Source organism: Perognathus longimembris, chromosome 20 (genome assembly GCF_023159225.1).
Source record: "Perognathus longimembris pacificus isolate PPM17 chromosome 20, ASM2315922v1, whole genome shotgun sequence".
NCBI classification, from domain to species: Eukaryota; Metazoa; Chordata; class Mammalia; order Rodentia; family Heteromyidae; genus Perognathus; species Perognathus longimembris.
In genome coordinates this window covers 21540416-21643316 of record NC_063180.1, presented here as the reverse complement: position 1 = coordinate 21643316, position 102901 = coordinate 21540416, and the positions used below count along the sequence as shown (strand labels likewise).

General features: G+C 53.6%; 4 protein-coding genes across 9 annotated transcripts; all 4 read left to right on the top strand.

Annotated features, from left to right (window-relative positions):
* Positions 1-16096: 16096 nt before the first annotated feature.
* On the top strand, positions 16097-48773 carry Znf541 (zinc finger protein 541). 5 transcript variants are annotated; one of them, XM_048368591.1, is made up of 18 exons: positions 16097-16532; positions 25173-25328; positions 31109-31190; positions 31653-32057; positions 33546-33789; positions 33973-35647; positions 38136-38194; positions 38441-38600; positions 38814-38987; positions 39615-39939; positions 41615-41678; positions 42174-42316; positions 42633-42736; positions 44527-44602; positions 44982-45070; positions 46957-47097; positions 47334-47515; positions 47605-48773. In XM_048368591.1, exons 4-18 carry the CDS (start codon positions 31751-31753, stop codon positions 47774-47776), a joined length of 3915 nt encoding a protein of 1304 aa, XP_048224548.1. In that variant the 5' UTR covers positions 16097-16532; positions 25173-25328; positions 31109-31190; positions 31653-31750; the 3' UTR covers positions 47777-48773. The 5 variants fall into 5 exon arrangements, 4 of the variants coding, with proteins under 4 accessions (XP_048224548.1, XP_048224547.1, XP_048224549.1 ...); XM_048368590.1 differs by lacking the exon at positions 25173-25328; XM_048368592.1 differs by lacking the exons at positions 25173-25328; positions 46957-47097.
* Positions 48774-50341: 1568 nt separating this feature from the next.
* Positions 50342-67315, top strand: Napa (NSF attachment protein alpha). The gene is made up of 11 exons (XM_048368594.1): positions 50342-50570; positions 58402-58481; positions 59076-59192; positions 62944-62990; positions 63435-63512; positions 63684-63739; positions 63820-63904; positions 64513-64617; positions 65261-65329; positions 65658-65708; positions 66643-67315. The coding sequence occupies exons 1-11, from the start codon at positions 50473-50475 to the stop codon at positions 66742-66744; spliced, it is 888 nt and encodes a 295-aa protein (XP_048224551.1). The 5' UTR covers positions 50342-50472; the 3' UTR covers positions 66745-67315.
* A 2083-nt stretch (positions 67316-69398) lies between these two features.
* On the top strand, positions 69399-75486 carry Kptn (kaptin, actin binding protein). Its single transcript, XM_048329674.1, has 12 exons — positions 69399-69740; positions 70044-70126; positions 70235-70319; positions 70397-70451; positions 71612-71687; positions 71807-71880; positions 72500-72609; positions 72679-72756; positions 73667-73742; positions 74357-74492; positions 74581-74763; positions 75124-75486. The coding sequence occupies exons 1-12, from the start codon at positions 69518-69520 to the stop codon at positions 75253-75255; spliced, it is 1311 nt and encodes a 436-aa protein (XP_048185631.1). The 5' UTR covers positions 69399-69517; the 3' UTR covers positions 75256-75486.
* A 5420-nt stretch (positions 75487-80906) lies between these two features.
* Positions 80907-101168, top strand: Slc8a2 (solute carrier family 8 member A2). 2 transcript variants are annotated; one of them, XM_048369360.1, is made up of 9 exons: positions 80907-81581; positions 85921-86561; positions 88042-88464; positions 93372-93475; positions 93620-93637; positions 95318-95442; positions 95717-95816; positions 99969-100247; positions 100785-101168. In XM_048369360.1, the coding sequence occupies exons 1-9, from the start codon at positions 80907-80909 to the stop codon at positions 101159-101161; spliced, it is 2742 nt and encodes a 913-aa protein (XP_048225317.1). In that variant the 3' UTR covers positions 101162-101168. The 2 variants fall into 2 exon arrangements, with proteins under 2 accessions (XP_048225317.1, XP_048225318.1); XM_048369361.1 differs by lacking the exon at positions 93620-93637.
* The last annotated feature ends 1733 nt before the right edge of the window (positions 101169-102901 follow it).

The following is a 102901-nucleotide window of genomic DNA, read 5'->3' as shown; positions in this document are numbered from 1 at the left end:
TTTTCAAATCAGGTCTTGTGCTTTAGCCCTGGTAGACTAAAGACCACAATCGGCTTACCTCTGCCACCCTAATAGATGGGATTACAGGTGTGCACAACCACACCCAGTCTTTCTGTGCTGGCCCAGGAATCATCCCAGAGGCCCCTTCCTAGACTCTCACTACACAGATGAGCAAAAGCTCTGTCCTGCCTCTGGTCCAGCTGCCAGCCTCTACCTGATCTTGCGCCCACAGGCTGTGAGCTATGATTCCTGCTCGCCCCAATCAGCCATGGGCATCCCCAAAAGGCAAGCTGTGCAAAGGATTTGGAGGGAAGGGGAAAGCGGGGAGGAAGGATCTTCCTGTAGCTATGGGAGGCAGGGGGATGGCCCAGGCTGGGCCAAACAGCTGAAGGAGGTTGCTAAGCCAGGCTCTGCCAAGCAGGTAAGTGCAGAAGACAGTTGCCCCTCTGAGATGATCTGGGATCCACCCCTGTTACCTGTGCTACACACGAATCATGAAGGGAAGGAGGGGTTGTCCACTCCAGGTCTACACAGGGCCCCCCGCTGGGGACTTGGAGAGTGTCCTTTTGGGAGCCAGCTGTGGAGAGAATGAAAGAGGCTGTGAGTGAGAAATTGAATGGATGGCCAGGTACAGTGACTCATGCCTGTAAAGCCTAGCCCCTCAGGAAGCTGAGATCTGAGGCTCAAGGTTTGAAAGCCAACTCAGTCCTTGTGGCTCTCATGTCCAACTAACGAGCAAAAAAAACCCCAAAGTGGAGGTATGGATGAAGTGGTAGAGCACCAGCCTCAAGCAAAAGAGCCAAGCAAGAGTGTGAGGCCCTAATTAAGCCCCAGTACTTGCACCAAAGCAAAACAAACAACAACGAAGTGATAGGAAGGAATGGAGAGCCAGGCATGGTTATAATCCCAGCCGTGGGGAAGCTGAGGCTGCAGGATCACGCGTTCCATGCCAGAGTGGGTTATACAACGAGACTGTTTCATTTAAACAGAGAGAGAGGGATTAGTGGCTAAAGTGAATGAAGATAAAACTAAGAAGCTTAAAAAATCACAAGAAAGAGAGAAAAGAGGCGCAAATACAAGTTTAAGGCTACCCAAAACATGGCGCGTGGCGAACATCCGGGACTTCCAGGGGCCTCACCTATCAATCACCCGGACATCCGGGCCATCCAGGACCTCATCTATCAATCACTTGTACTGAAGTAATGGGGGAGAACGAACCTCAGATAGTTCCATCCTACTAAGTGCCTGACAGGCTAACTTAGCCCCATATACACATCACCTAGCTTCCTGCTGGAAGACCTCGGCCTCTGCACACAATGGACTACCGGGTGCTCACGGACGACCTAGGGTTCCAAAGGGACCCCCCAGCAGAGGGGACTGCGCATGCTCTGGAGGCGCATTGCACTGCGCATGTGTGACGCCTGCCCCCTCCCCCACGCCGCTCCCACGCCACTGCCCAACTTCCTGCCTTGTAGCAAAAATCCCAACTTGACTTGTACTTCCATTAGGTCTATCTTCAGGTGACCCTGGATCACTTCCTCCGTGTGTGCGCGCGCGTGTGTGTGTGTGTGTGTGTGTGTGTGTTGGTCCATCACCAGGGCTTGAACTCAGGACGCTGAAATCTGAAAAAGCCCAAAGTCGAGCTGAGCTGTGTCTCAAGTGGTAGAGTGTCAGCCAAACAAAAGCACAAAGTCCTATGTTCAAGCCCCAGTACTGGCACCAGATAAAATTATTTGATCATCCCTGGTCCAAACTTTATGTCATCAGTCCTGGCCTGGTGTGGCTGGCTGTAGACTGCGACCACTCCCCCACAGAGTTCAACTCACACCAACCTTGCCTATGAAGCCTGGCCCAGGGACCCAGCATTTTATTTTGTTATTTTGTTTTTGTTTTTTGTGCCCCTCCTGGGCTTGTGAAATCAGGGGCCTGAGCTCTGTCTCTGGCTTCTTTTTGCTCAAGGCTAGCACTCTACCACTTGCGCCACAGCGCCACTTCTGGCCGTTTTCTGTATATGTGGGGCTGGGGAATTGAACCCAGGGCTTCATGTATAGGAGGCGAGCACTTCACCACTAGGCCATATTCCCAGCCTTGTTATTATTTTTGTTTTTGTTTTATGTGCCCCTCCTGGGGCTTGTGAACTCAGGGCCTGAGCACTGTCCCTGGCTTCTTTTTGCTCAAGGCTGGCACTCTACCACTTGAGCCACAGCGCCACTTCTGGCTTTTTCTATATATGAGGTGCTGAGAAATCAAACCCAGGGTTTCATGTATACAAGGCAAGCACTCTACCACTAGGTCATATTCCCAATCCTCAGCATTGCATTTTATTTATTTTTGTCAGTCCTGGGACTTGAATTCTGGGCCTCTGCCCTATCCCTGAGCCTTTAGGCTCAAGGCTAGCACTCTACCACTTTGAGCTATAACTCTATTAATGGTTTTCTGGTAGTTAATTGGAGATAAGAGTCTCAGGCACTTCCCTGTCCAGGTTAGCTTTAAATCTTGATCCTCAGAACTCAGCCTCTTGAGTGGCTAGGATTATAGACATGGGCCATCAGCACCCGGCCTTGCATTTTAATGAGACAGGGTCTTGCTAACTTTACCCTGGCTGGCCTCAAATTCCAGACCCTCTGGATTCCACCACATACCTAAATAGCTGGGATTACAGGCCCACACCACCATGCCTGGCTAAAAGCAGCCACTCCCCTACCCACAGTGGGTCTTTTCCAATGTAAACATTTCAACTCTGCCAGCATGGAGTATGGAGTGACTGACACTATGTCCCTTCAGCACAGGTGTCCTGTGGCGCCACCTGAGTCCACACAGACAGAGTCTGGGCAGCCCACCAAAGGTACATACATGTGTAAGATTTGTCTTGGTCACTGTAAGCTGCTGTAGAGACTGGGAGCTCCAAAGAAGGGTGCTGGACTACCAAGTACAAGGTCAAGTTCAAAACCCAAGCATTGAAAAGGAAAAAACAAAATCCAGGACTCACTTGTTTTTTATTTAGATCATACTGAGCAATCAAACCCAGGGCCTCATCCATGCTAGACAAGCACTCTACCACTAAGCCACATTTCTTCCCCCCCCCCCCCCCCCCCCCCCCCGCCGACAGCTTAATACTGTAGCTTCTCTCAGTAAAAGCTGATGACTACATTGTGGGGCCCATACTGTCAGAGTACCCTGGGTGTCAGTCAGGCCTCAATCAGAGAATAGTGAGGGGGGGGGGGAAGGGTGGTGTCAGGACCCTGCCCCAAATCACACAGTGGAGCCGGAATCTGAACTCAGACCCTGTGATTCTGAACTGGTCATTCTTCACCACCAAGCTATAAAAAGCCAGGCTTGAAAAACCACAAGCAGCCTGAGGGACAGTGTTGATGCAACAATGACAATGACAAAGTGTCCTTCCAGAAAGTCTGTGAATTTCTCCTCTGCCTGTCAGAATATGGTCCAAGCCAGGCTGCCAAGCAGGGCACCATGACAGCTAACTCTCATCTCTCAGTCTGATGGATGGTAAGCCACAAAGATGCAAGGGCTGGGCTGGGAATGTGGCCTAGTGGTAGAGTGCTTCCCTCGCATACATGAAGCCCAGGGTTTGATTCCTCAGCCCTGTTAGCATTTCCCCTTCGTCAGGTCCTCAGCTCCTCCCATTAGGCCCCAGATCCACCCTTACCTAAACTCCCTGCCCCAGAGCTATAATGGGCCACTCCCACTCACCATTCAGACCTACCTACTTCCCCTTTAGCCCCAGAGCTATATAAGCTACCGCCTGGATCAGGTACCGAAGCCAGAAGCCATGTAGCTCCCTCTCCTCTGGAGATATGGCCCCACTAATAAACCTCCTTATAAACCTTCTTCTCCTGTCTGTGACTATCTCCACATGGGGTGGCTGGGACATATTCTTTCAAGCACCACATATGTAGAAAAACCCAGAAATGGCAATGTGGCTCAAGTGGTAGAGTGCTAGCCTTGAGTAAAAAGAAGCCAGGGACAGTTCTCAGGCCCTGAGTTCAAGCCCCAGGACTGGCAAAAAAAATGCAAGGGCTGGGGAGGGACGTGTGGTTTCAGTGGTATAGCACCTACTTACCAAGCACAAGGCCCCAAGTTCAAATCTAGCACTGAAGTATAACTTGGAGCCAGGAGCTGGTGGCTCACATCTGTCGTCCTAGCTTCTCGGAGTCTGAGATCTAAGGATCCTGTTTCAAAGCCATCCCAGGAAGCAAAGTCCATGAGACTCTTTATCTCCTATGAACCACCAGAAAACTCAAAGTGGTGCTGTGGCTCAAAGTGGTAGAGCACTAGCCTTGATCAGAAGAGCTCAGGGACAGCGCCTAGGCCTTGTGTTAAGCCCCACGACCAACAAAAAGAAAAATTACTCTGAGAACGATTCCTGCAGCCTAGGAGACACCCTGAAGAACTGGCAGATGAGAACGAGTAGGAGCCTCAGTCCTGAAGATGTGGGGAAAAGATACTCCTGATTTTTTTCAGTAATATTAACCATCCCCACCCCAGCCCTTGGCTTGGTGACTTGTTATTTTTCTTCTCATGTGCAATCAGGTTCCTAGCCATCTAACCAGCAGCCATGTAAGGCTATCCCGCTGTTAGAGTGCTGGTGTCCAGAAGACTCTCAGATCTCAGGGGCGAAACCAACAGATCTAGTCAAGCAGTCACCATGGATGCTGTAGCAAGGAAGGTACCCGACCCGCTGGGTAACAAGGTCTCCCCCAAAAGCCTGGTAGATCCTTTGTGTGATGGCATGTAGTAGTCTTTTTGTTTGTTTCTACTGTAATGAAATACCTGGGGCCAATAACTTTACAGAGCAAAGATGGGTTTATGTAGCTCACAGTGCTCCAAGTACAAAAGGCATGGCATGGGTTCTGGTGGTAGGAGTATAGACTGCTCATGTGCGTGTGCATGTGCGTGCAAGAGAGAGACAGACAGACAGATACAGAGAGACAGAGACACAGAGAGAGAACAGGAGTGCTAGGTCTCTCTCCTTCCCTCCCTCTTATGAAGCCAGCCAGGATCTAATCACCAGGGCTCATCCTCATGCCCTAATCTAATCAAATCACTTCCAACCACCACGGTGGGATTAGTCTCCCACTCTCCTAATACCATTAATGTAAGACTCAGGAGATTAGGCTACTGGGCACGTTTAGGGGATCAAACTACAGCAACCCATGCTGAACCCGCTTCAGGAGGGGCCCCTCAGGATGACTTACATGGCATCCTATCAGCTTTTAGCTAAATTAATCCTTACAGGGTACTTGGGGGTACTTCTGAGTATCTGCCCCCGCTCCCACCCCCCACCCAGAGAGCCAGTGCCAGCTGTACGTGGGCTCTGGCCACCGCTGTTACTGACCAGGGCAGGTGGACAGCACCATGGCTGGGAGGAGGGGCATCTAGGGCAAGGGCAGTTCTAAGGCAACAATGTGAGAATATATGGAATAGAAGAAGGCCCAGAGGTGTGGCTCAAGTGAAAGAGCATCTAGCTGCCTCCCAAGCCCTGAGTTCAAGTCCTGCGTTAACCTAGAATGCCATATTGGCTAAAGGTAAGTAGCTAGGCCCTGGGCCTGTCTCTGATGTTCCTCACATGCTCGCTATACTCTGCTGGAGACGCTGATGGGACAGCCGGACACAAACGAAGACCGTGTTCACCCAGAGTCAGCGTCCCAGGAGGGGAAGGGGAAGGGCGGAGACACAAGAGAACAGAGAGACTTTGTATTTGCTACTAACAAATATTGAAGCCATGCATTTGATTTCCATCCACTAATTAAAAATGTACATTCCGGCTGGGCACTGGGTAGCTCATGCCTGCAAACCCAGCTACTCAGGAGGGTGAGATCTGAGGATGGAGACTGGAAGTTAGTTTAGGCAGGAAAGTCTATGAGATTCTTATCTTCAATAAACTACCAAAGTAAGTCAGAAGTGGTGCTGTGGCTCAAGTGGTAGAGCACTATAGCCTTGAGCAAAAGAAGCTCAGGGACAGCACCCAGGCCCTAAGCTCAAGCCTCAGGACCAGGGGGGAAAAAACAAGTAAGTTCCTATCGTGGCTTATGCTTGTAAAGGCTACAATACAAGTGATATGAGATAAATGGAGGGAGGGAGGGAGGAGGGGAGGAAGGGAAGGACAGATTTCCCCCCTCTCTGACTAGGGTTTGAACTCAAGACCATGTGATCCTCAGGCAAGTACTCTACCACTTGAGCCTTGCCTCTGGTCATTTTTGTGTAGGCTACTTTTTCTCAGACCAGGTCTCACATTTCTGCCTGGGCTGTTGTAGACATCAGTCCTCCTACCTCCTATATCATCAATGACAGTCATGCATGACCACATCTGGCTTATTGAAGGAGAGGGGGGTCTTGTGATATGGGGGCATGACTCAAGTGGTAGAACACCTGCCTAGCAACTTCAAGGCCCCAGGAGGGAAAAGGGAACTGGTGTAGCCTAGCTGAAGGCAAAGGTGAGGCCTGGTAGTCACTCCGTGCTCTCAGGGCGTCTGGCTCACAAACCACCATCTGGCTACAGAGCTAGTCTGGGCCTGCCCTGCTATGCATAACCCCACTGGCAAAGGCAGGCACCACAGCTTTGGGCTTTCTGGTCCCTGGAACCAGGCTGTGCGGGGCACTGGCGGCTCAGGCCTGTCATCCTAGCTACTCAGGAGGTCAAGATCTGAGGATCACAGTTCAAAGCTAGCCTGGGCAGGAAAGTCTGTGAGACTTATCTCCAATGAAGAAAATCAGAAGTGGTGCTGTGACTCAAACTGGGAGAGCATAGCCTTGAGCGGAAAAAGCTCAGGGATAGTGTCCAGGCCTTGAGTTCAAGCCCCATGAAAAATAAAAATAAAAAATAAAAAAAGTCACACAGCTGTGGCACCCACTCCATTCCTGTTTCCTTGTCTGTACAGTGGGGCCCTCAGTACACTCCCCTCCTATGGCCTGTGGGTAAATGAGCTGATACTTAGGAAGGTTCTAGATCTGGTCCTAGACCAGGGTATTATGAGGACGGTGGTGGATGCTACCATGGTCATCCACCTCAATTGAGATCAAATTCTTAACCATTGCTACAGCCCCCCTGAGTGCTCTCACCAAGTCTTGAGGTACAAAGTCAAATGTGAGTTTCCTAATAGGACCCCAGTACTCCCTTCTCCCACTTTCCCCAAACAAGAACTACCACAAGGGCTGGGAATATGGCCTAGGGGCAAGCCCTCAGTTCGATTCCCTAGCACCACATATATAGAAAATGGCCAGAAGTGGCGCTGTGGCTCAAGTGGTAGAGTGCTAGCCTTGAGCAAAAAGAAGCCAGGGACAGTGCTCAGGCCTGGAATCTAAGGCCCAGGACTGGCAAAAAACAAAAAAAGAACTACCACAAGCTGGAGTGTGGCTCATGTGGTAGAGCACCTGCCTAGCAAGTTCCAGACCCCGAGTTCAAATCCCAACACTTAAAACACGAAACACCACAGCATACTCCTAAGGACCTCAAAGAAAGAGATCCCGGAGGTCAGGCAGGACTGCAGACATCTGCTGCCTACTGACATCTCTCGCCACCCCCCCCACCCCAACCTCCAACCTGGCTCCCTCCCTCTGCACCTTGCCTGTAAGGAAAGCTCCTTCAAGCCTTGCCCAGCCCAGTCCCCACCACCTCTAGTGAGACGGTGGAGGGTTGTGGAGGGAGTGGTGTGGGGAAATCAGATGGAAAGGGTGGGGGTGGGGATGTGGGGACACCAGGAGCCACCTCACCAGGCCCCACCCCCACCCCACCCTGGGAATTCTGGGCCAAGACACCTTTGTCCCTGACTTTCTCTGGGGCAGGGCTAAGGCCTTTGGAGGGGGGAGGGGGAAACTCCCTGCTTCATTCCAGAGGTATTGATCTTTGGTCCAGTCTCAATTCACCTCCATCCCCGCACCAGCTGTGTAGCCCTTGAGTGATTTAAGCCCTCTAGAGCACCCTCCACCTCCTAGTTCTGGGGGCATTTATGGAAGATCCCTTCTCAACCAACAGTGGAGCGTGGTGGTGCACACCTGTCATCCCAGCCATATAGGAGGCTGAAAGTGGGAGCGCCAAGGATCTAGGTCAGCCTGGACAGGAAGTGAGACCCTATCTCAAGTAAGGTCTCCCTAGATGCTAGGAACCCTCCCTAGACATGAAGCCAGCTCACCCCACCCCCGGACAGCTCCCAGGGGAAGGGTGATGAGATGCAAAGACAAAGGGAAGCAGAGGGCTAAGCCCTGGTACTAAGCATCTGAGGGCGCAGTACCCACCCACACCAAGGGCAATACCCTTAGTCACACGCCACTGTGCGTGCACACTGTCACAGCAACCTGGAGTGCCCTCTGGGAAGGGCCGCATGGAGCTATGGGGGAGAGGATGTGAGCTCCTGCATTTTGATTTTGTGTGGGTTAGAGCGGCACACACAAACACTGGTCAAGACAAAAGGTGAAACTGGGCATGGTAGTACATGCCTGTAATACCTGAAAGGGGGGTAGAGGGTAGACAGAGGTCTAGGGCAGCCAAGGCTCTAGGGGTCATTAAGGAGGACCCCAAAACCTCAGCCGCACAGATTTGGCTATTCACCGCCCAGCAAGGATGCAAGGGACACGGCACTGGATAAACCACTCAGAAGTCTGCAGCCATCTCCAGGGTCCATGCCCTTCCCTCCCATCCTCTCAAATCCTGGAAAGTCAGGTACCCTCACACCTGTAATCTCAGCCACTCAGGAGGCAGAGATCTGAAGACCACTGCCGGAAGCCACACAGGGTAGAACAGCCTCCCCCACCCCCCAGACTCTGATCTCAATTAACCACTCTAAAACCGGAAGTGGGCTGTGGCTCAAAGTGGCACAGCATTAGCATTGAGCAGAAGAGCTCAGGGACAGCGCCAAGGCCCCAAGTTCAAGCCCATAAATAAATAAACAAACCAAGAAAAGGGCTGGAGGTGTACCTTGACCTGCCTACCATAGGGGCTGGGTTCCATCCCCAGCACCAATAGACACAGACAACATAGAAGAAAAAAAAAATCCCACCACTAATAACAATAGATGAAATGAGATGAGGTCTAGAACTTACTTTAAAAATTCTCCAGGGCTAGGAATGTGACTTAGTGGTAGAGTGCTTGCCTAGCATGTATGAAGCCCTATGTTCAATTCCCCAGCACCACATATACAGAAAAAGCCAGAAGTGGTGCTGTGGCTCAAGTGGTAGAGTGCTAGCCTTGAGCAAAAGAGAGCCAAGGACAGTGCCCAGGCCCTGAGTTCAAGCCCCAAGACTGGCACAAAAAAAAAAAAAGTGAGAAAAAATTGTGTAGGGCAGGGAGAGGGGAAAATAAACACACCCCCTCAAAAGAAAAGATCAGCAAAAAATTGTTACAGGAGAAACTGGTGAAGTTTCCACTTGAGCTGGATGGCGAGGGTCCACTCTCCATTCTGGGTGGGTGCTTTTCAATTTTTTTTCCTTTTTCTTTTGTTGGTTAGGGGACTTGAACTCTGGGCCTGGTCAATGTCCCTGAGCCCTTCAGCTCAAGGCTAACACTCTACCACTTGAGCCACAGCTCCACTTCCGGCTTATTCTGTTTATGTGATGCTGAAGAATCGAACCCAGGGCTTCATGCATCCTAGGCAAGCACTCTACCACATTCCCACATTCCCAGCCCTGTGCCTTTCAATTTCCACAACAAAAAGTTAAAGTAAAGTAACAAAGTCAGTCTCCAGAGAGGCCACCTCAAGTACATCCAGCCACCAGCAACCTCCACCAGTCAAACTTCCTTTATAGAGGAAGAAACTGAGATATTGCATTGCCCTGGATGTTGCCTGGTGCTTAAAGAGTCAGCCCGGGGGCGGGGAAGGGATGAGACTCAGTGACACAGGAACACAGGATGTGCTTAGCATGAGCAAAAGGCCCTGGGATCCACCTCCAACATCATTAAACTGAATATGGACCAACCAGGCACATATGTACCTGTAATCCCAGCTACTCAGGAGGCAGAAGTAGAAGGTTCATGGTCTGATGCCAACTTGGCAAAAGCACACAAATTCTATCTGGGAAAACAAAACAAGAACCACAAAAAAAGCACCCTAAAACCAAAAGCTTTAAGTGGGAGGCCTTGAGTTCAAACCCCAGCACCAAACCAAAGCCAAGTAACTAAAGGTTAACTTTTGCTTAGGACTTCCTGGGAAGGCAACAATGCTTGGTTATTGATCTCATGGGAGACTTCGTCTCCTAACCTGAAACATAATTAGAATCACTGCCACGATCACAGCACACCAGGCATTGTGCAAGGTGCCCTGCCCCTCCTGTCCACTCTCCCAAGCAGCAACACAGGCCTAGTGCAAACCCAGTGCGAGGAGTCCACAGCGCAGAGCCGGCCGGCAGATCACAGTGAGAACTGCCAGGGTCATCTGTGAATTCCTGGAATCGGCACGCCTGGCTGGCAGTGCACCAGACCAGGAAAATGAGACACAAGAAGGAATTGCTCTGGCCACAAGGGTGGCCCAAGTGCCAGAGTGCCTGCCTGCATACCGAGTCCAAGGGCCAGAGCTCAAATTCCAGTACTGTCCCTACAAAGGAAGGGGTTACTTGTAGCCTAGCTATGGAGATACATACCTATGACAGGCAGAGAGAGCCGGGCACTGGTGGCTTACGCCTGTCATCCTAGCTACTCAGGAGGCTGAGATCTGAGGATCGTGGTTCAAAGCCAGTCCAAGCAAGAAAGTCTGTGGGACTCCAAGGAACCACACAAAAGCCGGAAGTAGAGCTGTGGCTCAAGTGGGGAAAAAAAGGCAGCTCAGGGACAGTACCCAGGGTCCTGAGTCCTGAATCCAAGCCCCGGGACATATAGAAAAAAGAAAAGAAAAGAAAAGAAAAGCAGGGGACCCTGAATTTAAAACGCAATGCCACCAACACCAAAAACACACTTATTCTATCCTGTGCCTGCCCACTTTGGGGGTTCACAACCCAGTGGAGCAGAAAAGGCACCAAGCGCCTGAAATGTCACAGCCACGATGACTACCAAGACCTTTACAAATGTCACTTAACACCGCAGCCACTGGACAAGGCAGACCCTGAGATGAACCCATTTAACAGAGGGGGAGACTGAGGCCCAGAGTCAGCCAGCCCTTTGCCACAGCCAGCAAGTGGCAGAACCAGGATTCGAACTGACAGTCAGCTTCCAGAGTCTGTGCTCCTGTCCCCCACCAAGTGGCAGGCACGTGATGCTGGCCACAGGCAGGAGGAAAGAGCAAGGTCACTGAGGCAAAGATGGCTAGGCCTGGCAGACAGGTCGGATGAGATTGACCAGGACAGACAACAACTCCTTTCAAACTACAATAGGAGAGAAACAACACAGCTAGTAACAGTGGCATCCACCTGTAATCCCAGCCCTCAGGCGGCCACCTTCAAACTTACAGGTTACTTACAGGAAGACCCTGTTTCCAAAAAAATGGGGTGGGGGGAGGTCCTGACTTGTAGACACTGATATAGCAATCGGATCACAACCACTTCCCAGCAAGACCTACGGGCCCCTTGCCTGAGCAACACACATGACAGAAAACAAAGTCTGTCCAGCTGGTGGAATACCACAAAGTCAAGAAAAAGATGAAGATCCACATGCAGTGGCTAGGTGAAGGGAAGATAAGGTGAAGAACAATGCGCCCAACCACAGGCGAGCACAGTAGCATGCAGACACAGTGAAGCAGAGAACCTCAGAATGGCGTCTTCTGTCCCTGGGGAAGACAGCTGGAGACACCCAGGGTGCCAGAGAGGAGGGGACTTTATGTCACTGGAATTTTAAATTTGTCCCATGGGTATGTATCATTTAAAGAAAGGGGGAAAAGGGGGAGGGAAAGGAGAAAGAGAGAGCGAGAAAGCGAGAGAGAGAGAGAGAGAGAGAGAGAGAGAGAGAGAGAGAGAGAGAGAGAGAGAAAGAGAGGCAGCTTCTTCCTTGGTGGTGGTTGAGGCCACCCAGACAGAACTAATCAAATCCTGCAGCAGCTAATTCAGGGCTCCTGCTGGGCTGGGTCCTAATTTCCAGATGGATCCTCAGGGCCTAGGCACACAGTAGGCCCGCAGGAATTTTAACTGGGAACATGGCTTCCCCTGCTACCAGCTCCCCCGCATCCCAAGAGTACACCAAAACAGAAGCCACTCAGAAATCTCTCCCTCTGGATAGGGAAAGTTGCATGTCACTGACACAAAGGCTCTAGTCAACGGGGACAAAACACGAATGGGGGTGCTGCAGGGAGAACTGAGGTTCGCCCTGGGGACCACCAGGCTCTGGCATGATGTGGCCCTGAGGGAGCAGAGAGAGGACACAGATATGGTGATGCAGGAGGGAGAAAAAGGCTGCATTTGCTCACAGTGAAGGTACCTGTGGACACCTTTCAGGAAACCCCCAAAACGGCTAAGAGGAAGACAGCCAGGCTCCCACCCTACCCCAAGCACAATGGGAGAGGGGAAATGGCAGCTCCTCTATTTCCCAGTCCAGGCCCTGGCCCCAGGAAAGGAGGAATGCCTCCTTGCCCTGTTTCCAATTAGCTCCCCCCCACCCCCACCCCCCACCCCCGCCCCCAGCAGCCCTGTGCATTCTTGAGACCAGCAGTCAATGCAGCCCGGGGGGGGGGGGGGGGGCTGGGTCTGGGGGTGCTTGGGGACGGCTGGCAGCTGCTCCTGAACCCCAGGGCCTCCCTTCCTATTCTCAATGTCCCTCTCTGGACCTTCTGGAGTCAAAGACAGATTCCATATCCCACCTCAGTCCCTCCCACCCCCACCAAAAAAAAAAAAAGTTGGCCAAGGCCCTGGAGGCCTCTGGGAAGAAAGTCAGCTGTGGGCATGGCAGGCCACCCTCCTAGGGCAGCTCCAGCTCCCCTCCCCTCTTCCCTTCTCCAGCTCCAGAGTCCCTTCCCCACGCCTGTTATCCCGAGCATCAAAGAGCGGGCTCCCTCAAAGCCACAGGGATCCCCCAGCCCTGTGGGTAATTTTACAGCCACTGCAGCCTAGCCTGGAGAGGGTTCCCCACCAACAGCCCTGGCCTCAGTTGGCAGAAAATGAATCACCAGCAACACCAGGCAGTGGATGTGCTGGGCCAGGGCCGGCCCTGTCCCTCTGCCCCTATCATGTCCCAGTCCCCCCCTTCTCTCCTTACTTAGGGGAAGTCTGTGTGCCAGAGGCCTGGCTGCACACCTGAGCACCCACAGGCCAGTGTGCCAAATATAAATCACACATCTGGACAATGCTTTCCCACCTAGGGTCAGTTATCTGAACTATAATTATTGCCATGTGCCCATGACACTGAGCCAGGAGGTGAATGGCCTGCTGGAGGGTTACAGCAGGTCGCGGCTGACCAGCTGGCATCTCAGGGCAGAATGACAGCAGGCCATGGGGCAGAGGATCAGAGACCCCAACTGGGCAATCCCTGCCCTTCCAGCTGTTCTTTATCCTCCCCTTCCCTCTCAGGAGGAAACACATCCTCGGCTCCTTTAGGGGGAGCCCAGTACCCCTGAAATCAAAAGGACAGAGCATGCCACCACAAAGACATGCAGAAAGACTTCACAGTTTGGAGCAAGGTTGAAGAGACTTTCAATCACAGGGCTGTGTAAACAAAAACATAAAAGCTCCTTAACCCCTCTGGGCCTCAGTGAGCCTGCCAGGGAAATGGGGACAACAACAGACCCAGGATGGCAGCAATCAACAATCCATAAATACTCTCTCCTCCTCCCATAAAGAGCTGTGGTTATTTCCGGCTTCTGGGAGCGGGGGAAGGTCTGGGGAAAGGCAGAGGAGGTAACTCTGCCCCGGAAGTCCATGGGGGCAGAGGAAAGGGGTGGTCCCTGAGAGACTGGTCTCCCATTTTCCGATCTGGGGTGTGTGTCACCACTGACAGGGCCCCCCCATCCCCCAGCCCAGGTGCAGAGAGAGCGTGGAAGCCTGAAAGCGAATCCTAAATCAGGCCAAGAGTCTGGGGGTGTCTCTAGGTTTTTATTGCACGTAGGGGAGGAGGGTGAGGGGGGGGGTTAAGACATAAGGCTGTGGGCACCAACTGGTGCCCACAGCCTTGGGGGACACCGGAACTGTCACCAAGACTCTCCCCCTCCTTCCTCAAGAGAGGTGACCCCGGAGGCCCTGACCCTACCAGCCCGGAGGTTCAGCTGCTCGGAACCACAAAGCAAAACAAAGGCGCGCGGGGAGGAAGCGGCCACGGTGCCTTCCAGCCCCCGCCCGCCCGAGCCGCGGTCCTTCCTCCCGGCTGGCGGCTGACCAAGGCCCGGGCAGGGGAGGGCAGGGCAGGGCAGACCCTGGTTCCCTCATCTCCCGTCTCCCGGCCGCCGCCCGTGACAGGAGCCGGGGAAGCAGCCGAAGGGGGCAGGCAGAGATGGGAAAAACAGATGGCTCGTCCCTTCTCCTCCTCCGCCATCCCTCCCTCTCTCCCGCCCGCCCGCCCGCCCTCCCGCCGGTGCCCGTCGAGGGGCCCGGGGAGGCCCGGGCTCACCCCGGGGAAAGGGCTGCCTTTGTCTAAAGGTCACCACCCGAGCGCGGTGCCCGGGCTGGGCCTGGTGCCTCCCCTTTCCAGACCGTCCGGGTGGAGATCTGGGGGAAGGGGGGGGAAGGGACATGACAGGAGTTAGGGCTCCCCCCCCCCCGTTGCCTCCCCTCCGGTAACGTCCGCCAGTTCTGGGACCCGCCGGCTGGGGGACCGGGGCCCACCCGGTTCTTCGCTAGGGGAGGTGGGGGGCAAGTCAACTCCGCTCATTGTTTGGGGGCGGTGGGGAGGAGGAGCCCCGGGGGTCTCAGTCCTCATCCCGGTCTCCCCAGCAGGCTGAGGTGTCCCGGCACCCCACATCCCCCCGCCCCGATCCACGAGAGCGTTTTGGGGAGGGGGTGCAGGCGACGGGGAGAGACGGAGGGCTCGCCCGCCTCGGACCGGGAAATCGCCACCCGCTGCCCCATTGCCCTCGTCGGTTCCCCGTACACACACACACACACACACACACACACACACACACACACGCACGCACCCCGAAAGGCGGGGAGCGGGGCGAGGGGCGGGGGTCCCCCGAGGCGGGAGGGGGGGGTCCCGCCCCTCCCCCCGTGGAACGTCGGGTCTCGCGTCTCCGCCGCTCCATTGTATCCCGGGCCGCCGGCGGGAGGGCCGGGGAGGCACCGGGAGCCGGGCTGAGGCAGGGGCCGCCGGTGTATGTGTGTAATATGGGGAGGAAAGAAGAGGGGGGGTCCCCCGAAAGATCGGGGTGACGACGGTGGCGGGAGAGACCCGGGGTGGGATGGGGTGAAGATGATGGTGGGCGCCGCCAAGCAAAAAAAAAAAAAAAAAAAAAAAGGCGAGAGAGAGGAGAGGCGGCGGGCGCTGCGCCCCGGTTGGGGGGCTGAGAGTGTGTGTCGGGGGGGTGGGCTCGGCCCCGGCTCCGGCTCCCCCCACACACACCCTCGCCGCCAACCCCCACTCCCCCCCTCGCTTTTGCGCCCTGTCACAGCCCCGACTCGCAGGTAGAGAGAGTTAAGAGATTTAAAGAGAAATTGCTACATTGTGAGAAACTCACCCTGATGTTTGAGCAGCCGTCGGCGCGGGGTCTCCGGGACGGCCCCGCACGGGCTGCACAGGGAGGACCCAGAAGGGGCCGGCCGGCCGGGCCGGTCAGCGCACTGCCTGATCGCATGGCGGCGGCGGCGGCTCCGCGGCGCCCGGGCCCGCCGCCACCCCGCGCTCGGCCCGCGCGCGCCCCGGGCCCGCGCCCGCTCCCCGGAGCGCCCTTGAGGGTGTGCGGGAAAATAAATAAATAAATAACAGGGGAATTTTTTAAAAAACTAAATGCAAAAGGGGAAAAAAAAAAAAAACACCTTGCAGGTTTTGTGTCCCGCCCCCCCCTCCTTCCTCCTCCTCCTCCTCTTCCTCCTCCTCTTTTCCCTCCGCCCTCCACGGGGGCTGGGCTTCAGGAGACCCCGCCTTCGCGCCTCAGCGAACCAATCGTAACACAGTAAACCCGAGCGGCGGGATGGGTAACGAATGGGAAGCTGTGTGGGCCTGGACTCCGCCCCCTTGCTCTTGCTCCGCCCAAGGCTTGCGGTGCGCCTGCCTGGCTAGGGCGCAGTTTGTCGGCCATCGGGAGCCGGGGTCCGGAGGGTGGGGTGGAGGGGGTCTCGCCCGAACACCTCTCTTTCCCTCCCGAGGGAGTCGGACTTACCTGGAGAGGGGGCGCCCGTCTGGGGACCGGTGATCTGGAGGGCGCGCCCCCGGCGAGCTCTGGAAGCTGGAGGTCATAGTGGAGCGGAGGATTGAGGATGGAGGCTGGAGTTGCCCGAGGTGGCTCGGCGCGGGAGCTCGACGTCGGACCGACCGGGTGGAAGGCGAAAGGGATTGCGGGGGGAGGGGGTGTGACAGATCGGGACCTGGGGCAAAGCTCGATTCCTCAACAGAGTCTGCGTTTGCGGCTCGGCCGACTCTCGATGGATTCCCCCCCCCCCTCAGATGTTCGGAGGGCCGGGAACGCCTGGCGGACGGGACCCGCGGTTCTTCGTGGCCCTGCCCCTCGTGCTGGGTGAGCGCCCACTGTGTGCCCTGAGGGGTGGGCGGGGACTCCTATCCCGGTGTCTTAACCCCTTCTGTCTTCTCAGGACCCTAGCAAAACTGGTGCACACAGGAGGTGCACAATAGCCTCATAGTTAATAAATGTGTGTTGAGTAAATGACTGATGGAGACGTGTTTTAAGCCAGTCAGCTCCTGGTTCAAAGCCTACTTTTTGCATACACTTTATTGTTGTTTTTGTTTCTGTGTGATGTTGTGGAAATTACTTGGCTTCTCTGTGCTTCCATTACCTCCTCTCAAGAACTCTGGTAAAACGACCGGTCTGATTATTGGGAGGAGTGAACTACACCGGAAGTTCTGGGGAAATGCCGCTGTTGGTTTTATTGATGGTGACTACATTGAAAACTGAATTCCAAGATGGGCGAGATGAGGCATGCCAGTAATCTCTGCATTCCAGAAGCTGGAGCAGTAGGATCTTGTTTTGAGGACCACCTGGGCTACATAGATCCTGTCTCAAAAAAAAAAAAAAGCTAATACAATTAATAAATTTACCCAGTGGTTATCTGGGGTCCACGAAGCTATGTGGTTCCCCTCTGAGGGCAAACAGTAACCGCCGAGACCTTAGTTTTGCATGATCTTCCCATTCAGCTGATTGACCTGTGCTTTTTGTGTCTGTGTAGTACTGGGGTTTGAACTCAGGGCCTGCTTTTGCTGGGCAGTTATTCCACTTAGGCTTCTTCGGTGCTTCTTGTAGAGCAGGTGTCCAATCAATTTCTCACAGGGAGGAAGACCTCAAGTTACCTCAGCTAGAGAAATTTCGCTTGCAGTATAGAAAACAAAATTAAGTCCAAAAGGACAAGTCATGTGAGCAGGAAGTGGGCCCCAGTCATAGGCTGAGGACTTCCTTGTAACCTAGGGATCGCTTAAGGGTGGCACTAGTGAGTCTGTCATAGCTACCAGCCCTGGGGGAGGGGAGGACTAAGAAGTTGGGCGCTGGCAGGCTCTTAGAAGAAATGTATTCTAACACATACCAAGGGTATTGCTACCCAGAGAGTCCCCAGTTTCTGCTGCCCACACAGCTCAAGCTCTTAGCAATAGAGCAAGTAAGCTTGCCACAAGCCTCCTGGCTTCAGTTTCGTGCTTTGGTCTTTCATACCTAAAAATCTCGGGAATTTTTGGTGTGATGTGGTCTGTCCTCCATACCTAGACTGAGCCATGGTTGTAGAAGAGCTTGCAAAACTCAGCCCCAGCCTTCCAAATGGAATGTACATCCTTCCCGCTCTGCTCTGGGTCCTGCAGTCCTTGAAAGCCTAAGCTTCAGAGTTCACCTTATATGTTGTCAACACTGTTTTGGAAACAGTTGCTAAAGTCTGAGAAAGGGATGGTAAAAGGTGATCTTTGGGGCCACTGGAAAAAAGATCCGCTGCTACTCTGGCACATGTGGCAGACACCCATGATCCCAGAACTCAGGAGGCTAAGTTAGGGTTACAGGTTAAGCCCACCCTGGTTTACATAGTGACACACCTCTGTTTCAGAAAACGGGGGAAAGGATTGCTTTTCTTTAAACATGACACCTTGTTCCCTTCCTGCTTGAGAAGCAGGTGCAAGCTGTTTAAATGCCAGGTGAAGAACTGAGTTGGGGTGCCATGGCTCACATCTGTAATCCTAGCTACTCAGGACCAGAGGCTGAGATGGGCCTTGTCCCTCTGTGCACCCGCACTAGCTCCAGAGTCTTCCAGCGGAGATAGATCCCTTTCCTACCAAGTGCCATATTTTCTACGCCATCTATCCAATTTTCCTAATTGAAGGTTTTGGATTTGAACCCAGAGCCTGGGTACTGGGAGCTCTACCGTTCGAGCCACGCCCTCTTCAAAGTCAAAACAATGTCCTCGGCTCCGCCCTCACCGTGACTGCATAAGAGGCGGGCTGGTGTCAACTGTGGTTTAGGATTTCACTCGAGAGGTGCACAGAATTGGTGAACTTATCCGGGTTCTGGGTTTTGGCCCCAGGCAAAGGAGAAAAATAAAATAAAAAGAGAGTAGTGATCACAGACCGCGCGCGCGCGCGCCCTTTAAAACAGTGGAAGCCGGCCCGAAACGCCGGGAAATCAGGCAGCTGCGAGCCCAGCCCGGCCTCGGGTCCTCAGCGCGGCAAGTGCGGGGGGCGGAGCGTACCCTCCTATTGGCCCAAGTGTGAGGGCGTGGCCAGAGCTCCGTCCCGCCCCCCCAGCGCCTCACCGGGTTAAAAAGGCCTGACGTCGGACTCCCGGAATTATTCGTCGAAGGGCGGGGCTAGGTTTGTTTACACGCTGCCATTGGCTGGATTTGAATCGGGGCGACTGCGGGTGGGCCGCAGGGCGGGGCTTCGGAGGGCAGGGCCGGTGTCTGACAGCTTGGTCCCGGTACACTATGACCTTGGACATGGAGGCGCCCCTCGGATACCTAGAGCAAAAGGGTTTTCCCCTGTTTCCTGGCAGACGCCAAAGGAAACGGGGTGAGAGACAACCATCCACGGGGGAAACCATTGAATAAACTGGTCCATTCCCCAAGGGGAACAGGCTGTAGCTTTAAGAAGCTGTGAGGGCCGGCGCTGGTGGCTCAGCCCTGTCATCCTAGCTACTCAGGAGGTTGAGATCTGAGGATCACAGTTCAAAGCCAGCCCAGGCAGGAAAGTCCATGAGACTATCTCCAATTAGCCACCAGAAAAGTGTCACTGGGGCTGTAAGTGGTAGAGGGCTACCCTTGAGTAAGAAAAAAGCTCAGGGACAGAATTCAAGTCCCACAACCAAAAAAAAAGAAAGAAAAGAAAAGCTGCAAGGGCACCAGTGGCTCATGCCTGTCATCCTAGCTACTCAGAAGCCTGAGATCTGAGGAGTGCTTTTTGCTCAAGGCTAGCACTCTACCTCGAGCCACAGCACCACTTCCAGCTTTTTCTGTTTATGTGGTGCTGAGTAATTGAACCCAGGGCTTCATGCATGCTAGGCAAGCACTCTACCACTAAGCCACATTCCCAGCCCGTTACCCCCAAGTCTTTTTTTTTGTAATTTATTTATTAATTAAACAAAAAAATTTTGACAAGGTGTTGTGCAAAAAGGGTACAGTTATAGGGCAGTGTGTACATTTCTTGTGATATCTTACACCCTGTTTTTCTTTCCCTTCCCTAGGTCAGGTAGACATATATACAATACACAATGTACCAAGAACATATACAGTAGCCACGTGGCCTACACCCAAGAAAATTCGCCTAGGGCTTTAAATGTAATGTCGACATTAGACAATATGTCAACAGTAGTCTTATATAAACGTACATACATAGCTTTTGAGCTATTGTATTCCACTGAGAGGTCAATTTTTGACCTTTATATGTTGAGTAGTTGTTTGGTTTTAGTTACATAATGTTGGGTCGCTGACCCAATCCTGTGGGAAATAACATTTGACAAGCAGTTTTTGGTTTCACAGACTTGGTCTCTACTGTCTCTCTGTCTCCCTTTGTTAACAGGGGAGATCATGCCCCTTTGTTTTATGTGTTCTAGGCTTGTCTTGCTCAATATTACTTGTTCAAGTTCTGACCATTTCCCTGCGAATAACAATATTTCACCATTCCTAATCACTATGTAGTATTCCATTGTGTATAGGTACCATATTTTTTGGATCCATTCATCTGTGGAGGGACATCTGGGTTGTTTCCATATTTTGGCTATTGTGAATTGTGCTGCGATAAACATGGAAGTACAAATGTCTTTTTGATATCTTGGGGCCTGCTGTTCCGGATAGATGCCTAGGAGTGGTATGGCTGGGTCATAGGGTAGGTCTATATTGAGCTTTTTGAGAAACCTCCATACTGTTCTCCAAAGTGGTTGTACTAATTTGCACTCCCACCAACAATGGAGAAGGGTTCCTCTTTCCCCGCACCCCCTCCAGCATTTGTTGTTGCCTGAGTTCAGAGTATAGGCCATTCTAACTGGAGTGAGGTGGTATCTCAGGGTTGTTTTTATTTGCATTTCCTTTACTACCAGGGATGTTGAACATTTCCTCATATGTTTCTTTGCCATTTTTATCTCTTCTCTTGTGAAGTCTCTCTTTAGCTCCTTTGCCCATTTCCTAATTGGTTTATTGTACCCCCAAATCTTAAGGCACAGGATAATCTCAGGAGCTGGGGATCAAACAGCCTCATCTTAGAAGCAGCAAAGAGAGGGCTGAATAGGCGAGTTCAACTCTAGGGATAGGTGACAAAGTTCCCAAATGGATTCTCTGTGTAGGACTTGGCCATCATCTGAAGCACTGGTGCCTGATGATGGTCTGATTTCTCTGATTCAAGTAGAACCTGTCAGGCTAGCTTAGTGGTTTGCTTCTGCCAGTTCTACAACCTTGGGGAATCATCTGGCTAGAGAGTAGTCAGGTGAGTCGTTTGGAGGGCTGGCATGGTGAGGAGGTTGAAATTGCTTGGAGGAAATGATTCAAAAGGTGAGTCACAGTAGGACTGAGAAGTGCCCAAAGGGGAAAGACAATAGAAAAAGGTGTAAGACAGGAAGAATGCAAGGCCAGGGTGGACCCCTGCCTCTCAGAGAAGTCTTTTCCCTTAGCTTTGTGGGGACTTCCCTTCCACTTCCATAGTTCTTTTTTGCTGACCTCTTCTGATTGATTTCTAATATGCTTGCACTTACAGAATGGGGAATGTCTTTGGCAGCTATTAGACGAGGGGTTAATTGCTTTTCTTTTTTTGTCAATTGTGGGGCTTGAATTCTGGGCCTGGGCACTGTCTCTGAGCTCTTCAGCTCAAGGCTAGCGCTCTACCACTAGAGCCACAACACTGGTGGTTAAATAGAGATAAGAATCTCATGACTTTTCCTGCCCTGGCTGGCTTTGAACCACGATCCTCAAATTTCATCCTTCTGAGCAGCTAGGATATTAGGTATGAGCCACTGGTGCCTGGCTATAATATCTCTGCTATTTATTTATTTATTTTGCCAGTCCTGGGGCTTGGACTCAGGGCCTGAACACTGTCCCTGGCTTCTTTTTGCTCAAGGCTAGCACTCTGCCACTTGAGCCACAGCGCCACTTCTGGCCGTGTTCTATATATGTGGTGAACCCAGGGCTTCATGTATGAGGCAAGCACTCTTGCCACTAGGCCATATTCCCAGCCCCTAGCTCTGCTTTTTAAAAGTAATTGGGCTGGAAGTAGCGGCAGAGCATCTGCTGAGCGTGAGGCCCTGAGTTTAATCCCCAGTAAATAAATAAAACAATCATATATATGCATGCAACTTTTGACTGTATACTAATTTTCCTTGTATTTTGAAACTTTATTAGTAAATGGGAGCACATCTGTACTATTGTATGGCATGAAAAAAGACCAATTTTAACTAGTAAATAATATTCTTTGAATAAATACATCACAGGTGTTTTGTTTTGCTTTTGCCAGAACACTTGTCAAAAGACACGCTGAGCACCAGTGACTCCTGCCTGTAAGCCTAGCTACTCAGAAGGCAGAGACCTAAGGATTGCAGCTCAAAGCCAGCTTAGGCAGACAACTCCCAGTGAGACTGTCTCCAATTAACCACTTAAAAACCAGAAGTGAAGCTGTGGCTCAAAGTGGTAGAGTGCTCTCCTTGAGCAAAAGAGCTCAGGGGTAGTGCCTACATCCTGAGTTCAAGCCCAACGACTCCCCCCCACACACACACACACAAAAAAAAAACAAACAGGTGCAAAACCCGAGTAGTCCCATCACTGAGGAGGCAGACACACAAAGGCCAGCGTGGGCCACAGACATCCCTGTGTCCAATAACCACAAAAATAAAAATGATTAAAAAATAGATACATTCCTATGCATTGCTCTATTTTTCACTGGTTTGAATTCTGATTCATTTCTTTCCATCTTCTTGTTCTAGGGTTATCCAATCTAGAATCCAATCCAGATGCCCATGACTTATCATTGTGTATGCCACTTGGTGCACAAAACTTAACAATTTCATTGGATCGTAGGGTTTGTTGGACCTTGGAACATGGTATATTGTAATTTGATTCAAAAAGGTGAAACTGCTCTGCAACATAGTATTATCCATTTTACTTGTTGCTGGTACTGTGAGTTCCCCTTGTTTTTCCTGATAGGAAATGTGTAAAAGTCAGGCAACTTTGTGAATGTGTTATAGTATATGTGGTTTTAATTTGCATCCCCTTGCTACTGAGCTTAGCCCTCTTTTCAGCTGGACAAGCTTCTTCCTGTCTTTAAGTAATATACAAAAAGACACAGCTTGTAGTGTGAGTGTGTCCGTGGATTTTCTCCACTCCGAGGTCATTTCAGTAGAAAGTTTATATCTGTGACCAAATTGGCTATAATAGGATTACCTAGGCCTAGTCTCATGGCCTGCAGAACAAGGCTCTGAATCCAAATCCTGGCACCAACAAAATGAACAAAGAAATTCCAGAGAAGGCAAATGGTTGTCAAAGGCCAAATTTTTGTTGTCATAAAAAATGGCCAAAGGTCTGGGAATGTGGCTTAGTGGTAGAGTGCTTGCCTAGCATGCATGAAGCCCTAGATTCAATTCCTCAGTACCACATACACAGGAAAACAAAACAAAACAAATTGCCTTAGCTGGGCAGCATCTGTGGCTCACACCTGTAATCCTACTCAGGAGGCTGAGAGGGGAGGACAGAGGTTTGAAGCCAGCACAGAAAAGAAGTCTGTTTGCCTCTATCTCTGATTAAGCAACAAAATGCCAGACTAGAAGCATAGTTCAAGTGGTAGTAGAAAACCAGAAAACCAGCCATGAACAAGAAACCTCAGCTCTTGCCCCAGGCCTTGAGTCCAAACCCCAGTACACACACACACAAATTGCAGTGTTTGAGATAACAGCTCATTGTGGTCCTAATATTGCCTGGAAAAATGAAAAAACTTTTGACTACCTCTTCTCCAGGCCCATTTCCTCTTTCGTGAACTGAGAAAGGGGGACTTCCTTCGTTGGTTTTGGATTTCCACCACCCCACCACGCGTGTTAAAGGCCCAGGCCGGCTCCCCCTTCCTGCAGTCCTCAAGTGTTCAGGACTTAAAGGCCGGATTAGGGCCTGCCATGGGTGTTGGGTCCCTGGACCAGGCAGCCTGGCACCTACGCAGCCTCTGCCTCTCAGAGCAGCCACAGAACGCACACAGCACATACCGCAACCCCCACCCCCCCAGTACCCCCTACACCCCGCCGCGGCCCCTTTGCTCCGCTGGACCTCCATCAAATCCCTCCACCCTTAACCGCCTGCTCTCCAAAATGGCGACCAACCGCCTCCTTTGCCACTGACCGTGGGTCACAGGGTCAGGCCAGACCACGCCCCTCTCCGACCACGCCCCTTCTCCTCGGAGCCTTGTGCGCACAGCTCTGGCAGCATGCGGCTGAGGACCCTGGCGACGTGCGAGGCCGCTCTGAGGGGGTTCATGCACGCGCACGCAGACACAGCACCGCGTGCACACAGACCTTGGCCAGGCAGCGCGCCCTGGGGCGGTGGCGGGGGGAGGGGGCTGCGTGGGGGAAGGGAGGCGCGCTCATCCGGGCTGCGCGTGCGCAGACCCGGGCCGTGGGGTCTAGCAGGCGGCCGCTGTGAGGCTCGCGAGGCACGAGGCACGAGGCCCCCCGGCGCGCGAGCCCCCGGGGGCGGGTAAAACCCGGTTGCTGCTGCCCTTGCCCCCCCTTGCCCTGTCTCCCTACACCCCCTTTTTCATCCCCCCCACCCCTTTCCTCTAACTTCAACCCCTTTCCCCTGCTGATACCTTCCTTCGCCCCGGTGTTTCTTCCCTAGGTGGGGGGCGGCGCCTCCCTTTCGGACGCCCTCCACCCTGCGTCACGCACGCACCTTCTGCACCCCGACAGGCCCCGCTGCACCCCCGCAGCCCTGCCCCTCTTGGAGGAGGCTCCTCTGGGGCTCCCCTCCTTTCCTTCCCCGCCCCATCAGGCCCCAACTGCCCCAGCACAGCCCCCCAGCTCGCGCCGCGGGCCCTACCCGACCGCCCTCCGCACGGGCCCGCTGCACCCCGGCCTTGCATTCGCCCTGCCCTTCTAGGCCCTTCTACCTCGGACCATTGAGGGGTTGGGGGGACACCCAGATTGAGGGGCTTCAACGCACGCAAAAACCTCTCCTGAGCTTTCTTGATCACGCCCCTCCCGTACCTTTAGGACTCTCTAGCAAAAGTACTATTTTTTTTGGTTGTTGTTTTGTTTTTCAATCAATATTTGTCCTCCCTCTCCCCCCCCCCCAACTCCATTTGGGGGTCACTTCCCAGCAAAAAAAAAAAAATTGTTCTTCTCATCTGGACTTCCTTTTCTGAAATATATTTTTTCTACTTATAACAGACCAACCCCAAGTCCTTCCAGTATCTCATCTAATATTTATTTTTCCAATCCTCTTCTCCCAACTTAAGAACAAACCATTGCATCTTTTTTTCCCTTGCAAAACCCTCTTGGTCCCTTTGAGGGGTGGGAAGAGGTAAAGGAATTAAAAATAATTTCTTTGTACTCACATGAGCTCCCCCCCCCCCCATATCTTCTCAGTTCAGTATTGCTTTTCTTTTTGTTTTAATTTTTTCTTCCCAAAACTTATCTCCCACCCCTCTATTTCATACCTATCTTCTTGTTTCTTTTGATACCCAAGTTCTAACTACCCCTTCCCACTACCAGCTTTCAGGTCAAAAGAAATTGGATGGGTATTCTGAAATGACCACCCAGCTTTCCAGAAGGAAAATAGTCAAGGTCTGATTGTCACCTGAACCCCTACCCTGTGAGGCCTAACTTGGGCTCACCTGTTCCCTGGAGAGTTACTCCCTTGCTCTTCTGGTGAGTCTCCACGATTTGTACTTGCCCAAATAGACTTTTTCTGTCACATCCTTCCTTCTTCAGAATCAATTGAATGATTGTTTCTATACCAGTGAGGAGACCAAAGTAATCTTTTGGGGAATCTGATAAGGAAAAGTTGCATGTATTGCAGCTGGCCTCTTTGGAGGAATGCAGGCATTGATTAGATCAATATTTCATTGTTGGTATTTTTTGCATAAGTTAATTTTTTTCCTTTTCTTGGAGCTTAGGGTAGTAATTAGATCCTTATAGGCAGGTCAAGGATGGTAGGAGTGAGGATTGTAGCTCACCAAATGGCATGCTACAAGCCAAGTGATGCTAGCCAGTGGGAATAGACAGGTGGAAAGGACATGCCAGAATTGCCAGGACTTGTGAATCATGAGAATGGCCAGAAAATACATGGTGGATGAAACCCGATTTTGAAATTCTGGTAATGAATTTAATAGGTTCACATTTAAGGGATTGAGGATTTTAGCTAAGTAATGGGCCTTGGGAGTACAAGGCCCTGAATTTGGGGATCTCTAGCACTACAAAGAAAAATAATAATAATTGAATAAGTCAATATGGGGGCCTTAGAAAACATGCATACCAACTACCAGTTTGGAATTTCAGTGTGTGAGTGTGAGTGTGTGTATGAGGGTGTGTTTGTGTGTGTGTGTATACAGTTCAAGGGAATGGGTCCAGGGCCTTGTACATGCAGGCCCTTTATCACTCAGCTACATCCCGGCTGCAATGTTTCTTTCTCTTAGGGACACAATGGTGAGTGCATGTGACCACACTGGACTTTTTTTTTTTTTTAGAGCAGTGATTCTCAAACTTTGTAGCTACGATCCCTTTACTCTTAGCAGTTATTGAGGAAAACTCCCAGAGAAATTTTGTTTGTCAACTAATATCTTCTGGTATTGGACATATAAAAAGTTTAATAGGGCTGGGAATGCGGCTTAATGGTAGAGTGCTTGCTTTGCATGCATGAAGCCCTGGGTTTGATTCCTCAGTACCACATAAACAGAAAAAGCCAGAAGTGGCACTGTGGCTCACGTGGTAGAGTGCAAGCCTTGGGCAAAAAGAAGCAAGGGACAGTGCTCAGGCCCTGAGTTCGGGCCCCAGGATTGGCCAAAAAAAAATAGTTTAATAAACGTTCAAGGTATTTATTAATAGATTTTCTTTTTGGTCGGTCGTGGGGCTTGAACTCAAGGCCTAGGCACTGTCCCTGAGCTCTTTTTGCTTAAGGCTAGCACTCTACCACTTTTAGCCACAGCACTACTTCTGGTTTTGTGATGGTTAATTACAGATAAGAGTCTCATGGACTTTCCTGCCCAGGCTGGCTTTGATCTTCACTCAGCCTCCTGAGTAGTATTACAGGCTTGAGCCACTAGCACCGGGCTTATTAATTGATCTTAACTATGCATTTGTAGTGTACAGCATGAAGCAAGTACTCTTCTAAGCTACATCTCCAGACTAATAATTGATCTTAAAAACATCACTGATAGAGCTGAGCATGCAGCTCAGTGTGAGCATGTTTGACTTCAGTGTAATGACACTGTAGATTCAATCCCCAGCACTGCAAAAAAAAAAAAAAGCAATAATAAAATTTAATGAGAAGAATGTCATTGCTTTTGTTAGGCTTTTTTTTTGGTGGGGGGGGGGGTGGGCTAGTGGCTTCAACTCAGGGCCTGAGGGCTGCCCCTGAGCTCCTTCACTCAAAGTTAGTGCTCTACCACTTACAGCTCCACTTCTGGTTTTCTGGTGGCTAATTGGAAATAAAAGTCTCACAGACTTTCCTACCCAGGCTGGCCTTGAATTGCAATCCTCAGATCTCAGCCTCCTCAGTAGCTAGGATTAGAGGTGGGAGCCACTAGTACCAAGCTCTGATAGGCTTTTTTTTTTTTTTTTTTGCCAGTCCTGGGCCTTGGACTCAGGGCGTGAGCACTGCCCCTGGCTTCTTTTTGCTCTAAGGCTAGCACTCTGCCACTTGAACCACAACGCCACTTCTGGCAGTTTTCTGTATATGTGGTGCTGGGGAATTGAGCCCAGGGCTTCATGTATATAAGATGAGCACTCTTGCCACTATATATAGGCCATATCCCCAGCCCAAGAATGTCATTGATTTACTACTTTTTTTTCTGGTGGCACTGGGGCTTGAACTCAAGATCTTATACTTGCTTAAGCAAATGATCTGCTACTTGAGCCATGTCCCCAGTCCTAGTTTGTTTTTCAGATGGGGTCTTATGGTTTTTCTCAGGACAGCCTCAAACCTCAGCCCTCACCTCAGCTTCTGGAGCAACTGGAATTCTGGGAGTGCATCTGGATTCTCATATCTGCTTTTCAATCCAACCTCTTGGGATAACAAGTCTCAGAACATTTGAGAGGCTTCACAGAGTATGAGCAAGACAGATAAAGTCTTAATAGTATCACAAAAATGGTTTTGCCCTGAAGACTCTTGAAAATCCCTTGGGGTCCCCAGGATTCACTTTATTATGAAAATTACGATACTTGATTTTTAATGCTTATTTGCATTTCCTGCTAGAATCAGCTTTTGGAGAGTAGAAACTGGGGTTTCATCATTAGCTAACACTAGGAAAGGATTTCCCTTTGGAAATATCCTGATTCCATTTTGTGAAAGCCTTGAAATCGACTCTCTGAGTAATCAGAGGAAACAAGGTAACCACCCAGTTAAAATTATACATTGGTTCCCTGACTAAAGAAGGACGTCTCACTTGGTTATTCAGTTTGAAAATGGAGGTGCCGAGGGTTGGGCAGGTGTTCCGATCTCAAGTGTATAATAATAGCACAGTAGAGTGGTTGAGTACAAGGGCTTTCAAGTCAGACCACTCATGGTTGGCTCCGAACTGATTTGGGCCAAGTTACTTCTTTGGGCTTCATTTACCTCACCATGAAATAAAGTTAATAACATGGTACATGCCCCAAAGAGGTATGTGGGAACTAAAGATGATATAAGCAGCTATAGTAGTACTTTGGCATATAATAAAACCTCAATAAATGTTCACTGCTATTTATTCTTACTATAATATTTCTTTTAGGTTTGATTTAACCAGACAGTGAAATAATATATATATTATATGTATATGTACATATATATTTTATTATTCAGCCATAAAAATGAATGAAATACCTGCACATGCTACAGTATAAATGAATCTTTAAAATATATGCTTCGTAAAGGATAAATGATTTCATTTGTGTGATGAGAGCACCATCCGAACAGACTTTCTTTTTTCTTCTGTGCTAAGTCCTAAGGCTTGAACTAAGGGCCAGTGTACTGTCCTTGAGCATGTCTTGCTCAAGGCTAGTGCTCTATTTCTTGAGCCATAGCTCTACTTACAGCTTTTTGGTGATTACTTAGAGATACACATTTCAGCTTGATGTCAGTGGCTCACACCTGTCATCCTAGCTACTCAGGAGGCTGAGATCTGAGCATCACAGTTCAAAGCCAGCTGGGGCAGGAAAGTCCATGAAACTCTTACCTCCAATTAACCACCAGAAAACGAGGTGGCACTGTGGCTCAAGTGGTAGGGCATTAGCCATCAGCTGAAGAGCTCAGGGACAGTGCCCAGGCCCTGAGTTCAAACGCCACAACCAACTAACAAAAGAAAAAAAATTCATGGACTGAAGGGCTAGGAATGTGACTTAGTTGGTAGAGAGCTTGCCTAGCATGCATGAAGCCCTGGGTTCAATTCCTCAGCACCACATGAACAGAAAAAGCCAGAGGTGGTACCGTGGCTCAAGTGGTAGAGTGCTAAGCAGTAGAGCAAAAGCAGCTCAGGGACAGTGCCCAGGCCCTGAAATCAAGCCCCAGAACTGGCAAAAATAAAAATTCACAGACTTTCTTACCCCTGCTGACTTCAAACTATGATCCTCAGATCTCAGCCTCCTAAGTAGCTAGGATAAGAGGCATGAGCCAGTAGCTCCTAGCTAGGACTATACTTTTTGTTAGTTTGCATGTCTCTTCATTCTTTTTGGAGTATTTTGAATCTTTGAATGCTGTAATCTTTTCTTTTTCCTTTTTCTTTTTTGCAGGTCCTGGGGCTTAAACTCTGGGCCTGGGCTCTGTCCCTAAGCTTCTTTTCCTCAAGGATACGGCTCTACCACTTGAGCCGCCGCACCACTCCAGACTTTTTCTGAGTAGTTTATTGGAGATGAGTCTGCCTGGGCTGACTTTGAACCTTGGTCCTCAAACCGCAGCCTCCTGAATAGCTAGCATGACAGGTGTGAGCTACCAGCACCATTTTAATATAGAAACTCTGGGAGTCAGATTCTTCCCTGAGCCCCTTGGATTGGTTGTTGCCATTTGTTGTGTGGCTTTTTAAACTGGTTAGTTTGGGTAATATTGTATTCTTTGTTCTGTGTGATCAGTGAAGTGATGCACTTGGTTTTGTGGTGAGGTAGTGACTTAACAGTGATTTTCCTAGATGCCTGGAGCAGGAAACACAACAAAAGCAGCAGCCTTTTTAACTGGCTTTTTCAGTCCCAAGGCCTGCCTTCATACTCAGCCAGGCTGGCCACAGCTCTGCTTTAGCCTTTGCCTCTGCTCACCCAGAGCAAGGGAGCTTAGTCTTTTTAGGTCTTTCTAAGTCACAGCCTTCTATAGTCTCAGGAATCTATGGAAGCTTTTTTTTTTTGTAAGTAAACAAAGTCTATATTTACATCATGGCACTGTGCAATTCATTTTTAGTGATTATTTGCAGATTAGGTTTTGTCTTTAATTTTATTGTAAAGGTGATGTACATAGCAGTTACAGTTACATAAGGTAATGTGTTTGTTTTTGTCCCTCGTGGGGCTTGAACTCGGGGCCTGGGTGCTGTACCTTAGCTCTTCAGCTCAAGGCTAGCACTCTACCACTTTGAGCCACAGCACCACTTCCAGTTTTCTGGTGGTTCATTGGAGATGAGAGTCTCATGGACTTTCCTGCCCAAGCTGGCTTTGAACCGAGATCCTCAGATCTCATCCTTCTGAGTAGCTAGGATGACAGGCATGAGCCACCAGCACAAGGCATGAGTATATTTCTTGCTGAACATTGCTACCCCCTCCCTTGTTTTCTCCTACTTTCCCTTGGTAGAATGCAATTCTGTGAGCTTTGACTGCTGCCTAATGTGCCTGCCATTACAGTCATATACAGAAGGCACATCTCCCCCATGCCTTTCCTGTTCATCCTCACTCATCTCTAGACTTTTGCCTTTTCTAGAACATCATGTAGTTGGAGACAAACAACATGCTTCCTTCTTGTACTGCCTTTTTCACCCACGCCTTTGAGGTTTCCATCTTTCTTGACAGTTTGACTGCTCCCTCCTTTACTGCAGGATAATGTCCCTGCTGCCTGAATGTATTACAGTTTTTGCATCCATTCACCTATTGAAAGGCTTCTTGATGGCGTCTACATTTGGGCAGTTGTGAATAAAACCATGATAAACATCTATGTTCAGGTTTCTGTGTGCCCATCCATTTCTAGCTCCACTGGGTAAATCCCTAGGTGTGCAGTTGCTATCTCACACGAAATTATATTTAGCTAAGAAACTGCAAAGCTCTTATGCCACAAAGCATCTGACTTCCTAAGTAATATGCTTTGCTTCATGCTGCAGTGGCTGGTTCATTTTCTTTATAATATTTTCAATAAGTGCCTTCCCCATTGCTCAGCTCTGTCATGAGAAAGTGCCAAGTTGAGCAAAATAAGTGTGAGACCTTTGTCTTCATCTGTCAGGAAGTCATAGTTCTTTGAGAAAAAAAAATATCTCTGTTCCTTCTAGTGCTGGGAGGCCGTACCAGACACCTGGGCCAGGTTGTTGTCTTTGCTGTCCACTACCAGGCCGGGGGCAGGATGAGGCCAGGGTAAGTTAAAGCACTGCCCACTCTATCACAAGCTCCTGTCACCTTTTTTTTTCCTGATAGGGACTTGCTTGGTAGTTGAAAACCTTGGGTTGTTTCCCAGAGTCATTGTTGCTGTTTTTGCAGCACTGGGATTTGAACTCAGGACCTCCAACTTGCCAGGCAGGCACCCCTACCACTTAAGCCACACCCCAGCCTTTTTTTGCCTTCATTATTTTTCAGGTAGGGTCTGACATTTTTGTCCAGGCTAAAGATAGGGATATGCATTCAGTCCAGCATGAGCAAGCAATGATCTCATCTCTCTTCATGTACAGATGAGGACACCGGGTTCCTGCAGCTCAGTGGCTTCCCAGGTCCTGTGGCTGTTCAGTGGCCAAGCACAGACCTGGTTAGGTCTGCTTGAGTTTCAAGGCCACGCTCTGCCCATTTGGCTGCAGATTCTGATTCCCCCGTGTTGGTTTGCAGGAACTAGTCACCGCCAGGTGCTCTCTCCTTTCCGACTCCTTACACGGCCTGGCTCATCTGCAGAGTGGCTTTTGGCCAAGACCGGGCAGAGGAGAGCCATGGACCCGTACAGCCCTGAGGACGAGGGTGCCCTTCCATCAGAAATGCACCTTCCTTCCTTCTCAGACAGCCAGGGGCTCAACTGCAACGACACTGTCAGCCAGGACCTGGGGCCCAGCACTCGAGACCTGCTCTATGCTGGCCTCAGCGGTTTAGACCTGGACCCCAGTCTCCCAGCATCAGACATGCCCAGTGAGGTGCTGGAGGACAACTTGGATACTTTGTCCCTGTACTCAGGGAAGGACGGTGACTCTGTGAAGCTGTTGGAGGAATATGCAGACTCCGAATCTCAGACTTCCTTGCAAGGTAAGACTGCTTGCCTGGGTGGAAGGGCCTAGGGGGATGCTTGGAAGTTCTTGCACCACCTAGGGGTGATTCTGCAGAGGTCGGTATAGACAAGACTCCTCCTTACTAGCAACCCAGGGATCCATGGCTTTTATGTCCATGGTCCACCCAGATGACCTAAAGTCAACTTCCCTGTAATCTCCTTGCCCCATGCCCGACTCTATTCCTTGGAACAAGAGAGATATGTATGTTCTTCCTCTACTTGCTAAACTTCACAGAACTGAGGACACCTACCCTCTCCCACCTGAGTGTCCAGTTACCTCAGCTGTTCCTCAGGCAACATGGTCTGTGTCCCCAAGGGGTACAGAAGAGGTGGGAAATTGAGAACTCCAAAAAAAGAAAGAAAGAAAGATAGATAGAAAGAAAGAAAGAAAGAAAATGAACCCATCACAATCTCAGTCTCATTCCTCTCAAACTCCCTTTTCTTTCTTAACATCTGCACCAATTCTGTTTGACTCTGGGCACTTTTTTCAGTAGTATGTCAAGAACATCCTTTCATATGTTCGGTTATTTGGAAGGCTTTCTCATCAGAGGCTGCTTTAAACCCTAATGTAGGCTGGGCACGGTGGCACATACCTGTCAGCCCAGCTAGTCAGGAGGTAGAAGCAGGAGGATCTTAAGTTCAAGGCCATCACTTGAGACCCTGATTTGAAAACTAAATGCAAAGAAAAGGGCTGGAGATGTGGCTCACTGGTGAGCGTTTTCTTGCCTGCATGCTTGAGGCCCTTGGTTCAGGCTGCAGTACTGGAAAAACAGACTTTTTTTTTTTTTTTTTTGGCCAGTCCTGGGCCTTGGACTCAGGGCCTGAGCACCTTCCCTGGCTTCTTCCCGCTCAAGGCTAGCACTCTGCCACCTGAGCCACAGCGCCCCTTCTGGCCGTTTTCCATATATGTGGTGATGGGGAATCGAACTGAGAGCTTCATGTGTAGGAGGCAAGCGCTCTTGCCACTAGGCCATATTCCCAGCCCTCTTCCCACCCTCTTGACACTAGGTTGTCTGTACAGGTTCAGGAGAAAATGCAATGGAGAAGGTTAATGCCCTTTCAGGAGATCTTTGTAGAAAGGTACCTCTGAAGTAAAAACCCAAAGCAGACCCAGCTGGTTGAGTGCAGGAACTCACACTTTTGCCAAGGTTTCCATGGTGTTATCTGCAGCTTGCCCTTTTGTGGGTGCAGGTGATGGTGTAGGCTCAAGCTCTGCCTCTCTGCTCAAGCTCTCTCATGTCACTCAGCCTGCCATTCCTGTCCCTCTGCACCAGGCATGGAACCAGGTACGGCCCTGTGGGTGGGGCCTGATCAGGGCCCTGGCTCCCTCCTGGTGCTCCTAAGCTGCTGGAAGTCCAGGTCTTGGCCTGTCCTTGGAAGATCTTCACAGAGGAGAGCTACAGAGCATCCACGGGTGCCCAGGTACCCCCTGGCTGTGATAACCTGTGCTTTCTCCCTCTGTCTAGACCTGGGGCTAGGCACCCTGAAGGTGCCCAAAGAGGCCGATGAAGGCGGCAGGGCCACCTCAGGGAGCGCAAGGAAAGGCAAGCGGCAGCACAGCTCCCCCCAGAACCCACTCCTGGACTGCAGCCTTTGCGGGAAGGTGTTCAGCAGTGCCAGCTCCCTCAGCAAGCACTACCTGACGCACAGCCAGGAGAGGAAGCACGTCTGCAAAGTCTGCAGCAAAGCCTTCAAGCGGCAGGACCACCTGTACGTAGACAACGGAGGACCGCGCCCGCCCCCTGCTCCACCCGCATCCTACTTTGGGGTTCCATAGTTTTGTTTAGTTTTGATAAAAGGTTATCAAAGGGCAGGGTGGCTGAGGGAGGCCCCTGCTGGTCGTCTTTTCGGGGTGCCCCTTGGCGGGGCACCCACAGCCATGTCTCCCCACAGGACTGGGCACATGCTCACGCACCAGAAGACCAAGCCGTTCGTGTGCATCGAGCAGGGCTGCAGCAAGAGCTACTGCGACTACCGCTCCCTGCGCCGCCACTACGAAGTGCAGCACGGCCTGTGCATCCTGCGCGAGGCCCCTACCGAGGAGGAAGCCTTCGGGGACCCCCCGCACCCGGACCTGCCGCCCCCCGGCTCCCTGCGGCCCCCGGGACTCCCCGAAGCCCGATCCCCCAGCTCGGTGCTGCCCAACCGCGACCTGCTGCGCTGCATCGTGAGCAGCATCGTGCACCAGAAGATCCCGTCCCCCGGCCCGGCCCTGGCGGCGCCCACCGACGGCGACGGGCGCGGCACGGGGGCCTCCACCTGCGCCCCTGCCGCCACCCCGGTGGCCCCGGGAGCCCCAGGCGCAGAGGGGCCCGAGGATCCCCAGCCCCCGCGGACCGAGGCGGCCGCAGAGGACACGCGCGCGGCCGCGCCGTCCAGGGTGGCGGCGGAGAACGGCGCCCCCGACGCCCCGGAGCTGGAGCTGCCACAGCAGCCCCAGTCCTCCCGGGAGAGCTGGGCCGAGGGCGGCGCCCTGCCCACCCGCCTGCCGCTCTTCCGAGGCGCCGCTGCGGGCGCCCCTACCCCTGGCCATGGCTTCCCGTGGCTGCGGAGCCTGCCGGGCTGCTCCAAGGGCAAGGGCGGCGGCGTGCTGGTGCTGCACAAGGCGCCGGAGCCCCGCGAGCCCGGCCCCGCGGAGCCCCCGCCGGGCGCCGAAGACCCGCCCGCCCCGAAGGCGCCGGGCGGGGAGGCCTGCGAGGAGGACGGCTGGCCCTCCCGGAGGAGCAAGCCCGAGGGCAGCGAGCCCCTGGCCTGGCCGAGCCCCGGCGAGCAGGACGGGCCGGCGGCCGAGGCGGCCCCGCTCTTCCGCCAGCTGCTCCTCAAGTCGCAGGAGGCCCTGGCGGGCCACGAGCAGGTGCAGATGCTGCAGGTGCTCTCCGCGTCCCAGCGCCTCTTCGCCCCGCGCCCCGCCGCCGACGCCCGCCAGGCCGCCCTCAAGTCGCTGCAGGGAGCCTGGCCGCAGCCGACCCCCGCCGCCGTGGACGCCCTGCAGGGGGGCCCCGGACACCCCGACCCCGAGGGGTCCCCAGCCCGCAGAAGGAAGACGGTGCCCGCCGTGTCCAGGGAGACCTCGCCTGGCGGCACCCGGCGAGACACCAAGGGCGGCCTCAAAGTGGCCTCGGCCCCGCCATCGCTCCCAGCGCCCCTGGACGCGTCCCGGAACCCCGACATCTCTTCTCTGGCCAAGCACTTGCGGTCTTCCAAAGGGACCCTGGACCTGGGGGACATCTTCCCCGCCGCGGGCACGCGGCAGCCCCAGCTCGGGGGGGAGGAGCAGCCTGGAGCCCCGCTGCCCGGGAAGCAGGCCCAGGCCGATGGCTGCCTGGCCGCCGGGGCCGCCAGGCCCGAGAAGGGCCCAGCCTGCCCCCGAGGGGCGAGCTATCGGCTGTTCTCGGGGAACCCCAGGGCCCAGCGCTTCTCCGGCTTCCGGAAGGACAAGGTGAAGATGGACGTGTGCTGTGCCGCCTCTCCCAGCCAGGTGGCCATGGCCTCCTTCTCATCCAGTGGGCCTTCCGCTGATCCTGGCCGGGACGTAAAGTCCAAGCTGACCATATTCAACAGAATCCAGGTACCTGATACTGGGGACCGAACTCGGGGCTTCATCCAAGACATCCTCTCTACCTGAACCCCTTCTGAGTTATTTTGGGTCTCCTTTATGCCTTGGTGGGCCTGGCCTGTGGTCCTCCTTGGGTGCTGAGAAAGACCATGCCAGCCACTGCCCAAGCCGTTGTGCCTCCCCTGTAGCTGGGGTAACGGATTAAGATGGAGCCTTACATACTTGTATGCCCAGCTGGCCTCTATCTGCAACCCCCCAATCACTGCCTCCCAGGTAGCTAGGATCACAGGATTACAGGCTTGAGGTTGAAGGTGATCGTAAGGTTCACCAGAAAGGAAAGGAAACCCATCACATGGTTCAGACAGAAAGGAGTTTACTGGGGGGAAAACAAACTGCCAGCCCACACAAGATGGAGGAGTGGTGAGACTGAGGGGAAGGAAGAAGGAAAAAAGCAAGAGAGAGTAAGAGAGAAAAGGAAAAAGAGCAGAGACTCGTGTTGAGCTGGGATATATAGGAAAGGGGGAGGAGATAGGGCCAGGTGGATTAGATGTGACCTCAGGGCAGGAGGAGGTAACTGCCTCCAGGTGTGCCAGTTACCTAGGTAACTCAGGTACTGGGCGTAGACTTAAAGAGGTGGGGGGACACCTGCTCAGAGCCCTCCCCAGGGGTGGACCTTACAGTGAGGACCATAGAGAGGTGTCCAGAGCATTATTATGTCACTAAGCTTTTTGGTTGATTGTTTTCTTTTGTCTCCTGTTGCCTTCTGGATTTTTCTCCTTAAGTTCTAAAGAGGATATGAAGGTAGAGACCCCCCCCCCCCACCTCCTAAGTGCTTGTGCATGAAATGTGTGTTTTCTGCTGGAGGTTCTCCTGCTGTGTGCTCCAGCCTGATGCACCTTAGTCTAGGTCCTCCCTGCATCACACTTGAGGACCTGCTCTGAGGTGTCTAGCCGCACCCCTTAGTAGTAATGCCAGCCTCCTTCTCAGCGTCCCACAGCTATCTGGTGTTTTGTTTCATTTTGCTCTATTACTCAAATACTGAGCACCTGACCTTTTGAAGATGTGCAGTTCAGTAGTTTTTAGTGTATTCATAAGTTTTACAACTATGTGACAACCATTTTATTCCCCTCAGAAGAAACCCTACATCTTTCTACCTCCCTTTCTACCTCACTGTCATCTCTCCATCCTCTGAGCCGGGTCTCTATGGAGTCACCTCTTCTGGGCACCTCATACACTGGGGGCCCTTGTGCCTAGTCCCTGTCACTCAGCACTATGTTTCCAAGGTTCGCGTGTGTTCTGGTGTATGTCAGGGCCTCATTTCTCTTATGGCTGAGCAATATTCCAGTGGATGGATGGACTAGACTTTAACCATTCATTGGTAGGCTGTTTCCCCTCTTGGCTCTCATGAATATGCTGCCTCTAGTATGCATGCCCAGCTGCCTGTGTGGATGCATGCTTTTGTTTCTTTTGGGCAGATGTCCAGGAGTGGAATTGCCAGGTCACATGGAAACTCTGTGTTCAGTGTTTGAGGAACTATCAGGCTGTTTTCCAAAATAGTTTATCATTTTATACCCACCACTGTACATAAGGGCTGCATTTCCTCCACATCTTTACCAGCAATTGGTACAGCTCCTGCTTATTATTATTATAATCTATCTGATAGGTGTCAAGTCACATCTCATTATGGCTTTTTGACACATCTCACACTATGCAGCCTAGTCTGTCATGAAACTCGATGTGTATGCCAAACTCACAGTCCTTCTTTCACAGCTTCCAAGGGGCTGGGGTTACAGTCATGCCACCAGGCCTGGCTGTTTCTATCTTCATTCCTGTAGCACATTGTGGTTTTGCTTTGCCTTTTTTCATGGCTAATGATGCTGAACACCCTTTCATTGGTTTATTAGCCATTCATTCGTGTAACTTCTTAAGAGAGATAGTCCATTTAGACCCTTTTCCCATTTTCAAAATGGAGCTACTGTTTTATTACTATTGAGTTGTAAGAGATCTTTACATATTCTGGATGCAAGCCCCCTTATCAATTATGTGACTTATAAGCAGCCTCTTCCATCTTGTACTAGCGTTTGTAGGATAAAAGTTTCCTTTTTTTTTTTTTTGGCCAGTCCTGGGGCTTGGACTCAGGGCCTGAGCACTGTTCCTGGCTTCTTTTTGCTCAAGGCTAGCACTCTGCCACTGAGCCACAGCACCACTTCTGGCCGTTTTCTATATATGTGGTGCTGGGGAATTGAACCCAGGGCTTCATGTATGTGAGGCAAGCACTCTTGCCACTAGGCCATATTCCCAGCCCAAGTTTCCATTTTAATGAAGTTCAATTTGTGTGGTCTTTGTTTTGCTTTGGTATCGAACCTAAGAGACCATTACCTAATCCAAGGGCACAAAGTTTTCCTCTGCTGTGGTTCTCTAACCTTAGGGTCTTCTAGCTGTGGAACTTCTGTGCCTTCTCATTTCTGCTGTGTGGACACAGATGTGTTTTCTTGTACAGGGAGGAAACATCTACAGACTACCTCATCCAATGAAGGAGGAGAACATGGCAGGTGGATGGTAAGTCAGGATGCCCTCCCTGTCCTGCCCAGGCTCTGCCTTCTGCAGAGTCCTTGATGGCCCTGGGGGAGTGAAGTGGGGGCCTTCCATGCTGAAGAGGCTGCCTCTGGCCTAGAGAGTGTGGGTATGGCCTCCAAGTCTGAAGTTTATCAGTCATGGTCAGTGGTATGAGTTAAAAGCAAAACACAGTGATCAGGAATCGAGTCTCATTCTTCCATTCTCCCTTCCTGCCTTGTCTGCCCACAGCCACCAGCCCAATGGGGGGCCCACTGATTGGACAGAACCGAGGAGCACTTTTGTCTGCAAGAACTGCAGTCAAATGTTCTACACCGAGAAGGGGCTGAGTAGCCACATGTGCTTCCACAGTGACCAGTGGCCATCGCCCCGGGGGAAGCAGGAGCAGCAGGTGGAGGGGCTGGAGAGGCTTCTGGGGCCCATGATGGCTGAAGGCAGCATCTTGGGGGTGGGCCCGGCATTAGGATGGGCTGCTCTAGGGCAGATCCCCCTTTGCCAGGCAGGAGCACAGTGGCTCCTCCCCCTGGTCTAAGCCCCAAGCTTCCCTGCCTGGGAATCTACAGTGGCCATGAAACTTAGAGAACCTTCACTTCTTTATGTTTAGGTATTTGGCACGGAGTTTAGCAAACCATCAAGACAGGTGCTGAGGCCAGATGGCGATGGACAGAGTCCCCCAGGAGCCAGGAAGTCCTTGGACAGCATGACCACGGCCCCTCTGGTGATCCCTTTGTCAGTCCCTGTGACTCCAGCACCTCGCCGCCTGGGGGGCACAGCCAAGGTGGGTGCTTATCTAGAAGTCCTGATTTGACATCTCACTCAGTACTCTCTGAGTGCTGTGCTGGCCCAGCCTTGTGGGGGACACAGACTCAAGCCAGACAGCGATGGCCCAGAGTCATCTGGGGGTGAGGGGTACACAGAGCTCGTGAGCTCTCCAGCTGGGTGGGCGTGGCTTGCACAGGTGAAGGGGGCTCTGTGAGGTAGCCTGCATTGGAGGGCCACACTGGAGAAGTTCTGCTACATTTGGGATGGTGCAGTCCCCTTCATCCCTGCTGGGTCCACTTTTGGGTCCTAAGAGCACCTGGCATTGGGTAGAATGGAATTTGATTTGTCACACTGCCACATGATGTCTTTGCCTCCTTTGGGCCATTGCTGCTATCCCTGCACCTCTTACCAGGAGCATATGAGGGCAGAGCCTCGCTGCCAGCAGAGCAGAGCATCCTAGCTCTGGCTTGGGTGGCCAGACAGTTCCCAAGAAAGCTCTCCTGGGGTCCTAGGCTGAGGGCTCAGGTATGGCCACATTGAGTGTGCCTGTCCAATGTGGCCAGTCCCACTGTCCATTCAGGGCTACCAAAAGACTGAGTAGTGCTGGAGGTGGCCTCCAGTGGTTCTGGGCTCTCTTCCTCAGGGACAAGAGAAAGATGGGGAAGAGAGAGACAGCAAGGACAGCCGGCAGCAGAGGAAGCGGAAGAAGCGCCCCCAGCCCCAGACGATGCTCCTGCCTGCCCTCCCCTCTGCACTGGGGGAGCCAGCGCCAGGGGGGGGCTGCCACCAGAGCTGCCTTCCCTCTCCCGTGCTCCTGGTGGACCATCTCCTGAAGGGCCTGTTCCAGTGTTCCCCGTACACCCCACCCCCCATGCTCAGCCCCATCCGGGAGGGCTCTGGGCTCTACTTCAACACGCTCTGCCCCATACCCCAGGCTGGGCCCTACCAACTCTTCAGCTCTGTGCTTGGTGAGTAATGCAGACCAGGACATAGCTCCTTGACCATGCCATGCCTCCCTGTGCTATCTGGTCCACTGCTGTCTTTGGCCTTGGAGGTATAGCTGCTGAGTAGTGTCCCAGGGAGGCCGTTTAGTCAGACCACTTTCTGTCCACCCTTCCATGTCATTTCCTTAATGGCATTACGAAAGTGTAACAATATACTCTTTTATTCTTTCCTTTTTTTTTTCATTTGTCCCATTACCAGGGCTTGAACTCAGGGCCTGGGTACTGTTCTTTTGCTTTTCTTGCTCAAGCCTAGAACTTTATCACTTTATCACTTTTTGGAAGTGAATTGGAGATACAGGTCTCATGGGCCAAGCACAGGTTGGTTGTTCATGCCTGTAATCCTAGCTACTGAGGAGGCTGAGATCTGAGGATCATGGTTCAAAGCCAGCCCGGGCAGGAAAATCTGTGACATTCTTATCTTTGAATTAACCACTCAAAAACCAGAATTGGAGCTGTGGCTCAAAGTGATAGAGCACTAGCCTTCAGCAAAAGAGCTTAGGGATAGCACCCAGGCCCTGAGTTCAAGGCCCATGAACAACAACAACAACAAAAAGAGTCTCATGGGGGTTCCTGTCCCGATTAGCTTTAAAACATCATCCTTGTATTTTAACCTCCTGAGTATCTAGAGCTAACAGCACCTGGTTCATGAGAGTTTTGGTTTTTTTCCCACTGGTTTTTTTATTTTGAAATTTTTATCTTTACCTTTGACTTTCAACATCCTGCTTAGATGTACACCACTCCCCCACTTCAGGGTTGGGAATGGAATCGGAGGCCTTGTTCATGCTAGATAACACTAAAGCCTCTTTTAGATCTCTCTCTCTCTCTTTTTGCCAGTCCTGGGACTTGAACTCAGGGCCTGAGCACTGTCACTGGCTTCTTTTTGTTCAAGGCTAACACTCTACCACTTGCTGTTTATATGGTGCTGAGGAATTGAACCCAGGGCTTCATTCATGCTAGGCAAGCGCTCTACTGCTAAGTCACATTCCCAACCCCATAACATCAGTATTCTTTGGTGAAAAGTTGTCGTTCTGCCTTCCTTTAGCATCTTGAAGCATGGGAACCAGGGGAAAACCTCATCTTGTCTGCCCCTCCCACCTGGGTGGAACCCCCAGGGGCAGCTGGATGGGGAAGGAACCCCCCCTTAAATACCACAGATGCTTGTTCTTATCAAGATTTCATCCATTTTCTTCAGTACATATTTCTCTACATGCTATATGCCCTTAGGATAGTTTCCAGAGACCTTCGCTTACTACTTTAGCACCAATATGTAACTTCATTCCCTAATTGGTTTGCTGAGTTCCTTCCTCAGCTTTTTCTGAGGTCCTTTTCCACCCAGGTGTCCTCAGACCTGTTTCTAGGCTGTGTCAACAAAGGCAGCCAGAAGGCACCCTGTGGGTCATGTCTACTCTGTGTTCTTGAGGCTTTTTGCTGTGTTTTCTTTTTTCCTCCCAGTCCTGGAGCTTGAACCCTACGCCTGAGCACTGCCCCGAGCTTCTTTTTGCTCAAGGCTAGCGCTCTACCACTTGAGCCACAGGGCCATTTATGTGGTACTGAGGAATCAAACCCAGGGCTTCAAGCAGGCTAGGCAAGTACTCTACCACTAAGCCACACTTTTAAGACCTCACGGTATGTTTTCTAGATCAGGTGGATGGCTCTTTCGGGATCTGTGTGGTGAAGGATGACACTAAGATCAGCATTGAACCGTGAGTTGGAGCAGTGAGAACCAAGTGTCCTCTACAGGAGGGTCTTTCACCCGCCATGGGGTCCAACATCCCTTTTCCCAAAGATGCTGTTTCATAGGAGGTCAGGTCAGAGTGCAGAGGCTCCCTGCAAACAGTGGGCTTCTCTAGATCACAGCAGGAAGTTCCCCTGGCACTTCTCTCTCAGAGAGACACGTGGCACATTGGACAGACCATGCTCAAGGCTCTGGGAAAAATTGGTGATGGCATAGCTCACAGTGCAGTCTGTGGCTAGACACGTGGCTGGACAGATGTGGCCAGTTATCAGCATGTACCTCCCTATCCTAGACCTTAAGAGGCAGAGGAGGAAGGAGGTGACCCTAGAGAGCTTCCCAAAATGCCTTTGTGTGTCTGTGAGGTGGCTTCGGGGCCCACAGAGTAGGATGTGGCTGACGCAGCCTACAGGTCCCATCTTGGTCACCCCTGCATGTCTCTGTCTGTGCGTGTGGCCTCTTCCAGACACATCAACATAGGGAGCCGGTTTCAGGCTGAGATCCCAGAGCTTCAGGAGAGATCTCTGGCTGGAGTGGACAAGCATGTGGCGGCTCTGGTTTGGAAGCCATGGGGAGATGTGATGACCAATCCCGAGACACAGGACAGAGGTGGCTGAGGCTCTGGGGTCTCACGGCAAGGCCCTTCCTTCCCTGCCAGCTCCAGGGAGTCTCCCCCTCCCAGGGTCCCTTCTCCCTGGCTGTGTTCAGTCATCTCCTCTGACCCAGTGGCTGGTTGGGCTATCTAGTACTAACCCAGGGCTGGCTTCTGCTCACCCACCTTGTCCACAGAGAAGTGCAAGGGAGGGAGTGGGGAGGATGGGAGGGAGAAAGGGAAGGAAGACGAGTGTCCACCTGACTAGCTCCTGACTCCCTCGTCTCCTTTCCTAACCCTTGCCACCACTGCTTGCTGGAACTGACACTGTAGTGACGGAGCTCTGTAATGTGGCATGCTCCAGCGTGATGCCAGGAGGGGGCACCAACCTGGAGCTCGCCCTGCACTGCCTGCACGAAGCCCAGGGCAGCGTTGAGGTGAGGCTGGATTGGGATTGTCAGGGATGTTCAGCTGTGGGCTCCACTTGTCTCATCATTACTGATTCTTGGAGATGGGGGCCGGTGGGGGAGGGAGCAGTAGATCCAGCTCAGGTTCTGTGTCCATACTTTTTCGTCTTCATTGTTTGTTCAGACAGAATCTCACTGAGTAGGCCAGGCTGGCTTGGAACTCGCTAGGTAGCCTAGGCTGGCCTGAAGGTCACAGATGTCCAACCTCGGCCACTGTGTCTGTCCCTCTTCATCCTTTGTTTAAAAGACCAAGCATAATCCCCTGGGTCTGTAATCGTAGCTGTACAGAGAGCAGAGCTAGGAGGACCTGCAGCCCAGGCTAAAACATAAGGCAAAAGAGGCTTGAGGCAATGGGACTCACTGAACACTATGCTGAAAATGAACTATAGAACTGATGTGGATGGGAGGGAAAAACTGGGAGAGAGCAAGGAAAGGGGTGATAGTATCCAAAAAGAAATGTACACTTTACCTGACTTATGGAACTGTAATCCCCTTTCTATGTCACTTTTAGAATAACAATAAAAAATTTTAAGGCATAGCTCAAATAGTAGATTATCAGCCTAGTGAGGCCCTGGATTCAAACCCCAGGACTGCCAAGAGAAAAGGCTGCATATGAAAACTACTGTACTGTCCCACCTCTCAGTTCTTGGTTTAGGAAAGGAAGTTCAGCTCTGAGTAGTGGAAGACATTCTGTTAGGAAGGCAGGTGTTAACGTGGTGGCCATGCTGTCTGTCAGGCTGTGGAGCAGCACCTGACACACAATATGTTCTTTTTTTTGTTGGTCATGGGCCTTGAACTCAGGGCCTGAGCACAGTCCCCAGCTCTTTTTGCTCAAGGCTAGTGCTCTACCACTTTGAGCCACTTCTGGTTTTTGAGTGGTTTATCAGAGATAAGAATCTCATGAACTTTCCTGCCCAGGCTGGTTTTGAACCATGATCCTCAGACTTCAGCCTCCTGAGTAGCTAGGATTACAGGTGCGAACCACTGGTGCCTGCACGTGTTATGCTCTTATCGAGTACCTTCTAGGTGCCCATCCTTGTATGGGTACCCTGGTACAGGATGGGATGGCTCAGGAGCTCTGTGTTTGGTTCAATGCTCTTTTGTCATCACTTTGGAATTCTTCATGGTTTTTGAATAAGGGGTCTCCATTCTGCACTGGAACCCAGAAATGACTCATGTGGGCCTGATGGTGATGGGGATAATCCCCGCCCTCATAGGGCTTGTATTTTGTTTTGTTTTTTGCCAGTCCTGGGCCTTGGACTCAGGGCCTGAATACTGTCCCTGGCTTCTTTTTGCTCAAGGCTAGCACTCTACCACTTGAGCCACAGCGCCACTTCTGGCTTTTTCTATACATGTGGTGCTGAGGAATCGAACCCAAGTCTTCATATATATGAGGCGAGCACTTTACCACAAAGCCATATTCCCAGCTCCAGTGCTTATATTTTAAGAAAGACAAAACAAGCAGTCAGCATGCTAAGCTTACTAGTCACTAAGGTGTACCGTGGGCAAAGTGAGTCCAGCTGAGTGATGGCGAGGCTCTCCAACACCAGGCCCTATGGGAGTGGGTGCTGGGGCCAGAATGGTGCCACACCTATGTCCAATTGCTGTGCTTGCCCTGGGACCACCCACTTTGAGGCTCATGGCAATGGGAAAGGCTATGAGGATGACTGTAATTTTCACATGAATGCAGGAGTGCAGGTGCCCCTCCACTTCCCACCTCTGCTCTGCCGGTGAGTGGCCTGCACCTGCTCTCATTCCAGGTTGCCCTAGAGACTCTTCTACTTCGAGGACCCCAGAAGTCACGTGCCCACCCGCTGGCTGACTATCACTACACAGGTGAGTGTGGGAAGAATGGGCACTCTGGGGCCTGGCTGAGAGCTTGGCCAACAAGGTGGGCCCGGTGGCAAGCTCTGCCTTGGCCTTCTCAGGAGCCTGGCTGCTTTCTTCTTACTGCTGCCTGCTGGCTTCTGGGGGCATTGGAGATGAGCTCAGGTGCAGCATTTGGATTCAGGCAACCTGGGCCCACCTCCCCTGGCAAGCCACCAAAGCCTTGGTTGCCACTAAAGAACTGCAAGGTTGTGTGGGTCACGTGACACTGGCACACATTTGTTGGTGGCTTTAATGTGGAGGGTGGTCTGCACTCCCCCCGCCCCCCCCCCCCACTGTAGTCCAACAAGGAGAAACCTCTCCTCCTCTTGGCTGTGTTCTCCCGCAGGCTCAGACATCTGGACTCCCATGGAGAAGAGGCTCTTTAAGAAGGCATTCTGTGCTCACAAGAAGGATTTTCACCTGATCCACAAGACGGTGAGGCTTGCCCGCCACTGCTCAATGATCGTGAATTTTTCCTTCAGGGTTTGGGCCGACGCTGTAAATCAGCTTCCTATTGTTCCATCTTGTTCAGAATCAGAAACTCATCTTTTTCTTTTTCTTTTTTTTTTTTTTTTTGGGCAGTCCTGGGGCTTGGGCTCAGGGCCTGAGCACTGTCCCTGGCTTCTTCCCGCTCAAGGCTAGCACTCTGCCACTTGAGCCACAGCACCACTTCTGGCCATTTTCTGTATATGTGGTGTTGGAGAATTGAACCCAGGGCCTCATGTATACGAGGCAAGCACTCTTGCCACTAGGCCATATCCCCAGCCCCTCATCTTTTTCTTTTTGACTTCTGGGGTTTCTTATGTCACAAATGCTCTGTTTCAACTTCTAGCTTGTGAGCACACAAAGCTAAGAGGATTTTCTAGCATGAACTCTCAAGGAGTTTCCAGAGGAGGGACAGTTCCTGGGAACGGACTGGAGGACCTTGAACATGCTCAGCATGTGCTCTACCACCACACTGTAGCCCCAGCCCCCTATTTCCTTCCTTTCTTTCCCCCTTTTTTTATCTCAGGGCCTTGTGCTTGTTGGGCTTGCTTCTTGCAGCTGCTTGTCTACCATTTGAGCCACACTTCCAGCCATCCTTTTTGCTGGAGGCAGAATCTTAGTCTCTTACACAGCTGTCCTTGGTCCTCCATGCTTTGGATCTCAGCCTCTACAGTAGTAGCTCAGCCCTCCTTACTTAATGTTTCTGAGTCAGAGTCCTGCTTTTAGCCCTGGCTGGCCTGAAACTTGAGATCATCCTGATTCTGCCTCCCCAATGCTGGGATTACAGTCATGTGTGACAACACCCAGCTCTGTAGAACTCAACCTTAATTTTATTTTATTTTTGTTGCCAGTCCTGGGGCTTGACCTCAGGGCCTGGGCACTGTCCCTGAGCTTCTTTTGCTCAAGGCTAGCACTCTACCACCTGAGCTACTTCTGGCCTTTTCTATTTATGTGGTACTGAGGAATCGAACTCAGGGCTTCATGCATACTAGGCAAGCACTCTACCACTAAGCCACATTTCCAGCCCCAGAACTCAACCTTTAATGAGAAACCTTCTTAGAGTGGAGGGAAGAGCAAAAGGCAGGGCCTGAGTGCCCTAGGTTCCAACTGTGTCCTCAAAGCCCCCACCTCTTTCTCTCTCCTTCCTTCCTTCCTTCCTCCCTTCTTCCCCCTTCCCTCCCTCCCTCCCTCCCTCCCTCCTTCCCTCCCTCCCTCCCTCCCTCCCTCCCTTCCTCCCTTCCTTCCTTCCTTCCTCTCTACCTCTCTCCCTCTCTCTCCGCCCTCCCTCTCTCTCTCCCTCCCTCCCCCCCCCCCATTTTTTCTTTTTGCCAGTCCTGGAGCTTGGGCTTGAGCACAGTCCCTGGCTTCCTTTTTTGCTCAAGGCTACCACTTGAGCCACCGCACCACTTCTGGCCTTTTCTGTTTATGTGGTGCTGAGGAATTTAACCCAGGGCTTCATGCATGCTAGGCAAGCACTCTATCACTAAGCCACATTCCCAGCCCAAACCCCTCCTCTTGAGTTTGATCCCAAGGCTTCTGCAGTTCTGTCTACCTGTAAGCACTGTGTGGTAGAAGCACCACCTCTAGGTCTTTCCCATGGGAAGAATTTCCTGGGCTGGCGGAGATGGCTGCTCCAGTGAGCTGGCCTTAGATGTGGGTAGCTAATGTGTGACTTCACTTTGGACCCTCTCACTGCCTGGGCGGACACTGTGACCCTCTGTGTTCATGGGTGTGGGCCAATGGTATGGAAGGGCTTTCACCAGGTGGTGGCTGGCTGGGGCACTTAGGGGCCTGTGAGGCACCACCCACAGCCTGCTTCCGTTTTCCTCTACCAGATCCAGACAAAGACTGTAGCACAGTGTGTTGAGTATTATTACATCTGGAAAAAAGTGATCAAGTTTGACTGCGGCCGAGCTCCTGGACTAGAAAAGAGGGTCAGGAGAGAATTGGATGAGGTAGAAAGGACAGAAGAAAAGGTAGTGGACCATGGGGGAAGGAGGCGGGAGTGCATTTGTGGTCCCAGTGGGCATGCGCATGCACACACACACGCACGCACGCACACACACGTGCATGCGCGTATACATAGCCAATGCAGATGGAGGGTCGGGGAGCAGTCCCAAGGGAAGGTCTTCCTGTAAAGCTCCTGCATGCCTGACCCATCTTTCCTCACAAGGGTCACGATCAGCACCTTGATGGTTCTGCCTCTCTCCAGGTCACTTGCAGCCCTCGGGAACGATCCAGCCACCGTCCAACTCCAGAGTTGAAGATAAAGACCAAGACCTATAAGAGGGAGTCCATCCTCAGTCCCAGCCCAAGTACAGGACCAAAGCGGACCCCTGAGCCACCGGGGAGTGTGGAGGGCCAGGACGTCTTTCCATGCAGAGAGTGTGAGAGGTAGCTGATCCTTCCTGGCCTTGGCCTATGATCTCTCCCTTGGCCATCCTCCTCCTTCCTGCTATGACCCATGTCCTCTGGTTCAACAGGGTGTTCGACAAGATCAAGAGTCGGAATGCCCACATGAAGCGGCATCGCCTTCAGGAACACGTGGAGCCCGTTGTCAGAGTCAAGTGGCCTGTCAAACCCTTTCCATTGAAGGAGGAAGAGGAAGAGGAGGAGGAGGAGCTGGCAGCTGACATTGGCCCTCTGCAGTGGTGACTCCCTGCTGGCAGCTACTCTGGGGGGCTCCAGCCCTGTCCTGCCTCCCTGGGTCTTTTCAGGGTGTTCTCCCCCCCCCCCTTTGCCACCCCTACCTACCCTATTCCTCTTAGCAATTTTCGCTGGCACATTTGGCTGTGCACAGGCAGAGATGTCACTGGACAGCTCTGGAGTCCCTCTGCTGGGACCAGAAGCTAATGCTCTGCAGGTTAATAGTCACCTACTCCTTTCAATCCCATATTGCCTAGAGCTGGGAGGCCTGGTGGGGTGGGGCAAAGGCTCTTCAATCTTAGCTGCTGGTGTGGGTTTGGTCTGTTGGATGAGGCTGAGGTGTGGAGAATCAGTGGATGAAAACTGAGATCGCCAGCAGTTTGGCTCCTCCCCATAGCAAGGGGCTCTGCATTCTGGGTCCATCCATTGTCTCACAGGGACTTGTACATTGTTAGGTGTGTTTTGTACGTGTCTACTTGTAAATCATATTAAATTGAGTTCTTGAGCAGCTGTCTTCTGACTCCCCAGCCTGTCAGCTCCACAGAGGCTTCCAAGCACACAGCCTCCACTAAAGCCCAGAAGTGAGCCCCTGTGCCTGCCCTGGAGTCACGAAGAGAGCCTGGCACTTGCCTTCAGGCAGTCGTTCAGTGTAAAATGTGAAAGGCACCTGTTAGACACTGTTCCCATCGTGGCAGCAGTGCTGCAGGAGAGCTGAAAGCAAGGCTTTTTCCTCACATAGCTGCTGCTTACATCTGGAAGTGAGGCCTTAGAACTTGATTTTAGGTGAAGAAGCCTTTTTAGGGTTGGGATGCGGCTCCATGGTAGAGTGCATAAATGTATGACCCAAGCCCCTCCAGAAAACAAAAGGAGCCTTTTAGAATAGCTGTAGATTTATACAAATTTTGCAAAGACTACCAAAAATTCCTCTATACAGTACACCTGCTTTCCCCTATTATTAACATCATCCATTAGTATGATATGTTTGTTACAATTAGGGAACTGGAGTATCAGCACAGCATTTTTAATAAAGTCCATAGTTTGTTTAGATTGCTTTCATTTCTACCCAGTGTTCTTTATGCCAAAGTCTCATCCAGGATACTATATTACATTTAGCAACTCTGTTCCCTTAGGTTCCTGTGATAACAGTGGTGATGGTTTCTCAGACTTCCCTTGTTTGATGACTTAATGGTTTTGAGGAGTTTTTGGCCAGGTATGGTGTAGAATGGGCCTCAAGAGTTGAGAGGAAAACGGCCAAAGTGCCATTTCAATCATGTTACTAAAGATACACACTATCAGCATGACTTACCATTGTTGATGTTAACCTCAGTTGCCTGGCTGACAATGTCAGGTCTCACCAGGAACATAAGCCTCCCTGTGCAGGTCCACACTGAATGTATGGGGAATTATACCCTACCTTTTTTTTGAGAGGCAAGGAGTAGTATTAGAGTTTGAACTCAGGGCCTTACAGTCATTAAGCAGGTAGTCTATCACTTGAGCCACACCTCTTGACCTTTATTGCTTTAGTTAGGGTCTCCCCTCCCTCTCCTCTCCCTCCCTTCCTCCCTCCCTCCCTTTCTCTCTCCCTCCCCCTCCCTCCCTCTCTCCCTCCCCCCCTCTTCTCGACAGAGTATTACAGACTCTCCCTTTCTGAAGGATGCTCCAGACCCATCTTGTATAATGTCTTGTCCAATTGTAGACCCAGACATTTCTCCAAGGAACCCTGGTTCCATTGACTGGAAAATGGTATTAAAAATGAAGATCTTGGCACCTAGCTCTGGAACCTAACTCTTTTTTTTGTGCCTATCCTGGGGCTTGAGAACTCAGGACCTAAGTGCTGTTCCTGGGCTAGTGGAGCTACAGCTCCACTTCCAGCTTTTGGGTCTCAGGGACGTTCCTTCCTGGGATGATTTCTAACTACCATCCTTAGATATCAGCCTTCTGAGTAGTTAGGATTACAGGCGTGAGCCACCCGCACCCTGGCTCTGACAATTTAATATTTAGCGAATCTCTGCTTTTTTTCTTTCAACAACTTCATTGCCCTTCCCAAGCCAGCTTGAGCACTGATCGGCAGAAAGTGCAAGTAGTAGAATTGTTTTGTTTTTTTAAATCACAGAGGGCTTTCTAAATAGAAAAGAATGACATGATATAATGCGAGGAGACAGAAAGACAGGACTCAACGGCAGAACTGTCACAAACGCGCTGGCGCGGGAACCTGTCATGTGAGCATCGAAGTCAGCTGATAAGAGCCTAGATTCCGCAGGGCGGGGTGTGCCGAGCGAGGGTTCCTGGTGATTGATTGGTGGGAGAGAATCAGAGTTAGCACTGTGGGCGGGGTCTTGGCGGCGGAGCCCTGCTATTGGCTCCTATGGCATCACGTGGAGGGTGCCTTATGCGGGATTGGGAAGCGAGCTGACACCGTACGCTTGCGTCTGCGCATGCGTTTAAACTTCCGAGCGCTGATTGGAAGGCCGGAGTCACTGGGCTGTGTGCGGCGGCAGTAGGGGCGTGGCCCTCGGCGGCACTCGCCGCACCTCGGAGCCCCTGGTTGGCTGATGCCAGTCAGGTGGTGCCGGGCCGCAGGCGGCGCGCGCCAGAACGACGTCAACGCAACTCCCTGAGCGCTCCGGTTCCGTGTACGCCGCCGGCTTCGGCGGAGTCCTTCCCGGGACCGGGACCGGCAGTTTGTGAGAACCTTTGCGGTCGTCATGGACAACTCCGGGAAGGAGGCAGAGGCAATGGCGCTGCTGGCCGAGGCGGAGCGCAAAGTGAAGAACTCTCAGTCCTTCTTCTCCGGCCTCTTCGGGTAGGAACCGAGCGGGGGTCTGCCGGGAGCTGGGCCGAGAGATTGCGGCAATCGTGGCTGAGGCCGCGGGCTAGGCCTCGGGCCTTCGGGCTGAGAGGACCGCGGTGAGGCTGCCTGAAGGGGTCCCAGGGTCCGAACGCCAGCAGCCTCGGCTTGAAGACGGTCAAGGACCGGAATAGAAGACACACAGGCCTGGGAGACACCATCTTGAGGCTGGAGACCGTTCGGGGGTGACCCAGGCCTGGGGAATCACACTGCGGCCTTGACGAGGCCGCCCGAGGGGAAAGAGGGAGCCCGGAGACTCGGCTGGGTCCAAAGTTTTTGGCATACGAGGCAATCGGCTGGAAGGATGGATTGGCAGTGGATCCACTTGGCAGTGGATTTGTGTGGACTCTGGGTGGTCGAGGTGACAGGGGAAGGAATCGACTAAGGCTGAGGATGGAACTTAGGTGCCTGGACGAGGGTGGTGCAAACTACCAGTGACTAGCTTAAGGAGACCCTGAGCGGAGGACGCTGGGTGAAGGAGGCAGACAGAGGAGACCTGGGCTGAGGGGTTAAGATGGGGTGGGGGGGAAGGAAGACAAGGCATTTGAGAGGCTGAATCCGTGGGGGGATTGGAGGCCCGCCCTGTGGTCCTCCAGTCTAGGGCATCTCGGATGATTTTCAGATGATACTGATAGGGATTGGGAGACAGAACTAACACCTACGTGTTAACAAAAGTTTATGTGAGGAAGCTCTGTAGTTAAGAGCGTAAAGCCCAAGTTAGAGATGTGGCTCTTCCACGTCTTCATGCTGGGCATGGTAAAACTTTTACCTTGCATCAAATATGTTTGAAATGCTTAGAACTGGGCCTGCTGTGGGTTAAACTTTTGGTATTGTCACCAGAAAAAATTTGGACATTTGGAGTGTTAGGTCTGGATGGAGACAAGAGGAAGAGATTGGGAAGCCTGAGGAGCTGAAAGGGAATGGGAAAGGCTCTGCATCCTGGGGAAGTGGTAGGGTTAGGAGATCAGGTTGAGGGAGGGGCCTGAAAAGTGTCAGGAAGAGGCCTGGTAGAGAGGATCTGTGCTCAGAGAGAGGGGCACCAGAATAGGGCACTGAGTTAGGAGCCTCAGGCCGAGATGGGAAGACAGTGGGAGCAGAAGAGCTAGCCAGAAAGCAGGGAAGGAAGGGCCTGCCTGGGAAGGCCTGGGACTTGGAAAAGCCTCTGTTAGGAGCCTGGCAGAGGTTAATGAGAAATGAAGGGGACCCAGGAGACCAGCTGGAGCTACCTCCTGGTTTGGTTTTGTTTGTTGTCATTGTGAGCCAGGGTCTTGCTATGTAGCCCAGGCTGGCCTGGAACTCCTGCCCCAAACTCCCAAGGAACTTCCTAAGCATGTGCCACCACATCCTACTGACCCATCCCTTGTTATTTGAAGTTGAGTAATGTTTAGCAGAATAATTTGTAGAATGTAGATGGATTGCTTGGTGTAATGAAACATCCGGGTCTGATGAATCTGATGGGCTGTGTTGATTAACAGGAATGTTTTATTCTAGAGGCTGAGGATAGAAGGGAGAGTATGTGTTTTTCTTCCTTCTTCACGAAGGGAAAAGTTCAGGTGCAGTGTTGGGAGGTGGGGCCAAGAGCTCAGCTTTCAGCAGTAGTTTTCCTGGTGCCTCTTGGTGTCTGGTCCCTTTGACCCAGAGATTAGTGTACAGTTGTGTTAGCTCCAGAGCCACTTGTCATTTAATGGGAAGGCAAGATTAGCACTTCCAAGTGCCAATAAAACAGAACTGACAGATGTAAGGAAGGACTAGGTGGTGTCATCCATGTGAAGTTGCCAGGCTGAGAGGAAGCTGCATGGACTCCTGGGAGGGGGCGCGGAACAGAATGGGATGGGACGGTTGGGGAATTACACTTTTGGCACAGATAAATCCTGAGCCACACTAAGGGAGCAGGGTGGGTATAGAATAGACAGAGGTCTGCTGTGAAGATAGCTTCTGCCCAAGAGGACTGAGGACCCAGGATGATGTCCCAGAGGAGAAACCTTAGTCTTGGGGTGCTGTAGTGGGGACAGTTTGAGGAGGGGGCCTAGATGTATGAAGAGCGCCCTGTGAAGGTTTAATGTTATAGTTCACATTTGATTGTAACATTAACATGGCAGAGTGGGAGATGAGGCCAGAAGCGCTGACTTGGACTTGAGAAACTGGCAAGCCTGAGGAGTATAGTGGGGCGTCCCAGAGGGTTCCTGTTTGCCCTTTGGGAAGGATTGCTGTAGTGATGCGGGGACAGTGATGCCGAGGGCTGTTGCAGAGAAAATGGATCTTGTAGGTAATGTTGGCCTTGGGTGTCCAGGTTTGGTTCTGGCACTTAACCTGTTTTCTCTTATTTAGTCCACACAAAATCCCTGTGGCTTTGGATAAAGGATAAAGCAGGGCTTAGAGAAGTTGATTTATTTGCCCAGCACCACAGGAAGTAGGAGAGGCAATTTCAGACCCTGGCTTGTTCCAAAGTCCTCTGGCTTTGCCATCAGGCTAAGCCACCAGTGTCATTTGTTTCTAAGGCTGAGCCCCATTTGGGGGCCCTTCATTGAAGGAAGGATGTGGAAAAACCCAAGTGTTTTGAGGCACCGCCACTGTGTAGCGGTCCTCTCCACCTCTGAGCAGAGTTAAAAAGGTGCTCTGAGGGGGTGCGTGGGCCTGGCTGGCAGGAGCCCAGTGTGAGGGCTGGGCTGGGCATATCTAGAGATCAGCTGGAGAGAACTTGCTTAACAGGCAGAATGTTTGCTCCCAGTACCTCCTCCCCCTGGAGCTGGGGTTTCCCAGGTAAACATTTGACAACTGGCCTTAGCTGGGTGACGGCTGGTCTCAGCTGGTCTCTGCCTCTTCTGCCTTTGGAAGCCTCAGCTTCCCAAATCCTGGAGCTGTTGCTCACATTCTGTGGGCCATGTAGAGCTCTTCCTAGGGTGGTGTCTGCTCAGACCACACTTCCCAGGCTATGGAAGCTAGGGGGCTTTGCAGCCCTTTCCTATAGCGCCTTGTGGCCTGGAGTGGGGCAATCAAGGAGCAGGACAGAGTTCTGCTCCAGAAGCACAGCAAGATAGCAGAACCAGGGTAAAGGATATCCAGGGCCCTTTCCCCCCTTCCTGCTCCTGTTGGGCTCTTCTCCATCCCTAATGACTCCCCACTATCTCCCCTAAAACAAATCTAATCTTAAGCCTTTCCTCCTGGATCCCACCTTGTATAGAGAACTGGAGCTCTCTGTCATGCTTGCCTAGTTGTCATAAATGGAACAATGCCTAGTTGTCGTAAATGGAACAACAGCACAGTGTGAGCCAACTGCTGGAGGGCCTGGAAGCATGGTGGTGGCACGATGTTCTCTATGCAACTGTTTAAATCAACTAATCCTCAGTAAGGATTAGATGGTGACAATTCAGCTCCTGCTTGAACCATCTGTAGGCATCCAAAGCCCTGGAGGTCCTGCTTTTGCAAGTGGAAGAATGCCTTGGAGTGGGGAAGGCGGCCATAGCTGAGCCAGAAGCCCTCCCACCTGCAGAAGGCTCCGCGCTCTTTCCAGTGGATGCCAGGGTAAACCACAGCATCCTGCTGGCTGCCAGGATCCACAACTGAAAACTTTGTCTCTTTGAGGCTCCCCAGGAGACAATGGGGCCAGGGTCTTTCCAAACATCCCTTAAGGATAAAGAATGCTCATTTGGGCTCAGATGGGGTGAACCTGTGAGGGAAGAGAGGCGCAGCAGAGGGAAACCCAAGGCCTGCTAGGCTGGCGGCAGCTCTGAGCTCTGCCACTCAGCTCACAGTCTAAAGGGGCAGTGGGCCCACAAATACATACAGTTCCTCTGCATCCTTGAGGGACTGGTTCCCAGCTTCCCACTCCCATGTAGAAGATGGCATGGTGTTTGCATAAACCATCTGTTTCCTGTATACTTTGAATCATCTCTGGTTTACTTATAATGCCTCATACAATGTAAATGATCTGGAAATACTTGTTATACTGTACTGTCCAGGAATAATGACAGAAGTCTGTACAGGAACAGGTTTTTGACCTGTAGTTGGATGCAGAAGCACAGGATACAGGGCTGACTGTACGCTCTGCATCCTGAGGGAAAGGGCAGGGCTGTGGGAGAGCCAGGATTCCAGGGGATAGCACTTAACCAACCCAGAGGTGGAGGCCTGACATAGGCGGACATTCCTGCATCAGCCTGTCTGTGACAGTCATTGAACTACACCTGCCCTATGACAGCCACTCTGACGCTGGCTGTGAGAGAGCCTGGAATGTGTTGGGTCCCTTCCCTAGAGACAAAGGAGGAAATATGAGGTGGCTCTTGGTGGGCTGGTGCTGAATCCAGGCCTGCCTGGCTTCTTTGCTGCTTTCCCACCTCCACCAACAACATTAGAGTCCCATGTTGGGTGTCTGGCACCCGTGGCATGAGGCTTCCTCCTTCTTAACAATTATCGTCCTTCTCCTCATACTCACTTGATTGCTTACTCACAGCCCATTGTTTCATTTTGTTTTGTTTTGTGCCAGTCCTGGAGCTTGAACTTAGGGCCTAGGCGCTGACGTTGAACTTCTTTTGCTCAAGGCTAGCACTGTGCCACTTGAGCCACAGCACCACTTCTGGCTTTTTGGTGGTTTAATGGAGGTAAGAGCCGAATGGACTCTCCTACCTGGGCTGGCTTCAAACTATGATCTTCAGATCTCAGTCTCCTGAGTAGTTGGATTACAGGCATGAGCTACCAGTGCTCCCTCATGGAGAGGCAGGCTCAGGATTACTAGCCCAAGTTCCCATAGTTAGCAGAGCACACCAGGGGTTCTTTCCAGGTTTCTAGGCACCATCAGGCTCTTCTACCCTGTTCTTTCTAGTAAAGGCAAGCCAGAGGAGATATCTGGGCCGCCTTAGAGCTGGGCATGTGGCATGTGATCTTTATTCTTTCATCATTGTTACTAGGGTCAGCAATACGGGGAGATGGACACACACAGCCTGGCAGGGTTTGAATCAGGAGGCAGAGGAGGCGGAAAAGGGGGAAAGGTGATGATCCTCACCACCCAGACTTTGCTTTTCTCCTACGCCTTCTGCTGCTGGTGCTACTCCGTGGGTCTGGGCGGGGGTCCATGCCAGTCAGCTTCCTTTGCCTCTGGCCTCACCAATGAATTAGCTGAGCAGAATCCATGCACTAGGGACCGAGCCTGCCCTGCACAAAGCCCTTGGCCTGGTCCTGCCTGCACCTGGGCCCTCCTGGCAGCGTGCAGCCCTCCATATGGCATTTGCTGGGGGCTGCTGGCTCTGCCTGCAAGTCCTGAGACTGCTTCCTCCGCGTTGGGAGGGGGAGAGAGCAAAACTGGGGTAATTATAGACAGCCCTGCACCAGGCCGGCCCAAACCAGTTTGCTCTATTCCCAGCAAGCTGGGGGGAGAGGATGATGAAGAGTGCAGTGGAGGCAGCTTGGAGGAGGTCAGTGCAGGAGGGACTGACAAACACTGTCAACTGTCACCTGTGCTACACCACCCAGGTCCTTCCTGAGGAGCCCAGTGAGCTTCTCCAGAGCCCTAAGATGGGTGGCCGGAGCCCACCCAACCCAGAATCAGAAGCCTGATGTAAGCCATGAAGAGCCAGCCACCCTCCACCACCTGGCTAGAGGCCCGGAGCCAGGGCTTCTTCATTCCTGCCTGCTGCTCCATGCACAGCCACCATCCTGGGCCATTTCTCTTCCTTGAACTCCAAGTCTGCTTCTAACTCTGCCTTTTCTGTGACTACTCCCCGCCTGGAGCACCCCTTGATGTCTGCATGGGTGACTCCAAGCTCCTGCCCTCATCAGCACCCCAGCCCCACATATACCCCCACACCTACACACCTTCACACACACACACACACACACCTGCAATGTAGTGCCTATGAGAGGGCTTGTTGAGCCAGCCAGGACTTCTCATCTATTTACTGCCATCTCAGATGTTTCAGTCTTTGCCCCTGGTACACCCATGTCTGTATGGGTAGATGGCTTTTTTATAAATCGCCAGCTAAAGCTATGTAGGTTCCCCTTCCTCTTTTGGGGTCTTCCTTTAGGGTGGGGTGTCTTTCTCTAGATCAGGCCTCAGATTGTCTGTGTCCTCTCAAGGCAATGCTAGGACCAGCATGTTCAGGGGCCTCAAGGACCAGGGAGGCAGCCTGGGGGCGGAGCAGGAGCTAATCCCCTGGCTTTTCCACCTTATAGTCAGAACTGTTGACCAGGCACAGGGTTGGCCAGCTTAGCCTGGGATCAGAGAATTTCAGCCTAGGCTGAAAAGCTGTTGTGTTGTGTCTAATCTTCTGTGTCGAATTGAGTGGAGCAAACCTGCCTGGGGCTTACTCTTTGGATCCAGCCATTTCTGCTGTCAGAGCCTGAACACATTCAAGAGGGCAGCCCTGGCTGGATAGGGCTATGTGGCACCCACAGAAAAGGGAAAGATGAGTTAGGAGTTAGGATCTGTGGGGTGGGCAGGCCTATGATTAAAGTCTGTGAATGTGTCTATTTTAGAGGACATTCCAGAAACCCTGAGATGTTCTACAACCAGGTCCACAGGCCCCACCTAATTTATGGTGGAAACTGTGAACATTCCTTCCTTCTCCGTGGCCCAGAGTGGGCTCTAAATAACCAGCTGGTTGGCTGGGCTAGGGCTAGAGCGCCCCAGGGTGAGTGTAGGGGGGCATAGTGTTCAGGGCCACTTCCCTGGGAAGTACACATTACTTGTGCTCCAAATAATGCTGTGCTGCCCAGGCACCGCTGACTCACATCTGTAATCATAGTTACTCAGGCACCACTGGCTCCCATCTGTAATCCCATCTGTGCCAGAGGCTGAGATCCAGAGGATCAAGGCGCTAAGCCAGTCCAAGCAGAAAAACCTGTGATATTCCATCTGCAGCTAGCCAGTAAAAAGCCAGGCTGGAGGTGTGGCTCAAGTGGTAGAACACCAGCCATGAACAAGCAAGCTGAATGACTATTGTGCTGAACGTCTTTGTAACTTTTCTGATTTTTCTTTTTAGGATGAATGGTTAGAAATAGAATTCATTGCTTGACAGTGCGATCAAACATAAGTTCTAATATTAAAATCTAGATATTTTTCTTTGAATAGATAAAATGTGCACATGGTTTTAAAGCACAAACAGTGGAAGTGAGGGTGTACAATGACTAAATCTGCCTCCTACACCTGGCCCCAGTCCTGCAGACTCCACCTTAAGAAAAATGCTGTTACTAAGTTTGTGTGTATCTGCCCAGAAAGATTCTGTTTATATAAACATGTATGATTCTATTCTTCTCATTCTCTTTTTACTCAAATGGAAAGCATTTTATATTTATATCTTACAGTGACACTTTTCTCCTTACGTAGTATTTCTGGTTATGGCTGTATTCCGCTGTATCTGCTCTACTCCGAACTGTACTGACACCATCCTGAGGTGGCAGAACAAAGGCACTGTGCAAGGCACAAAATTAATAAGACACTGGGGAAGCAGCGAGGTGTCTACAGCTGGCCTGGTTCCCACAATGCTTTGCAGCCTCTTGGACAAGGGATTTGCAGAGTGCTTGGGACCTGCTGGTCACACACAACACAGACAGGCAGTGGGGAGGCTGTCAGGGCTGGGTTGGGGTCAGGATGCCCGCCCACCCCAGACTGGGCCTTTGTTTGCAGGCATGGGGGACTGTGACTTGAAGGCCTGAGGTGGGGGACTTCCAGGGAAATGGACCTGGGGTGGGGGTGGGGTGACACATTTCTGAGGCTGCTGGGCACAGCGTGTGCTTTCTTTTTGATACCATCCTCAAGGGCCTCCTTGTCTTTCTTCCCTTCTCTTCTCCCCCACAGAGGCTCATCCAAAATAGAGGAAGCATGTGAAATCTACGCCAGGGCAGCAAACATGTTCAAAATGGCCAAAAACTGGAGTGGTAAGTGCTCTCTGCTAGAGCTCTCCCTCCCCTTCCTCTTCCTCCTCTCATGTCCCCTCCCCTCCTCTCCCTTGGGGAGCCTAGGGCTCACTATGGACACTATGTGGACATGAACTCTTTTTTTTTTTTGCCAATTCTGGGGCTTGGACTCAGAACTTAGGTGCTTCTTTTGCTCAAGGGTGATCTTCTACCACTTGAGCCACAGCACCACTTTTTTTTTTTTTTGCCAGTCCTGGGGCTTGGACTTGGCCTGAGCACTGCCCCTGGCTTCTTTTTGCTCAAGGCTAGCACTCTGCCACTTGAGCCACAGCACCACTTAGGGCTTTTTCTGTGTATGCGGTGCTGAGGAATTGAACCCAGGGCTTCATGCATGCTAGGCAAGCACTCTACCACTAAGCCACACTCCCAGCCTTCTCCCCCAAGACGTTTTATAGCTCATTAGCTGAGGAACCTATATTCTCTTTCTGTGGGGCTCAGCTGCCTGCCTGCCATAGAGAGTTAGGTGACCTCTAGCACTGTCCACTCAAACCTCAGATCTAGGGCAGTAAGTCTTGGGGACCGTGGTGCCAGAACCCCTCTGCTCCTGTGTTCTAGCTGCTGGGAATGCTTTCTGCCAGGCTGCCCAGCTGCACCTCCAGCTCCAGAGCAAGCACGATGCAGCCACCAGCTTTGTGGATGCTGGCAACGCCTTCAAGAAAGCTGACCCACAAGGTGAGGGTGAATGGGTGGCTGGAAGGGGGTCATGGGCTACACTCTGAGCTGCAGCTCCATCTTCCACACCGGCCCCAGGTGTCAGGCAGCCCAGGGTTTTTCCAGTGGCTGATATGTGATCGGCAAAGTGAGCCTTCACTTGAGAGCTGCCCCCCCACTCCCTTTGCTGGCACCGCACCTGCTCCCCTCTTTACTCCCCAGTCCCCATCCAGCCTGTGAGCATTTGGGAGTGGGCGTCACAGTGCAGACCCACCGCCTGCCAGGGAACAGCAAAGCTGTTCTGTTGTCAGAATTAACATGCAGAAGGCAGTGGGGGCGTCCTGAGACCAGCCAGGTAGGATAGCTGCCGAGAAAGAGCGGAAATTAGCCTAACCTGTCTTCCCCACATGAGTGGGAACATGAAGAACAGAGCCTTAAATGAGATGCTGGAGGCAGCCTAGTGGGGATAAGGAGAGCAAGAAAGTGGTTGGTCCCCCAGTTCGATGCCCTGGGCCCAGGCTTTTGGATATCCTGGGTGGGAGTTTGACCCTTGTTCCTCATTTCTGTGGTGTGGAACAATCAGTGTACCACTGAGCTGCATCCCCAGCCATGGCGACATTGGGGGTTTTTTGACTGTGTTGCCAGACAGAGGTTGGTAACATTTAATTTTAGCAAGCAAAGACCCTTAAAACAGACCATGGAATGAATGTCACAGCCCTCTCAGGGGACTGGAAAGTGAAGACTTTTGAAAAGGAGATGGGTGATCCTGGAACACAGGCATGCCTTTCACAGGACAGCAGAGGACAGAGGCCTCGGGGAGCTATTTCACATGGGTGGGATTGCCACAGACCCAACCGTCCTGCCAGACTGCCCGCAGCTCCCAGTGAGACATTTGATCTGTGTGTATGCCAAATAGCTTTTCTCTATCCCCGGGCTGACCAGTCACTCCTCTATAGCTGGCATCTCACAGATGTGGGCCTAAGTCGAGTCTTGATAGGGCTTTGGTCTGATGAAGGCAGGGAGGGGCACTTTGGTGATGGGGTGGGGCTTAAATGTGCTTGGCTGGTAACACTGGGCCCTAGCAGGTGACTGGATGACCCAGAGTGACCCTGGGTTTGTGTCTGCAGAGAGTCCTCCCCTCAACCCTCCCTGCTGTTCCCCTGGGAAACTGGTCGCCTGGAGATGAGCCTGGCATCCGTGACGCTCAGCTGCTCCATCCAGAGTGACTGGAAGGACTTGTTTCTGGGGTGGCAGCTGCCAGGCTGTGTGGTGTGTGCCTGGCATGGTGTTTGCTTCTAGCAGACCCCTGCACTTCCCGTAGGCAGGGCCTGGCTGCGATGTGCTTGCAGCCTTTGTGCCTTTGAGGGGCAGCATTGGCAGGGACAGAGAGAGCCCCCATGGGGGAGCAAAGCAGAGTGCTGCTGGGAGAAAAGCCTGGTATATCAGGAGCTCCAGGACTCAGCTGGGAGGGGTGACAGCCCCATGACCTCATGGCATCCTGATGTGGCCAGTGCAGGAAGGCATTTGCAAGGGGGTGAAACTGCCTTATGAACAGGGCCGATCTGGGGTCTCGGGTCGAGGAATATCTGGTTCCTCCAGGGGTGAAGCACAGACCTGCTGTGATGTGTACAGATGTGTACTGTGCACCTAGTGTGTAGTGACAGACAGCCCTGGCCACCCCTCCTCCAGCTGGCCTCCTCACCCAGCTGGACCCAGCCAGCCTCGCCTGCCAGCTCCTCCCAGGGTCTCCCAGAGGCCTCCCACAGCCGCTCCACGCACCGCAGTCATCACTCATGCTGGCACCTCCCTCTGCAGAGGCGGCATGGCGGTTATGGCTGTGGCTGTCAGGGGTTTCCAGCTCCTCACCACACTGCCAGCTTCATGGTGTCAACCTCCTGCCCCCCCTCCTTCCCCAGCCTTCTTGATGGATGGGGGCAAGTGTATAGGTATGCCTGGGAGCCTAGGCTTTGGCCCCCCACGCCCCTCCTCCCCCACTGTGCACTGCCATTCCCGGCCACCTGCCACATACCAGATATTTGTGTCTTCTAACCCTATTATAATGCTCCTAGCTGCCCAGAAAGAGTTCCTGCCTGAGCGAGCAGCATGGGCCTTGGCCCTGAACCTCCCCAGCCCCCATTCAGGTCTCTGGGGGAGACCCAGGTGGGCGGAGCAGGGCTGGTGGGAAGGGGAGCTGGGCCAGGCTGGATCGTGGAAGGCTATGATGAGGCCTATAGTAATGAGGGGGTCCGAGGCTTGTCCAAGAGCCAGCCAGGGTGTCAGCTGGCTGCCTGCCACTTTCCAAGACAGCTCATCCTAGAGAATGGAGCCAATACCAATGGGGCATGGCCTGGTGACTCCATGTTCTCCTCAGCTGCCAGTGACCAGAGCCCTGCCAACAGGATGGCAGCCGCTACTGGGAAGCAAGCTTCACCACTTAGGCTGCAGGGGCCAGGCTGGACAGGGCTCTAGGGCCCTCAGTGGGTGCTTTCACTGCCCATTTCCCCAAATCTAGGCTTAGGCCCAGCTGCCTGCTAGCTCATGGGATGTTTCTGGACCTGCTCTGTTATACTGTGTGTGTGCACACGCACACTGGGGCCACTCTTCTATCTCCTCTGCCTCCCTTTCTGTTTCTTCCTATTTTCTTAGGTTTCCTGCTATCAACCTTCACAGCCTTACTGAAGGCTGTGCTTCCTCCAAATCTTCCCCAGGTCCCCAGAGACCTTTCAGAGCTGCACAGACCTCACAGGCCCCCAGAGGGGTGCTCTTTTCATGTGCATTGGGTGAGGTTGTGGCCCCCTGAAAGCCCAGGCACAGCGTTGCCTGAGGCTGAGAGCCTGCCAGGGGGCTCCCAGGGGAGTGTGGTGTCCTTGAGCTCCTTGAGAGCTGGGAGCACCCTCATGCTGGTGAGCCCAGGTCACTCAGCCAGGCCCTGTGGTCTGCGCAGGCCCTCTTCTCTTTGCCCTGTGCCTCCCCACTTTTCCCTCCCCCTGAAATGCACGAAAGCGGTGGTGTCTAAAAAAGATCCTCACCCAGAGAGCTCATTTCTATCTGCTAGAAAATGCCTCCCACTCATGCTTCACTCTCCCCCAAATAACTGGTCAAAGTAAAAGATGCTTTTCCTGAAGCTCTCTCTCGCGAGAGCTGGCACAACGAAGGCAGCCCTCTTCCTCCTCACCACCGCCCAGACCTCCCAGCCAGCTTGTTGGGCTTTTTTTGGTGAAGCTTGCCATTTGAAGCACCAGTGGGTGGTAGAGGCAGGTTGGGGGGTCACCAGCTGAGACAGGGAGAAGAAAAGACTGTGGGGCATCCACACTGAGGCCCAGGAGCTCAGGGCCTCCTGTCTCCCGCCATCAGAGATCCAGGTCCAGCGGGGACAGAGGCTGCAACCATGGTGGCCGAGCCCAGGTAGAACCCACTGCCTCCTGCACAACCTCAGATGTCACCTCGCCCCACGCCTGCAGCTCTGTCATGGAAGAGCAGGGCTTTGGCGAGTCTGGCTTGAAACACTCAGATGAGTTGGCTCTGGAGCCACCAGGAAGGTGGTGACCTCGGGAAGCTAACGCCACGAGTGCCAGTGTGCTAGAGAAAGCCACCTCACCCACTTTCCTGGGGCTGGGGTCTCATCCTTGCAGCTAGCTGTGTGCCTGTCAGTGCCCACCAGCTCCTGCAGCCGCCTCCCATCCATTGCATCCTCTAAAATGACCTCTCTCTCTCTCCCTCCCTCCCCCCCCCACTCTATCCCCCCATGCCCCTCCCCTTTGTCTCTCCCCAGAGGCCATTAATTGTTTGATGAGAGCCATCGAAATCTACACCGACATGGTAAGAGGCATTGGCTCTTGGCTCCCGCTGTATCTCATCCTCCTCTCTCCAGCACCTTCCTTGTCCTGCTTCAGGAGCAGACCAGGAATTGAGAGCCCAGGGGATGGCATCACCTGAGCTGGGCTGGGCTGAGGGGTCCTCCTCTGGTCCCTGGGACTCTGTTCCATTTTCCTTTGCACACATCCCAGCCGCAGGAATATGTCTGGCACACACCAGTTGCTGGGCCTTCCCACTGGTGTCCCATGGTTAGCGCCTCCTGGAAGCCAGGATCTCAGCCCAGAGAAGGCCCAGCCCTCAGGGCAGCTGCTAGGCAAGGCAGGGAGCCAGTCAGTAGGCTTTGCCAGCCAGGACTCCTTTCTTCCCTATCCTACCTGCGCAAGCCCTGCGGAGGCCTGGCTGAGTGGGGGTGGGGCTCTTGCCACAGCTGCCTCCTGTGTCCCCCAGGGTCGATTCACAATTGCAGCCAAGCACCACACTTCCATTGCTGAGATCTATGAGACGGAGCTGGTGGACATCGAGAAGGTAAGTGGGTGTTGGTGCCGGGGCTTCTGCCCAGGGCCCACTGGTAACCTCAGTGCTGGCAGGAGTTAGCCACAGGGGCCTCTGTATCCTGGGCAGGGCTAGGGCTGAGAAGGAAGAAGGCTACCCCCCACCTCCCCAGTGTGTGCCCACTGCCTGCTTGTGTCTCCTCAGGCGATCGCCCACTATGAGCAGTCTGCAGACTATTACAAAGGCGAGGAGTCCAACAGGTAGGCCCCTCACTTGCCTGTCCACCCTTGGTGATGGAGGGCCTGCCACCCCCCTGCCTCACACCCCCTCTTCCCCACAGCTCAGCCAACAAATGTCTGCTGAAGGTGGCGGGCTACGCAGCTCAGCTGGAGCAGTACCAGAAGGCCATTGACATCTATGAACAGGTGCCATCTCAGTACACCCCCCCCACCCGCCACTGATCCCCATTCCTCTTCCTGCTTCCCTCCCAGTGGCCCTGTCCTGCTACTTTCCCTACCTGATGCACCTTTCCGGCCTGGGTGTGGCCTGTGTTCTCATAGCAGCCGCTGAGGCCCAAGAGAAGCCACTGCCCAACCAGTCCATTAGCAGTGGGCAGATCAGCCATTGTAGCAGAGCAGGGTCCTTTGTCCCCCATTGGGTGACAGGAAGCATCTGTTGCCTCCTCCCTGTGTTGGGAGAGCTGGGCTTGGCCATGAGAGGCAAGCAGAGAGAAAGGGGTGGGAACTGTCTCTCATGTTCCCACAGCTGCCACCCATCTGCCCACTGAGTGCCAGCCTCCTATGGGGTTGATAGTAGGTGACTTGTCTTCACCATCTTGGGTGGCTGGGAGGTCCCTGGACACCTATAGCTTCCACCCACCCTGCTTTCCTCACGTCCTGGTCACTGCCACTAGTGGCCTCCAGAGGCCAGTGCCCTGGCTCACAGACTGCCCATTAGGTCCCAACAACAGGGACCAGTGCCTAGCCATTAGTCCGGCTGTGCTGACTCCCAGTGCTGACTCCTCTTGGCACAGGTGGGGACCAGTGCCATGGACAGCCCCCTCCTCAAGTACAGCGCCAAGGACTACTTCTTCAAGGCAGCTCTCTGCCACTTCTGCATTGACATGCTCAATGCCAAGGTGAGCCCCATCACCGCACATCAGCTTGCTGTGCTCCCTCGGCCTGGCTTTTGGGCAGGAAACACTGGCTGGTTCACTGGTTGGTTCCCAACTGCTGGCTCACATGGTGCCAGGCTCTTTCCACTTTCCCCCACTGTCACCCCAGTGTATGGCTGTGGTACCAAGTCCCAGGTCATGTGACTATCACATGTGTGTGCATGCACCCTACCCATCTTCAGTGCTTGCTGGCAAGACAGGCTCAGTGCTGGGGAGAGGCAGTGGCAGAGCTGGGGTCCGCATGGGGTATGGCTGCAACTCCTTGGCCCAACCACAGGGCTCTGTGGTGTATATAGTCTTTCTGGAGTCTGGCCTCCCCTCTCTGCCTCCTTTCTTCCCTGTGGGCTCCAAGGGTACAGCTATGAGTTTGATGTTTGTTTCCAGTCATGGGGCTTGAACTCTGGGCCTGGTACTGTTCCTGAGTTCTTTTGCTCCAAGCGAGCTGTACCACTTTGAGCCAGAGCGCCACTTCATTTTTCTGGTAGTTAATTGGAGATAAGAGTCCCACAGACTTTCCTGCCTGGGCTGGCTCCAAACTGTGATGGTCAGCTCTCCAGTGTGACCTGTCTTTATTAGCTTGTCCCCTTCCTCCCTCCATGCTGCTCAGCTTGCTGTCCAGAAGTATGAGGAACTGTTCCCAGCCTTCTCCGATTCCCGGGAATGCAAGCTGGTAAAGGTGAGCGCTGGAGCCACGATCCTAGAGGGGTCAGGGTGGGACCACCAGGCAGAGAACCTGCGTGCCTGTGCTCTTAGCTTTGTTCATTCATTCTCAGAGGGCTGACTGCTCTTCTTTTCGTCCTCTTACCATCTGGGCAGCCATGGGCCTGAGTCATGGCTGGGAGCCTGGGTCTCGCACCCATACCACCATGGGTCCTGCCCTGCTTTCCCTCCATCTCTGTGGGAAAGCACCCCCCCCATTTCAGGTTCTGTCCCTATGATGTGTGCATGAGTCTAACCCAGGCCAGCCTGGTCCTGACCCTGCCTGGCCTGCTATTTGGTTGTAGAAGTTGCTAGATGCCCATGAGGAACAGAATGTGGACAGCTACACGGAGTCGGTGAGTGGACAATGCCGGTGACCAGGCCTACACGGAGCTCCTGGGGAGGCTGCCCTCCTCCCGCATGCTGACCCACAGATTCCACTCTCTCCTTACCTCTGAGCTGTGGCTGTGATTTCTGCTGGTCATCCCTAGATTCCTTGCTTAGACCCAAGAGATGCTAGGAATTTTGTAGGTGTCAGCATTGGAACTGATGATTTATTTATTTATTTATTTTTGCCAGTCGTGGGCCTTGAACTTAGGGCCTGAGCACTGTCCCTGGCTTCTTTTTGCTCAAGGCTAGCACTCTGCCACTGGAGCCACAGCATCACTTCTGGCCGTTTCCTATATATGGGGTGCCTGGGAATCGAACCTAGGGCTTCATGTATACGAGTCAAGCACTCTTGCCACTAGGCCATATTCCCAGCCCCTCAGCATTGGAACTGAGATGGGACGGGGACTCACCTTGCCCCCTTGGGGTTCAGACTGCCTCCAGAGTGAGCATTTGGGGTTCATACCATGTTAGGCAAGCTGGTCCCCGCCCTATGGGGTAGCTCTCCCTTTCCTACAATGTCCTGAATCTTTGTTGCTCAGTCCTTTCCGGTCCTAATGTGCTTTTCTAGAAGTGTCTGCCACACATCTCTCCCTGGGTGCCTCAGGAATTGAAGCCCATAAATGTGGAGGGAGACCAACCCCATCCCACCCCATGGGCCCTGAGGACAGGCCCAAGGAAGGGTCCCACACCCAGGCCAGAGGGACCGAACTTTTCCAGCCACCCTTGGGTCTCCTTCCATCTTTCCTTATCCAGGGAAGGTGAAACCTCTTTCTCTAAGCCATAAAGACAGGATAGCCAAGACAAAGGCAGCTGGCTGCTGGTCAGGTCTGGCTTGTGTCCTTCTCAGGGACCAAGCCTGACAGGGAGGGAGCCGCTGCCAGGCTGCTGCTGTGCCCGCAGGTGAAGGAGTACGACTCCATCTCAAGGCTGGACCAGTGGCTCACCACCATGCTGCTTCGCATCAAGAAGACCATCCAGGGCGAGGAGGAGGACCTGCGCTAAGCACCGCCCACCTGCGCTGAGAGGTGGGCCAGGACCCGCCCTCCCCTCCCCCACCAGGGGAGTCTGCAGGCCACGTGGGTAGCAGTGTGGGCTCCACACCCTCCACCAGGGGCCCAGCGCGGGGCCTGCTGGCCGGACAGTCACCTCTGATTTTGCTACTTCCTCTGCCCCCTGCCCATCTATTTAAGCCCCTCACGGGCGTTGTCCTCCACTAGAAGCAGCTGGACAGAACCGTGGATACAGACCTCTGCTGCAGGGGCTGCTGGGGGCTTGGGGTCTGCATCCGGCCTGCCCTCCTGACCAGCTGAAACACAGCTGGTTGCTTTTGCTCTCATTTGCTCCCAGCTGAGCTCTGAGCACTAGTAACCTCCTATTTGCTCTTTCCACGGGGGTGGCCATGCCCTGGCTTCCCTCAGCCCCAACCTCTCAGGTTAAACCTTGGTCTGGAGCCCACAGGGCTCCCCTGCCTCTGCCCTGCCTGCTCCTCCCCCAAAGCGTCCAGGTCTGTCAGCCAGCAGTGGGAAGCCATTGCTGGCCCAAGAAGGAAATAAAAGCCACCACTTTTGCATGAGTCTTTCTTTCCTGCTCACCTCTGCTGCCCTCAGCCCACAGTGGCACCCTGCTCTCTGGCTCCAGGCTGTCTCTGAGAAGTGGGGGAGACTTAGAGACTCAGAGAGGATAGGCCTGGTGATCCTAGCGGGCACTGGAACTTTGAGCTTTTCCTGATTTCTTGCAGTCCTTGAGGTCTGGTAGTGTTGGCTTCTTTGGCTGACCCGTAGGTTTACCTGGAGTGGAGTTTGGTGGAGATGGGTAGAGGAGCCTGCTGACCCCCATCCGCTGCCCCCACCATCCTTGGAAGACTGCCACTTATCTGTTCACCCTAGGATGGAGAAGATGCCTGCGGAGGGGTGGGAGGGGCAGGCAGTGTGAGGCTTGAGAGAGAGGCAAGAACTCCACATCCACCGCTGTGCGTGATGGGTTAGGAGAGCCCCTGGGCTGGACCTCTTTGTGGGAAGCAGGGGTAGAGGAGGCTCTAGGGACCCAGAGGATGGGAGGACTGTGGCAGGAAGTGAGCAGGGCAGTCCCCATGCACACAGGGGCTGCCTGGGAAACTTCCGCTTCTGGGCCTGGGCCTCCCTCCACTCTCCTGACCCCCTGCAGTCAGTTAACACACCACTTCACACACACCTCAACTCTTTCCCAGAGTGCAGGGTTGAGGACCACTGATAGCACAGGCTGACAAGGCACGCCCAGATCTCATTCTCTGCAAGCCCAGTGTCCAGCCTAGGTCACACCTGTGCTGGGTTGATGACGCCCCTTTCCTTCACTGTGGTTAGGCAGATGCTCTGGTGGCTGCAAACCCCAGCAGAGGCCAGACCTAACCCTGGGAGCCATAGCTGCATTTGTTATTCTTTAAACTATCAGGTGGGTGTGCCTCACGGGAGAAATGGGCAGCAGCTGGGCAGTGCTGCCTCTGGTTGCATTCTCAGAAGGCTGCCCAGAGCATCTGCTGTACCCCACTACCATGCCCCCTAGAGTGCAGCCCCAGACCTGCCCACCACATCCAGAAATCTGGACCCACCACCCCCTTCTCCCTTTACCACTTGCCATAGCCAGTGGAGAGAGCCTCTGGGCACTTTCCCATATGATGTACCCAGGACAGTCATTTTTATTTTTAATTTGAGACACTTGTTAATTTTTATTAAGATACATTAATTGTACAAGGAAGTTTCATTGTCATTTCTACACATGTAGAATGTGTTATCCCAGCCACCCCACCCCCTCCACCATCTCCTTACCCTACCCTTTTAAAACCAATTTCAACAGATAGTATTCCATTTTCATACATGCAAATAATGGTTGAAGATTTTAAATGCATGTTTACTGAGGCTGCTGTGTGTCCTTGCAGTCCAGGCTTGACTGACCAGGGGATTCCAACTGCCAACCCATGTCTTCCAAGATGGCACACAGGCATGTTCAGGGCCCTAAGCCCTCAATGCATATGCAGGAACCTGGTTCCCCTCTGTCTCTACCTCTTGCCCCAGTCAAGAGCTTGCTCTTCCTGAGCCTTAGCTACATGCTCTGTAAACGGGTATGTTAAAGGCCAGGCCCAGTGGAGCACCCTAGAGGCTGAGGAAGGAGGATCCTGAGTTCAGAGCCAACCTGGATTTCCTTTTAGTTGAGTTTGTGGAAGGATTTTGTGGGAAACATTGGGAAGTGAATGAGGAGAGGTCCCTGCAGAGTGTTGGTATCAGGAAGGGTTCAATCAAGGAAGTGGCTGCTTGCCACCAAGACGGATGGCTGGATCGTTCCTCTTGGGGTAAGAACATCTCGCTGTTTTAAAGGTGAGGTTGTTAAAGTATTGCACTGGGTGTAAAGTTCCCTTATTTGAGTTTTAGTACTAATTGCTGCATACCATACCATCTCGGTCTTGTGAGTTTGGAACACATTGTTAGAAGGAATCCGGGCAGATCCGGGCAACGTTAGGTTTTGCGAGTGAATTTTATTATTCCTATTCTACCTTTCCCACTAGAGGCCAGGCCTTAGGAAGCTGGCAGGGCGCTAACTCTTTTCCAGTGCTGTCACAGCCTGTAATGTAATAATACGCAGGCGCAGTCAAGTAAAGCTGGGGATCCGGGCGCCATCTTGGTAGAGGGCAAAGGCGACAGCTTCCTTGCGTCATCATTTCGCGCCTGGTGTTTAGGGAAGCTGCGAGCTGGAGCCCGGCGAGCTGCCGCCGGAGCTGCCGAGGTAGGGAGTGGTGGGCGTCGTGATGAGCGAAGCGGCCGAGGCTGCGGGTCCTTGCCCGCTACGCGAGGACAGCTTCACGCGCTTCTCGTCGCAGAGCAATGTGTACGGGCTGGCAGGCGGCGCCGGCGGGCGTGGGGAGCTGCTGGCCGCCACCCTTAAAGGCAAAGTACTTGGCTTCCGCTACCAAGACCTCCGACAGAAAATCCGGCCGGTGGCCAAAGAGCTGCAGTTCAACTACATCCCCGGTGCGTGGCGCCCTGGAGCTGGAGGGCAGGGCTGGAACATAGTGTCAAGAAAGCTTCGGAGGTTCTGTCGGGGTAACAGTGGTGGGAGGTTGGTGATTGATTTGGGAGGAGGGCAGTAGGAAGTAGGAAGGTTCATAGGGAACCTATGATTAATTTGGTTCGAGATTCCCCAAACTCAGATTAGATCCTGGTCAGAAGTCATGGGGATGGTGTCAAGACCCCCAGGGTCCGAAGGCATTGTGATTAGGGGTACCAGAGATCACAAATTGTCTGAAGTGTGACCTTTGAACTTTCCCCTCCCAGTGGACGCTGAGATTGTCTCCATTGACACCTTCAACAAGTCACCCCCAAAGCGGGGCCTGGTTGTGGGGATCACGTTCATCAAGGTACCCTCCACCTATGCCCAACACCCCCCTCCTTCTTACACAGGTGATGGGTGCCTGGTGTGCCCTCCACTCCCTGCCCCACCCCCTGATTCTCCTCCTCTCCCCCAGGATTCAGGGGACAAGGGCAGCCCCTTTCTTAACATTTACTGCGACTATGAGCCCGGCTCCGAGTATAATCTTGACTCCATTGCCCGTGAGTATGGTCTGGGGGCTGGAGGCTGGGAGGGACATGGTGGGTGCCCTTGCTCCCCTGCCCTTGTCCTCCTGCAGAGAGCTGCCTGAACCTGGAGCTGCAGTTCACCCCTTTCCAGCTGTGCCACGCAGAGTGAGTGTCCCCAGCCACCCAGAGCCCTCCCACGGCTCCCTTACTCTGAGGGCCCCTTCTCTTCTGGAAAATTAAAATTTGGCACTTGGATGAGGGTTGAAAACTAAAATAGCTCTGCCAGTCCTGGTTTGCCAACTTCTGGACTAGCAGGTGGATATTCCATGAATGAAGTTTATTTTTTGAATCATTTTTTATTTTTTAATTAATTAATGTATTTATTTTTGCCATTCTGGGGCTTGGACTCAGGGCCTGAGCTCTGTCCCTGAGCTTCTTTTTGCTCAAGGCTAGCACTCTACCACCTGAGCCACAGTGACATTTCCGGCTTTTTCTGTGTATGTGGTGCTGAGGAATTGAACCCAGGGCTTTGTGCATTCTAGGCAAGCACTCTGCCACTAAGCCTCATTCCCAGCCCCTGTTTTAGTTTATTTATTTATTTTTGAGACAGAGCCTATCTGTGCAGCCTAGGCTGGCCTGGAACTTGCTGACCTCCAGCCTCAGCCTCATCCTCATGAGTATTGGGATTACAGGCATGCACCACCATACTGCTCCATTCTTTTCCAGTCTTTCAAAGGGAACCAAAAACATAGCTTCTGGATGGGTGTGGTGTTCCAGATTAAAGAGGTTCTTGGTGTTCTGTGATCCCATGCTGGAGCTCCAAGTTCCGTTACTGAACGCAGGTCTGCCCTGAAGATTCTGTTAGATGAGGACCCTAGGAATGGTGGAGCAGACAGGTTCTGACACTGTGCGGACTCACTCCCACAAGCCAGCATTTAAAGATCCAGAGGACAAAGCTGAGCACCTGTGTCTGAATCTCAGAAGTCAAAGTTCTTACAGGACTTTTTTTTTTTTTTTTTTTGGTGTTGGTGGTACTAGTATTTAAATCTAAGGTATGGCACTTCCTAAGAAGACACTCAACTGCTTGAGCCAGGTACCAGCCCTGTTTGCTTTGGTTTGTTTTTTCAAATAGTCTGCTTTTGTCCACATCTGACCATGGTTCTCCTACCTCCTCCTCCTCCTCCTGACTAGCTGGGATTACAGATGTGAGCCACCACACCTAGCCTGACAGGAAAGATTTTTCCAAGAGAAGTTGGCCAAAGACAAAGACTTACCCCAGTTACGATCCACCCACATTCCACATCTCTAGATCTCTCTGCTCTCAGGGTGCAGGTGGGAAACCAGCTGGAGACTGTGTTTCTCCTGAGTGGAAATGACCCGGCCGTTCATCTCTACAAGGAGGTGAGGCAGAGGGGTGAGGTGGGAAGAACGTCACTGGCATCACCGTGCTTGGTGCTGGGCTGTGTGCCTGGAGCTGGTGGCTGACTCCAGGGTGGGGGGGGGGGGGCTTATTCCCCTAGAATGAGGAGCTGCACCAGTTTGAGGAACAGCCTGTGGAAAACTTCTTTCCAGAACTCACAAACCTGAGCAGTAGGTGAGGAGGGCCTTGAAAGAGGCCAGCAGGGACTGGGACTGTGGTATCGGAGAAGTTGGGTGAGGCCACCGCCTTGTTGGCATCTGGGGCTGCGGGGAACCTTGGAGAAACTGCACAGCCTCCTCATGGCTTCAGGGGTACTGAACAGCAGAGGGGTGACCCTAGAACAAATGGAAGGTGGACTCAACAGGTAGAGGAGACTGACCTAGGGAGACTGGTCAGCGGGAGCAGCCTCAGAGAAATCAGGTATGGAAACCTAGTGTGGTGGAGCGCACCTGTAATCCCAGCCACTCAGAAGACAGAAGCAAGAGGCCAGCCCAGACAAAGTTGGAAAACCCTGCTTCAATTTTTTTTTAATGCCAGAAGTGGAGCTGTAGCTCAAGTGGTAGAGAGCCATCCTTGAGCAAAACAGCTCTAGGACAGCACCCAGGCCCTGAGTTCAAGCCCCAGGACTGGGACACACACACACGGAATGGCCAAGTGATAGAGCACTTGCCTGGCACACCTAAGACCTAGGACTTCAGGGAGCAGCAGGATGGCCCTGGAGAGGCAGCGGTGGGGTTGGGGTCCAGGAAGGGCCCCCTGCTTCCATCTGTCCATTCATCTACCTGTCCACCAGCGTCCTCTGGCTGGATGTCTATAACCTCCCTGGCACATCCCGGCGCCTCTCAGCTCTTGGCTGTCAGAGTGGCTACGTGCGTGTGGCTCATGTGGACCAGGGGACTGGAGGTGAGGGCAAGGCCTGGGGGTGGGGCCAGGACCTGGGATCAGAGCCCTAAGTATCCCCTGGCCTTGCAGAGGTCTTGGAGACATGGACAACCCAGCAGGATGGGCCCATTTCCCGCGTGATCGTGTTCAGCCTGGCAGCCCCCGAAGGTAAGCTCTGTGCCTAGAGGCTGGGATAGGGTGTGTGCTAGCTCAGCTTTCCCACCAGATCACTCTCCTCTCGCCCAGTCCAGATCCCAGCCCCGCCCTGTCCAGATCCCGGCCCCTCCCTCCTGGGTCCCCTTCACAGCCCTCCTGCCCTGGTACTTGGGGTTGTTTTTTTTCTTTCTTTGGGGAGGAAAGGGAGAACTGAGATTTGAATTCAGCTTCTTCACTTGCTGAGTGGGGGCTCTTATTGCTCAAGCCACGCCCACATAGGCCACGCCCCTGGGGTCATGCCCACACCAGGCCACGCCCCCAGTCGGTCTTCTACTTCTGAGCTTGAAAGCCATTGCCCTGGTAGTCTTAACTCCAATCCTTTAGTCTCCAGCCTTGGTCTAACCTTAAGACTGTTCTCTCAAGTTCCCCTTTCCCTGGGTGGTCTAGCCTTCTCCTCGCATGGTGATTTACTCCTGTCCTCCCTCTGGTGCTTCTTCATGCTCCCATGGACTCACCTGCCACTTTCCCACCACTGCGCTGCTCTCTTCCTGATCTCTCCTCTGCTTGGGCTGCCCTCCATCTGCCCTCTGACCACTCTCCCTCCTGCCCCTTCGCTCTGTCTCTGGTCTTCTTCCTCTCCCCTGTTGGGGATTTATCCCCTGAACCTTCATGATGGTCTAACTTAGACTTTTCAACTATCATCTAACCTTTGTGGTCTAACCTCAGACTTTCAAAGCTATCTTCTGACAGCTGGCGCCTGCTGTCTGTCTCATCATGTCTCTCATAGACCAGCCTCTAACCCTCCCTGTATAGCATAACCCTCCTCAGATCTGTTTCCTGATGTCTACGCTGCCTTCCTCTTGCCCGAGTGGGGAGGGGTATAAAGAGGACCCTAGTCACCTGGTCCTGGTTATCTCCTCAGAGACCAAGGATGAGCCACAGCGGGAGGAGTACAACCTGCTCGTGGCCAGCATGCTGGAGCCCGCAGTGGTGTACCGGTGAGAGGCTTGGGGCCCTGGGTGTGGTCCACCCTTCTCCCGCTGAGTGAGGTGAGCCACAGCTGGTAGAGATGTTTGTGACCAGAGAAGGAGCTGTGACTATTTAAACCTGGATCTTAGAGGGTCCATGTTGAAGCCTTGGGTGAGGCAGAGCCCCCACACACACACCTCCTGGAGGAGGTGGTTAGCTTTGAGCTCTGTGTATCCAAGGCCCCAAATGGCAGTGTCTGTCAGTGCCTTTGGCATAAACCCTCACACCACAGTGCCTGGCAGGCCGACAGTGTGGCTCCCGTGGGTCAGGGCCTTCCAGCTTGCCCGCTGTGGCGGACAGCAGTGGTGCCTGAGCCAGGGACAAGCTCCCTGTGGGGGCAGCGTGGTTGCTGGGGTGGGAGTGGGGCGGCCCTGCCTCCAGCCTGGAAGAGAGTGCTGCAAACCTGAGTGTCCAGCCCCGTGCTGGCCTCCCAAGCCCGCCGTGGAGACGGGGTACAGCACAGGAGTTCAGGGGAGTCAGGCACCTGAGAAGGGATGCAAGATGGCCCCTGTGCCATGGCCGTCCTGAAGAGTGGCACCCTCACAGTCTGGCCTTGCCCCTCCACTGGGCTGGGGACCCTCAGGGACCTGCTGAGCCGAGGCCTTGAGGACCAGCTTCTCCTGCCAGGGAGTGACCAGTTTGACAGCGTCCTCTGTGGCCTGGTCACGGACGTGGACTTGGATGGACAACCAGAAGTCCTGGTGGCCACCTACGGGCAGGTGGGTGACAAGGGCTGGACGGCAGCGCCACCACTACCCGCCCCCGGGCCCCCGCTGGCCGTGTGACAGTGGCCCCTGCCTTCTGCAGGAACTACTGTGCTACAAGTACCGCGGCCTGGAGCCTGGGCTCCCGGGGGCCCAGGGCGCATTCCACCTGCTGTGGCAGCGCAGTTTCTCCAGTCCCCTCCTGGCCATGGCCCATGTGGACCTGACCGGGGATGGGCTGCAGGAGCTGGCCGTGGTCTCCCTGAAGGGGGTGCACATCCTGCAGGTAAGCAGGAGCCTCGCTGTGACCCTGGCCTTGACCCAGCATCTCTCAGGGTCGCCTGAGCAGGGCCTCTCCTTCGGACCCAGTCGCCCATGTGGTCACACATCTCTCGTTCCCGCCCATTGCTCTCCTCGCCTCCTCACAGTTGCATCTAGACTTTGTCCCTCCCACCTGCGGGGCAGCCCAGGCCTCCCCTTAGCCTCTACCATCTCAGGTGCCCATTCCCATCCCACATGCTGCCATCTCCTCTCCATCCTCCCCCCTTGCTGGACTTCCTGGCCCTTTCTAGCCCTCCCACTGTGGTCTAACCTGAACCCCTCGGCTTGGCCTCAGCCCACTACCCTTCTGTTCCCCCCCCCCCAGCACAGTCTGATCCAGGCCTCTGAGCTAGTCCTGACCCGGCTTCGGAGGCAAGTGGAACAGAGGAGACAGCAGCTGCAGGGGTGCCGGGACAGGGTGGGCCCAAGGCCTGCTGAGACCTCGTCGGCCTCCTGAGCACTCCCAGGCCTGTGGCAGTTCCTGGGGGCTCCCATTCAGCCATTGATGGGACAGGGGACCAGCAGAGAACCCAGCCTCCCCGGGGCAGAACTGGGGACTCTGGCTTTGCCCCTGTCCTGAGTGGCAGCAAGCTGCTTCTCCCTGGGCCCATGCCCCTGGCTGAAATGGGGTGACCTGGGTCATACAGCCCTCCCCCCCCACACCAGCTGAATAATACAAAATTTGGAGTGACAAAGCTTTCATGGTTGTCTTCATTCTTTCGTTTGGCAAGCATTTGTTGAGCACATGCTGTATGCCAGGCTTCATACGACATGCTGGATTCATCCAGAAGAATTGAGAGAGACAAGCAATTCCAAGGTTCGACCTAGGAACAGGACAGAAGTCAGATCCAGGATAGCCCTCAGAGGAACTAAATGATACCAATCCTTAACAGAAACCTGAAAGTCTGAACTCTTACTGTGTGAAGGAAGAGTCTCAGGTTAGACCCTCGTGGAGACAGCCTGGGGTCGATTCCATTGTAGAGGCTGGGGGATGGACAGACTGCTGCAGGCACAACTGAGATTAGGTCCTAGCGGAGGAGTCCGAGTTTAAACCTTGAGGTTTAGCCCTGTGCAGAGGAAGCTGAGGTTGGACCTCATGGAAAACCTAGATCTTGAGTAATACCCCAATGGAGAAGCAAAGAGATGGAGCCACAGAGAGTAGGCCAGGCAGGGAACACTCCTGTGGGCGTGCTCTGGCCATGGGCCCCAGGGTCTGAGGCTAGATCCTGTGAATGCTGCTGAGGTTTGTAATAGTTAGCCCAGTGCAGTGATGCATGCCTGCAATCTCAGCCATCTAGAAGTGCAGCCAAGAGGATTACAGTCTCTGGGACAAGCCTGGCCTACATTGGCTGTCTCTGGACTGACCCCAAGGTTCTAGACCCCAGCAGGAAGAAATTTGGGTGCAGATCCCAGTGTGGGGTAGGAGCTGGGCTGAAGAGCCCCGAAGAGTGGGGAGCTTGGAGAGGCTGATCTCTCCTGTGTCCCTGCTGGAACTCAGGGCCCAGTGGAGAAACACCTCTCCCCCCAAGCTTGGAATAGAAGGGAGCATTAGGGATGTGGTGAGGATTGGGGTGGAGGGGACCCTCCATCCCTTGGGCAGAGCTGGGCCTGGCAGACACTTGCCTTCTGGGTGCACGTGGCAAGGCAGGACCCACAATCATTCGGCCATCTGCCTCCTGTCATGAGTCTGACCACCTATACGGCCACAAAGAACCAGCCTGCAAGTTTCTACAGGGATTGGGGGAGCTCTGAGTCTTCATCCCCAGAAGCCAGGCTCCAAGCCTGAGACGTTAGAGGCGGCAACAGGCCCAAGAGGGTGCAGCCTGGCTGGCAGGGGGCTGAGCACGGGGTGCCGGCAGAAGGGGCTTGTCCCCCCCTCTGCCTGCCTGTGGTAACCAAAGTGCCCTCTCCCCATCATGTGTGCTGAACGGGAAGGGACCTGAGGTGGGGTTTGTGATGTGTGTGCAAGTGCACACACACTTGTACACACAACATCGTGCATTCATACATAATACACACTGTCCTGCATACGTATGTGTGTGCCTCATGCACACGTGTGCATTTGTGCAATGCACTTGTGTGTGCATACATTGTGTCTGTGTGCGCTCTAAGAGCTCACGACTTTGGGGCTCGGGGGGAGACTGGGGCCAGTCCTGGCTTCTTGCCCTCTCCTCAGCTGTTGCAGCAGATGGTGGCCATTTAGAGCGGAGAGCCCCGCCCGGTGCCTCAGTTTCCCCATTTCTAAATTGGAGCCAAGAGCCACACAGGCGTCCTCCCACGGCCGGCAGGGGGCTGGTCAGGTCTATCCGGGTCAGTCACTCGTGGACACACGAGTCCTAGCGGGCTGGTGGGCGCTGGCGGCCGGTAGGCCGGGGAGGCCGGGGAGGCCGGGGAGGCCGGGGAGGCGGCCGCGCGGTGCGGGCCGAGACCTGGCTGCCAAGCCGCGCCCTCCCCGCCGAGCCGGGAACTATTTGCGGCTCCTTTTGCATCGTTTGGTCCTTGTATGGTTGGGAGGCAGCCGGGAAGGGGGGCCGGGCAGCCTCTGGCGCGCGCGCACACGCACATGCATGCACACGCGTGCACACACACGCGCGCGCGCGGGCGCCACTGTCCACAGCCTCCGGTGCTGAACCTGGAGTCCGGGAGGGAGAGGCACGGGCCCACCGCCTCCCGCCCTCCCCGCCCTCCCGACCCGGCTCCGCCCCTCCCTCCCCGCCCTCCTCCTCCTCCCCCTCCTCCCCTACCCTCCCTCTTCCTCCCGCTCTTCTGGGCTCCGGCTTCTCTCTCTCCACCTCCAGCCCCACGCGGGGACCGCGGGCTCAGCCGGGCTCAGCTGCAGGTAGGAGACCCTGCGCGGGGGTGGGGAGGGCGCCGGAATCGGGGTGCCCCAGCCTTCGAGGTCCGCTCTGCCTCTGGCTGGAGACCCCACGGTGGCTCTCGGCCCTGAGTCTGCCGTCTCTCCAGCCGTCCGCCCGTCTGTGTGCCCATCTGTCTGTCTGCCTGCCTGTCCACCTGCCTGTCCATCTGTCCATCCGCACGTCCGTCTGTCTGGGTCCGTCCAGCGGCGCCCCGGGCTCCGGGTCCTGCGCCCTCACGGCGCTCGCGCTTCCGCCATCGCCGCCGCCGCAGATTCTCCTGCCCGACGGGGCTCCACGGTCCCCCCGCCCCCGCCCTCCGGCCCCGGCCTCCGCCGTCTCCCCTCGCCCTCTCCCTGAGAGCCACTTAGCTCCGTCCCCCCCCCACCTGTGCCACCCCCCGCACAGGGAGCTTCCCCGCGAGGCCGGGGGAGTCCCCCCCACTCCCTCCCCCCAGCCTCCCGGCCCACACCCTCCTCGCCCATGCCTTCCCCTGCTGTGCGCCCCGGTTCTTCCGACAGTCCAACCTCTGTAGTCCAGACTGGACGAGTCCTGCTCCAAGTCAAACTTCCACCCATCTTACTGTCCGTCCAGCTGTGCACTCAGTCATTCTTTTGACAACTACTGAGCAGTTTCCCCTCCTGGGCGCTGGGTCAGACCTGGCCAGTCCTTCCTGTGGTCTCACTTCCATCCCTCCCATGGCATTGGCATGCGAGGCATGGGCATGGGAGGCAAGGACTCCCCGGCTACCTCTTGGGGTCTTGTGGCCAGTTCTCTGCCCCTGTTCTCGTGGCAGAGCCCCGGATGGGGGGGGGGGGCTGTGTATCCTCCGCCTCCCTGGCCAGGAGCAAGGTCCCCGCCCGGAGCCTGTGCCGCGTGGGGCCTCCAGATGGCCTGGGGGATCCCACGCCTTTACCTTCCGGTCTCTGCTCCGCGCCTGCCAGAGAAACTGGATGCTTGGCCAAGCCCTTCCTCCGCCTCCAAGCCTCAGTTTACTCACTGGTGCAGCCCAGCCTTGAAGGCCAAGGTGGTGGTGGGATGCGTATGTGTGATCTACAGGCATAGATGGTAGTAGAGTGTGTGCGCACGCTCAGAAACGGGGGTCCCCACTTTACGCTCATAGAGGTGTGGAAAGGGGGACCCCAGTGAGCCAGCTGGCCACAAGCCCGTGAGGCTGCAGGGAGCAAGCCCGGGACCTGCTGCCGCCTCGCCAAGAGCTGGGCGGCCCCCACGGCCGCTCCCCCCAGCCCCCCAGCCCTGCACCCCGCGGACACAGATCAGCTTGCAGGCCGCTGGCCCTGGAGGCGGCGCGGAGGCGGGGGCGGGCGGAGCACCGGGCCCCGGGAGCCCGGCCGCCCCCACCCTGGAGCCCCAGCCGACCTCCTGGCCGTTCATTTTACAAATATTTATCCAGTGCTTTCTCTCCAGACCTCTCCTCCCCGGAGGCCCGCGGGGAGAGCCGGCTGGGGAGGGGAGGGAGGCCACGGGGCGCTGGCTGGCTGAGTTTGGGTGATTTACTCAGCCCTCCTCCCCACCTCCAAGCCGGAAGGGCCCGGTGAGAACCCCAGCCTGGGGCTGCAGCAGGAAGGACCTGTGGTCAGACTCGGGGAGGACTGCCTCTCCGGGCCACAGCTCTAACTGGTTAGATGCATTCGATGAATTCTTGACTCTCAGGTGGCCCCTGTGTCTCCGAAAAGTCCCAGAAGAGGGAGGGAACAGGGAGCGGAATCTTTGCTTTAGCTCCTGGTGGGTAATTATGCCTAAGTCGTTGTTAATTAGGGGGCTGCTAATTGGATGCATCATTAGGGGCCTTGCCAAGGGGGCTAATTGTGTGGTGGCCCTTTAAGAATCACCCCTCTTCCCGCCCACACAATCTCTCTCTCCCTCTCTCTCACACACACACTCTCTCTCTTCCTCTCTCTCTCTCTCTCTCTCCTCTCTCTCTCTCTCTCTCTCTCTCTCTCTCTCTCTCTCTCTCTCTCTCTCTCTCTCTCTCTCTCTCTCTCTCTCTCTCTCTCTCCTTTTAGAGAAGTTCTGCCAACATTCTGCCTCCCTCCCCCAGGAGCCAGCTCCTGTACGTGGGTGTAAGGAGTTGGGGGCAGGCTGTAGGTTAGACTCCCAGAGGAACTTTTCAGACGGAATTGGAAATCAAAATTGAAAAGGGAGAAGGGTAGCCGGCTAAGACCATTCCTCAGCCCCCATCTTCTCCCTTCTGAGTTACCATAGCAACACGGGGGGGGTGTCAGGGCCAGTGAGTACCTACTTGGGGTCCCTCTTGGAAGCCACCCAGTAGCTGCTGGGTGATTTGGGACAAGTTATTTGATCTCTCTGAGCCTTGATCCTCTCCTCTGTGAAATGGGTGGGACTCCCTATTTTGGATCCATGGGCAGGGAAGGTGAGGGTGTGAGGGTCTGGATGTGGGGAGAAGAGAGTCCCGGGAAGGGGGTGCAACAGGTGCAAAGGTCCTGAGGCACAAAACTGCCTGCTGTATCCAAGGAGCCCTGCGAGGAGGGTGGTGTAGCTGGAGCTGCCTGTGTGAGGGGAGCAGAGCCCAGCTTGGGGTCAGAGCGGGAATGGGGTGGGGATCCTGGCACCCAGAGATGCCACCATGACATAGGAATATGGATGAGACCCCCCCCCCGAAGTTCTCCCTCCCAGCCTCACCTCAAACACATGCCCAGCTCCCACCACATCCCAAATCCAACGTGGGAGCCCTGGGAGTGCTGAGGGGGGAAGCCACTAGAATCGCAGTCCTTCAGCGTCTGGCTTCCCTCATCCACTGTCCCAGCGGGAGCTTTCTCCCAGGCATCGCCCCCAGTCAGCATCCCCTCCTTTCTCAGGGCTGTGTAATGTTCCACTTCACCTCCTCCTGACCACAAGCTTCCGCATGGTGTTGCTGGCCAGCCTCTGGGCTCAGAACTGGCGTGATTCCAGACTCAACCTGTGGGGAACATCTCCTAGGGACCTGGGGGTGGGGTGGGGAGGAACCTGCGTTGGCCTCCTGGCTCATTTCCTAGGAGCAGGATGGCAGAGGCCGGGATGGTGGAGTGCTAGGTGATAAAGTGCTGGGTGGTGGAATGCTAGGTAATTAAGTGCTGGATGGTAGAGAGCTAGGTCATAAAGTGCTGGATGGTGGAGTGCTAGGTGATCCAGTGCTGAGTGGTGGAGTGCTAGGTGATCCAGTGCTGGGTGGTGGAGTGCCTCCCCTGACCTCCTTGTCCTCCTCCTCGCCAGCAGGCCCCCGCCAGCCCCCATGGCTCTTCTGGCTCTGGTAGGCGTCGTGCTCCTCCTGGGGGCTCCCCCGTGCTCAGGAGCCGTCACCCCAACTCCCTCCCTGCCACCGCCTGCAGCCAATGACAGCGAGGACAGCCCCGAGGGCTGCCAGGGCTCCTACCGCTGCCAGCCCGGGGTGCTGCTGCCCGTATGGGAGCCGGACGACCCGTCCGTGGGGGACAAGGCGGCGCGGGCCGTGGTGTACTTCGTGGCCATGGCCTACATGTTCCTGGGCGTGTCGATCATCGCCGACCGCTTCATGGCGTCCATCGAGGTGATCACCTCCAAGGAGAAGGAGATCACCATCACGAAGGCCAACGGCGAGACCAGCGTGGGCACCGTGCGCATCTGGAACGAGACCGTGTCCAATCTCACGCTCATGGCCCTGGGCTCCTCGGCCCCTGAGATCCTGCTGTCCGTCATCGAAGTGTGCGGGCACAACTTCCAGGCGGGGGAGCTGGGCCCGGGCACCATCGTGGGCAGCGCGGCCTTCAACATGTTCGTGGTGATCGCCGTGTGCGTGTATGTCATCCCGGCCGGCGAGAGCCGCAAGATCAAACACCTCAGGGTCTTCTTCGTCACCGCCTCCTGGAGCATCTTCGCCTATGTCTGGCTTTACCTCATCCTCGCTGTCTTCTCCCCCGGTGTGGTCCAGGTGAGCAGGGACCCGGGGACACCCGTCTTGGTGTCTGTCTGTCTGTCTGCCAAAGCCTGGCTCTCAACGTGGAGCGCTGATTCCCGTAGATGCCGAAGTGAACATTCGTAAGGCCGAGGGCAGCCAGGTGTGGCTGTGCACAAGGGGACTGAGCCAAAGAGAGCTAGTGGGGGCTGGGGTCCCCCAGGCAGGCTGGAGGCGCTTACCTTTGCATGGGGTTCACCCAGCCAGGTCACTTGTTGAACCCTCACAAGTTTGGGATTGGTGGCTCACGTGTGTAATCCCACAAGAGATGGGGAGATCGTGGTTCAAAGCCAGTGTGCAGAAGGGATGGCTCTCAAAGAGTAAGCCAGGTGTGGTGGTGCATGCCTATAAGCAAGGTCTGAGGTTCAAAAATAAAATAATAACGTAAAGCAAATGAGTGCCAATGGCTCTTGCCTATAATTCAAGCTACTTAGGAGACTGAGATCTGAGGATGGCTGTTCAAAGCCAGCCCAGGCAGGAAAGTCCATGAGACTCTGATAAATTACCAAAATAGTAGGAAGTAGAGCTCTGGCTCAAGTGGTAGAGTACCAGCCTTGAGGAAAAGAAAATAAAAAGCTCAGGGGCTGGGAATGTGGATTAGTGGAAGAGTGCTTGCCTGATTCCTCAGCCCCACATAAACAAGAAAAAGCTCAGGGACAGCACCCAGGCCCTGGATTCAAGCCCAAGACTAGCAAAGATAAGCAAGTAAATACATACATACATATATACCTAAGGCAGCCAGGTGCCAGTGGCTCACACCTGTCATCCTAGCTACTCAGGAGGCTGACATCTGAGGATCATGGTTCAACCCCAGCCCAGGCAGGAAAATCCGTGAGACTCTTATCTCCAGTAACCAGAAGGAAAAAAAAAGAAGCCAGAAATGGAGCTGGGTTCAAGTAGTAGAACACCTGCCTAGCAAGTGCAAGGCCCTGAGGAACAGAATTCAAACTGCAAAAAAAAAAAAAAAAGAAAGAAAAGAAAAACACCTTACATAAGAGCATTTCCAGGGCTAACAGGGCCCCTTGAGCTATGTTGTTGGCTTTTTTTTTCCTGGTGGTACTGTGGTTTTGAACTCAGGGCCTTACACCTGCTGAGCCAGTACTCTAGCACTGAGTCATGTATTTGGTCAAGACCCCTGGATCTGTGCCGAGCAAGCCAGGTATGGTTACATATTTACCAAGACTCGTGCCCCTTGCATAATTTATTCCCCTATTCACATCATTCATAGGAAACAAGCATACACCAGCCTGTGTTTTGAGACAGCTGCTAATTGGTTAAGGACAAAATTTACATAATATATTCACAGGCGTGCAGACAACCATGCCCACATCACTGCACAACACAGGCTCAGCATTTGCTGGCTAGGCAGCCATAGTTTGCATAATTCATTCATTATTCATCACTGGTTTCTGATATCAAGATAATTTATGTGGAGTCAGTGTAATTTATATGTCCATCCAATTCAACAGGCATAGCAACCTCATGACCACTTTGCATAATTTATTCCAACACAGAGACAAAAATTGAGACCCACGGCAGCATAATTTACACCTACATTCCCACCGCCATTTGCCTGGCCTCTTAGCCGCCTTCCTTTACAACATTTGCTTAATTTATCTCCCATAACTCCATTTGCATAATTTATTCATGGGCCTGGCCTCCTTCATTCACACTCATGCATAATTTATTTGCGGGTGCCCAGGATTCATTCACACTTGGACGTGATGTATTAATGCCTGTCAGGTTTTGCTAGCTTATAGATCCTAGGAAGAATGGAAATCAAGAGGTATAAAAATGCTATATGGGTGCTGAATTAAAGCAGAACTCGGGGCTTAGAAATCACCGGCAGAAAAAAGGAGAGACAGTGTCCCAGAAGGCACTGAGTTTCCTAGCTGACATGGAGAAAATTTCAAAATCAAGTCTCATACAGTTCTCTGGTGCTATTAAAGTCAGTTTGGGGCCAGGTGCCAGTGGCTCATGCCTGTAATCCCAGCCACGCGGGAGGCAGAGAGAGGAGTTTCTTGGTTTGAGGCTGGCCTAGACATAAAACACAAGACCATATCTAAAAAATAACTAAAGCAAAAAAAGGGCTGGGGGTGTGGCTCAAATAGGAGAGCACCTGTTTTGCAAACACGAGTCCCTGAGTTCAAACCCCAGTACCCTCTGAGAGAGGGGGAGAGAGAGAGAGAGAGAGAGAGAGAGAGAGAGAGAGAGGAGAGAGAGAGAGAGAGAGAGAGAATATCATTAATAGTTCCATGCAAGAATCTCCAACACAACACACATAGAACAGAGTTGAGGTCTGGACTGCAGAGATTCTGAGATGAGTTTTGGGGTGTAGGTGTGCTACGGGGTGCCCTGAAGGGAGGCAAGATGTGAGACAGCTCTGTGCTGGCATCTTGTTTCCCAACAATCCGATGTCATGAGCTCATTACAACCCAGGACCCCCCAGTTATGATAGCAGTCCTTCAGGGGTGTTTCTGTCCCAGGAGACTTACGGGGTCTCAGTCCATCCCCACAGCAAGTGGATGTGAAGCTTCAGGAATCGTGTCTTATCCACAGGTGGGAACTGAAGTCTTTACTTCAGTCCTGGGGACTGAGCCTCCTGCATGCTAGGTGGGTGCCCTACCACTTGAGACAAGTGCTCTCCCCCCCCCCCAGCAATGTTTCTTTGTATTTTGTTTGTGAGAGAAGGCCTCCCTAACTTTGCCTGAGCTCACTCAAAACTTGAGATTCTTCAGACTGGCTGGGACTCGACAGGCGCTACCACACCCGGCTTAGGGAATTAAGTTGTCTCAGAGGTTGAGGGTTTTGTTTTATTTTTTTCCTGATTAATGGAGAGCCCCCAGAACAATGCATAGTGGTAGCTTCAATTAATACAAGGGAGAGTGTTTGTGTCACAGTTGGTGCTAAAAGTTTCACTTCTTGTCACAAACCCATCTGGTGGCTTTGTGCACTTTGGCTATTTCCAGGCCCTCCCAGCAGCAGGGGATGTGGTGGCTGGATGTTAAAAGCTACTTTCCCTGTCCGACTCATTTATAAGGAACTTCTAGGGGGTGGGGGATCTAACCAAAGAGTAAATACACTTGATTTTTCTCTTCTTTATCTCTAATAAGAAAGGCAACATTTGGCTCTTTTGCTTTTCCTTTTTTAAAAATACAGTACTAGGACTTGAGCTCAGGGCCTCAGGCTTGCTAAACTCTATGTTGAACCACTTCTAGCCATTTTCGCTTTCTGATATAGGGTCTCACTTTATGCCTGGATTGGCCTGGACTTCTATCCTCCTATTGGTGCTTCACCATGTCAGTGGGGAAGACAGGCACAAACCACTGCACCCAGCCATTGTGCTTGCTTCCCCTGGGATGACTGATGTGCCTCACCAAGCCCAGCAATTTATTGAGATGGAGTCCCACAAACTTTTCTGCCTGGGGTTGGCCTTGCACTGTGAGCTCCAATCTCTGCCGCTTCAGTAGCTAGAATTACAAACTTAAGCCAAGTTTTGCTTTGTGAATTTTTTTTGGTTGGTTGTGGGGCTTGAACTCAGGGCCTGGGCACTGTCCCTGAACTCTTTGTGCTCAAGGATAGCGCTCTACCATATGAGCCACAGCGCCACTTCCAGTTTTTAAGTGGTTAATTGGAGATTAAGTCTCACCAGGGACTCTTCTGCCCAGGCTGGCTTCAAACTGCGATCCTCAGATCTCACTGAGTAGCTAAGATGACAGACATGTGCCTCTGGCGCCCAGCCTTGTCCCTAGTTTTTTGTTTGGTTCTTTGGTTGGCTTGTTTGGAAGTACAAGAGTTTGGGCCTTGCTTTTGCTAGGTAGGAACTCTGTCACTTGACAGTCAGGTGTGATTCTTGGTGTATGAAAAGTGGATGGTTGGGGCCTGGGGATATGGCTTAGTGGTAGAGTGCTTGCCTAGCATGCATGAAGGCCTAGGTTCTATTCCTCAGTACCACATACACAGAAGAAGGCAGAAGTGGCGCTGTGGCTCAAGTGGTACAGTGCTAGCCTTGAGCAAAAGGAAACCAGGGACAGTGCCGAGTCCAAGGCCCAGGACTGGCAAAAACAAAACAAAAACAAAAAGTGGATGGATAGATGAGTGGATGGAGGAGGGATGGATGGATGAGTGAATGGATGGATGACCCACCCCTTCTCTGACGTTGTTCCACTCTGCCCACGCCCTTCACTGTCCACACTCTCACTCGGATCCCACTCACCCTGCTGGCTCCGCCCTACATTGGCCCCGCCCCACTTTGATCACGCCCCCGTAACCCCTCCCCTCGGTGACCACGCCCCTATCCGGCCCCGCCCCACAGGTGTGGGAGGCGCTGCTGACGCTGGTCTTCTTCCCCGTGTGCGTGGTGTTCGCCTGGATGGCGGACAAGCGGCTGCTCTTCTACAAGTACGTGTACAAGCGCTACCGCACCGACCCGCGGCGCGGCGTCATCATCGGGGCGGAAGGCGACCCGCCCAAGGACATCGAGCTGGACGGTGGCCTGGAGGCGCCGGGCACGCCGGGCACGCCAGGCTCCGGCGACGCGGACGTGGGGCGGCGCGAAGCGGCGCAGATCCTGAAGGCGCTGCGGCGGCGCCACCCCGACAAGGAGCCCGCGGCGCTGCTGGGCGCCGCCCGCTACTACGCGCTGCTGCGACAGCAGAAGAGCCGCGCCTTCTACCGCGTGCAGGCCACGCGCCTGCTCACCGGCGCGGGCAACGTGCTGCGGCGCCACGCAGCCGACGCCGCCCGCGTGCCCGGGCCCGCCGACGGCGTGGACGACGACGAGGACGACGGCGCCAGCCGCATCTTCTTCGAGCCGGGCCTCTACCACTGCCTGGAGAACTGCGGCTCGGTGCTGCTCTCAGTGGCCTGCCAGGGCGGCGAGGGCAACAGCACCTTCTACGTGGACTACCGCACGGAGGACGGCTCCGCCAAGGCGGGCTCCGACTACGAGTACAGGTGCGGGGGCGGGGCCCGAGCGCGAGGGGCGGAGCGAGGGGCGGGGCCTGCCTGCGGGGGCGGGGCCTCCTGCTATGAGTGCAAATGGGGAATGGGGGTCAATGGATGGAGGCCCAAAGGGGCTGGGGCCCCGCAGGCTGTCTAATCCATCCTGAGTCTAATGTATGAGGTGCCGAACCGCACTCCACCTGTCCCGGACTTGGTGGCTGTCATTCTGTGTGTCCAGTTTTGGAACACAAGTCTTGTAGAGGTCCAACCTTCTCCCCTTCACCCCAACAATCTCTTTATTTTTTTGAAAATAAATTTTGGTGCTGGTCTTGGGGCTTGAACTCAGGGCCTGAGCACACTCCCTGAGCTCAGTTTGCCCAATGGTAGCCCTCTACCGCTTGAGCCACATCTCCACTTCTAGGTTTGTGCTGGTTAAGTGGAGATAAGAGTCTCATGGACTTTCCTTCCCCAACTGGCTTGGGTCTGTGCCTCCTGAGCAGCTAGTATTGCAGGCGTGAGCCACTGGCACCAGGCTTCCCCGCTCCCCCTTACTATAGATCCCAAGCTTGGCCTTAAACTCTAAAATCCTCCTGCCCCCAAGCTACAGATCATTATAGGTGTGCACAACCACGCCCAGCCCTCTACTCAATTTTTTTATTTTGAAAATTTTTACACCTACAGAGGTGTGACGAATTCACTTTGATGAATCCTCATGTAACCCTCACCCAGACTCACCCGCTGTGCATTTGGTCCTGTTTGCTTTCAGTCTCTGCAACATAAAATAGCTTATCTGTGACATCCTGCAAGTGTGAGTTACTGACCCCTCACCCTGGGTGATCCTGGGTATTAGTGTGGGTTTCCATTAGTCATGTGACCACACTCAGGAAAGTTAGCTGAGTGGGTGTCCTCCAGTCAGTTTCCTGTCCCTGTGGGCATTTCCCATGTTCTTCTGGCATCCTTGGCTGTGTTCTGCAGATGCCCTGGACACGACTGTGTCCCCTCCACCTATGGCACAGGTGCTCAAGAAGTGTTTGTTGTATGAATCAACAGTGCAGAGTTAAGGACTGTGGGCTTCCTCTTCAGGGCACCTCAGAAGAGTGACAAATTCCATTCCAAGATCCTCAAATCCCCACTGCTCGAAGTGAGACCTGGGTACCAGGCTCACAGGCCCTAAGGCTGAGTAAAAATGCTGAATCTTGAAACATCAGCAGCTTTTGAATTTGAATCCCTGGAGAGCACTCCAGGGACTTTGCTCGTGCTGTTCCTTCTGCACAGTTTGCCTGTCCCTGTGCCTCCATATACATTAGGTCTCCTACTCTAGGAAGCCCGCCCTGATTTCACACCCATCATAATCCTCACGGGAAGAAGTAGCCTTATCTCCTCCCCTCCTCCTCCGTGAAGCCTGCCCTGATCCCCACCTACCATTGACCGCCCCCCCGCTTCCTCCCTTCCTTCCTCCCTCTCTCCCTTCCTTGTCCCCCCCTTGGCGCAGCGAGGGCACGCTGGTGTTCAAGCCAGGTGAGACGCAAAAGGAGCTTCGCATCGGCATCATCGACGACGACATCTTCGAGGAAGACGAGCACTTCTTCGTGCGGCTGCTGAACCTGCGCGTGGGCGACGCGCAGGGCATGTTCGAGCCCGACTGCGGCGGGCGACCCAAGGGGCGGCTGGTGTCGCCGCTGCTGGCCACCGTCACCATCCTGGACGACGACCACGCGGGCATCTTCTCCTTCCAGGACCGCCTGCTGCACGTGAGCGAGTGCATGGGCACCGTGGACGTGCGCGTGGTGCGCAGCTCGGGCGCGCGCGGCACCGTGCGGATCCCCTACCGCACGGTGGACGGCACGGCGCGTGGCGGCGGCGTGCACTACGAGGACGCGTGCGGCGAGCTCGAGTTCGGCGACGACGAGACCATGTGAGCGCGTGGCCCCCAGTGGGCCGGGGGCGCGGCTGGGGAGAGGGGCGGGGCACGAGGAGAGGCCAAGGATTCCGACTGGCTGGCGCCTGGGGCGGAGCTAGTGGGAGGGGCGTGGCCTGGGGAACGCAGCGAGGCTGAGAGAGGCCAAGGATTCTGAGTGGACGGCGCCTGGGGTGTGGCCTGAGGATGAGCACAGAGCAGGAAGGAAGGCATGTTTTGTTATTTTGGTTTGTTTTTGTCTTGAACTCTGGGCCTGAACTTGAGCTCTTCAGCAGGCTAGGTCTCTACCACCTGAGCCACAGCTCCACTTCTGGTTTTCTGGTGGTTCATTGGAGATAAGAGTCTCACAGACTTTCCTGCCCAGGATGGCTTTGAACTGTGATCCTCAGATCTCAGCCTCCTGAGTAGCTAGGATTACAGGTGTGAACCGCCAGCACCTGAAGAAGGCATGTTTTGAGACTGAGCAGGGTCTGGGAAAATGGAGCTTGGGAATAGGCGGAGCCTGTGAACGCTAGGTAGATGGTCTTGGGGAGGGGGGCTTAGGTGGCCTTGGACAGGGCACAGAAATGGTACTTGGTTGAGTAGAGTTGGGATCTGGAGCCCGCAGGACCTTCTGAGTGGGTCGTAGAAATGGAAAGGGAACTTGGCTGGGCTGAGGTGAGGGGTCGGCACTGGAGACAAGGCTTGCGGTGTGGCTGTGGCTGAGCAGGGGGCGGGGCCTATGAAAAGGGTGGGGCCTGCTAGGTGTGGCCGTGTGGTCGCGAGGCCTTGGAGCTGGATTTGGCTCTGTGGGGCCCAGAGAGATATGCGGAGAGTGGTGAAGGTCCCTGTCTGCACAGGATTGAAGTCTGGGTCGGGACAAACAGAAGAGGGCTGCGCCCCCCCCCCCCCCCGCAACAGGCGTGGTTTGGAGGCAGTGCTTGTGCGGAGAGGCAGAGCCTGAGGTGTGGAAGACCTAGGATGATGGTGGGCCAGGCTTCACGGGAAGATGGGAGTAGGGGATTGGGGAGGTGGGCTGGACCCACAGACATCAAGTAGGCGCGCGCGCATGGACGCAAGACTTAGATGTCAGATTTAGTCCTGGCTGATCTGAAGGCCCGGCCCGCAGCCTTTCCCCCGCCGGGAGCACGCGCACCGCCAGCTCCCTGCCGCCCCCGCGGCCCAGCTGTCGACTCCTCCCGGCCGCCCCCGCGCCTCCCACCCAGAGCCCCTCCGCGCTCCTTCCTCCCTGCCGCCTGGCTTCCCAGCCTGCCTCCCTCGGATCCCTCGATCTTAGCTCCTCTCGGCCCCCCGTGTCTAGCGCTCTGACTTAGGTGATATTTCAGGCAGTTTTCAGCGCTTTTCCCCCATCTTCTTCTCTCTGTCTGGCTTGATCCCTGCCTTGGGGAACTTGAATTGGCAGCTTCTGGGGTTGGGAGGAAACGGTCTTGACTTCATCTCTTATACCCAAGAGGCTGGAGGCATCCGGTCCCTCTTGTAATCTTGCCTGTCTCATGTTGCTGTAATCCCACGGGGCCCTCTCCTCCTACAACAAGGCTTCCCCAGCCTGGGACACCCTCTGTCCCCGGCCCCCGCCCAAGCTTCCAGCTGTGACTTCAGGAGGCACAGGGAACAGGAGGCTAATTAGCGTTTAGGGAAACACTTCCTTCCTCTGATGGGCAGGCGTTAATTAGAAGCGCTCTGGAGCAGGCTGGAGGAGAGGCCTGGGTAGGATCAACACAGAGGAGGAGGCAGACAGAGAATAAGAGGGACAGACAGACGTCAAGGAAGAGAGTCAGACCAGGGAGGGAGGGAGGGACGGAGGGAGAACTGGGGTCAGTGAGAGATCAAGGGAGGCAGGATAAGAAAGTCATCGGTGCCAGGGGCTGGCAGCTCACGCCTGTCATCCTAGCTACTCAGGAGGCTGAGATCTGAGGGTCGCCAGTCAAAGCCAGTCCGGGCAGGAAAGTCGACGAGACTCTTATCTCCAATTAACCACCAGAAAACAGCAAGTGAGGCTGTGGTTTAAAGTGGTAAAGCGCTAGCCTTGAGCAAAAGGAGCTCAGAGACAGTGCCAAGCCTGGAGTTCAAGCCCCTTGACTGACAAAAAAAAAAGTCTGAGGTCAGAGGCTGGGGGGTGAAGGGCCAGTGAGTGGAGCTTCTGGGAAGCAAGGAGAGAGGCCAGGCTAGAGAAGGCTGCTTCCTTAGATCTCAGGAAGTCCTTCTACTGTGTAGCTCAAATCTCTCTTGCTGCCCTCCTGCCGCTTGAGTTTCTCTCCTTCTGGGTCACCCGAGTGCCTGCTTCCTTCCTCCCAGGGCACCAGTTGGCGTGTCACCGCGTGTCAATCACAGGGTGTCAGCAGCCTGTCTTCCACAGAACGACAGGGACACACGTGTCACCATGCCAGTGTGTCACTGTGTCTGTGAGGAGTGTCTTGGGAGACAGCCCCTCCCTCGAGCACGGTTTCAGCACCGCGGACAGCTCCCAGCCCACTCCCAAGGTCCTCCCGCCCCTTCTTCCCACCTACAGGAAATTTAAATACCTAACAAGCAGGAGCGTCCCCACATGACCCGCTTATGGTCATGGCCCAGCCGTGCTGTTGGCCAGGCTTTATTTCATCCCTTGGGCCTTGAGCAACAAAGGCCAGGAGAGAGCACAGCTAAGGGAGGGGAGAGACTGAGTCAGAGAAGGTCAGAGACAGAGTAAGAGAGCCTCAGAAAGAAGCTAAGCAGAAATGATCAGGCAAAAATGAATACAAGAAGCAGAGACAGAGATTGAAATGAATAAACAAAGACTTTAAGAAGCATAAAGAAACCAGGCTCAGGGATGTCCTGCTGTGATCCTAGCTACGTAGGAGGTTGAGGTCCAGAGGATCACAACTTGTATCTCAAGTGATAGAACACCAGACAAGTGAGTAAGTTGAGCAAGCTCAAGACCCCGAGTTCAACCCCCAGTACCACCAAAACAAAATGCATAAGGAAGCTAGGATGTTCTGGCACCTGCCTGTTTGGGCAGTTATTTGGGTAGTAGAGGCAGGAGGACAGCAAGTTTGAGGTCAGCAGAATCAAAATACCAACCAAAGGCCTGAGGCAGGGTGGGGAGGGGAAGGGGGTGGTTGCTAAAGTGGTAGAGCACTTGTCTGGCTAGGATCTGGGTTCAGCTCCAGCCTGGCGAAGAAAGACATAAAGGAGGCAGGATATGAGGCGGTAGGGAGGTGCGCGGCCTCCAGCTGGGCTCCGCAGGTTGGCCGTGGGGGTGTTGAGCATCTGGTCCCTGAAGAGCATCTGCTCCTCCATAGGGAGGGGCTGCAGGGTGCGAGGGCTGTGGCGGGGCGGTGTGATTGGCGGGGGCGGTGTGATTGGCAGCAGCTTCCTCCACTGGGTGGTGTGGGGGCGGGGCCTGCCTGTTCCAGGCTCCAGGACCAGGCCTCAGGACCGGGGCTGCATAGTGGGCTCTGGCCCCTGACAGTTGCTAGTGGCAGATGTGGGAACAATCTGGGGTTCTGGGTCTTGGTGACTCTGGGCAGTAGGTAAATTGTGTGCCTGAATCAGGGAACTGGAAAGTCCTGCCACCCCACCACACCCTGGGAACGGAGATGCAGGGCAGAGTCATGTACAGCCCTAGCCCTCAGGTAATATCTCCCAGTGGAGGACAGGAAGTTGAAGATTTTTTTTTCCTTTTGCCAGTCCTGGGCTGGAACTCAGGGCCTGGGCACTGTCCCTGAACTTCTTTTGCTCAAGGCTAGCACTCTACCACTTGAGCCACAGCGCTGCTTGCGGCTTTTCCTGTGTATGTGGTGCTGAGGAATCAAAGCCAGGGCTTCATGCACATTAGGCACTCTACCCCCAAGCCACATTCCCAGCCCAAGTTGAAGGCTTTCTATACTGACCTTACATATTTACTACATGGCAAGGCCCTGTTCTAGATTATGGGGAAAACAGTGAAAGAAGTTTAAGTTTGAAAGTAAGGTAGCGGGGGCTGAGGATATGGCCTAGTGGCTAGAGTGCTTGCCTCCTATACATGAAGCCCTGGGTTCCATTCCCCAGCACCACATATACAGAAAATGGCCAGAAGTGGCACTGTGGCTCAAGTGGCAGAGTGCTAGCCTTGAGCAAAAAGAAGCCAGGGACAGTGCTCAGGCCCTGAGTCCAAGCCCCAGGACTGGCCAAAAAAAAAAAAGAAAAAGAAAGTAAGGTAGCAAGTTGCAAACCATCAACAAAACAAACATTAATAAGCCTGTTAGAACATGGTATGCAAGCCAGGTGTGGTTGTGCACACCTGTAATCCCAGTTTACTGTGAAGACTGCTAGGGGATGGAGGTCTGAGGCCAGCTTTGCATAAAGATGTGAAATCCTATATGAAAGAACAAAGCAAAAAGGAACTGGGAGTGTATAGTCCTTGCCTAGTAAGCTCAAGGCCTTGAGTTCAAACCTCAGTACCAAATAAGAAAAAAAAAAAGCAACTAAGACTGGAACCAAAAAAAGTCTGTTGCTGGATCAGTGGGGTGGAGTTCAGTCTTAAAGAAGGAGGTGGGAAGCCACCTTACTGAGATGGGAAAGTCTGAAAGGAGCCTGGTGGAAGCCAGCTCTGCGCATAAGGAAGAGCAAGTGCAAAGGCCCTAAGGCCTGAGCAAACAGATCTGGTATGTTGGAGGAAGATCTCAGAGACCAGAAAGGGCTGGATTGTGGAGGAATCTTGTAAAACATCCTAAGACTTGAGCTTTTCTGTTAAGTGAGACACATACCTTGCAAATGTCCTGAGCAACTGGGTTTGGTTGTGACAAGCCGACCCTCTGCCCCTAGGGTAATTGGAGGCTGGGGTAGAGGAGTTGCCCTGGCAACCAGACAGCCAATAGGAGCCTTTTCTGGCAGTTCTGGGGTATGGCTTTAGGTGAGCATCCTGCCTCCACCACCCCCCCTTCCAGGAAAACACTACAGGTGAAGATAGTGGACGATGAAGAATATGAGAAAAAGGACAATTTCTTCATCGAGCTGGGCCAACCCCAGTGGCTCAAGCGAGGGATTTCAGGTGAGGAGTGCCGGGTGGGCTGCAGGAGAAATGTGGTCCTGGGGTTGGGGGACCCTAGGGGCTCAGGCGTAGCCACTCAAGCTCGTGAGCGTGAGCCTTGCCGAGATTTGACCTCACTGTGTCCCTGTCTCTGTCTCTCCCCAGCTCTGCTCCTCAATCAAGGTGAGTGGGGTCACCTCGGCAGTGAGTGGGAGGACCCTTTGGAGGGGGGTGGGGGCCGGCTAGAGTTGAGTTGGGTCTGGTGGGAGGTGAGCAAGAGGAAGGTTGGGGCTGGGAGAGGGCTGACATGGTGTGTGCGTTGGGGATCCAGCTGAGGGTATAAAGTCATGTTGGGATACTGGGTCTGAGATCTGAGGGGGGATAGCAGGGAGTCAGGGGGTGCTTAGGAGATGGGGACCCAGGATCTGTCTTCTGGTGGGATGTGACCTCCAGTTCTAGTGTTTTTTAGACTCATGACAGGAACAGATAAGAACGGAATTCCACTGACTTCAAGGCAGAGTTTGGGGTTTGAGGTGAATATAAAGTTTGAGGGGTATATGTAAAATTTGAAGAATTGGGGTCAGGGTCAGAGGTTGGGGGCCATAGTTCATTCTAAGATGAGTGGTTTGGTGATGGTGACAGGATAGCCTTGGAGTCAAGGTCACAACTGGAGCTGGCCATCAGGGCCCGGCTGCACCACAAGCCTCTGGACAGACAGACAGACAGGCCTGCAAATCTCCAGCACTCAACACAAAGTTACTTCTTTTTTTTCCTCTTCTTTTTCTTTTTGGTTTGTGTTTCTGAGGCAGGATCTTACTATGTATCCCAGGCTGACGTGAAATTTGGGGGGGGTCCTGCCTCAGTCTCCTGAGTGCTGGGATTTGACATGCAGCCAGAGTGGCTTTTTGAATGCTCCTGCTGTGGTAGCTTTCTCCTGCCACGTGGCCAATCCATCTTGTGAATCTACCTGGCCAGGGAGCTTTGGTGTTGTTTCTGGGCCCTCTGCTTGTAGCTGGTGAGCAAGACCTCCTCCCTCAGGGTCCTGGAGGGCCAACTGTCCATCACTGCTGACTGCACTCTACTGGCTCTGACTGGTGGTCACGCCCAGCTGCAAAGAAGTCTGGGAAATGTAGTCCAGCTCCTTGCCCAGGAGGCCCTGGTTGGGGTGAACCCATAGCTGAGTTCTTTTACAGCTAGGGTGTCAGAGGTGGGGGTTGAGGTCTGATGTCAGGTGTAGGATTGGGGTCGGGGGCAAGACCTGGGCCAGAGATAGTGATTGTTAGAGTTGGGGTGGCTAGCTCAGGGTTAGGGTTGGAGTACAGTTACATTTGGGACCACATTCAGAGCGGAGGTGGTACTGGGCTTGGAGTAAAGGATGAAGAATTTTTGGGAAGGAAAACAGTCTCCAGGCCAGGATGTGGGCGGATCTGGATCCAGAATTTGTGACACATCCTCCTCCTCCCTCGCCTCAGACACATGCTAGAAGTTTCCAGAACTTGAATATAGACAGACCTCCTCACCCAAGGGTGGGGATGGCGATGACATGGTAGTTGGCAGTGACCCAGGAGATCACACTTACTGGAGATTTGAAAACTAACCCCCAGAGAGGCCAAGGCACTGCCTAAGGTCACACAGCCAGCTGTGTTTGAACTCCCAAACTGAACTTCACTGGGTTTCAGGGTTGACAGAGAGATGGAAGGTCTGGTCATCATTTTTTTTGAGGGGGGGGGAGAGTGTCACCAACAAGGTGTCCCAAACGAGAACAACTAGCTTTTCTCCATCAAAGGGAACAGGGAGTAAAGTTACCACAGGCCCAGTTAGGCAGACGCCCTGGCAGTCCAACTCCCATCCTTCATGCTTCAGGAGATGGGGACAGGAAGCTGACGGCTGAGGAGGAGGAGGCACGCAGGATAGCAGAGATGGGCAAGCCAGTGCTTGGAGAAAACTGCAGGCTGGAGGTCATTATTGAGGAGTCCTATGACTTTAAGGTGATTTGAGGGGCTCACCTTCATGGCTATTTCCTTGGGGGAGAGCCTGGGAAGGGAGGAGCCAAGAAGAGCCCCAGGAAGACATTGGCCCTGGTGCCCAAGCCCTTGTGTAGGGCCAGTGCCAGCACCATGGACAGTGCACGCCTTCTCTCCCCACCCCCATCCCCCCCACCCCCGGTTGTGGAGGGGAAGGGACCCTTGAGTGTGGCTGAGTCCCGGGTCCCCCTCATCGAGCTGCCCTGAGGTGCTCATGGTGCACTGGTCTCATCCCCAGAATACCGTGGATAAACTCATCAAGAAGACGAACTTGGCCTTGGTCATCGGCACCCACTCATGGAGGGAGCAGTTTCTAGAGGCAATTACGGTGAGCGCAGGTAAGTGGGGCGGGAGGGGGCAGAGACACAGCAGTGGGGAGGGGCAGAGAGGAAAAGAGAGACCGTGTTGGGCAGGAGGAGGGTTGGGCCTGGAAAGATGGGCTCCTCTGTTGTCATGGAAACAGTTACCCAGACACCCTGGCTCTCCATCCCACCAGAGTAGGTTCCCACCTCCTTGCACCTCCTACATACCTGCAGTGCCCCTGTGTGGCCAAAGAGAAGATGACACTTGGGGCCAGTAAATTCCATCTTTGAGACTCACACTAGCCCTCCCATACAGATCAGGGAAACTGAGGGTCAGAGTCAGAAGAGAGACTGATTCTCAGTGAAGGCCCACGGGACTTCCAGAAAAGCCGAGGTCGGAAGTCAAGGTACCTTCTGAGACAGGATATCCAGTTAACTTAAGAAAGGAAATTTGGGGGGCTGGGGATATAGCCTAGTGGCAAGAGTGCCTGCCTCGGATACACGAGGCCCTAGGTTCGATTCCCCAGCACCACATATAAACAAAACGGCCAGAAGCGGCGCTGTGGCTCAAGTGGCAGAGTGCTAGCCTTGAGCGGGAAGAAGCCAGGGACAGTGCTTAGGCCCTGAGTCCAAGGCCCAGGACTGGCCAAAAAAAAAAAAAAAGAAAGAAAGGAAATTTGGGGGCTGGGGATATGGCCTAGTGGCAAGAGCGCTTGCCTCGTATACATGAGGCCCTGGGTTCAATTCCCCAGCACCACATATACAGAAAATGGCCAGAAGTGGCGCTGTGGCTCAAGTGGCAGAGTGCTAGCCTTGAGCAAAAAGAAGCCAGGGACAGACGCTGAGTCCAAGCCCCAGGACTGGCCAAAAAAATAATAATAATAATAATAAAAAGAAAGGAAATTTGGGCCTGGGAATGTGGCCTAGTGGTAGAGTGCTTGCCTAGCATGCATGAAGCCCTGGGTTCGATTCCTCAGCACCACATACACAGAAAAGCCAGAAGTGGTGCTGTGGCTCAAGTAGTAGAGTGCTAGCCTTGAGCAAGATGAAGCCAGGGATAATGCCCAGGCCCTGAGTTCAAGACCAGGATTGGAGAGAGGGTGGGGGGAGAGGGAGAGGAATAGGGAGAAAATTTGCCTCTGGGATCCGAAGAAACCAGGCATCTTCAGAGCGGGAAATTACGAGGCATCTGACTCCTAGAGGTGCCCCTTCCAGAGGGGTGTCCTCTGTATGAATGCATTTCTGAGGAATCCCCTGGGCCAGCCCTGTGAGGGACCCTGCTTAGGGAGAAAGGAGACAGAAGTGACCTGGACTGGCCTGGCCCTCTCCTGTGGAGTCACAAGGTAGCAGCACCCCACATAGATGGGGGCTGGGGCCGGAGGCTTCAGGAAGCGCAGGGGTGAGGAGGATCCTGGCCCAGCCTGGAGGTCAGGGAAGGCTGTCTAGAGGAGACAGCACCTGGGCTGAGTCACCAGTGGGGCAAGATGGCCGCCAAGGGAAGGGAGAGGAGAGGATGGGGGTTCCAGGCAGAGCAACACCAGGCACAGATTTCTGAAGTTAGGTGTCACTTGGAGGCAGTGCCTCCTTTTGTTTTGTCTTGTTCTAGTTCAAGCAGTACTGTAGTTTGAACTCAGGCCTTCACTCTGGCTATGCTGACTGATGTTCCACCATTTGAGTCATACCTCTAGCCTGGATTTTTGCTGGTTGTTTTGGGAAATGGAGTCTCACAGACTTTTTTTTCCTTTCTCACTGTCCCTGGCTTCTTTTTGCTCAAGGCTAGCACTCTAGCACTTGAGCCACAGCGCCACTTCTGGCTTTTTCTGTATTTGTGGTGCTGAGGAATCGAACTCAGGGCTTCATGTATGTTAGGCGAGGACTCTACCACTAGGCCACATCCCCAGTCCTCTCGAAGGCTTTTGCTCCTGGACTTTTGAACTGTGATCCTCTGGATCTCAGCCTTCTAGGTGGCTATGGTCATAAGTGTCTCTGATCCACCAATGTTGGTGACAATGCCTACTTTGAAGCACAAAGGAGTCAAAGGATGAGGCTAGGAGCCAGTAGAGTCTGAGTTGGAGGACAGTGGGTAGCCATGGCAGAATTTGGAGCACGGTAGGGAAAAGCTTGGGTGGAGGCAAAGACACCAGCCCCCTCTTCCCCAAAATGTGGCTTTCCTAGAATCCATTGAGGCTAGCCACAGCCATATTCCCCAGATACAAATATCCACTCTCCCAGAATTCCTTGCAGCTAAAACTGCTTTATTTGTGCTTTCCCAGAGTCCCTTGCAACAGTAGCCATCTCACTTAGTGTGGCATTGAGACATAAACACAGGGTGTCTGAGGCACCTCTGACCTCAACTGGGTCTCACTAGCTTGGCTAGAGATGAGCTCAGCAGAAAACTCAACCACCAGTGGCTAATAGCACACCAAAGTTCATTTTTCATACACAAAGGCAGTGCATTGGTTCTCAGGTCAGTAATGCCATTAAACACTCCCAGCAGCTCTTTGCTTTGCCTCCCTCTTCACTGTATTTGCCTCATGGCTGTAAAATGACTGCTGCACCTCCAGTTGTCAATTCTTTATTCCAAGCAGGAAGGAAGAGGAAACAAGCAAACAGGAAGAAGCAATGTGTCTGAGTTTCCAATTTTAGTTTCTAGTTTGATTCTACTTCCAGTTGCAGCCTAATAAACTTATTCTTCCAGATGGAGCATGGGAAAGCAAGAGACCACAAAAACCACCAAGCTAAACATTTACATGTTCAAGCATTGATTTATTTTCTTTCTTTTTTTTTCCTTTTTGTTGGTCATGAGGTTGAACTTGGCTTGGGCACTGTCTCTGAGATCTGCAGCTCAACGCTAGCTCTCTACCACTGGAACCACAATGCCACTTCCGGTTTTCTGGTGGTTAATTAGAGATAAAAGTCTCATAGACTTTCCTGCCCAGACTGGCTTTGAACCGCAATCCTCAGCTCTCAGCCTCCTGAGTAGCTAGGATTACAGGCTTGAGCCATTAGCGCCCAGCAAGCATTGCTTCATTTCTCAAGCTAAGTGGCTTAGTATGCTGGGAAAGGGGGGAGAGAGCCCACATTGGGGAGTCCCTGCCCGCTGGGCCAGCAGGCAGCCTCTACAAAGCAGCTCTGTGATTGGGTGGCTTTGCGGGTGGGCAAAGCCTTTTGCAAATGGGCCCCATTTGTTTGGTGGACATGGTTTTGCTGGTGGGCATGACAGAGTGCAGCCCTTGTGTGGGTGTGGCTTGATGATGGGCGTGGCTTGTGCATAGTTAGGGCTAGCCACATTTTCTAGCATCCTTCTACATGCAGTGCTTATACATATACATATACGTGTTCCCCTGATCATCTGCTTATCAGCCAGGGATGAGGTCACCAGCAATTGTACTTTCATGACACACAAGTCACTACAGGCCCAAAGCAGGTCAGATTAGACCATAATAGGTGACAATTACTCAGGATAAAGGAATCATTTACAGAGCCCAAAACATGATGCATTGTGCCCACATCAGGAAAATTAGAATTTAAAGAAATCCTGTGTGTGTATGTACGTGTACATATGTGTGTCATTACCACACCAGTTGAGATGGTCGTTGTTGCAAGGGACTCTGGGAAAGCACATATTTAGCATTGCTAGCTGCAAGGAACTCTGGGAGAATGGATATTTTTATCTGGGGACTTAGCCGTTGCTAGCCTCAAGGGGTTCTGGGAAGGTGACTAATTTTAGCTGGGTGTTCGTCTCTCTTGCTGTGGGAGTTCTGGGAGAGCAAACACAGTTACTGAGTATGTGGCAAATATTAGCCACAGTGAATCTGATGAGTTGATATTTCTAGCTGTGGACATGGCTTTCAGTAGCTGTGGAAGCTTCTGGTAAAAGGACTATTTTTAGGCAAGAACAGGCCATCAGGCCAACAGGGATCCATGGAAGCTGGATATTTTTAGCAGGGTGTTAAAGGCCTCTTTGCACCTCAAGATATTTTGAAAAAGTAAATATATTTACCTGAGCCCAGCGCTTTCTAGCTGCAAAGGATTCTGGGAAAGTGGTTTTCATTGCCCACACAGCTACACCTAGCTGCAAGGGACTCTGGGAAAGCAATCAGGTTGGTAGGTCTCAAGTACAATGGGGCCTCTGTAGGCCATGGAGGAGGCACAGCTGTGTGCCCCAGCTGGGTCATTTGCCTACAGGGGACGAGGAGGAGGAGGAGGATGGGTCGCGGGAGGAGCGGCTGCCATCGTGCTTTGACTACGTGATGCACTTCCTGACGGTGTTCTGGAAGGTGCTGTTTGCCTGTGTGCCCCCCACCGAGTACTGCCACGGCTGGGCCTGCTTTGGCGTCTGCATCCTGGTCATCGGCCTGCTCACAGCCCTCATTGGGGATCTCGCCTCCCACTTTGGCTGCACTGTGGGCCTCAAGGACTCTGTCAACGCTGTGGTCTTCGTGGCCCTGGGCACCTCCATTCCTGGTAACACCCCAGGGTTGCTGCTCAGCGGGGCAGTCTCAGAGAAGCCTGGCAGGAGCAGCATAAGGGAAGGGTTTCACAGAAGAAAGGTGGGAGCTGGGTGTGTAGTAGCACCTGCCTGTAAATCTCAGCTACCTGGGAGACAGGGGTAGGAGGACCAAAGCATGGAGGCCGTCCCAGGTAAAGTTTCCTAGACTTTCTCAAAACCGAAATCCAAGTAAGTTGGGCACTTGGTGGCTTATGCCCGTAACCCTAGCTTCTCAGGAGACTGAGATCAGAGGATGGCAACCCGAAGGGGGCCCCAGCTCTGATTTCTAAAAAGCAGGCAGTGGGAAGGCAGTGGAGAGACACTGAAGCATGCAGTGGCGCGCACTAAGTGCAGCGGCTATGGAAAGCAGGCCCCCGGTCCCCAGAGGCGCAAGGCCAAGGATGCTGGTGGACTTTGCCTCTGGGCCTCGGGTGGAGGCCTGGAGTCCCCACTGGGAATCGGGATGCCCTCTGGGCACGCAGCCCCCCGACCCGCGTGTCCTATCCCCGCAGACACGTTCGCCAGCAAGGTGGCGGCGCTGCAGGACCAGTGCGCGGATGCATCCATCGGCAACGTGACCGGCTCCAACGCGGTGAACGTGTTCCTGGGGCTGGGCGTGGCCTGGTCCGTGGCCGCCGTGTACTGGGCGGTGCAGGGCCAGCCGTTCGAGGTGCGCACCGGCACCCTGGCCTTCTCCGTCACTCTCTTCACCGTCTTCGCCTTCGTGGGCATCGCCGTGCTCTTGTATCGACGCCGGCCGCACATCGGGGGCGAGCTGGGCGGCCCGCGGGGACCCAAGCTGGCCACCACCGCGCTCTTCCTGGGCCTCTGGTTCCTCTACATCCTCTTCGCCAGCCTCGAGGCCTACTGCCACATCAGGGGCTTCTAAGCCTCCCGCCCCGCCCTCCGCCGCCCGGGGGACTCGGCCGCACCTGCTTTCGGACCCTGGCCTCCTGCTCCAGACAGCCTGGCTGGGCCCTGAGACTCCGCTCCTCCATCTTCCAGAACCTTGGCCTCCTGGGGGTGGGGAGATGGAGCTTCCTGTCCCACCGCCCTGCCCCCTTCCTTCAGAGTCGCCCCCCTCTCCCAGAGCCTCTACCCAGCCCATCCCCAGAGAAAATTCCCCTAGAGAATTCCACAGCTCTTGAGGGAAGAGGAGGCCGAGCCAACCCAGGGTGGCATCGATCTCCACCCTACCCCCCTCCAACCCTCAGGGAGCCCCGCCCAGCCCTGGGGGAAGGGCGGCGGGGGTGGGGGGGGAGTGCAGGCTGCAGACCTCCCCTAGTTTCTGTGCCCAGGCTAACTCTGGAGAACCTGGAAGAGGGAGGAAAGACGTGGGGGAGTCTGTCCCCAGGCTCAGCTGGAGGAGGCAGGTTTTGAACCCGCAACTTACCACATTCCAGCGCCCCGTCGTGCCCCCCCACTACCTCTGAGGGCCCTCGCCACACCTTGGAGGGAGGAGCCTGCGGGTGTATATAGCGTGTTTGGGGATGGGGGACATGGGAGGGTGCATGTCTTTGGGAAGGGAGGGTAACACACTTTGGGGAGGGGGCTGGGGAACAAAGGGGATCCTCTTGGTCTCCCCGACAATCTGGAAGGTTCATTTTGCCCTCAGTGCCAGCCAATCCGGGCAGGACCCTCGAAGAAGACACGGAGGGTCCCAGAGGACCAACTGCAACAAGCCAGCAAATGCTGCCACATCTGCCTGTGGGGTGGGGTGGGGTGGGAGGGAGGGAGGATGGGATTGAACCTGGGTCGGGATGGGCGTTTTTAACTTCCTTGGCCGCCCATCTGACGGTAGGCCATCTATCTACGTTTTCTTACTGTTGATGTTTCCTGCCTCAAGGACACATTTGGGGTGTAGGGAGTGCTTGTCCATTCCTTGCCGCCCGAGGATGACCCTTTCACCCCCTACATCCTCCCGCTTCCCCCCAGGTTTTCCGCATTCTGTCATCAGTCGTGCACCAGCCCAAGCATCCCAGGCCTGCTTTGGCGCCTTTCTCCACCGTAGCTCATCAGCACCACTATCTGTCTTCTCCGGTTTCTGAAAAAAGTTGCCATAAAACTTTTAAATTCTGCCTGAAAAAGTCTTCCCATGGGAAGTTGGGACCCAAAGCGGTGGGCTAATGAGGCCTTGGAGCTGTGTGCCAGTGCAACCGTAAAATTAGACTGGACAGTCTGCTAATCTGCAGGGCACGCCCCCACCCGCCAATCTGGAACTTCTAGCCATGCCCCCGTCCACCAATCAGGAACTTCTAGCCACACCCCACTGTCAGCCAGGAACTTCTAGCCATGCCCCCCTCCACCAATCAGGAACTTCTAGCCAGGGCTCCATCCAAGAATCTTCGCTGGCCACGCCCCCTGTCCATCAGCCAAGATCTTTAGCCACGCCCCTCCAGGAGCCTAGGCTTCTATTTGCCACACCCCTATTCATCATCTATGGATTTCTCCCTCATTCTAGAGCATCCTGGCAACAACAACAACAAAAAAGGCTTTACTTTGCCTGACACCGAGCGCTGGGGTTGGGGCTCCCTAAATGGCTTTTGCAGAGTCCTGCAGTGGTGACCAGAATGGAGCCAAGTAAGACCTTATCAGCCATAAAGAGGCACTGGGAGTCTATTTCCACAGC

Coding starts and splice junctions, on each gene's coding strand:
- Znf541 (XM_048368590.1), top strand. CDS start 31,751: ATGGACCCGTACAGCCCTGAGGACGAGGGTGCCCTTCCATCAGAAATG. Junction 35,648..38,135: donor CCATATTCAACAGAATCCAG/GTACCTGATACT, acceptor TTTCTTGTACAG/GGAGGAAACATCTACAGACT. Junction 41,679..42,173: donor ACTAAGATCAGCATTGAACC/GTGAGTTGGAGC, acceptor GGCCTCTTCCAG/ACACATCAACATAGGGAGCC.
- Napa (XM_048368594.1), top strand. CDS start 50,473: ATGGACAACTCCGGGAAGGAGGCAGAGGCAATGGCGCTGCTGGCCGAG. Junction 64,618..65,260: donor TTGACATGCTCAATGCCAAG/GTGAGCCCCATC, acceptor CATGCTGCTCAG/CTTGCTGTCCAGAAGTATGA. Junction 65,709..66,642: donor TGGACAGCTACACGGAGTCG/GTGAGTGGACAA, acceptor CTGTGCCCGCAG/GTGAAGGAGTACGACTCCAT.
- Kptn (XM_048329674.1), top strand. CDS start 69,518: ATGAGCGAAGCGGCCGAGGCTGCGGGTCCTTGCCCGCTACGCGAGGAC. Junction 69,741..70,043: donor GCAGTTCAACTACATCCCCG/GTGCGTGGCGCC, acceptor TTCCCCTCCCAG/TGGACGCTGAGATTGTCTCC. Junction 70,127..70,234: donor TGGGGATCACGTTCATCAAG/GTACCCTCCACC, acceptor CCTCTCCCCCAG/GATTCAGGGGACAAGGGCAG.
- Slc8a2 (XM_048369360.1), top strand. CDS start 80,907: ATGGCTCTTCTGGCTCTGGTAGGCGTCGTGCTCCTCCTGGGGGCTCCC. Junction 86,562..88,041: donor GGCTCCGACTACGAGTACAG/GTGCGGGGGCGG, acceptor CCCTTGGCGCAG/CGAGGGCACGCTGGTGTTCA. Junction 100,248..100,784: donor CCTGGGCACCTCCATTCCTG/GTAACACCCCAG, acceptor CTATCCCCGCAG/ACACGTTCGCCAGCAAGGTG.